The 118,939-nt window shown below is 40.5% G+C and overlaps 3 protein-coding genes across 5 annotated transcripts; 2 read left to right on the top strand and 1 right to left on the bottom strand.

The window, feature by feature from the left end:
- The first annotated feature begins 5,179 nt into the window (after positions 1 to 5,179).
- On the top strand, positions 5,180 to 28,598 carry Ccnc (cyclin C). Of its 2 annotated transcripts, XM_075971323.1 has the most exons (13): positions 5,208 to 5,486; positions 8,050 to 8,156; positions 9,446 to 9,530; positions 9,878 to 9,947; positions 12,992 to 13,043; positions 18,807 to 18,862; positions 19,766 to 19,801; positions 20,437 to 20,528; positions 21,128 to 21,195; positions 23,887 to 23,966; positions 24,205 to 24,323; positions 25,268 to 25,361; positions 25,929 to 28,598. In XM_075971323.1, the coding sequence occupies exons 1-12, from the start codon at positions 5,455 to 5,457 to the stop codon at positions 25,317 to 25,319; spliced, it is 849 nt and encodes a 282-aa protein (XP_075827438.1). In that variant the 5' UTR covers positions 5,208 to 5,454; the 3' UTR covers positions 25,320 to 25,361; positions 25,929 to 28,598. The 2 variants fall into 2 exon arrangements, with proteins under 2 accessions (XP_075827437.1, XP_075827438.1); XM_075971322.1 differs by lacking the exon at positions 25,268 to 25,361 and having other exon boundaries at positions 5,180 to 5,486.
- A 3,102-nt stretch (positions 28,599 to 31,700) lies between these two features.
- On the bottom strand, positions 31,701 to 39,093 carry LOC142849350 (thiosulfate sulfurtransferase/rhodanese-like domain-containing protein 3). The gene is made up of 4 exons (XM_075971321.1): positions 38,947 to 39,093; positions 33,530 to 33,703; positions 33,282 to 33,441; positions 31,701 to 32,550 (listed from the first exon to the last, which is right to left on the bottom strand). The coding sequence occupies exons 1-4, from the start codon at positions 39,014 to 39,016 to the stop codon at positions 32,478 to 32,480; spliced, it is 477 nt and encodes a 158-aa protein (XP_075827436.1). The 5' UTR covers positions 39,017 to 39,093; the 3' UTR covers positions 31,701 to 32,477.
- A 4,754-nt stretch (positions 39,094 to 43,847) lies between these two features.
- On the top strand, positions 43,848 to 110,736 carry Usp45 (ubiquitin specific peptidase 45). 2 transcript variants are annotated; one of them, XM_075971319.1, is made up of 18 exons: positions 43,848 to 43,919; positions 47,178 to 47,287; positions 52,065 to 52,237; positions 53,839 to 53,942; positions 55,076 to 55,176; positions 67,287 to 67,429; positions 68,988 to 69,083; positions 72,710 to 72,840; positions 80,212 to 80,299; positions 86,922 to 87,003; positions 90,086 to 90,177; positions 92,153 to 92,209; positions 93,412 to 93,555; positions 95,554 to 96,217; positions 97,011 to 97,108; positions 103,384 to 103,470; positions 105,364 to 105,517; positions 107,203 to 110,736. In XM_075971319.1, the coding sequence occupies exons 2-18, from the start codon at positions 47,188 to 47,190 to the stop codon at positions 107,331 to 107,333; spliced, it is 2,445 nt and encodes an 814-aa protein (XP_075827434.1). In that variant the 5' UTR covers positions 43,848 to 43,919; positions 47,178 to 47,187; the 3' UTR covers positions 107,334 to 110,736. The 2 variants fall into 2 exon arrangements, with proteins under 2 accessions (XP_075827434.1, XP_075827435.1); XM_075971320.1 differs by having other exon boundaries at positions 43,880 to 43,919; positions 72,778 to 72,840.
- The last annotated feature ends 8,203 nt before the right edge of the window (positions 110,737 to 118,939 follow it).

The following is a 118,939-nucleotide window of genomic DNA, read 5'->3' as shown; positions in this document are numbered from 1 at the left end:
TCCTAATGGTATACTATAATTATATTTCAGCAAGAGAAGAGATGGGGTAATTAGCAAGTGATTATTTGCTGGGAACCTACTAGTAGCTCAGGATGTGGAAGGGCCTGTAGCCCTGGGTATTATTGATCCTTGACAGAGTCCACATTGCTACATATTCCACACTATCTTCTTTGGGCATCGACACTATGATATAAAAGTTACACACACTCCAATGCTGTGGAATAATCCTTCTGTACACTGTGAATATATTGGCCAAGCGTTTGTAATTAATATAAGCTTTCATGTGTTTATTATGTTCAAGCTGGGCATGGATTATGTAATTGAAACCTGTAGTCCCAGTACTGGACAGCGAAATACAGAGGAGGTCAGCTGACTAGATGGCATCTTCCTTGGCTTAAACTGAAGATGAAAAGAAGCGCTGTGAGATATTTGAGCTGTGTGAAGATATGCCTCTGTGATTGGTGTAATAAGGAGCCTAGTGGCCAATAGCTAGGCAAGACCTATCTCAGCTACTTGAGTTTCTTTTGAGAATTCTCTGTTTAGATTTGTAGCCATCTGTTCATTTATATTTGGTTTTTCGAGACAGGGTTTCTCTGTGTAGGCATGGTGTGGTGGCATATGCCTTTTAATCCCAGAATTCTGGAGACAGAGGCAGGAGTATCTGTGTTTGAGGACAGTGAATTCTAGGCCAGCTAGGATCACATACTGAGACCATGGCAAAAAATGAAAAACAAGAAAAAAAATAAAGAACTAAAATGTCATGCTTACTATGTACCTGTATTATTATTATTTTATTCTTTTTCTAAATTTATTTATTTAATATGTATACATTATTCTGCCTCCATGTAGAGAGCACCAGATCCCATTACAGATGGTTGTGAGCCATCATGTGGTTGCTGGGAATTGAATTCAGGACCTTTGGAAGAGCAGCCAGTGCTCTTAACCTTTGAGCCATCTCTTCAGTCCCATACCTGATATTATTTTAATATCATTGAAAATTTACAACCACTGGACTTGCAGTGATGGTACATGCCTTTAATCCCAGCACTCGGGAAGCAGAGGAGGAGGATTTCTGAGTTTGAAGCCAGCCTGGTCTACAGAGTGAGATCCAGGTTAAGTCCAAAACTACACCCTGTCTTGAAAAAGTTTACAACTATCAAATGACTCAGATACCTTGATTGTCCCTGTCTCACAGATAAACTGAAGTTCGGGGAAGCTAAGTGTTTTAACTAAGGTTACATGGGTGGCAAGTGGCAAAGCCTAACAAAAGGCACACATAGTCATGCCTGGTTAAAATTGAGTTCTTAACTACTACACTTTACAATAATTTTAAAATCTAGCTATCACCAACAAAAATATCTATCCAGGATTTAAAATAATGCAGAAATGGTGAATAATCAGGTATAGGGAAGGAGATAGATAGATAGATAGATAGATAGATAGATAGATAGATAGATAGATAGATATACAAATACTCTTAGTTTCAAGGCAGAATAGTGAAGATAAAAATCTAATTAAAATTATAATATGATCCCTAATAATAGTATTTGAGAGGCCAAAGATGTACAACTTTAAAATAAGGGGAAAACAGAGGCAGTAGAATCTTTGAGGCCGGCTTGGTCTACAGAGTGAGTTTCAGGACAGCCAGGGATACACAAAGAAAGCATATCTTGAAAAACAAGGGAAAAAATCAGTATGTCACCAAAATAAAATAAAATAATTCTCTGAAAGTAGAGGGGAAACTGAGTGGGGAAATGAACTGACACACACCTTTAATCCCAGCATTTGGGGAGGCAGAGGCAGGAGATCTGTAAGTTTGAGGCCAGTCTGAAATTGTCAAAAACAAGAAAAAAAGGAAGATTAGTTTCTGATTCAGGTCAACTTAATTCAACCTACATTTCTAGAGTACACTCAAAGGTTATTTACTGCACAGCTCAAGAGTTCTCAGCTTTAGGCCCTTGACAGACATGACCCCTCTGTGAGCTCTGGAAAGCACCGCACATTTGGTGTTGTGGATTGGAAGCAGAAACCAGGACATAAACAAAAAAAAATCTGAGCTCTTTTTGGTAAGCTGTGTAAAGGTGTTCACAGAAGAAAGGTGCCTGGATCTTCATGACTCTAATAATGTGTTATCGTTTCTTTTTGCATTCACAATTCAACAACTCCACATTATTATATCAAAGCATTCCCCTTAAATATGTAACAGTTGAAGATGTAGCTCCGTGGTTAAGAGCACTTGCTGCTCCTCCAGAAGGCCTGAGTTGGATTCTCAACGCTCATGTTGGGAAGCTCCCACCTACCTGTAACTCTAGCTCCAGAGGATCCAATGACCTCTTTTACACACACCCCTTAAAAAATATTCAAAACCCCACAAATATCAGTATGTGCTGTGCCTATTATTAAGTGGTATGTCCTTAACTAATGAAGATACAAAGATGAAGACACCGGGGTATGGACAAGTACAGGAACAAACATAAAGTACACGCCAGTGCCAGGGTAAAGACAGAAATAAAATGTAATAGGAGTGCATGGGAAGGTCGGGCACTGTAGTGCACACCTGCAGTCTGAGCATAGAGTGGGTGCAGGCAGCAGGATCAGAACTGTATCATCGCTAATGGCGTCATAGTTAGTGGTTGATGTGATACAAACCTCCATGCACTTGCTAAGAGGAATCTCAAGTGAGGCATCACCTCCATCAGCCTGGCCTCTAGGCACATCTGTGAGGCATTTTCTTGATTGCTAACTGATATAGAAGGGCCCAGCCCACGGTGGGCCATACTACCCCTGGGCAGGTGGACCTGGGATATATAAGAAGGAAAGCTGAGTAATCAGTTTTTCTTCATGGTCTCTGCTCTCTGGGGGTCTCAAATTATGCCCCCATGTTCCTGGCCTGGCTTCCCTCAATGATGGGTTCGCAAGGTGAAAGGAACCCTTTCCTTCCCCAGTTGCGTTTGGTCAGTGCTTTATCACAGCAGCAGAGAAGCAAATGAGAACACCTGACTTCGCAGGGAGTTCCTGACCAGCCTGGGACACATGTTATAGGAGCCAGGTGTGGTGGCTCTTACTTTTAATATCAGCACAAAAAAAAAGGGAGAAAGGCAGGTGAGCTCCAGGTCAGCCCAGAGCTGTGTAGTAGTAAAACAGGGAGGGGAGGGAGGAGGGAGATGAGGGGGAAAAAAATAGAACCTTCACTGGGCCGTGGAGACCTTCGCCTTTAATCTTAGCACCGGGAGGCAGAGGTGGGTGAATCTCTGTGCGCTCAAGGCCAGTCTGGTCCACCGAGCAAGTCCAAGACAACAAGGGCTGTGACACAGAGAAATTCTATCTCAAAGAAACAAATGTGTGTGTGTCGTAGGAGCACACGAAACATTGGTAATAGGAGTTTGTTACAGAATCTTTATGCATGGCTGACAAAACTCAAGGCAAATACCGAGATCTGAAGACATTTTAAATGTCTATGATGTAGGACATGGCTTGGGTGGTGACAGTGTCTCAGAAACAGATTCCCAAATATATTAAACACTCCTCAACACTTTTCTGGCACCTTGACAAATATGTTGGAGTCATGTAGGTGGAGTCCTGGTCAGTAGATCATGAGAACTGATTGTGCTTTTTCTATTTTAAGACTCTTAATACTATTTAATTAAGAGCTAGTATGAGTTCTCTGTAAAAGGAGACTGCTTGTTCGTTTTCTGGCTGCCCAGACCCAAATAATCATACAGAAACTATATTAATTACAACACTGTTTGGCCAGTAGCTTAGGCATATTCCTAGCTAGTTCTTCATCTTAAATTAGCCCATTTCTATTAATCTGTGTATCAGCACAAGGCTGTAGTCTAATGATAAGGTTCTGGTATATTTCTCCTTCAGCAGCTACATGGTGTCTGCCTGACTCCACCTTCTTTCTCCCAGCATTCAGTTTAGTTTTTTTTGCCTAGCTCTATTCTGCCCTGCCATGGGCCAAAGCAGCTTCTTTATAAACCAATGGTGATAAAACATATTCACAGCAGAAAGAGGGGAATCCCACATCAGCTCTCTATTGTCTATACAGAAAGACTTTGATCTTGGAAGCCAGGAACCTTGAGATGAATAGTTGGGAGATAAAAACATACTAGTTCTCTGAAGAGCTAGAAGACAACTGTGAAGAAGTTTCCAACTTTAGGGAACTTCATGGGAATGACATGTATTTTTATGCTAAGTTGGAGTGAGACGAGGGAGATGTTAGAGCAATTTAGCTTAATGTAGCTCATCCAAATTCTTGAATGTATTTCACAGGATGGTTGGGTGTGTACACAAGTGGATCGAATTTAAAAACATCTTTTCTATAGCTGGCAGACTAGTTTCACTTATGAAGTTCTCACTCCGTTGGTCTCCACCCACAAGGAAAAAATATTTGTGCTATCTGCCTCAGAGTTCTTGAGTAACTCTGAGGTGTGTCCATTCATTTAGAGACGGTAATCCCAGGCTGACCTAAATCAGCATTGCTGAGGATGATATTAACATGATGGTGTTATGCAGTGCTGGGATTTGCACCCAGGGCTTCTGGGGCACCAGCAAGCACTTCACTAATAGAGCTACATCCTCTGACCCCCTTGTTTCTTTTCTGAGACAGGTTTCAGCATGAAACAAAGACTGACCTGAAACTCCTAACGTTCCTGTCTCAGTCACCAAAGTGCAGTATTACGTGCAATGTTACAGAAACATGTTTGTTTTGTTTTCATTTTGTAAAATTAAATTATTGCATTTTTGCAGTATTTCAATTTGAGGCATGCATGAGCATCCATGTGACTAGATATGTGTTCATACGCTCATCTATGTTTTTAGGTGTACCAATAGACGGCTCTGACTTTGAAAGATTGCTATTCTAAAAAGTCTACACTTACCACACTAAAACACATTAACTCATTAGGCTTGATGTCCGCAAGAACTTCACCAAGAGCGCTTAGATCCTAAGGCCAAAATTATTTTCATTTATTTCTCCTTTAGATCTTAGGGAAACGAGCATCATAAGTCATGCTTTCTTCCAATGCCAGGGTGCTATTTCTGAAAGCCTACCAAGTGGACTAACAAGATCCCTAAATGGATCCAAAAGAAGAACAAACAGCACCGGACCAGAAAGCCAGGTAGCGGCTGCTCTAGGGCCGACCTCGCCGGAAATCTCGCGGGAGAGCGTCTCGTTACTCCAGTTCCGGTCTCTGCCCACCGGCGGTCTATCGCTTCCACCGCTGCTAGGGCGCGCCGGAACTTTTGTCAGCAGGAACCGGTGTACGCTGCTCAGTGTTGTCGGCCGGCGTCTAGGCGACGAGGGTGCTGGTCTGTTCCTCTGGCTGCGGCCGCCGTGGAGCTCAACCCGGCCAGTCTGGTTGAGGTGCACGGCCGCCTGGACTGGGTCTATGGTCGCTCCGTGGGCCGCTCTGCCTGCTGGTGCTTTTGTAGCAGGGCAAGCAGAGGTCCATGGCAGGGAACTTCTGGCAGAGCTCCCACTAGTGAGTGAGCTTCCATTTTCTCACGCGGGACCGGTTCTGGGGCACTGGGAGGACTGGGCCTGCGGCTCCCTCGGGGCTTCCGTCCTGGCGGCTCTTGGAGAGTGGGTGAGCCCTCCCCGAGAAGTTGGGGATCCGAAGCCTACTGCGCTTGCTTGCCGGCTTTCCTTCTTGGGGCGGATTTCGGAACCGTTGGGGGGGGGGCGGCGGATATGAGACTAGTAAGAGGACCGATCTCTGAAGGAAGATTTTGAATTTTGGAGTTAGCTGAATGGGATGAAGTGGGCACAGGCACATTGTAGCGTTGTGAGAGTATAGCTTCCTTTTGCTAGCCTTTGTTGAGAGAAACGATATTATAATCTCTTGTCATTCGCCTTACTTGAAGATTTAATATTTATTTACTCAGAGGAGAGGAAAGAGTCGTCCTTGATTTTACCTGCTGCTTCCTGGCTCTCCTTTATGCCTAGGTTGTCGATCCGTTTGTTCGCTGCCGCCGCCGCTCCCCCCACCCCCCATCCCAGGGTTTCTGTGTAGCTCTAGCTAGCAGTCCTGGAACTCCCTCTGTAGAGCAGACTGGCCTCGAGCTCAGAATCCCAAGGCCTGGGATTAAAGCAGTGTGCTACCACTTACCGGCTTCTAGATTGGTGTTTGTGCCCCTAGAATGTAGCAGGTGCTATATAAAATGTAGCGTAGGTTCTCTCCAAAATGTATCCATTTTCATTCATTAGCCAGTGTCTTCAATTTTGCCTTAATAGTGTGTATTCTCCAGATTTTTATCTCTTTAACCATTTAAATGAACGGTGGTGTCTGTCAGTGAGCATAGAAGGACTAAAGTAGTATTTGAAACATTTATCACTAAATGCATTTGTTAAACACGCAGGAAGTTGTGTGATTGGGTCAAGCTTTGAGCAGGTTTTCCACTGAATACTTAAAAACTGAATGGGACTTGATAGAAGACAAATTAGTTTAAGCAAACTTTATGGTAAAGAGAATAACAAAATTTTAGTTCTGTGAATTGGACTGGCTCTTTTTCCTCTTTGCCTAAGAACAGGAGAGAAGACAGTGAGTTTGGAAACCTAATTCTGGAAAGCATGTTTTCCGTTGCTACAAAGTGATTCTAGGGAGATAAAATGCTCATGAAACATCCCTATGGGACATGTTATTTTCATTGTTTTCACTCACTGAGATATCTTAGTTGAAATACAGAAGGAGGAGACTCAGAAAAGTGAGGTTGAGTTTGAGCCTGTAATCCTGGTACTCGGACACTGCCTTGATTGTCTGAGTGATGTAATTCTGAAACACATTAAGTCTTTGGATGTAGTAAGAGTCTGTCTTTGAGAAAGGGCCTTACTATAAAGGGTCTGAGAACCTGTGTGCTGCTGCTTTGTACAAATGGCAGGATGGAGGAAATCCAGAAAGAGGTAGAGAGTCTTTGAAAAACATCAAGAGCATTTTCAAGAAAGGGTTTCTCTGTGTAACAGCTCTGACTGTTCTGGAACTCACTTTGTAAACCAGGCTGGCCTTGAACTCACAGAGATCCACCAGCCTCTTCCAGGATTAAAGCTGGTTCTTTACCCTCAAGTTCTCCTGTTTTTCCTCACATGACCTTGCTGAGACTGAGGTGGGCTGCTGAAAAGCTAGAGAAATCAGATGAATAACTTCCCCGAGAGTTTAAAATGGCATCCATAGCATCCTTATTTATTATTGACCAAACCTAACAGGAGTCAACCACAACAGATTGGCACAGAGTTGTTTGAAAATAGTCAGCAAAGCAGTCATAAGTAACGTCAAAAACCTAAGGGTTTGTTTGTTTATTTATTTATTTATTTATTTATTTTGGTTTTTTTCGAGACAGTGTTTCTCTGTAGCTTTGGAGCCTGTCCTGGAACTAGCTCTGTAGACCAGGATGGTCTCGAACTCCTGCCTCTGCCTCCCGAGTGCTGGGATTAAAGGCGTGCGCCACCATCGCCCGGCTAAACCTAAGGGTTTAAATTGGTTTACTAACAAGACTGTGAAACTTTTAGGGGCGATAATGAAAATGCTAGCTGAAAAATATTTCCTTAGAAAAATGTTTAATCTCCTCTGAGGCAGAATGTACTTGAAACAGGTGAGCATGTTTTGAAGAACTCAAGCCTTTCATTGTTGAATCTAGTTTACTCAATATTTTAGAGACCTATTTAGAAGAACGAACGCTGAGGCTATAATGTATGTATGTTTCAGAAGTAGGCTAGTGTTCTGTCTACCTCTGAGCTACATTCCTAGCCAAACCTGTCTTTTTCTTAAGGATGTACCTTCAAAAAGAAAAGAGAAGAAGCTGGGTGTGGTGCCGCATGCCTTTTTTCCTAGCAGTGGTGGCTGAGGTGGGTTAGGGGTGTCATTGGCAGGAAGATCTCTTGAGTTTGAAGCCAAGCTGGTCTACAGGGTGAGTTTCAGGACAGCTATGGCTACACAGATAAACCCTGTCTCAGAGGAATAAGAATATGATCAACTTATTAAATCTTAGTATTACAGGTATTTTTGCTTGTTGGCTTTCTATACCATGGTTTAACATCTTTACTTTTTCTAGTTTGCAGTGGATTTTGGATAAACAAGATCTGTTGAAAGAGCGCCAGAAGGACTTAAAGTTTCTCTCAGAAGAAGAGTATTGGAAGTTACAGATATTTTTTACAAATGGTAAACTTTAAATTGGTTGAAATGGTATAGTATAACTGGTCACCTTTGAAACTCTTGTGTGGTAATTTTCAATGGATTATTACAGAATAGTTAATGATTTTATTTGTACATTTATTATTTTACTGTTCTGGGTAACACTTTACACCTTATGTGTCAGAAGCACAGTTTTAGCTAATCTCAGGCATTTCTAGTGCAGTCCCTTTTTTTAAAAATATTTATTTATTTATACAATATTCTGTCTGTGTGTATGTCTGCAGGCCAGGAGAGGGCACCAGACCCCATTACAGATGGTTGTGAGCCATCATGTGGTTGCTGGGAATTGAACTCAGGACCTTTGGAAGAGCAGGCAATGCTCTTAACCGCTGAGCCATCTCTCCAGCCCCTAGTGCAGTCCCTTTTAAGGTTGACTAAAACAAAGTAAAAATAAATGATTCTTTAAACTGACATCCTATAGTTGTCATTTTTACCTTATAACTTCACATTAGCAAGAAGGGGATTTAGTCAAGATGCCTTTACTGTACTAGGATAGCTTTGTTGCTTGGTATTTTAAAAACAAATTGTATTTGGTTTATGTGTATGGGTATTTTGCTTGCATGTGTATATGTACACTGTGTGTTGTGCCTGGTGCTGAGGAGGTTTGGATCCCTAGGGGCTGGAGTTACAAATGGTTGTGAACCTCCATGTGGGTGCTGGGAACAGAACTCGGGTCTTCTGCAACAGTAGGTAGTGATCTCAATCCCTGAGCCATCTCTCAGTCCTCTCACCATGATCTTTAACTGTCACTTTCTGCAAATCTACCTTTCTCTTGTATAGAAGAGTTACTATGGATTTCTTGGTAAATAACAATATCTAGTTTAATTTTTAAAACTTTTTATATAGATAATGTGAAAAACATTAAAATGCATAGAATGTTTTCTATTCAACCTCCTTATTGCAAGATAGCTTGTAGGCAGTTTCTTTGTCTTGTTTATGCATATTGCTGAATTTGTAAGTTTTAGGCAGCTGTAGTTCAGAAGGCGTCAGAAGACCAGGTGGTGGCGCGCTCCACTAATCCTGCACTGGGAGGCAGAAGCTGGAGGAACTCTGAGTTCAAGGCCATTCTAGTCTTTCAAAAAGAAAGATAGAAAGAAAAAGAGGAAGGAAGGAAGAAAGAAAGAAAGAAAACAGGGTGTCAGAGAGTACATAGGTTGGGTTGAGTGGACAGAATCCTAAGATATAGAAATTTTGTTAGATGTTAATGTTATTATAATGCCAGATGATACATTTAAATTTTGTTATTTCCCTTTTAGTTATCCAAGCATTAGGTGAACATCTTAAATTAAGACAACAGGTCATTGCTACTGCTACAGTCTATTTCAAGAGATTCTATGCCAGGTATGGCTTTTATTTATTTATTTCTTTGTTTGTTTTTGTTAGCCTGTTTGAAATTATCTTCTAAGCTGGGCGGTGGTTCCACACGCCTTTAAGCAGGTGGATCTCTGTGAGTTTGAGACCAGCCTGGTCTACAGAGCTAGTTCCAGGACAGGCTCCAAAGCCACAGAGAAACCCTGTCTTGAAAAAAAAAAAAAAAGAAAGAAAGAAAAAAATTATCTTCTAATTCCCATCTGCCATATATAAGTAAGTCACTTGTTTACTATAGAGTTATGATTTCCTGCTCCCCTATCTCCCAGTGGGTATTTTTTAAATGGACATTATTTAATTCTTGTCTAATTATGTTTTAGGTATTCCCTGAAAAGTATAGATCCTGTATTAATGGCTCCTACGTGTGTGTTTCTGGCATCCAAAGTAGAGGTATAAAACAATTTTTGTTCTTCATCAGAGTATAATCCTTACATATGTCTTTTTTAATATTGGCTTTGTATAGATAATCATAGGGAGTAATTTATACAAGAAAATATACACATCTTGAAAATATACACATATTTATTAAATATGGCACTTATATCATCAGGTGCTTTAATGAGACCCTTTATACGTTTTTATTTAATCCTATAACATTGGCGTATACAGCAGTAGTATCTCTGTAGGGTAAAAGGGCCTTGACCTTGACTTGAAATGAGACTGAAGCCAGGGAAAAAATACTCTGCCCCTGACTTGATCCCAAGCCTGAGACGAGGACCATGAAAAAGAATCTTGGAAATCTCTGCTCCCCAAGAAACCCTATATGAAGCCTGTCTTCTACTCAGTTTCCTGCTGCTTCTCATCCAAGCAGAGGCAGCCACTCTCCTGGGTTCTTCTCTCCCAGTAAATTTCTTATGTAAGGTTTGTTGTGCGATGTGACTTTGTGGTATGCCTGGACTCCCAACTGCCAGGATGCCTTCCCGGGAGAGATACAACACTTTCATAAGGGAAGCCTTCCTTCTCAGAGCCTTAACACTTGCTTTGGGGAAATCTTCCCCTCGGCTGCCAATGCCTCCATCAAGTAAGCGTTTCCCCTCAGAGCCCCCTCTAATGGGCAAGCTTTTCCATTCAGAACTGTAATATTTTGATAGGGAAGCCTTTCCCCTCAGAGCTATAACACTTATAATTTCCGTTTTATAAATAAGACATAGACAGAGCAGCAGTCATACACTAGTCAGTGGCACAGCCAGTACTCTGGTACTAATAATCTGGTTCTTTATCTTAGGACTTAATTGCTTTGCTACCTTTGAAATATATTGTTTGGCTGACTGTGGTGTGTACACCTTTAATCCCAGCACCTGGGGGCAGAGGCAGGTTTGTTCTCTGAATTTAAGGCCAGTCTGACCTAATACTGAGTTCCGAGTTCAAAGACAGCCAGAGCTACATAGTGAGACCCTGTCTCAAAGCAACAACAAAAAGACATTGTTTGGTGCTAAGTACCACAACTTACCTGCTATAGCCTAAGAATGTCTCTGCTCCTCTCCCATATGCTTTTTCTTTATTCCTGTCTTTTCTGGCAACAAGCAATAGAGGGAAAGTGGAAGGGTAGGCAAGGATTAGGAAATATATATAGATAGCTCTGTAAACTCTAACAAGGAAGAGTGTGGGTAGTAGGAGCAGAAAAGGTAATTAAGAGAGAGACAAATAAGGACTTGGCCCACAACTGGAATTCTGCCCTACTTACTTTTTCAGTGTTGTTGAGAAAGTTCATCTTTCAGCTGTAACCCAAATAGTAGCAGATTCTGAGAACTACTTTTCTTAACTGATCCACACAATCTTTAATCTGTTGTTTCTATTCTTGGTAAAGTTTTTAGAATAATAATTGTATTCATGTGAATTGAATGTGATCTTAACCTAGTAAGTTTACATTTCTTTTGTGTTCATTTTGATTTAGAAGCATCCATGGCATCTTTTTGAATTATCTCCCAAGAAGTACTAAAATCCTTTATAGGACCTTTTGTTCACTCTGCCCATGGGTTTTGAGATAAAGTTTGAATAAATCTAACTATGGAAGGCAGTTGTAGACTGCCTGCCTAGCGTCCATGAGGCCTGGTTTCAGTCCTTATGGCTGGATTTGTGAAGGGTTTTTTTGAATAAAGAGGTGTTGTAGGTGAGGTATATTTTCAAAATTGATTTTTTTTCCTTAAAAACCTTTTTCATACACTATATCTTGATCATGTCTTTCCCTCCCCCAACTTCTCCCAGATCCTCTTCCCTTCCCACCCAATTTAGTGTTTTTTTTTTCTCTCAAACCAAATAACATAAAAATCAAAACAAACCAAAATGCAGAAAGAAATGGAAAGCCTGCAAAAAAATAAATAAATAAAACAGTAACAAAAACTATGAAGTTCATTTTGTTGGCCAGCTACCCCTGGGCATAGCGCCTGCTCTAGTGTGGTCAATGTGCCCAGTGTCACTCCATTGGAGAAAACTGACTTTCCCGCTCCCAGCAGGTATCAATTGAGATGGCTTCTTCATTCCCCCCTCAGTGTATTGCATTACATTTTATCTCTAACTATGACCAAATTTCTGTTTTGTCTAATTGAATAGAAATTGTGTACAAATCATATTTAACATACTGTCTCTAGTTTTTAGTTCTACATATTAGGGTTTGAAGTTTAAATTTAAATATATATATATATATATATATATATATATATTTATATACATATAGATTAGGTTGTAGAGTACAGATTATTCCCCCACCTTACCCCTGGTTTTTTGAGACAGGGTTTCTCTAGGTAATAGTCCTGGCTGTCCTGGAACTAGCTTTGTAGACTGGCCTCAAACTCATAGAGATCTGCCTGCCTCTGCCTCCCAAGTGCTGGGATTAAAGGCGTGTGCCACCACTGCCTGACTAGAATACAGATTTTTAATCGAACGTGTTTGAATAGTTTTTAATTTGTTAAATAAAGAACCAATTCTTTTCTGACTTTAAAAGGAAGCAAATGATTTATATCTTGAGTGATTTATATGAAATTAAATACGAGTATATTTAAATTACATTACATGATAAAATTTAGTTATTTTATAGTGGTAGTATATTAAGTTGAAAAGCCTAAGAAGCTTATATTCCATTATAAGCTTCATTCTTTCAGAAAGGTTGGTGTTATATGGTCTTCTGAGTAATATCGCATTTGTCTGTTCATTGACTGGTTGGTTGATTAATTGTGCTAAGAATTGAACACAGGCAGGCCTTACACATTCTTGGCAGGCAAGCAATATACTTCTGAGCTATAGCTCCAACCCAAATTATTGAAATTTTAAGGAAAGGTAATACATTTAGAAATTTAAATACTTCATAGATTAAGTAGGAAGAAACTGAGCAGACTGTGAACATGAGAAGAGCTTGGAAAAACTGTTTTGGGTAGATCTCAGGTATCTTTAATGTTTATTGGGTTAGTAAGTACTTGATCTCATTCACTTTTCTCTAGGAATTTGGTGTAGTCTCAAATACAAGATTGATCGCTGCTACTACTTCTGTATGTAAGTGCAAAAAGTGTATTCTGCTTTAAGGCTGAAATCTAAAGAAAGCTCTGTAACATACAGATTTTGTTTTTTTATGAGCCACATGTAAGTGGGTTTATTACACAACTCCAAAGAATATCTTTAGCATATTAGACAGGAAAAAAAATGCTTGAAAAGATGTTTTTACTGATGTAGTGGTGCAGACCTGTAATCTCAGTGATTGGGAGGTGGAAGTAAAGGATTAGGTGTTCAAGGCTAGCCTCACCGACATAGTGATTATTGGACCACATGAGACTATCTCTTAAAAAACCAGGGTTCTTTTTTGTTTGTTTAAGTTTATTTTTATTTTATGTTCATTGACGTTTTGCCTGCATGTATGTCTATGTGAGGATGTCAGAAGCCTTGCATCTGGAGCTAAAGACAGGTGTGAGCTGCCATGTCGGTCCTAGGGATTTAATCCAGGTCCTCTGGAAGAGTAAGCAGTGCTCTTAACTGCTGAGCATCTCTCCAACCCTGAAATTTCTTTTCAATTTATTTCTATTATTTTATGTGTATGAGTGTCTTGCCTACATGTATATCTGTGCACCTCATTTGTGCTTGGTGCCCAAGGAGGTGGTGAGCCTCCTTGTGGATGCTGGGATTTGAACCCAGGTCCTAGGCAACAACAAGAAATACTCTTCACCACTGACAACTTTCCAGCCTCAAAAACAAAATTTTTGTGTGTTTTTTGCTTTTTCAAGACAGGGTTTCTCTGTGGTTTGGAACCTGTTCTGGAACTAGCTCTTGTAGACCAGGCTGGTCTTGAACTCACAGAGATCCGCCTGCCTCTGCCTTCCAAGTGCTGGGATTAAAGGTGTGCGCCACCACCACCCGGCTCTCAAAAACAAGTTTTTACGTCCATTATGATAATACTTTTTTTTTTTTGATCAAATCTCATCAGAAACTTGGGCTCCTCCAGCTTCTATTTACCAAGAAGTATTATTAATCTCTTGTTGAGATTACAGATATGGGCCACCATGCCTAGTTTAAGACAATACTTTTCAGTGGTGAAAAATGAGCTGTATTGATGGGAATTATGTATTATCAAACCTTCAAGTTGTGTGGTACAGAAAAGAATGCTGACTGTGGGCTGGAGAGATGGCTCAGCGGTTAAGAGCACTGACTGCTCTTCCAAAGGTCCTGAGTTCAATTCCCAGCAACCACATGGTGGCTCACAACTATCTATAATGAGGTCTGGTGCCCTCTTCTGGCCTGCAGGCATACACACAGATAGAATATTGTGTACATAATAAATAAATAAATTTAAAAAAAAGAATGCTGACTGTATAGTCAGTCAGCTGAGTTAATTTTTGTTTTTTGGCATTTTGAGATAGGATGTCACTTTATAGCCCTGGTTGTCCTGGAACTCACAGAGATCTGTGATCCGCCCAGCAGGTCCTAAGTTACTCCAGGGTCCTGAAGAGGCACTATCTGAAAGATGGAGGGGGGGGGGACACACACGCCAAGCAGTATTCCTTGTCAAGGCATCCCATTTATTGAAGCAAGTTTCATGTCTTAAATACTCCTCAGAAAGGAGCTAGGGCAAGGGGGAACTGAGGAAAGGGGGAAAGGAAGGAGGGGCTTGGTAGCTAGGCAACTAAGTGGAGCAGTTTGGCAGCTAAGCAGGGCAGTTGCAAGGTCAGTGGCTTCTGCTGTTAGTGATGAGCAGCAAGCCTTGCAGACACTCTGTGGTGCTTTCCAGAGCTTGAGTCTCCACGATCAGCACATAATGTTTTGGCTAACTTTAAGTTTTCTTGTCTCAAGATTTTTACTTCAAGGCCCTATGAGATGTGAGAAAGGGGAAGCCTGAAATGGCTCCTGACAGATCTGCCTCCTGAATGCTGGGATTAAATTGAATTAAAATTAAATTAAACTTTTATCATTATGTCCAGCAACTCTTGTGTTTTTAAAGCATTCTTTTAAATTATGTGTAGGTGTGTGTTTGCATGTGGGCACATGCATGTGAGTGTAGGTGCCCAAAGAAGCCCAAGGCATCAGTCCCCTGCAGCTAAATTTTCGTGTGTGTGTATGTGTGTGTGTAGTTTGTATGTGGTGGGCATATGTACTTGTATATGTGCATACATGTCAAGACCTGAGGTTGATGTATAGAATCATCCTACATTTCTCTTGTACCTTATTTGTTGAGGCAGGGTCTCTCAAACCCAGAGCTTGCCAGTATGACTAGTCTTGTCAGTAGCCAGCTTCCTATGAGGGAACTCCTGTCCCTGCTTTCTGCGGCTGAATCAGAGACGGACTGCCACACATGTAATTTATGTGTCTGGGGATCCAGACTGGTTTCCTCATGCTTGTAGCACTTCAACTGCTGAAACATCTTCCTAGACCACTTCTTAGGCTGAAGGGTAGAAGTTGGTTGTAAAAGTTGGTAATAAAGCCATACATATGTCAACTTAATGGTGCTTTGAATTGTTTTATGGAAACATTTAATCTTATTTTCTCATCTGCAAGATTAGAGTTATTATGAAGATAAAATCAGTTAATATGTACAGTATGTTGAACAATGCCTTGCTATTTCTTTTCTAGAATTATTATAAAAAATACCCGATTGGATATTTAAACAGAAAGGTATTTTCTCTAAGCTCTAGAGTCTGAAGATCCAAAAATCAGGGCACCAGCAAGTTTGGTTTCTCTGTGGCCTCCTTTAGCTGTTATGGCTGTTCTTTCATTACCCTTTGTGTACCTACATTTTTTCTTTCTCTTTGTTTTTTAAACTTTGTTTATTTTATACATATAAGTATCTTGCCTTCATGTACACCATGCTGGTGCTGTGGAGATCACCCCTGAAACTGGAGTGATAGATGTAAATAGTGGTGGCCATGTGGATGCTAGGAACCAAACCTGAGTCCCCTGCAAGAGCAGAGTGTTCTTAACCACGGAGCCATCTTTCTAGCCATCTCCCGTGTGTCTTCAGCATCGTGTTAAAACAGCAGTAGTCGTGTATGGTGACACATGCCTTTAGTCCCAGCACTTGGGAGACAGAAGTGGGCAGATCTTTGCGAGTTTGAGGCATCCTGGTCTACATAGTGAGTTCCAGGATAGCCGGAACCACATAGTGAGACCCTGTCTTGGGTGGAGCAGCAGTTAGACATTCTGTTGCTGTGAAGAGTATTGAGTGAAGCAGCTCTTTTGTTGTTGGTGCCGGCTTTTTTGTTTTGTTTGTGAAGCAGCTTTAAAGGAAGGATTCGCTTTGACTCATAGCTTCAGTTTTCTGTCTGTGGTTTGTTGCTTCCATCACTTTTGGCCTCTGGCGGTGCAGAAACATCACAATTGAAGGGTGTGGTAGAGGGGACTAAGGACAAGAAGGATCTCTTTAGACACTCTCCCAGGGATCCACTTCCTCTGCTTCCACCACCCACGGCTCTACCATCTCCCATTTGGATGTCAGTATGACTCAGTCAGTGTTCAGCAACTTCATCTTTCAGTGAAAATCACCTTTCAGGGATTATATCGTCCAGCTGATGACTTGGCCTTCAACATATGAGTCAGGGTGATACTTCAGTCCAAACCATATCAAGCACTCCTGTAGAATTATGTTCCACTCTCATATTCTAATTAATTTAACCTTTACCTCTTTTTAAGAGTGATTTATTTGTGTGTATGTGTTTGGTGTTTGCCTGTGCATGTGCATATGGGCACCTGAAGAAACAAAAAAAAAAAGTGTTCCATTCCCAGGAGCTATAGTTACAGACAGATGTGATCCATCTCACGTGGGTGAGAACTGAACTCTGGTCTTCTGCAAAAGCAGTGAGTGTTCCTAACCACTGAGCCTCCTTATTGCTGTAAAGGTCCTCACTAGGTATAATCCCCTTCTGAGGTAGTACGGATCAGGATTTAAGCATGTACTTTATTGTTTTTGTTTGTTTGAGTTTTTTGAGACAGTGAGTTTTACTACATAGCCTTGGAGAGATGGCTCAACCAATGGCCTGAGTTGGATCCCTAGATGTCCTCTGAATTCTACCCATATCGTGGTGTACATGTGTGTGCGTGCACAAACACAGGATAAATGATAAATGTTTAAACATGTGGATCCAGTAGTAGTAGCATCTTTAATCCCAGCACTTGGTGAGTTTTAGGTCAGCCAGGGCTACACAGAGAAACCCTGTTTCCAAAAGCAAAACAAAACAAAAAATGGATCATATCATTTCAGCATAGGTGGAATAGAAGCTGATGGCATAAGGTGAATCTAATCTCAGTGCAGGTGTTGGGTGTCCGAGTCCAGGGATTAGTGACATGTATCAATTACAGAATTTTTGGAAGCAGGATTTCACTCTCTAGACCAGATTGGCCTCACACTCAGAGAGACCCACCTGCCTCCCAATTGCTGGGATTAAAAGCATAAACCACTGCGCCAGTCCTTTACAGACGTTATTTTGCTTTGTTGATTCTCTGCCACTAATAGGAACCTGCTTTATTTGTATACTTTACATACTGCTTACATATGAAGGAATTCTAAAACCCAGAAACCTTACTAGGGATATTTTCAAAATGAAAGAAAGAATGTGAATTTCCTCATGTTTAAATAGTTCTAGGTTTCAGATCTTGTGAATTTCCTCATGTTTAAATAGTTCTAGGTTTCAGATCTTGGCAGATGTTACCTAAATTAGTTGTAGAGAACTTCATTTATAAAATAACTTTTTTGAAAATTTAGTACATAAAATGCACAGAATTCCTTATGTTGAGTGAAGGAAATCATTTGTACCAATGGAGGGAATTATAAACCAGAGTTGCTGGGGCTTCCAGTTGCTACTCTAATTGATTTAAGTATGCATTCTGATGTCTTAAATACTATTTTCTCAATAGTGCTTAAGTATGTATAAGACTTCTTGAGGAGATAGTTAACAAGTTTTCCTTTTGTGCTTTATTAGTGAGTACAAATGGTAACTGTGTTGTATAAGAAAATGACCTTGCATGTATCATGGATGCAGCCGAGCTCTATTAAGTTGAGGCCTACATAGCAGGATCCAGACTAGCCAAGACTACATAATGATACCTTGTCTCAAAAAATAAAAAAACTAACAATAAATAAAAACATGTATGTGTTTCTTTATAAATAAATACATTTACATGTTTTTGTATTTTGGTAAAGAAACAGTTATAAGTTCAGAAAGTATCAATTAGTTTAAAAAAATTCCTTTAGTCTCAGATAATCACAGCTAATTTTGGTATATTGCCCTAACTTCTTTCTCACCTTGATTTTTTTAGAACTTGCTTTATAAGTGTATTCATTCTAAGATAAATTACAGGCAAACAGAAAAATACTACTCTAGAGTTAAAAAGATTTTAGAGATGATAGGATCTAGTGATTTTTTTTCAGTCTTTTAATCTTTTAGAAAGCAGTAAAAGCTTTTTCCTTTTCTTTCTCCTTTTCCCTTTTTCCCTATCCTTCTCACCCACTTCCCCTCTTTCCTTTTCCTTTAGCTTTTCAGTCTTCTTGCCTCTATACTCCAGAGTACTGAAAGAGTGCAGGCACATGATAACCATTCCAGCATAAATGTTTATATATATAATTGTAGCTCTCCAATTGTATAGGCAAGTGTGCTTCCAACCACTCAATCATTGTCCTCCCTAGAAACAAAGCTCTATCTTTTAAGTAGTTCTGAGATCTCCTACTAAAGGTAATAAATACAACATACTGTCTAAGAGTTTATGCTGCATTAAAGGAATTTTAGATAAATTCATGTTGGCATTTTCTTGGTTTTAATTGTTTTGTTTTGTTTCTTATAGTAAAAACTAGATTTTCATATGCCTTTCCAAAGGAATTTCCTTACAGGATGAATCATGTAAGTATATTATATAAAATTATATATTCTATATTAACTAGCTTTATTCTATATTAGAATAAACTTCATAGACTCTTAGAAATTGTAGCTTCAAGTACTATAAAATACAAACATTATTTTACATTAAACCTCAGTAACTTCTCTCTCTCTCTCTCTCTATATATATATATATATATATATATTTCTTTTTTTGTAATACTTAACAGTAGTGATTATTACTCTCGAATGCCAGTTAAATCACCTTAGGAAGTTTTTGTTGTTTTTTGTTGCTGAGGTTGGTTTTTTGAGGCAGGGTTTCTCTGAGTAGCCTTAGCTGTCCTTGAACTCTCAAACTCACTCTGTAGACCAGGTTGGCCTCTCCCTCCTAAGTGCTGGGATTTAAGGCATGTGCCACCATGCCCAGCTTAAATTTGTAGTTTCTAACAATTTTAACAGGATTTTCTTTTTTTTTTAAATAGTAAGAATTCTGGGATTATATCTCAGTAGTAGAGTTAATTGCTTAGCATATTTGAGACTTTGGGTTCAATTCCAAGTTACTCCTATTCCTCAAAAAAGAAAAATATATGATACTGCCTTTTTTGTTTTGTAAGGATTAAAAACATATAACAGTAAAATGCAATTTTTTGCCAAGTTCCCAGTACTGGGAAGGCAGAGGAGGCAAATCTCTGTGATTTTGAGACCAGCCTGATCTACATAGTCAGGCCTGCCTGGTCTCAAAAAACAAACGAAACTTGTAATTTTTATTGTGAATGTTATTGATTATATGTTACTGCATTTATTTTCTTGATTTAGAAATTTCATATAAGACTGGTAAATTAATTTATCTGTATCTATAAGTTATTAATTTAAGCAAAGAATATTTACATAATCATGTTTGTTCTCACTGGATGATTTTTTTAACAGATACTAGAATGTGAATTTTACCTTTTAGAATTAATGGTATGTATATATTTTTTATAATACAGTAAAACGGTATAATGAATTGTTCTGAAGGGAGGTAAATTTTAAATTTATCAAAATGATATGTGATGACAAATCACAGAAATGTATAAGCATAATCACTTATGAGGCCTGTAAAATGATTTCTATATCTGACTTGAGCTTAAAGAAGTAGTTTTATTATAACTATATTAAGGATTGCAAGCAAATAAGTCAGAAAATTAAACCACTGTAAACTTTGTGCACAATTTGTGTGTGTGTGTGTATGCGCGGGCGGGCGGGCGGGCAGAGTTAAAGATAGATTACTCTTGGGCAGAATTCTGCTCTTCCATTGAAGATTATGACTTTACAGACTTATAAGAGGTTTCAGTGTGTTGCAGATGTCACTTTGAATCTCTAAGGGAAAGATGGATGCTAACTGTCTGCCACCTGATTTACCAAATTATATTCCAGACAGATCACTGCCTTCACTGTCATAGTAGCTCAGGGTCATATTTGAGCAAGAAATTAAAACGGAAGCAAGTATAAGAGAGAAATTAATTTGAACTACATAGAACAATAAGTTGGAAAATGATATTGTTTTATGTTGTAATGAATTTGCTTTTGTACATATATATTTTTTTTAAACTCTCTAGGATTGTTGCTTGATAGTGTATCATCCTTATAGACCTTTGCTCCAGTATGTGCAGGACATGGGCCAAGAAGACGTGTTGCTTCCCCTTGCATGGTAACTAGAACAGAAGTTGCTCGTATATGACTTGTTGCTGACAACTAATAACATGGTTTAGTATTTTAAAATACCTCAAGATGTTTTGTATTCAGCAAACTATCTGCTTGATAAATATTAATAGCTATAGTGGCATAAATTATAAGGTCATACCTATCTTGAATTACCTATTTGATAAGTATATCATCTGTTAATGTTTTGTATCAAAACAAGACTTCACATAAAAATTGAGAATAAATTAATTTTTGAAAATACTTTTTGGTTGGATTCAATACAAATCCATTTCAGATTATATCTTTAATTTTACTTTTCATTTTTCAAAAATGTGAAAATTTTTATTTAACATAATTTGTTGTGAGGTCCCAAAATTGAAAATATACTCACTAATACATGAATGTTATGTTCAGTAATGTGTACCTCTTTATTGTCACATTCATGGGTCCGTTGTTTTGCCTCTGTTTTCATCTTTGTAACTGCTCTTAGTAATAGAACAGAGATGTAAGTGTACAAAGATGGGAAATCTGGCTCTCTCTGGGAGGAGTTACATAGTCAGTGCAGTGGTTGTGCTGTTAGTGATATTAAGATTTACATTTCTACAGGAGGATAGTGAATGATACCTACAGGACGGATCTTTGTCTGCTGTATCCTCCTTTCATGATAGCTTTAGGTATGTAAATTTGGAGTACCTTTATTGATTAAACTGTTTTTGCCTATTTAGGTCATCTTAAAATACAATTCGCTTGATTGTAATTTATGTTTTTATGAAGTAGTAGATTAATGTGAGCTCTTGATAATATATGCTATACCCCCTTTCTTGGTAATTTTCACCCCTTAATTCATTTAAAATATTTTAATCAGACCTAAACAATTTTTTTGTTTGCTGAAAGTGGAAAATTCAGGTTTAAATCTGCTGATATTAGTTGTCTTAAGTAACTGGTTCTGTTTTCCATTTCTGGATCCCAATAAGTGCTCAAGAGCTTAAGGCAGAGGCATCTGTGCTCTTGTTGCTAGAGTTAGCTGGCGCCCACGGTGTGGAGAAGGCACGCAGGATTGGCTAAAGGTGTCTCTGCAGAAGACTAGATTTAGACATTGCTTTCTTTACAGTTATTGAAACACTTATCTAATTTTTCTGAGTTTGTGAAGTTGTGGGAGGGATAATAACTTTATAAAAAATTGTGTCAATAGTTAAGTGAAATGCCCTATAGAGCCCCGAATGTCTGTTATATCGTAGGCATTTAATAGTTTATGCTCTTTTCTCTCTCCATCTGTTGATTTTCATGGCTCCTTTTTTATAACCTCCCTCTTTTTAAAAATTAATCCAGTTTTTTTCTTAATTTTTTCTCCATACTTAATTTCACTGGATGGATTTTCGCTCTCCTCAGTTCTGTTTTTTTTTTAATTTTATATAGGGTGCTCTACACATGCACCTGCAGGCCAGAAGAGGGCACCAGATCCTATTATAGGCGATTGTCAGCCACCATGTGGGTGCTGGGAATTGAACTCAGGACCTCCAGAAGGGAAAGGGGGGGTAGCTCCCAAGTTTAGGTAATAGTACATTATTGTGGGGAAATAAAGACAGTGGGAACCTGAATCAATGTTAGTCACAGGACATCTACAGTCAAAAGCAGAGAGAAATGAATGCATGCATGCTACTTATGCTCAGAGCTCTCACTACACTTACACAGGACCCAACTCCAAAGAATGGTGCTGGCTGTTTTTAGTTAGTCGGGGTTCTCTAGAGGAACAGGACTTACAGCATAAATCTATCCATATACATGGAGGTGGGTATTAGAATGGCTTACAGGCTGTAGTCCAGCCATGTAGGGATAGCCCAGCCCATTGCGGGGGGCGTATTCACCTCGGGCTAATGTTTATATATAAATCTGGTGGGCATGAGTCCCGCTGCTCTCTTTTTTCTATCTCCTGCTCATCGCTGGATCCCTGGTGTTGTAAGCTATCCCTTCATTAAAATTTGCTGTTTCATATTAAGCTAGCCTGGTTATTATGCCGCTTACACAGCCAGTCCAACAATGACTACCTACAGATAGTCCGAGAATCCAGGAGTTCATTTCACAAGGCTGGATATCTCAGTGGGTCTTCAGTATACTCCAGAATCCTGAAGATGTAGGCTCTACTGCCAGTGAAGGAATGGACTGGCAAAGAATGAGCTCTTAGCATTCTTTACCACACAACAGTCTTTTATTTTTCAAGATTTATTTTTATTTTATGGCTGAGTGTTCTATCTGCATATATAACTTTATACCAGAAGAGGGCATCAGATTCCACTGTAGATGGTTGTGAGCCTCCACCATGTGGTTGCTGGATATTGAATTTAGGTCCTCTGGAAGAGTAGTCAGTGCCCTTAACTTCTGAGCCATGTCTTCAGCCCTTAAGACAGTCTTAAAAGCTTGTCCAACCAAACATGACTATAGTGTAAAGGTCAATAAATGCCCAAGTGAAATATAGCTTTTTAAAATTTAGGTTTTTTTTTTTTTTGATTTTTCGAGACAGGGTTTCTCTGTAGCTTTTGGTTCCTGTCCTGGAACTAGCTCTTGTAGACCAGGCTGGCCTCCAACTCACAGAGATCCGCCTGCCTCTGCCTCCCGAGTGCTGGGATTAAAGGCGTGCGCCACCACCGCCCGGCCAAATTTAGGTTTTATCCCCTGAGGTTGGGTTCCATTGGTTGAGAGCTAAAGATCAAGTTCTAGGGAGGGAAAGTCTGGGATAAGCATCCTGGGGTATTGGATGTGGTCTGCCTCTATAGATAGCAAAAAGGTCACCAGATCATTAATAATATCAACTCCTAGCTTTCTGGCTAAAAAGCAGGTATTTATTTCCTCCTTTGAGGAGACACCCCTGCATGATTAACATTCCTGGTTTCTTCCGCAGTCTGTAGATACAAGGACTTTTGTACCCCCAACAAATTTTTTTAAGGCATAGCAGTACGTTGGTGAGGTGGGGCTTTATTTTCTGTCACTAACTTCTGGGTGTGATTTGACTACTTTGCACTAGTGTTCATGGGTGATTTTTTCCAGTTTAATTTCTTGGACTTGTTTCTCTTATAAAAAAAAAAATCTACCCTTAAGGTACCCACACTGTGACCAGTATACAGCGAAGACAGGGTGTCAAGAACTGTCCTGCAACTAGAGATTTTCTTCTGTATCATTAAGTTGATAAAGTGGTTTGTTAAATGTTGGTACACAATGTAGTGTGTGTGTATGTGTGTGTGTGATCTCAACTAGTATCTAGACTTTTAAAAAAATTGTATTGGAAAATAAGATAAAATCTTTATGAAAATCTTTAGTTCTAAGAGTGTTTGCTGTTAAATTTGAACAATTGGTTCTCATTTTCTTTCTAGCTTGCCTACATGTAGCCTGTGTTGTACAGCAGAAAGATGCTAGGCAGTGGTTTGCAGAACTCTCTGTGGATATGGAGAAGGTACTTTTTTGTTTTGTTTTTTGAAGATACGGTCTCACTGTACAGCCCTGCTCTGCCTGGAACTCTGGAACTTGCTATGTAGGTCAGACTGGCTCCGATGCATGGGAAGTCACCTGCCTCTCTCTCCCAAGTGCTGGGATTAAGCATGTGCTACGAGGCTCTACGTGATGTATGTTCTTTATATACTAATGCATTGTTAGTTTTTGCTACTGAGAGCTTTTCAAATATTTTCTTCTAGATTTTGGAAATAATCAGGGTTATTTTAAAACTATATGAGCAGTGGAAGAATTTTGATGAGAGAAAAGAGATGGCGACTATTCTTAGTAAGATGCCAAAACCAAAACCACCTCCAAACAGGTATATTTTAGACTTAATTACTAATTTGATTTCATTGTATAGTAAACTCTGTTATATTTTTCTTAGATTGTGTTATATCTTTTTCTAAAAATTTACACTATAAAATTTCTTGATTTATGTTTATGTAATTTGTCTTGATAAATTAAGGATGTCTCAGTTTTAAGATAAATTTTCTGTCTAGTAACTTCCTAATGCAATGGAGGTCTATTACAGGTATCCCTCAACATATAGCCACATTCTGTACATAAATGGAACTGAATTAGGCAAATTTATTTCAAATTCAGATATAAAATGCTTGAAAATAAGTCTTTCCATTTGGTTCTCTGCCATTCCTCTCCCCTCAGTAATGATTATTTTATACATTTCAGTAACCATTTTCAAAAAATTTGATGATCTGATATACTAAAGATAATAAATTTTGGCTTCTGAGTGATCCTATGATCCTTATAGCACACAGTTACATATAATTTTGCCATAAATGAACCTCCTCTGCTAAGAAGTTTTTGTTGTTTTAAATTAATCTGTTTAGTTGAGTGATCTGTGTGTCAGATCATTCGAGGAAGAGAAACAGGTGAGAAGGAAAGTCAATTCTGTAAGCTTAGTTGTTACTTAAAACGTTTACATGAGCCGGGCGGTGGTGGCGCACGCCTTTAATCCCAGCACTTGGGAGGCAGGGGCAGGCGGATCTCTGTGAGTTCGAGACCAGCCTGGTCTACAAGAGCTAGTTCCAGGACAGGCTCCAAAACCACAGAGAAACCCTGTCTCGAAAAACCAAAAAAAAAAAAAAAAAACAAAACAAAAAACGTTTACGTGACACTGAGACGCATTATAGACGCTGCTGGTTACAGTGATGTTACAGTTGAGAAAAAAGTGATGCTTAAGTGTTATGAGGAGCTGCTTAAGGCAGTCACTCAAACAGCTACCTTTGGATGCATTTTTTACAGAAGTTCCCTGAGTGATTCTCCACTAATGGCAGGGCCTGAAGCTGCAAGATGATGGTGGACAAGATAAGGCAATCTCCTATTGTCACAGTTCCTGGTATTTTCAGCTTTAGTTCTTTTTATTTTTATTTTAATAGTCAACATTTTTCTAGGAAATTACCATATTTTTGATGTATAAAAGTTTGTTGTCTTTTCCATATGATTTTATTATATCATTGGACAGCAGGTTGTTGTTGGCTTTTTTGTTTTTGTTTTTGTTTTTTGAAAAACACTTTGGATTTTCCTAAAGAGTAAAAGTAGAGTTTTACATGTCAGATTTAATTTTGTAGGAAATTTGTCCAGAAGTTGTAATCTCTATGTTGAGTGATACCTGTAATAATAGTGAAATCTCAAACGCTAACTTAAGTCTTTGAGTGTATATGGACACTAACTTCCAGACTGCTTGTTGTGTATGAGGGCCCAAAGTTACAGAAGAATAAAAACATGAGACCAAATGCTAGTTTGCTGGGTTTTAATTTTTCTACAACTGTGTCTTATAATACAGGAATGTCTTCGTTCTGTAGAATAGTGCCACAGAATAATAAACTTCAGAAACTAGTAGTATCAGGTGTTGAAAATGAATCTTTTAATTGGCATAAACTTTCTTTCCTCCCCGTTTGAACAGTGAAGGAGAGCAGGGTCCAAATGGAAGTCAGAACTCTAGCTACAGCCAATCTTAGAACACCCGGAGGAATCCTGGAGTGGACCACTTGGAAGTAAAGCATGCAACAGTTTGAGTAAGGTCTTCACTGGAAATCAGATGCAAGCTATTGGGAATTCACTTAATTTTCACAAAATAAGTTTTTCTTACTTAATTTGATTCTAGTGTATAATTTATTAAATCTTAATTACAAAATTTTGTAAAGCTCTAAGGGGACCTATTTATACATACACAGACATTTCAAAGTTAACTTGTCTCACACAAATATAATAGCTTTTTCTTTTAATTAAGGCAGGAAACCTAACATGAAATGTCATTTGTTTAAAATTTTCTTTAGCCATCGAGGGACCAAAAAAAAAAAGGACATGAAAACTCAATAAGAACTCCCTACCCTCCCCAGTTAAATTTTAAAATGTTTTTTGTTTGGTTGGGTTTTTTTTGAGACAGGGTTTCTCTGTAGCTTTGGAGCCTGTTCTGGAACTAAGTAGACCAGGCTGACCTTGAACTCAGGGAGATCCACCAGTCCCTGTCTCTGTCTCTGCCTCCCTAGTGCTGGGATTAAAGGCAGACACCACTACTGCCCAGCAAATTTTAAAGGTTTTTTAAGAAATTAAATCTTAGGAAAACCTGGAATGTTTTGAGAATTATATTTATAATTTGGGGGAGATTAATCGAGAATTTAACTGATTTTTAAAATGTATTTTATTCAGTACTTTTTATATCATCACAGAAGATACTAGCCCAGCCTGTTAGAAAAGTGCAATATGTATGGTCTACTTTGACATTTTGAAGGTTATATTGACTTATTAGCTGTTTTGAAATGCTTGGAAACCTGAAAGAAAATTATTTGCAATTAATTCACAGTTAATAAACATTTTAAAAGTTTAATTTGGTTAATCAATGAAGGTGAAATTTTATTTATTTTCTTTTGAAGGTGAAATTTTAATGTTAATCTTTAATCTGTCCTGAGAATTTTTTATGAGATGCATACACCCCAGTCTAGTTTTGTGTTTTAGTGTGAGCAGACAGATGTGCAGCAAGTATTCTGAGTCGAGAACCTAGTCAGGTTTTAGGCCAGTGTGATACTGGCTATTCTTAATTTTCATGAGTATAGATTTGAAAATAAATGTTACATCTGTGAGATTGGTATCTCTGGAACTTCATAAATTACTCTTTTTCTTCAGACTTGAAGGAAATGACAAATAAAATTTGGAATAATGGGGTATGAATGTGTAGTCTTGCACGTTTAAACAATAAATCATGAAATAAGTTACTAAGCATTGACTTCCTAGATAAATTGGAAGAATAAAAGTTAAGTTCTTCAGCTGTATTTACTAGTGTCTTAAGTTCATCTTGTTAAGTTTGACTTAGGTTTCTGAGAATCTTTCTGCATGCTAAATTAAAGCCCCCCCCCCAACTTTGTAAAGGGATGATTCCATATGGTTTATAATTAGATTGTAAGGAAAGTCTTGATTCCTTATGGAAAGTATCAAATGAGCTAGAAAGTTGACAATACATTACTACCAATATAGGCCCTCCTAAGATTGTGTAAAGATAAGAAACAAGAAAACACGCTCTTGCCAGATCTTAAGAAGTTCATCAGAGCTTAGCTTGATGCTTGGTGATTGCTCATCAGTCATTAACTATGTTTTGTCTTCAAGCTTTTTTTTCCAGTTTATTATTTCAGTCAGATCTTTCTGCTTCGTAGTTCTCTTTGCAATCTCTTATTGTAGAAAATTGAAAATTTACAAGAGCAGCCAAAGCAGTACAATAAACCTCCGTGTGTGTATGATCTAGCTTCAACAGTCACTGGTTCATAGCCAATTTCATCTCGCTTCAGATTCCACACCAGTCTCCAGTTTGCATACAATTTTGAAGAAAATTCCAGATATATTATTTCATCTGTAAATATTTCAGTATGTACTTTGAGAGGTAATGGATCCTTAAAACACTATAAAAGTAAAAGTGCTTTTATAGTTTTCTATAGTTTTTTTGTACTTTATCTAAAAGTTAATAAAAATAATTATTAAATGTTATATTAAAAGTTTCAGTTCCCTTGAAGTTGCAGAACATTCTATATATTCATTTATAAATCCTATTAGTTTTAGATTCATGAATTCTTTCTCCATGTTATTAAAAAAAAAATCCCTGTTTTCACTTGTACATCTATGAAGTTTCCCATAGCCTAAATTTTGCTGTGGGCATCTTCAGCATGCCAATTAGTGTGGGTTTTCCCCTTTGTATTTCTGTAAATTGGTAATTGAACGTGAAGTCTGATCACAATGAGATCATTTCATTTTTGCTAGACTGCTATATAAGGTGGCAGTCACTTCCGTTAATAACAGATAGTAGCGTTCTGTATTGTCACCCACTTAGGACAAATACTGTTTTTCAGAATCAATTACTGTCTTAGGCACACTGTCCAGTATCATAGCCAGCAGCCCCTTAGGGTGGAGTGGTTACCATGTGGCTTGTCTGAATGGAGATATGCTGTAATGTGTAAACGTGTTGGTTTTCAGGTACTTACTGCAAAAGCAAAAGAATGTTAAAATCTCAATTTGTTTTTAACCATTATGTGTTTTAAATGGTAATATTTTGGAGATATAGAATTAAATAAAACATTATCAAAATTAATTTTTCTTGTTTCTTTTTAATTTTTTTAAATCTAGGAACATTAAAATCGCAGAATGGCTTGCATTGGACAATGCTGCTGCCAAATAATAATAAAACGTTAGACTCTGTCTCATTCCATATGCCTCTCATTCCCATTTTCTGCTCTTTCTTTTAACTTTTATCATTTTTCTGCTATTTACTTCAGAATTTCCAATTATTCTCTTAAGAGTATCGTTAATTTGAGCACTCACTATATGTCAGGTGTGCTAAGTTTGAGCTAGTTCTCAGAGTAGGTTAACTCCACAGATGAGAACTCATTCAGTTATAGTTGAAGTAAGCGACAGCTTACATACAGATTCTAATCCATAAAACCTGGTGACTATACTCCAGATACTTAACCTCTTCTGCTTACCCTTCCCCATTTATTTATTTATTTATTTTTATTTTCAGTTGTAAATACTGCCCTACCGTGGAAGGTGAAAGGTCTTGCTGTCCGGCACATTTCCTCTTCACTCCTACAGTGAACTTCTGTCATTTAGCTGTACAGCTTGAGCTGGCCCACACCTTTAGTACTAGCAGCTTAGGGTATGGAGGTAGGAGATCAAAAGTTCAAATCTGCTAGGTTGAATTCTTAGCACTCACGTGGCCAGTCTGTAATTTCAGTTCCAGGGGATCTGATACCCTCTTCTAACCTCTGCAGGGGCCAGTTATGCAAGTGATACATGACATGCGTGGAGGCAAAATACTGTGCACATAAATGTTATAATTTAAAAATAATGCAGTACTTATTGTTAGAGAGGTGGCTCAGAGGTCTGAGAACATTTGCTGCTCTTGCAGAGAGCCTGAATTCAATTGCCAGCGTCCTCATGGCATCTTAAAACCATCAGAAACAACAGTTCCAGGAGATTTGATTCCCTTTTCTGGCATCTGTGGGCACTGCACACATTTGGTGAACTACCAAATGCAGAAAGAAGTCATAAAACTATTCACATAAAACATATAAATCAATTTTTAGATCTAAAACTTCAATAGATTAGATGCCGAACCTTTTTCCATTAAGTGTTATGACACATACATGGTAAATAGCAAAAGAATACATTCTCACAGAGTCAAAGAGGCCCCATGGAAATCATGAAGTAGCTGATGAAGATAAGAATGAAGGGAAGCTGAAGCATTTGGTTAATAAAGAATTTGGTCTATTGATGCCACGTTTTCTATGGTTACCTCTGTTCCCTTGTGATCTACTTAAGAAGCGATCTCCCATGATTGAGGTAAAACAACTACTTTTAAAAATTAAAGCATCAAATCATGTTGTATATTTACATTTCGAGGCCTCTGACACCATAATAGTTCCATGGAACAGATGAAGATTGCAAACTAAGAAGCTTCCCAATTGAGGCATCTCTGATTGTCTTTTCCAGAACGTGGTTCCCAGAATAGTACTGGGACTGTCCTGTGTCTCATACCTAGGCCTGCTTGTTTATGTTCCAAAAGAACTTGTTGGGATTTGCTGCGGTCCTAGGCTTATGCAGTGAGAACTGAGCTGACAAAATCACAAAGCTAACCCATCAGGATCACATTCCGATGGAGGAGGCTGACACACAGGCAGTGGGAGTATTTGCTTTATGAATAGCTGCTGTCTTGCTCTAAGTTCCCCTTGAAGCCATAGTGCTCCCCTCTCTATGGTGGGATTCATCCCAAAAACCCCAGCAGGTATTCATCAATTACTGGGCACAATTCCTCCTATGCATTGGTATATTGGATGACTCTTCCCAGCAGTGCGTGATTCTGGCAAGAAAATCAGTCAACTACTCTTATTCTCTCAACCAGGTTTTTTGGGTTTTTTTTTGGTTGGGTTTGGGTTTGGTTTTTAAAATAAACTTAGAAGTCTGCCCTCCTGCAATTATCTTCCTTGGCAGACAGTTGATCAGTGCAAAGAGACTTCATTTGAGACATTCAGAGATGCCCACGGACAAGAATTACGGCTTATCAGATAGAGAACAACAGTGTCCTGGATTCCCTCTGCCAGCAGATAGGAAAGCAAACTAGCCTCGCATTGGCATTAAAGCAAGCCTATTCTGTGCTAGCCAAAGACCCAAGTCTCAAAGCTTATCTCACTGTACTCCAGCCCTAAGGTCACAGTTTCACTTCTGTAACCTTGGACCCTTGTGTTGCCATGGTAATGGCCCTGCCCTTAGCACAGTGAAAAGCAAACTCTTAACTCTTTTGCTTCAAAGCCTCTGGGGAAAGAGATTTTGAGAGGCAAGACTAAAGAGGCAGTAGCTGGCAGAAATTAGACATGTAAAAGGATAAGAGTGTAGGAAAAGAAGAAAAAAACTAGGAGGGATTAGAAGTAGGACAGGATTATTAGGGTAAACACAGAACAATAAGGAGCATGGTCCTCAGATTGTGTGTGAAGTTACAGAGATCTTTTACCCCCTCCGCTCCTGAGAAGCGTTTTATCTTTGGAACCCTAGGTAGGGGCTGGAGCAGGAAAACATTTAATTATGGTGGCTCGCTAACTCAGTCCCTTATCATTGTGGTGGGGAGCATGGCAGCCTGCGGGTAGACATGGTGCTGGATATATCTTGATCAGAAGGCAAAAGGAAATGGACTTTGTGTCAAACTGAGGAAAGCTTGAGCAAAAGAAATCAAAGCCCATCTCCCACAGTGACACACTTCCTCCAACAAGACCACACCCACTTCAACAAGGTCACACCTCCCAGTAGTGCCACTCCCTGTGAGCTTAGGAGGCCAATTATATTAAAGCCACCACACTGACAGAATGGAAGTTTCCCCTCCCTAATGATATATTTGGTGAAGGGAACTTTAGATTTTTTATTGTATTGATCTAGACGACCATAAACTGATTGGTGGCAGGCCACCATTTAGCTGATCCAGGCTGTAGCTGTTTTCCTGGGCTTCCTCTATGTAGGATGGAGTGTGATGTATCAGTAGAAGTAGGAAGTAGTCCCTTAAGAGGGAAAACCTTTCATCTGTATAACAAATAAATCTCAAAAAACGAGAAAACACAAGTTTACTTTGTTACTATTACGCCAGCACACTAACAAGCATATAATTTAACATTCTAAAAACATACATGCACCCTAGAAGGAGTCAAGATGGTATAAATATTTGTTTTTATTAGTTTTCAAATTGAGGTATATTTCTTGTAATACCATGTCTTTGTGTTTGCTTTGATGGGGTTTGACACGCATACTCCTGACAATTCAGTCATACCATAGACAATCTACTAGCCTACAAAATTTCCTGACCTCTTCCAGGTTCGTTTGCCTTCCACAGTCATAACCCATGCAACTTTTATCCTCACATTAACCTGAAGTTTTAAAATTAGTTACATTGTTTCTATTCTGGCCACATGTCCTGAGTCTTCAGACGCTGTGAATGTGTTTTCCTGTTCAGAGTTTATGTCTCTGGACCCCAGCTCCTTTTCTTTCCTTTCCTTTTCTTTTGTAACAGAATATCAAATTTATAGCCTGGCCTCAAATTTACAGCAATCTGCCTATCTCAATCTACTGAGTATTGGAACTACAAGTATGGGCCTTAAACCAATGCTTAGTTATTGTTTAAGATCGGGACTGCTTGTTAACATGCCTGCTTATAGTATGACTGCACATGATTAGGTCACACAAGCTACCTGATCCTTTGGAATACCAAACACTTAAAAATTAACTGTAGAATCTGTATATGTCAATGGCAATTCATATTATCGCAGTTCTCAGTAGACTCTGAAAGTGTTCAGGGGAACAGTCTCTTCGGTTCACAGAGGAGGAAAACAGTTGCCGAGCATATCCTTTGGTGCCAAGACTGGAGATTTCTTTTGCTTCATCCACTGTCCTTGGATGTATGAACACAGGCAGAGTTCTCTTATTCCAGAACTCAATTTTCTTGTTTCTTCTCGGAAATTTCATAGGTTACCCATTCTTTCCATCCCCCAGCATAATGTTGAACACTGAAAACATACAAAATAGGGTTATATTTCATAGCAGAAGATCGGGAGGAACTTTGCAATAGCTACTCACCTTACTATCTAGTTCTATACTGCTTTTCAAAATCGTTGGTTTTTAGTAGGTGGGAAAGACACATGCCCTTGGTCTCTATACTGCCTTTATTAACAGTATGGGGTTTTTTGTTTTGTTTTGTTTTACCCCTGCAGTAGTAGGGATTAAATCCAGGGACTTGGGCATGTGAGGAACATGGTTTACCACTGAATTCTATTACCAGTTCCAAGATACTCTTTTTTTTTTCTAACACAAATATCATGTAGCTCTGATTGACTTTAAATTTTTGTTACATATGTGTGTAGGTGTTTTGTCTGCCTATGTGTCTGTACACCACATGCATGGCTAGTGCCCAAAGAGGACAGACGAGGGCATCAGATCTCCTGGAACTGAAATTACAGACAGCTGTGAGGTGCCATGTGCGTGCTAGGAGTCAAACCTGGATCATCTGGAATTGCAGACAGTGCTCTTAACCACTGAGAAATCTCTCCAGCCCTGCCCTCTCCCCACGAGATTCTTAAGTAGACTAACAGATGTTTATTTTTGTTATGCCAGGGGTTGCATCTGGGGCTTTTCACATCCTAGGCAATTATACCACCGCTGGGCGATAGCCCCATCATCCCAAATGTCCAATTAATATTGCAATCTAGTGCTCAGTCTAGTTTTTCCTTCATTCACCCACCTGTTAAAGCCCAGTGATATTGCTGTATCCATAGCCTTCTTACTTCTCACTCCAGCAAAACAAGAAAACACTAGACTGTCGGATTTGGATGGCTTCACTTCATGGTACTTCTCTTTGAAATCCCTTGAGTTCATCTGTAGAGCTTCCCCCACCTCATCCACTGGAAGAAAGTGGTGACACAATTAAGTTTTGGATACAATCACTTATTAAGCATATGGATGGACCTGTTTAAAACACACAGCACTTACATGGTATGTTGATTGATCCAGGTATTTTCCCATGCTCAAGAACTTCCCACGTATCTCTAACATCAATTAACATAATGTTTTTGGAGCTCAACAGGTTTTTTAGTTCCCTATATGTGACACCCTTAGAAAGAGCAGAGCAAAAATGTTGGCTGCTTCCCCATATTGACTTCAAACCTATAAAAAAAAATTCAGACTTAAGTGACATTGGTATTAACAGCTATAAGTAGGTTATAGTTAGATGACATAACTGAGTTCACCTTTTTGCTTTAATAAACTCTGGATACATACTCTGTTCCCGGTTCCTGACCTGGAAGTACATAGAACTTCTGGGAGTGGGAGGAAAAGATACTTTTGTTTGAATGATGTTGGCTCTGGTGCCCTAGACAGCTTCGGGGTGGCACTGATCACCCAAAAGACTAAGCCGTGAGAACAACTTGGATCTTTCATGCCCGGTCTTCTGTGCAGTGGAGCAAGGCTAGAAGACTGACTTAGCAGTCAACAGTGCTTCCGTTATGACGCTTCCATTAAAATCTTTCATCTATGGGGTTTGGAGATGTACTGAGCTAACACATCTACGCACTGGGAACATGCCACACCTCAGTTCCATGAAGAGGGAAACACTCTTCTAGATTCTTCTAGATCTCATACCATGGCTTCTTCAGTAGGTTCCCCATCTGTATTCTTTAATAAATCATTGAAAATAAACTGATAGAAGTGCTTAACTGAGTTCCGTTAGTGAATTATTGACAATGGAGAAGGGGTCATGGGAAGTTCTGATTTATATTCCGTTGGTCAGAAATGTGGGAAGTGTGAACTTGGGAATGGTGTCTAAAGTTGGCACAGTTTTGTCTGGTGTCTTCAGTAACTCTGGGTAGTTGGTTCAGAATTAAATTTTAAGACTCAAATAGAGAATTAGCTTGGTGTAGAAAAATTATACATTTGGTATCAGAAGCTATTTGTGAGGGGAGGCAGATCAGTAGTAAAGTGCTTGCTTCTAATATGAGGCCCCTGGCTCAGCCCTAACATACCTGAGAAGCAGGTATGTTGTGAGCAGAGCACAGAAAAACGTTTGCCAGTGTGCACACGTTCTGACTGAGCAACACGACGCGGTCTGCCAACTTGCTCTGTGTGCTTCATAGCTGGCCTTCAGCCTCTTCGTATGCCCTCAAAACCCCTTTAGCTAGCAAGAGCTTTGAAACATATAAGACATTTAATAATTGTTATGGGTATAATTTGCTAATCCCATTTGTAACTCAAGTGACAATATGAGGAAAAATTTAACTTCATTTCCCTTTGCAAATAAGAATAGGAACTTGCATATCATATGGTTTCTGCTGTTGTGATAAAACACCTTGGCCAAAAGTAACTTGGGGAAGAAAGGGTTTGTTTCACCTTAAAGCTCCTAAGTTCATCACTGAGGGAAGCCAGGGGCATGAACTGAGGGCAGGAATCTGGAGGCAGTTACCGAACAGAAGCCATGGAGGATTGCGGCATATTGTCTTGTTCTCCATGGCTTGCTCAACCTGCTTGCTTATCACCCCATTTACCTGCTCAGGGTGGCACACCTACAGTGGATTGGCTCCTCCCACATAAACCTTTAATAAAGATCTGTCCCTGCCAGACGTGGTGGTGTACAACTTTAATCCCAGCACTTGGAAGGTAGACGCAGGTGGATCTCTGTGAGTTCAAGGTCAGCCTGGTCTATAGAGCAAGTTCCAGGATAGCCAGGGCTACATAGAGAAACCCTGTCTCAAAAAACAAAAACCAAAAAGGTGGGTGGGGGGGTATAAGTGTTAAAACTTTGCATCAAACCAGTGAAGCTTTGATTATACCAAATACTGGCAAAGGTCTGAGGAAATGGATTTTCTCACACATTACCATTAAGAACTCTTAAAGGAGGGCTAGAGTGGTTAACCCTGTCTTGAAAAACCAAAACTCTAAAACAAAACAAAACAAAAAAAGAGCACTTACTGCTCTTCCAGAGGACCTGAGTTTGATTCCAAGATTTGATGGCTGCTCAAAACAGTCTGTAACTTTAATTCTGAGGGATCCAGGACCACCTTTCACCCCTCTTCAGGCACCAAGCACGTAGGTGAGACATACATGTGGACAAATTACTCTTACACATAAATACACACACACACACACACACACAGTTTTGTTTCGTTTTGTTTAAGACAAGAACTCTCGACATAGCCCTGCATATCCTGGAAATCACTATGTAGACCAGGCTGGCCTCGAACTCACAGATATCTGCCTGCCTCAACCTCCCAAGTGCTGAGCCTAAAGTTTTAAATAGATCTTTTGAAGGAAATTAGCGTAATAACATTTTAAGTTTGCATCTTCTTTTTCCCCTCATGGCTCTACTTTTAGAAATCTGTCCTACAGGATCACGTGTGGGGATGACATTACAGCTTTGACGAGGAGTCTGTTCTTCCATCTCTTCTTGGGTTCCAGGATCAAAGTTAGGTCACCAGTCTTGCGTAGCAAGCAGCTTTACCCACTAAGCTGTCTTGTAGCCCCAAGATGATATTTAAAACAATTTTATTTAACTTTTAAGGTGCTTTCCCCCTGTGTATGTGTCTAGCATATGTGTGCAGAGGTCACATGTATCTATTCCCAGAAGCTGGAGTTGGAAGCACTGTGAGCCTCCTGACATTGGCGGTGGGAACTGAACTCAGTGCTCTTAACCGCTGAGCCATCTCTCCAGTCTAAGGTTTATTTTTCTATGGATCTGTGTGTACATGTGAAGAGGCCTCTACAGGTACTCTTGGAAGTCAGAAGAAGGTGTCATGTCCCTTGGAGCTGGAATTACCTGGGGTTGGGAGGTGCCCCAAGTGGATGCTGGTAAGGAAACTCAGGACTTCTTCGGGAGCAGAATGAACTCTTAGCCACTGAACCATCTCTCCAGCCCTCAGAATTATATTTTTGAACATCTTTTAAAATTTATTTATTTAGTATATATACGCCTGCGAAAAGACAGCACCAGATCTCATTACAGATGCCTGTGAGCTACCATGTGGTTGCTGGGAATTGAACTCCAGACCTCTGGAAGAGCAGTCAGTGCTCTTAACCTCTGAGCCATCTCTCCAGCTCCCAGAATTATATTTTTAAAAGTTTGGAATCAACCTATTCAAATTAGAGACAGCAGGCTAACTCCATACATTTTCTATGTGTTATGGTAAGAAACTAGAAAACTATGTAATTCGTAAATTATATTAAGCTTGGTTCCAGCCCTGCTTACCAACATGGAAAATGTACCCAAAGCAAGCAACTCTTGAAACTGGATCAAAGTTAATTTTTTCCTTGTAATCATCAGACTGACTTAACTTCCTATAAATCAGCTATGCTCTCTTGTGAGGTAGTAGGAAATAAAGACAGGCTTTATTGCTCTTCCATTCAGTCATCAAAGGCTGACGCAGCAGTGTAAGTCTCTTATGGCATGAGCCTGCACTACATACTATCTATTTGCATCAAGCGGTAGGTGTTTTGTGTACCATATCCTCTACTTGTAAATTGACCACTTGGTCTGGTGTTCAACCAAAGAAGTATTCAACAGTTCTGACACTGAAGAAAAAGATGTCTGAGTCTTAAGTTTTGGTGAATACATATATATTATATTATATATACATAATATATATAATATATATCCCTTCTCAAGCCATGAGCCAAAATAAACCCTTTCTGAATTTGCTTTTGTCTGGTATTATGTTACAGCACTGAGAAAACTAATGAATATATGCTGTTGGATTTAAATAATATTAATGTATACACAGTGCGATTAATAATTATTCCTGTTTTCATAATTATACCATACTGCTCCTTCTGAAAGAAATACCTCTCCCTTCATTTTTACAGGGAACATTTACTCTCCTTTCATATCTATTTAATATTTCTTGACATTTCCCTTTAACAATTCTGCTTCTAATCCATTCTACTAAAACACCTGTTTGTGTGCACCACGTAGATTACACAATGATTATCAAATAATTTTATAATAAAATTTGGGACTTAAATTTTTTTACAAGTGACTGGTTAGTAAACTGTAGTACATTCCCACTATGGAAAATATGCAGCTTTTAAAAGCTAAATACTTATGTGAGTCAAAATATAGAAGTATATACACAATACACACATATAATACAAACTTTTATCTATGGGTAACCATAGAAAAACTTAAAAGAGCCATTATCATCCATATCTGAGGAGTGGGATTCGAGTATTTAAAGGAGATCTGTGGCTCTGCTATTCTTTTGTTTGCTTTGTTTTAGTGAGAATATAACTATGCGCGATTTGTGTACCTTTTAAAATACGGAAAGTGCGAGGCAGTGATGGCACCTACCTTTAATTCCAGCACTTTGGAGGCAGAAGCAGGTGGGTCTCTGTGAGTTTGAGGCCAGTCTGGTCTACAAAGAGAGTTCCAGGACAAACTCCAAAGCTACAGAGAAAAACTCAGTCTCGAAAAGAAACAAAAACAAATACACAAAGGCCCCTTCCTCTAGCAGGGTGTTCAAGTCAAGATTTACTCTGGATTGGGTTGCATACTTGTATCTGTCTCCATCTCGCCCATCCACATACAAAAGGTGAACTCCTTGGGGAGCTAATTCTTTGCAGGAGGCCTGGCAGATTTGATCACCTACTTTTGCTACAGAAACATGAATGGTAACAATTTGCACAGAAAAGTCCATCTTCAGAAACAAAAGAACAAAGGAGGCTATCTTTCTGGGCCCATAAACCTGCTTCTTTGGGAGAAAATATTACATTAAATAAGAGACTCTTTAAAATAAGAAATAAAATATAATAAAATAAAAGGGTGTGGAGGAGTGTTGGGAAGGACTGAAGCCCTGGATTGAGCTTTAGACCCAGCTGGGTCAATAGCGACATTCACTTCTGCCTTCTTCCAAATTTACAGAATTAATGGGAGAGGGAGTACTTTCCTAGTTCTAACCCCCACCCCCGGCTCTTAGTGTGTGTGGTGTGTGTGTGTGTGTGTGTGTGTGTGTGTGTGTGTGTGTGTGTTTCATGAAAAGATGAGCTCTAGCCGCTGCTGGGTCGGGTCACAATGGTAAGTTAAAAGGGTGGGTTTATAATTAAGCCTTTCCGGAGCCTTCTTGCTGGCTCCTTTCAGTGGCGAAGTGACCTTCATCACTCAAACTTGCATAATTAATTTCCATTATAAATAACCTTGGTGCCACGTTTGCTCTGCCGCTGCGTTCATCCCCGCATCTCCAGACACGGAATCCGGAGGATCAAAAGGAGCAAAAACTGCAATGGGCACCAGATACCTACGTGCCAAGAGTAACTAAGTGGGCTTCACTTATTTTAACTGGAAGTCTAAAGACGAGCGCACGCTCAATGTCATCCCCTCCCTGGCACTCGATCTCAGGTGGTTTTTGTTTCTCGGGGATCAAGCTCACCGCCAAGCGCAGCCTCCACCGATCCTAGCGCCGCCCTGCGTGAGGTCCCAAGCACCCGCCTGGCCAACATCACCGTGGGCAATCTGGGACCCCGGGTGCTGCTGACCACTTCCTCCTCCTCCTTCCTGGCTTCTCACCACCGGCGCTGTCCAGGCTCTTGAGCGCCCCGCAGTCAGCACCGACAGAACCGGGTACTGCCACACAGGGAATATTTGACTTTATCCGAAGATGGTCTTTGGCAGTTTTATAGTGTTAGCTTCTTACTGCTACATTGACAACTCGCCATATGTTTACTGACTTAAATCAGCAGAAATTGATTATTTACAATTTTGAAGTTACCACACAAATCAATGTGTTCAAAAATATGTGTTTTTTTTAAAAAAAAAAAAACACCAGGGAAGCTTTTTATTTTAATTTACTTTTACCTGTTTTCGTGTCTTCTCATGCTGACTTATCCCTTGGCTCCCGGTCTTTACTCATCTTTAGAGCAGGTATCTGAGCACCTTCACACCTCTCTGGCTGACTCTAGCATCTGCTCCAAGTCCTTTCATTTGCCCTCCTCTCTTCTTCCTCTAAAGACCACTGAAATAATCCACGCCAGTGTCCCCACTTCCAGACAGTTAACACAGGATAATATCTGCAAAGTCTCTTTTACCAGGTGTGGCAGTTTGAATAAGAATGGCCCCCATAGGATCATGTATTTAAATGCTTAGGCAGTGGCCTTAGGCAATGTTGCCTTGTTGCAAGAAAAGTGTCATGGGGGTGGGCTTTGAGGTTTCATAAGCTTACACGAGGCCAGGTGTGTCTCTCTCTTCCTGCTGCCTGCAGATCTGATGGAGAACCCTCATCGCCTTCTCCAGAACCATGTCTGCCTGCACACCACCATGCTCCCTGCCATGGTGATAATGGACTAAACTTGAATTGAAAGCCAGCCCTGATTAAATGTTTTCCTTTACTAGAATTGCCATGGTCATGGTGTCTCTCCACAGCAATAGCACTGACTAAAATACCAGGGAAGGTAACGCATTACAGGTTCCAGGGATTAGAACTCGGGGCATAGTTGGGTTGGGTGGGCTAGGACATTTTTTCCCCCTTATAAAGCTTCTCGCTTTACCTTAACTTTCTCCTCGATTTAGTTCTCCAAACATCATGAAAGCTGCATTGAACTGGAATTTATTCAGTTAGAAATTAACATATTAACTCAAACTGATATTAAATTGTATGCCCAAGAAATAATTTCATTAAATATACATTTTGAAATCAGTACATTTTCTTCTTTTCTTTTTTGTCTTTGTCTTTGTATTTGTTTTGTTTTTTAAAAAAGGGTGTCTTTGTGTCCATGGTTGTCCTGCACCTCGCTCTGTAGACCAGGCTGGCTTCAAACTCACAGAGATCTGCCTGCCTCTGTCTCCCGAGAACTGGGATTAAAACATGCTCCTCCATCGCCTGTCTAAAATCAGCCCATTTTCAATAATTTAGTACTCTTTATTGTGTGTTAGGTGTGTGTGTAGTTGTCTGTATATGTATGTGGTGTGTGCACTAGTTAGGGTGGGTGTGTGTATAGAGGGCAGAGGTTGATGCTAGGTGTCTTTCCTCAGTCACTACACCTTTCTTTTTTGAGACAATGTATCTCATTGAACCCGAAGATGACTAACTGGGGTGTGTGTGTGTGTGCTAGAGAATAGTTCAGCGGTTAAGAACATTTGTTAGCAGAGAACCTCGGTTTAATTCCCAACATCCATATGGTGGTTTATAACAATCTATAACTCCTCTGAGTGTACCTAGAAAGTACATAGTGCACAGACATACATGCAAGAAAACACTCATACATATAAATTAAATAAATAAAAAATTATTTTTTTAAAAAAGATGAACGGTTAGGCTAGGCTGACTGGCCACTGAGCTTCAGATCAGACTGTCTCTGAAATCCCACCCGAGCACTGGAGTTATAGGCACATTGTGCTTTCTAGATGGTTCTGAGATTCTGAACGCAAGTCCTCATGCTGTGCAGCAAGCACTCTGCCAACTGAGTCATCTCCCTAGATCCAGTAATTCAATAATTCATAAACCACATCAGATTCTACACCAGTGACATCATCTGCTATGAGGTGTTTCCTAATCACTTAGAGTTTAAGCTCTTAAATTTTGGGTTTGAGGGGAGTTTTGTGTGTGTGTGCGTGTGTGGAAAAGAGTATATATGTACCACAGCATGTATGTTGGAGGTCAAAGGACAACTTTGTGGAGTCAGTTCTACCTTGAAACATTTATATGGGTTCTGGGGATTGAATCCAGGTTTGTCATGCGTAGTGACAGGCACCCTTACCTGCTAGGCTATCTTGCCAGTCCTCTGTAATATACATTTTTTGTAGATTCACCACATGAGAGAAAACATGTGTGATGGTTAGCTTTAATTGTCAACTTAATGCAACTTAGAATCATCTGGGAAGTCTCAGTGTTGGATTGCTTACATTGTGTTGGTTAGTTGGTATGTCTTGGGGAACTTAATTACAGTAATTTATACAAGAAGATCCAGACCACTGTGAGTGGCACCAATCCCTAGACAGGGGGCTCTGAACTGTTTGAAGAGTAGAGAAATAGAAGGGCTTAAAGAGATGAGTGAGCCGGGAACAAGGATTAGAGTTCAGTTCCTAGCATCTATGTTGGCACTCAATGGCCTTTTCTGACTTTACAGACACACCTAGACACTTGGCACTCACTCTCAAACATACATACACATACATAAAATATATACTCCATTATTTAAAAGTGGAAAAAATCAAGCTGTACACATTTCTCTCTGCTTGTGACTTAGTGTTTTATTAAAAATAAGTTCAGGGTCCCAAAGAAAGAGACCGCCTTTCCAACCTTACTCTTGAAAACGAGGGCATTCTTGGAAAATTGAACAAAGACAGGAAGTGCCCTTGGGTTTTTGTAGTAATAAGAGCGGCGGGGGTGCGTCCCCAGCACTCCCGCCGCCTGGCTAGCTTATACCCTGAAATAATTACACGGAAACTGTATTCTTTTAAACACTGCTTGGCCCATTTCTATCTAGCCTCTTCTAGGCTAATTCTCACATATTAATTTAGCCCATTTCTAATCATGTTCATAGCACCGCTAGGTGTGCTTACCAGGAAGATTCTAGCCTATGTCCATCCTGGGTTGGAGCTTCATTGCCTGTGTCTGCCCAGGCGCGGGGAGCATGGCGTCTCTCTCTGAGGCGTCTTACCTCACTTCCTCTTCCTCCCAGCATTCTGTTCTGTTTACTCCACCCACCTATGTTCTAAGCTATGAGCCCAAGCAGTTTGTTTATTACTTAACCAATGAAATCAACAGATTGATATATGACACTCCCACATCAGTTTTTATCCAACTTTTAATGGGGATTGCAGTCTCTGGAGATTAGACTAAGAGCATATCCATTAGATAGCAAGGTTGCTGAATGAAACGGGGGTAGTAAAGAAACCAAACTAGCTACTCCAGGGTGAAAAGGGAAAAGGTATTTTCCAAACTGCAAGGCTGTCTCCTAGGAAAGCAAGGAAAAGTGACAGGGGAAAGATTTCCAGCGTTAAACAGGAATAGGATGCTCATGAGCTGGGGTGGGGCTTGTGAGCAGGGACTGAGGGAGCCAAGAGGCTAGCATTGACCTTGACAAGTTAATAGGTACTTTTGCCATCTGTTAATTGAAGAGCCACTTGTTCCTCTTGCCAGAGATGAGAATGACTCCCTCTTTTAGCAAACAAGCACTTTCTTCAAGCCACTGGGGGAATGGTGGCTTTTGTCTAAAGGCCAGATGTGGAAAAAGCAATTTCTTGGAGGACAAGACAGTAGCCATGGGACTTCATTAATTGTAAGAGAAATTTTAATATTCAGTGATTAATTGCAAATTCTTAAATTTATTTTTATTAAGAAGAGAATCTAAATTTTCATGTTTAAATCCAGCCCTTCTCCATCTAATTGTAAAGTGAGTCTTAAAATATGATATTTTAAAAAGGTCCTATTCTGATGCAATTTAGTTGAAAATCCTTTAGATTTGCTCTTACCTGTTCATCTTCCATTTCAAATTCAACATCAACATATGAAACTTTGTATTTATACAGACAATTTTGACTTTGAAATTATAGCACAATGCAAACTGATTTTCCCCATGTGATATTTACTTTTTTCATCCTGGAGGAGAGTCTCTTAAAAGGTAATTATGCCTCCCCACATCTAGCACCTTGACCTGCATATTTGTATTCCATTGTGTTTGTCCAATTCACGGTTTCTATAAACACAATGTAAATGAATAGCTAGCCCCTTTGGCAAGTTTTCCCATAGAAATGGATTAGAATTTTTAAGTTAACCAGCAGTCAGCTTTTGGCTCTTAGTTACAATCTTTTAACTTCTAAGACATCAACCTTGTCCATTGGCCACAACTTGTCCTTTGTGAAAAAATGAGACTTCTAGGACCCATCAACCAGTGCCTGCAACAAAATAATTTCAAACCAACTATTTTTACTCAAAAGCAAAGTGTACATCGCTGTTACAGATGATTGGACTCTAAAGAATTAAGGGTGTGATGCACTGTCTAGTTCAGGAGAGAGAACCACATGAAAAAAAATTCATATACAGTGAATGTCAGATTTAATTCTTTAGAGTTCCCAGAACGGTGATGAGACACTGGAGGCCGTTCCAAACGGTGCTCAGCGAGACAGGCCTGAAGGACCAGAGCAGCTCACCCAAGCCAGCACCTGAACTTAGGCCTGTGGCTGGCATTGTACCAGCCGGCTGCAGGGAGTCACCCCCTCATTACATCTACACCTACTCCGGTTCGCTCAGACCTCTTCGCTGCGGGAAGGACGACCGGGAACAGAGCCTAGACTCAAAGTCCCGCCCCTGGCTCCACCCAGGACGCCAGGCCCCGCCTTCACCGGGTTGCCTGTCGCGCAGGCGCAGAAGCTCCTGTGTGTGGAAGCTGCGGCCCGGCGGGCGGGGTGAGTTGGGGCCCAGGCTTTGGGGTCACTGCAATCCTTGTGTCTTCGCTGTGTTTTCGCTTGAGCGGCGAGGCTTCCTTCTAGGTGGACCAGCCTAGGAAAAGAGGTTTCCCGCGTGCCCTCGCGTCCACATTCGCAGGGGCGCCGGGCGGCTACCGGGCCGAGTCCTGGTGGCTGCGGGAAGAGCCGGGTTCGGGGAGGGAGCCAGGCCAAGTTCAGTCTTCTCGCTGACGCGGGATCTCTTGTCCCCTCGCATTCCACTCTGCTAACTTGGAGTGCATCAGTGGCCTGAGGAAGAGAGCCTAACTATGGCTTTCTGGCAACACCGAATATTAGGTTAGGGTCGATCCTACTTGAGTCCACTTCTAGCTCCCGGACTTCTGCAAGTCACTTTACCTCCATCCAATTTCACGTGTCAAATGAGGATGATGATAGTGATGATAAGAGTAGTTGGGAGAAGGAGCTTGAGTGTTTTGAGCCCGGGTATCTAAAAGGAAGATGTTTATGTTTCCTCTTCTCATGCTGGAGAATAGCAGCCCAAAACTTAAAAGAACAGTATTTGGACACGGGTTGCTTGTAGCTAGTTGAAAAGCAAAATATCAAATATGCTAACTGTACATCCTGTGTTAGACAAAATGCAGGTGCCAAGTACTGTTTAAGTTAAAACCTGAAGCTGATGGTTTCGGCCAGTAAAGGCTTTGACTGCCAAGCCTGGTGGTTGAGTCTCCAGGACCCACGTGGTGAAAGAGAGATCTTCAGGGATGCAAAGCGAAACACATGAACACATGTACACGCGCACATCCTCACACACAAAATACATAAATAAATAGATTTTTCGAAGAAGCTGTAGCATTTGATGTTTAGAAAACGACACGAAATAACAAAATAGCCAGCACATATTTATGATGAAGAGTTAGCAATCAGGCCTGAGGCTTCTTCTGTCCTAGGTCCGGTCTCCCTGCAACCATGGCAACCTTGTTTGGCACCTGGAAACCTGGAGTTTGGGAGTGTCCTAATGTAGCAAATTTTCTATGCCTAACGTTATATTTTCTTCCAAAATTACCAATTACCGTACAGATCCCAGGTTTCTGTTATCTAATGGGTTCGTTCCCCTGAGCTCAGATTTATAGCTGCTTATTCCTCGTGAGGAGGAGAGGGAGAGAGCTTGTGGAAGTTATGATAAAGCCTCCCTGTCCATTCTAATTACGTGTATGTTCATGCAAATGCTCTCTGAAATGTCCATGAGTACAACCTACAACCATGTGCTGACACCTCAGTTCCAGACACAGTTTTGATCATGGTAAATTCATGGGTGCAGGTTTGTAAATTGAAAGGTAGAAAGAGCAGATTTGCCGTCTCATTGTGGGGAGGTGGGAGAGTGGGCTATTCGGGAGATTGAAAAGGGTTTGAAATGGGTAACTTTCCAGCAGTTGTACAGAGAGGTGTGCTGGATAAGGGTAGGCCAGTGTGCTGCATGAGAAAATGACGACTTCGTGTTCATCTCGAATTGACTTCTGCTAAAATGGGTGATGGTAGTGTTGCTTGCCTGAAATTCATTGTGACCATGTGATTTTTTTTCTTTAAATGCAGAAAAATATCTGCTTAGGGCATTTATTGAAGATTCTTATTTTAAAATTGTTTTTATTGAGCTATACATTTTTGTTTGCACCATGTGATTTTCTTTAGTCTGCCAGTATGAGCTCCAGGCAAAGCTTTAAGAACTGTAACATATGAAGTACGAATAATGATTGAGTCTTCATCCACAAATCCCCTGTTGAATGTACTTGAATCAGAAAGGGAAATCAGAATATGTTAGGATAAAAGACATTAGGAAAACTTTTCCTACATATGATAGTGGTGTCATGTAGGAGACTTCTTTATTTTAAAACACTGTGCTTAAGTATTTAAGGACAAATTTTCATTATTTCTACAACTTATTTTCAGATACTTATCAAAAATAATCACATATATATTGTGTTGGAGATATGGCACAGTGCTTAAGAGTATTACTTGTGAGGAAGACCAGAGCTTGGTTTCCAGCACCCACACTGGGCAACTCAAAATTGCCTGTAACTCCATGCAGGGGATCCGATGCCTTCTGCCCTTTGCAGACCTCTGCATCAACATGCACATACCCATAGGCATACTCATTCTTTAACACTTTTTAAATTGTATGTTTCTACCTTGGTGACTACCTAGGTGTGGTGGTGCACACCCTTAATCCCAGTACCTTGGAGGCTGAGGCAGGAGGATCTCTGAGTTTAGTGCCAGCCGGGTCTACAGAGTTGAATTCTAGGACAGCCAAAGCTACACAGAGAAATCTTCTCCTGAAAAACAAAACAGCAACAACAAAAGCTGTATGTTTCTATTACTGATATTTAGATAAAACAAATAGAGCAAAATGGTAATATATGGGTAATCTAGACACTGCTTGAGAACTCATGATATGGTTCTTTTAACTTTTGTAGATTAAAAAATTTTTCATAATGAGAACTTGGAGAGAAAATATGGCAGCTTTTAGTAGGAATTAATCTTTCTGTCAATAGTCCACTAGGTAGTGCAGCCACTAGGGCTCCTGACTACTAGGTTTTACAGTTTCCCTCCCTGGCCCACTCTTCCAGCTGCCACTGTCAGCACTGATGACAGGGTGAGGAAAGAGCCCATTATAAGAAGCTCTACGTATTTCCTTGATGAAAAATTCCCTCTGACACGTCATGTATACAGGAATGTGGTGGGGGCATGTCTTAGTTCAGGGGGGAAAAATACTGTCCACTGAGTGTCTTAACAACAAACATTAGTTAGTGCTGAAGGCTGGCAAGCCCAAGGTGCTGGCAGATTGGGTCTATCCTTGGCACAGCAAGGGTAGTGTAGACTTCAATTTTAAAGAGATCTATTTATCTTGCCTTTCTTCTTGCTACCGCATGTAAATGCAAGGTTCACTCTCTCATCTACTCTTGTTCAGGCTCATCTCCGAGTACTGTCACATTGTGGATGAGATTTCAGCAGTCTATAACAGAGTACTTGGAATGTGTGATTTATGTATTGGCCTTTTTGTGGGTCTTGCAGTCCAGGGACTGGGGCCCAGTGTCTCATGCCTGCTCTACTACTGAGCTGTATCTCAGGCCTCTGTATTAGTTTAAAGACTTATTTAACCTGATTCGCTTAGCTTGATTTATAGACCAGTCGAGTTTGAATATGCATTAAATACATGAAAATTTAATTTTAAAAATTATTGTTATGTTTCTTTAAACTTTTCAGTAGATAACAGATGCGGGTAAAAGATCCATCAAAAGACTTACCTGAGAAAGGCAAAAGGAATAAACGACCATTGCTACCTCATGACGAAGATTCTTCAGATGACATTGCTGGTAAATTGTGATCTCTGGTGTCTCAGAGAGAGGGTGGGATTCTTTAGTGGATGCTTCGGTGCTTTATTTTCACAATTTTCTGCATAAACCTGATAGCCAGCTTGTCTAGTTCCCCCCGCCCCAACCATTGCTGGTATTCATACTGGGATTTTAAGTTATAAGTATATTAAAATTGTTGTATTCTTCTTTGTCTTTTCTCAGGACTGATTAAAATTAAGTCTCTAAACTACCAGAGATGGACATGGTGAAACTCTGTTTAACTGTAGGGCTCACTTGGTCTATCCTCCCCTCACTCCCTTCTTCTCCCCTTCTTCTCCTTCCTTTCCTTTCCTTTCTATGGTGATGTGGTTGGAATGAGCCACATTCCTAGTACCCCAGGACCTGCATGTGTTAGCTTAGTACTCTAGCACTAAGCCACATGTTTTTTTTCCCCCACATACTACCCCCATATTCACTCTTAGAGGGTAAGGCTTCCATAGGGAGTCAACAGAGTCTGGCACATCAGTTTAAGGCAGGACCAAGCCCCTCCCCACTATATCTAGGCTGAGCAAGGTATCTCTTCCAAAAAGCCAGTACAAGCAGTACAGATAAATCCTGATTTCACTGTTCGTGCCCTACAGTCTGGCTCACCCATACAACTGTCACCCGCATTCAGAGGGCCTAGTTTGGTCCTGTGCTGGTTCCCTTGCTGTCAGGTTGGAGTTGGTGGGCTTCTGTTTGCTCAGGTAGGCTGTTTCAGTGGGTATCCCCATCATGGTCTTGACCTCTTTGCTCATATTCTCACTCCTCCCACCCTTGACTGGACTTTGGGAGCTCAGTTCAGTGCTCAGCTGCCATCCACTTATTTCTAAGGTTACCAGTGATTTCAGTTTTACAATGAATGGCAGCATCAGAAAAATTGTGTTATTCTGGTCAGAACCCATCCCATGGATTGTGGAGAAGATTTGTAGAATAGAATGACTTTTCACTTCATAATTTTAAACTAAAGATCATATAAAGTAATGATTTTTGTAAGCTGTTGCTCTGGCTGGCTTGTCACTCAGGAACTTTTCCCCCAAATGTTCCTTCTTTTAATGACACGGGTCCTTGCTATTTGAATCTATATCAGAATTCCTCTTTTGTCTTGTTTTGTTTTTTTCTTGTTGAGCCATGATCTCTAGCCCTGGCTAGCTCAAACTCACTGTGTGGCTGAGACTAATTCGGAACATCTTATGCTTCTACTTCCGGTGTGCTTAAATTATAGGCCTATGCGACTGTAACTCATTGTAGGGTAGTAAGGTTCCAACTTGGGGCCTTGTGCATGCTAGGCAAGCATTCAACTGAGCTGCATTCCTACCCTTCCAGAATTATTCTTTCATGTCTGTTTTTGTGGTTTCATATTTTATTGTAAATACCTAGTGAGGAATGACATTCATGCCTGAATAGAGTTATTGCATAGCTAGCTGCACAACTAACCTTTCTAGTTAATTTCTAGATGGTTGTGGATTTGTAAATGTGAAATGTAGTTTTGATATGGATATCTGAGGTAGAGAAATTAAAGTGTCCAGGTATTTGGGGGCAATGTAAGTATTAACTGGACCCTTGGGAAGAGAATATAATTATTTGAAGACTTTGTACTTGTGCTTTGTTTTAGCCAATTATCTCCAATACAGTGGAAGCTTTTATAAATGTATTTAGAGACAGACAAAAAAAATTTATCATGTGTGAATATTCATAAGAAGAATTCTGGGGACTGGAGAGATGACCCTGATGACATCTTGACCAGATGACTGGTCAAGAGCACTGGCTGCTCTTCCAAGGGTCCTGAGTTCAAGTCTCAGCAACCACATAGTGGCTCACAGCCATATATAATAGGATCTAATGCCCTACTTTGGCATGCAGGCATATATGCAGACAGAGCACTCATACCTAAAAAAATTCATAAATAAATAATTAAAGAATTCTGAAGCTGGGTGATGATGGTTCACGCCTTTAATTCCAGCATTTAGGAGACAGAGGCAGACAGATCTCTGACTTTGAAGCCACCCTGGTCTACAGTTCCAGGAGAGACCTATTCAGAGAAACCCTGTCTTGAAAAACAAACAAACAAAAAAAACCCCACACCACCACCAAAACAAAACAAAACAAAACAAAAAAACAAAAAAAAACTGGTTTCTGTAAATTATGTCATCATTTGCTTTTCTTTTTTTTTTAAATTTATTAAAACTTTCCACCTCCTCCCCTCCTCCCATTTTCTTCCCACTTCCCCCACTCCCCCTCCCTCTCCAGTCCTAAGAGCAGTCAGGGTTTCCTGCCCTGTGGGAAGTCAAAGGTCCTCCTACCTCCATCCAGGTCTAGGAAGGTGAGCATCCAAACAGGCAAGGCTCCCACAAGGCCAGTCCATGCAGTAGGATCAAAACTCAGTGTCATTGTCCTTGGCTTCACAGTCAGCCCTCCTTGTCCGCCACATTCAGAGAGTCTGGTTTGATCACATGCTCTCTATCCTAACAATGATGAAAATAGCAATATAGCAAAACTAATGCACATGAAAAGATTTTATGTATCTTTCTATTTTACATACTTATTGGTACTAGCATATGAACCCAGAGCTAAGCACCAACTCGACCTCTGAGCTTCACTTCTAGTCTAAATACGTGTCTTCCTGCTCTCTCTTGCAGTAGTGGGAATGACCACATGGATACACTTTAAGATTTTTTTTTTTTTCGAGACAGGGCTTCTCTGTGGTTTTGGAGCCTGTCCTGGAACTAGCTCTTGTAGACCAGGGTGGTCTCGAACTCACAGAGATCCGCCTGCCTCTGCCTCCCGAGTGCTGGGATTAAAGGCATGCGCCACCACCGCCCGGCTAAGATAATTTTTATTATTTTTATTTATATGTGTGTATTTGTCTGTGTCAGTGAATGTCATATGTGTATGGGTGCCTTTGGAGGCCATAAAAAAGTGTTGTGTCTCTTAGAACTGGAATTACAAGATGCTGGGCGCTTCCTGATGTGGGTGCTGAACTCCAGTCCTGTGGAAGAGCAGGAACTGCTTAATGAACAGAAAAGACATTCAAAGTGCTTGATACATTATAGCTGTTCAGGAAATGGTCTTTTAAAAATACTCTTTGTTTCCCAAGGGAGTCTCACAATGTATCCCTGGCTGTCCTAGAACTCATTATGTAGACCAGGCTGACCTCCAGTTAACAGAGATCTGCCTCCCTCTGCTTCCAGAGTGCTGAAATTAAAGGTGTGAGACACTACACCTGGCTTAGTAAATACTAATCTTAATTATATTTCTAGTTTTGAACTAATTTTAGATTGACATGAAGGTCTAAAGAAATGTATAAAGGTCTCGTTTAACCTTCCCTTGTCCTTTCCTAATGTTAGCATATGGCATTGCTATAATACAGTATCAGAATTGATGAAACTGTCCCTAACTTATTGAGCTATCACCAGAGTTACATACACTTTGTATTTGTGTTGGTGTGCTGCTTGCATTTTTATTGATTGTAGTTTTTTTTTTTTTTTTTTTTTTTTGGTTTTTTTTCGAGACAGGGTTTCTCTGCGGCTTTGGAGCCTGTCCTGGAACTAGCTCTGTAGACCAGGCTGGTCTCGAACTCACAGAGATCCGCCTGCCTCTGCCTCCCGAGTGCTGGGATTAAAGGCGTGCGCCACCAACGCCCGGCTTGATTGTAGTTTTGTATACGTCAGTAAGCTGTGCTTATCACCATCTTGTATGTTACCTGTTTATATTCATACCCCTGTCTTCAGCCATAGCTTGTAGCAACCACTAATCTCTTCTGTAATTACTCTATTTCAAGAATGTTATGTATATGCCTTTGTGGAACTATATATCTTTATGAGTTACTTTGTTTTTGAATTTGTGCTTTTTTTTAAGTATCACTTTATTTATTTTTTTAAATATTTTATTATTTATTATGTATACAATATTCTCTTTGTGTGTATGCCTGCAAGCCAGAAGACTCCATTACAGATGGTTGTGAGCTACCATGTGGTTGCTGGGAATTGAACTCAGGACCTTTGGAAGAGCAGGCAATGCTCTTAACCTCTGAGCCATCTCTCCAGCCCTTAAGTATCACTTTAATGATACAGACCTTCCTGTATCATTGCCCTGGTTTGCTTTCTGTGCCGTGATAAACACTAGGACCAGAAGCAACTTGAGGAGGCAAGGGTTCATTTCAGTTTATAGTTTGTAGTTTGTAATCTGTCATGAGGGAGGTCAGAGCAGGAACATGGAAGCAGGAACTAAAGCAGAGGCCATGGAGGAACACTGCATACTGCCTTGTTCCCTGTGGCTTGCTCAACTTGCATTCTTATACATCTTAGGACCACCGGCCCAGAGCTGGCACTGCCCGTGTGGACTGGGCATTCTCACATCAATCATTAATCAAGAAAATGCCTACAGACTTGCCTACAGGCCAATCTCATGGAGGCAGCATCTCAGTTGAGGTTCTGTCTTTCCAGATGATTCCAGCTTGTATCAAGATAATAAACTAGGGGCTGGAGAGATGGCTCAGTGTTTAAGAGCATTGCCTACTCTTCCAAAGGTTCTGAGTTCAATTCCTGGCAACCACATGGTGGCTCACAACCATCTGTAATGAGGTCTGGTGCCCTCTTCTGGCCTGCAGACATATACACAGACAGGATATTGTATGCATAATAAATAAATATTAAAAAAAGAATTATTAAAAAAAGATAATAAACTAACCAGCACTCTTGCTACTGGCAGTACTTTGGCCTAGCAGAGAAAACGTTTTCATGTTGCCCGTACCATCCAGTAGGTTTAACGTGCCAGCACATCAGCTATGCTGTCAGTGTGAACCATGTGAAGAAGGCAGTGGCTGAGAACCTGTGGGCAGTTTGTGCAGAGTGTCTGAAAGAGAGAAGATTCAGTGATGGACAGCCAGTGCTTCCTTCTGATGTCTGGCTGTGCCTCAAGTGTGGTTTTCAGGTAAGAAAGGTGTTATTTATATGTGTGCCTTCTATTATTTGTAAAATTCTTACTGTGAGTTGAATGTCTGATGATATAGGCCTTGAAATAGAGTCATTTCATGTTTATATTGTCATGCCAAGATGGACTTAGAAATGTTTAAGATTAAGTAAATATATGCTATGTTTAGAAGGTAATCATGTGTAGTTCATAAATAGTTTGAAAAGGAATCTGACACACTTGTTCTTTTTTCTGGACCTTTTTTTTTTTTTTGCAAATTCTATTTATTATACTACCATAGAAAATGTCAAAATCAGCTTCAAATTGTACATTTTAGCATGTTGGACTTTTTCCCCCCTTAAATTTAGGAAATGGATTCAACCTTTTGAATTTTTTATCCATTCCTTTTTAACTTCTTTTTTATTAACTTACTGTGTGTGTGTGTGCATGTGTGCGCGCTCATGTGTGTATGTGTGTGTGTGTGCGCGTGCATGCCACAACACATCTGTAGGTCTCAGAGGACAGTTCTCCAGTTACCCCCGTGTGTGACCCAGGGACCAAATTCAGATGGGCAGGATTGGCAGCAGGTGCCTTTATTCATGGTCCACCTCACCAGCCCTAATGGTAAATTTTTCACTGAAATAAAAAGTTGTGGAGTGCGCCTTTAATCCCTGTCATCCGGAGACAGAGGCAGGGAGATCTCTGAGTTTGAGGTCCATAGGACAGCCAGGGCTACACAGAGATACCCTGTCTCAAATAAGATAAAATAAAATAAAATAGCCAGGTGGTGGTGGTACATGCCTCCTTTAATCCCAGCATTTGGGAGTCAGAGGCAGACCAGGCAGATCTCAGTGAGTTTGAGACCAGCCTGGTCTACAATGTGAGTTCCAGGACAGCCAGGGCTGTTACACAGAGAAACCTTGTCTCAAAAAACTGATAAGTAAGTAAGTAAATAAATAAACAAATAAATAAATACAGAAATTTAGTTACTATAGAGCTAGTGATTAATTCAAGAGAAAGAAACTCTCAAAGTTAAGCCTTCTTTTTTTTCTGTATTGTCTCCAGCTTCCTAGCTTCAGAGACTGGAGATACTTCGGGCATTATATGTCACACGGCAGTGTGCTAAGCTCATAAGGAAGGAACAGTATATTCCTTTCTTTCTGCAGATATACAATGCCTTCCTAGACTCTAATACTCATTAGAGTATTACCCATTCTGTGTAATTCTCATTCCTTTTCTTATCTAGTGAGGGATTTTACCACACTGGTCCTGTTTCCATGTTCAGTGCCCTTGGGGTGGAGGAGTGGGAAATATGTATTTGGGGTAGGCACCCCGGGCTAGCAGGATGCTCAGTGTCCCACAGTATATAATAGACAGGACAGCAAATGCATGCATTCCTAAATGACAGAGAAATAAATCACCTGTGGTTATTGTACGTAAATACATAATAAACAGTAAGTTATCTACTTTACAAATAATGAAATTTGGTAAAAATTTTATCGCTCTTTGAAACTGTTCCCTCTTGTTTGAAACCAAACCTGTGCTTAAGTACAATATAAGATTTGCTCAGTTTGAAAGAAAGGTGTGTGTGAATCATACATGTAACATTTGTTCATCTTCAGGGGTGTGGTAGAAATTCCCAAAGCCAGCACTCACTGAGGCACTTCAAGAGCTCTGGGACCGAGTCCCATTGTGTTGTCATTAACCTGAGTACATGGATCATATGGTAAGTTAACTTTTGCTAACACTTTATCTGGAAAAAATGCTGAGCTTTACAAGGCAAAATAAAACTAAAATAAATGTATCAATGTATACATTTTTCTCTTGTGTATAATCCGTGGTAATTTAAGAAAAATAATTTTACTTACAAACATAAAGCTTAAATTAAAAAAAAATCTTATCTTTCACATTTTCTTTGTACCATAAAAAAAGTCTGTCTGGTTGAATTTTTTGTGAAGAACTAATGCCGAATTCCAGCATCCTAAGAGAGGAAGGTACTTTAAGCACTCATGTGGGTCAGGGATTCTCTCACTTTCACAGTGATGTTTTTAAAATATTATTGGAACCAAGTATGTTGCTGTACAACTGTAATCACAGCGCTGGGCAAAAACAGACAGGTGATTCTGAGTTCCAGGCCAGCATCCACAGTGGTCTTAACTCCAGTCCCAGGGAATCTGATGCCCTCTGTGGGTACTGCCTGCATATGGTGAACAGACATGGAGTCAGGCAAATACTCACACACACGAAATAAAAATAAGGAAGACTTAAAACAGAAACCGAAACCAGGCATGCTGATGCACACATTTCATCCCAGCATTTGGAAGGCGGGGGCAGCTGGATCTCTCTGAGTTACAGGCTGGCCTAGTCTATGTTGCAAGGTCTAGGACAGCAAACACTAGATAGAGAGATCCTCCCTTTGTTGTTGTTTTGTCTTGTTTTTTGAGACAAGGTGTATCTACATAGTGCTGACTGTTCTGGAACTCAACCAGATTGGCTTCAGCTCACACAGATCTGTCTGTGTACTGGATACTGCCTCAAAGAAACAAACAAAAAACTGCACCAATACACCTCCCATACACACACACACACACACACACACACACACACACACACACACACACACGAATTGGTCTGTATAACTGCTCCGCCTGAAACCTTGTAACATTCTGTTACATTTAAGACATACTACAAAACTTGACTTGAACAGTGAGGATCTGTGTTAACCAGGCTTACTTGCCCACCTTCCCCGTTGAGTTCCCTGTTTCTATTCAGTTTAAAGTCAGAATTGTTAAGTATATACCTTATATGTAATGATTGAAGGTGCTATCATAACATTGACTTGCATTTTATATTTTTCAGGTGTTACGAATGTAACGAAAAATTATCAACACAGTGTAACAAGAAGGTTTTGGCTCAGATAGTTGACTTTCTCCAGAAACATGTTTCTAAAACACAAACAGGTAACTTAAGCAATTTGCTAAAGCAATGTGGATTAAAATATGGCTCACACTTTGCATAAAGAGTTCCTGAAGAACACCTTTGACCCCTGCACTCAGGAGGCAGAGGCAGGCGGGTCTCTGTGTATGCGAGGACATCCCAGTCTACGTAGGGTGTTCCACGCCAACCAGGGCTCTGTATGGAGAACTTACCTCAAATACAAAACAAATCACATCTTTGATTTCACTAGACTTTTCTCAGTTGTAGTTTGAGTAAAAATACTGTCATATGTTCTTAGCCAGCAGTCCCATCTTGCTGTCATGTAAGGTGTGTGTGTTTCTAATATGAGAAACAGATGCGTATAGCTAGCCCGAGCTGTACAATATAACAGCCCTAGTTTGAATTTAGTCTCCTGCATTATCAGCTATGGGCTTCCCCTCCTTTGTTTTCATATGGTAAAATTAGGATAAGAATTCTATTTTGAGGAGTGTTGTGAAGCTTGACAGTAATGCTTTGTGAAGATTTAGAAATAATGTTTGTGAAAGTACCGGCCTGGCTCCTGACACACATTTTTGAAACTGCAGTGTACGATTGTGTGTAGCGTGATTGCAGTGCCGTTCTGCCCCCAGCCACTCTGATGTAGGCCAGACTTCACCACTCAGGGACCAAGTTGCCAGGCGGCTTGCTGGCCCCAATTTTTAAATTTTTAAAGGTTTACTTTTATTTGGGCCTGTAAGATGGCTCAGTGGGTAAAGATGCTTTCTGCCGAGACTGATACTTTTGAGTTTAGTCTCTGGGACCCTCATGGAGGGAGGAGAGTCAGTGCATTTATGGGTACACATTTCAGGGCACCTGTGTGGAGGCCAGAGGGAAACCTGTGAAAATTGGCTCTTCCTTATGTGGATCCTGGGGACTAGACTATGTCATCAGGCCTGGCAGCATGTTCTGTTACCCCCTGAATTACCTAGTTGGTTCTTTTTTTTTTTTTTAAATATTTATTCATTTGTCATGTATACAATATTCTGCAAGCCAGAAGAGGGCACCAGACCTCATTACAGATGGTTGTGAGCCACCATGTGGTTGCCGGGAATTGAACTCAGGACCTTTGGAAGAGCAGGCAATGTTCTTAACCCCTGAGCTATCTCTCCAGGCCACCTCGTTGGTTCTTGAGATGCCTTTGAATAAATGAACTACTTGGAATGTAGCACCAGCAACTGAAAGGGTTTATGAAAACATAGTTATGATAAAAATGCTGGGGTTTAATCCCAGGGCCTTGTACAGGATAGGAAACAGTCTACCACTAAGCGATACCCTCAGCCCTTTAGTTGTTGTACAAGACAAAAACAAACAACAACAACAACAACCACAAAACCCCCGTAGTTTCCTATTGTGTTCCAGTATGTAGTTGTCCTTGTCAGCTTCCTGTCACTCTGCAGAGGTGGTTGTGGTAAAACCAGAGGAGGAGGAAGAGGAGATAGAAGCCCAGGCTTCTGGACAGCCAAAGAAATCATTTTATTGCTTCTCTGTTTAACGTATTCCACAAGCATTTGTGGGATTCCTACTTTCTCTTAGATATGCCAGTCATGGCTCAATGTCTGCTGACACAAGAGACCAGGGTGATGTGGCGAAAGACCTCGAGTGCTTCAGCACCTGAAGTTGGCCCAAGTGCTGTCTCTTAGAACTGCACAGTGCATTTGCTCTGTTGCCGTGAGGGCACATGCAGTCATTTGATGCCAGCAGGGAAGAGGAAACTATTGTTTTCTGCATTTCTTACTTAACTTCCCTAAGGTTAAGAATAAAGCCATCCAGTTGTTCAGATATCTTGAATACTCAATTGCAGGAAGAATATTAGGAAGAGACTATGTTAGTTTTTCACTGCTGTGACAAAAGCCGGAGAGAGCTGGGCAGTGGCGCACACCTTTAATCCCAGAACTCGGGAGGAAGAGGCAGGCAGATCTCTGTGCGGTCGAGGTCAGCTTGGTCTACAGAGAGAGTTGCAGGACAGGCAGATCTACATAGTGAGACCCTGTCTTGAAAAACCAAACCAAACCAACAACAACAAAACCCTGAGAGAAACAATTTATGGGAAGGATTTATTTTGTTCCCCTATTGTCTTAAGATGTCAGAGGTTTTGTCTATGATCAGCTTGTTCCATTGCTATGGACCTATGTTGAGTCAGAACATCATTGTAAGTTTTTTTTTGTTTTCAAGACAGGATTTCTCTGTGTAGCTTTGGCTGTCCTGGAACCGCTTCTGTAGACCAGGCTGGCCTCGAACTCACAGAGATCTGTCTGCCTCTGCCTCCCTAGTGCTTGGGATTAAAGGTGGATGCCACCAAAGCTCCAACACCTGGCCTTTTTTTTTTTTTGAGTCAGAACATCATTGTAGTATGAGTGTGTGCCACAACAAAGTTGTCTGCCTCATGGTGACTGGCAAGCAGAAAGAAAGAGGGAGTGAGTCAGGAGGAAACAGGGCAAGATACAGCCCACAAGGACATGTTCACAGTGGCCTACTTCCCTACTAAAGTTTCTGTTACTGGCCCATCACAAATAGCAACACTAGTGGGTACAAGCCAGGTGCTCGAGAGTTCGGTGAGAGTTTCATTTGGATAGTTATTTTTCTGATGTTGTGATAGAATGCCATGACCAAAAGCAGCTTAGGGAAGAAAGAGTTTATCTTGGCTTATGGTTTCAGAGGGGAAGGAGTCCATCATGGGGAAGGAAGCATTGACGCAAGTGGCAAGATCAGGAACCAGAGATCACATCTTCCACTGCAGACACAAAGTAGAGAGTGAAACGGAAGTGAGGCCATGCTGTGAGCTCTCAAAGCCTACCCCCCGCTGACAGCCGTCCTCCAGTGACTCTGCCTCACTTCCACAGTGCCACTCACTGGGAACAAGTGTTCAGATATCTGAGCCTGCGTGGGCCATTCCCCTTCACACCACTGTGGTCCTCAGACCACAGCAGAACATGAGCTCTGAGTCAGGGGCCTGGCATTCAGGCCTGTCAGTCACTATCTGTGTGACCTCATTTTTACCCTTAGCACGTGGTTGCTTTTTCCTGGGCTACTTTAGAGTCCGATGGGTAGCAAATCTGATCCTTAGGATGGAAAAGGACTGGAGGGATGCCCGGCAGTTAAGAGCACTGACTGCTTCTGCAGAGGAACTGGGTTTGGTTCTAGCACCTATATGACAGATCACAACTATCTTGTTACTCTAGTTCCAGGAAAGCTGATGCCTTCTTTTGGCCTCTGCAGGCACTGCACTCATGTGGTGCACATATATGAAGCAAAGCACTCATACATATTAAAAAATTAGTGGCAAATAATTTTTTAAAAGGCAATAACAAGACTTTAGTGGGAGTTGTAGTTGGTGTTCAGAGCCCTCCAGGTGCTCATAAGCAGGTATGTTCATTCAAAAGAAAAGCAGTAATGGATGGTCACAGTTTTCCGCTGATCTCTCAAAGGATGGATTGTGGCCAGAGGTGATGGGAGACTAATCCTTAGTTATGTTTCAGGAACCTTGAGTAGCACCTAGGAAATGGGACTTGGAGATAGTTTGAAAGTAAGCAGTCATTCACAATGAGACGGTTTTGAATTCATGGTTTCCAAAAGTTCCAGCTACAGTGTTTCTCAGTAGATTTGGTTTTGAATGAGATCCCATGGCTTGTTGGAAGAAATCTGTCATACACCTGTATGAAGTTTCAATGTATTTTAAGAAAATACTTTGGAAAAAAATGTGAGAATGGCTGTTAAGGAAGAATTTAGAAGGATGGTACCTCTGATCATGCAGTTATTAAATAATAATTGTGAAGTCTCTATACAGTAAAACGCCACATCTCATAATTCAAAAGGTTATGTGCAGCTGGGCGGTGGTGGCACACGCCTTTAATCCCAGCACTTGGGAGGCAGAGGCAGGCGGATCTCTGTGAGTTCGAGACCAGCCTGGTCTACAGAGCTAGTTCCAGGACAGGCTCCAAAGCCACAGAGAAACCCTGTCTCGAAAAACAAAACAAACAAACAAACAAAAAAGGTTATGTGCTTGGGTAGGAGAAAAAGAGTGGTATTTTTTCTTTTTTGTCTGTTTTTAACATTGTATATTAGTTACAACATTTCTCCCTCCAAAACCTCCCTACACCCCTTCAAATTCATGGCTACTTTCTTTCATGAGTTGTTATTGAATGCATATATGTATTTGTATATACCATATATATTCCCAAGTATAACCTTTTGAGGCCATATAAGGATACTTGTATGTGTTTTCAGGGCTGACCATTTGGCACTGGACAGCCAGTTGGTGTGTTCTTCCCTGGGGAGGACTTCTTCCTGCTCCCAGAGTTCCAGAGTTCCTCAGTTCTTGTCATCCTTTGTGTATGATATTAAAAAATTTTTATAGTTTTGCACTAAGAAAATAATCACCGAGAAGAAAGCTGGTACCGGCTCCGCAAGCGCACTTCAGTTATGCAAGGCCTCCTTTGTAACACTTTTATTGTTACTTAGAGGAAATCTAGGCCAGTTCCCTATGCACCTCTAAAGACAAGGAGCTCTTTGAGTCTCAAGATTTTTATGTCACTGCCTGTTTGCACTTTTAAAAAATGTTTGAGGGAGCCGGGCAATGGTGGCGCACCCCTTTAATCCCAGCACTCAGGAGGCAGAGGCAGGTGGATCGCTGGGAGTTCGAGGCCAGCCTGGTCTACAAGAGCTAGTTCCAGGACAGGCTCCAAAACCACAGAGAAACCCTGTCTCGAAAAAAAAAAAAAAAAAGTTTGAGGCTCAAGGAGCTTTGGTTATGTAGCTGTCTGTCAGTCTTCATTAGAAGTGAAACTAAAACGTTGGAATGTTCAGTGAGAAATATCAATAATTCCATGACAGTTAACATAAATACTATCTTTTAGGAACTATAAATACTTTTCAAAATTGAATGAGTAGTATTGTTTACACTTTTAGGGGGTGGATTGGCCCTAAAAGCCTTCTGTGCTTTGTTTGTTCCTCCCACCCTGCAGGTTCTGCCAACTTTATTCATTCTTCTACTGTTTCCAGGTGTTTGAGCTCTCTTTCTCTATTAGACAGACTCAATGTCACATAGCCCAGGGTAGCCTTGAACTCACAGAGATCCCTCTGCTTTGTCTCCCAAATCCTGGGATTAAGGGTGTGTGTCACCACTGTTTGGCCTCTAGTGGGCTTAGCTCTGCACTCTGATCTTCAGGCAAGCTTTATTTGTTAAAACACAAACCAAATATCACTACAGTTTTGGATGCCTCTAATATGGCTAGGCAGTAGTACCCGCTTGATTAGCCTGAACTGAACATAAACAGTTGTTGTTGAAGGATTAACAGAAAACCTTTGTTATTTCCATCCTCTCTAAACCCTGAATGTTAGCATCAAAGTTATTTTACTTACCAATGTTTTATTATGTTTGTGTTTCTGGTTTTTGCAAGATGCTATGCATGATATCCATCTGTTCAAGGTGAAGCAGTGAATGGAAGAAACCCACTTCCCGGTTACTGTCCTAGCCAGTCTGTTGGTATTATGAGGGATGTAAAGAAGTGACTTCTCGTTTGCTTGTGTATGTGGGGCTGTGATTCAGTAAGCACAGTGGGCTAATGGTTTCTTACCTCAACTCAAAGAGCCAAGGGTGTTTATTTAGAATTGCTTTCTAAGCCAAGAGCGGAAAGTTATTTGATTATAGTATGGCAAAAAGAGAAAGGGTGTGTGTTTGAGGCAGAAGGAACAGGTTGCTGGTGAGGGTTTCTATAGAGTAGGAAGATGGGTTTGGTGGTACTGGGGGCTCCGATAGAGCAGGAAGAATGGGTTTGGTGGCGCTGAAGATGGTGAGAGGTGAGATCAAAGTAGGAGAAGATGTTTAAGGGCCTCCTACTTAAAGACTCTGTCCTTAGGACAGTGAAGAACCACTGTTAAGTTTTCAGTGGAGAAGTGAATGGTCAGAGTTGTATTTTGGACAGGTTATTTGACTCAATATAAGACAGGTAGAAGTGGATATTCCAGCTATTATCGATGACATTTATCACATGACTACATAAGTGCATGTTTCTAAGGCTGATGATTAACTAGGAATTAATTATTATTCACTTTGAAAGTAGGGGAATTGTGAAAACAGTTTTTCTTAAAACTTCTTTCAGCTGTAGAAATGGGCAAATTAGCATTAGTACTACATGACTGGTTTAGGTAATTGCATTAAGCAATTGAGATGAATCCAGTGCAGGTTCCCAGAAGAATGCTTACAGCTGTGTAGAGTTCACATCTGATGTTAGAATTTGTGTGTATAGTGGGGGCAAGCTCACCCTTGTCATATGCATAGTGAAAAGGTCCTATAAAACAAAAAACTGAAAAACAGCAAAAAAATATCCTTGCAAGATCCAACCAGAATGATGTTAAGAAGTAGACGAAAGACCTGGAGGCAATAGAAGAAGGGATAAAGTTGGCAGAGCCTGCAGGGAGGGAGGAACAAAACGCAGGGGGCTTTTAGGGCCATGGGACTATCCCACAGGAAAAGGGCGGCTATCTGTCATTATGTATTTGTCCAGTTGAGAGGAGCATCCACCACCAAGAGGAAACTTAATGTAAGCTATGAATGCTGGCTTATAATCAAGTGTCAATGTAGCTTCATCATTTCTAACAAATGAACCATCTTGGTGGCGGATGTGGATAATGGAGAGGTTTTGAGTGTGCGGGGGTGGGGTGTATGGCTGCATTTTGCTTTCAACCTAAAATCTGATTACAGTTTTTTAAAAACTGACCCATGTACTCTGAGAAGTTCATTAAACTTCAGTAGACACTAGAATATTGTACAAACACCAAATGCAGGAATTCCCAATGGAATACTGAAGAATATTGATTTGGTTTTTGTTAACTACACAGAAGATTGAAAGTTCCATGCTCTTTCTAGAGAAATTTAGCTCAAAATGTCAGTACTGGCTCAGTGCTATTTTATTAGAATTAAAGAAAATCATGTATATCATGGTGAGTTCATTACACTAATACTTCTTGGGTTACCAAAGACCTGAAGTATGTTTGTTTTAGAAAGTTTTGTTTTGTTTTGAGACAGTCCTAGCTGTCCTGAAACTAGCTCTTGTAGACCAGACTAACCTCAGACTCACAGAGATCCTCCTATCTCTGTCTCCCACATGCTGGGATTAAAGGTGTATACCACCACCGCCCACTTTAGAAAGTGTTTTTACATCATCCCCCAACCCATATATTTTTTGTTTTTAAAATGGAACAGTATTAAATGGTTTGATTAGGTTCCTAAGATGAGGATTAAAATACTGTGACCTAAGCCGGGCGGTGGTGGCGCACGCCTTTAATCCCAGCAATTGGGATGCAGAGACAGGCAGATCTCTGTGAGTTTGAGGCCAGTCTGGTCTTCAACTGTGTTCAACGCTCTTATGTTTCAAGCTCCTACAGAACAGCCCACTGAACTCTTAACACTCAATGGCTTTTCTAGTCCAAATTTCCAAAATCCTTCCACAGTCCTCCCAAAGCACCATGGTTAGGTCTGTCACAACCATACCCTGTAGTCCTGGTACCAGTTTGTCTATGTTAGGGTCACTGTTGCTGTGAGAAAACATCATGACTAAAAGCAATTTAGAGAGGGAAGGGTTTGTTTCACCCACAATTCAATAGAACAGTTCATCATCCACAGTAGTGAGGCAGGAATTCAAGCAGGGAAGGATTCTGGAGACAGGAGCTATTGCACAGGCCACGGAGGGGTGTTGCTTACTGGCTTGCTCCACTTGCTCCCCCTGGCTTGCTCAAATTACTCTTTGTGTATGTAGACTTTAGGCTTCCAAGGTAAGGTACGGAATTATTAAAAGAGCTGTAAGAAGACAGGGCTACACAGAGAAACCCAGTCTTGAAGGACAAAAGAAAAGCGAAGGTTTGTTCTATGTTCTAAGCACACGCCTTTAATCCCAGCTCTCAGGAGGCGAATATCTGTAACTTCAGGTCTCTCATTCTGAACAATAAGTTCAGATCTACTGTCAGTTCCAGGACAGCCAGGCCCACCACACAGAGAAACCCTGTCTCTGTGAAGACATGAGAGTTGCTCGAGGAGGTCTGGGCTCATATGGTTCAGTACCCAATACAGCAGCCAAAACAAGCAAATAAAAAAACTAGAATGGCTGAAGTCTGTTCTTTGCATTCTCATTCTATATAATTCTGTTAATGTGAAGGAATATATGATACTATAGCTAGAATATGCTTTTAAAATAAAATAACCTTGAAATACTAGACTTACTCTTTCTAGTAATCGGTATCCTTTGTTTTAATTGTGGGTTAAACAAGGTAAAAATGAACAATAATAAAAAATTTGTATGATCTTTTAAGTTATTAATATTTTGGAGCAGATTTGCAATTTTCATTATAAAACGTTCAAAAAAAATCTTAGAGTTCAATCTTTAGGCTATTTGGTTCTGTGTTTATAAAGGAGGTAGAAGGACCACGGCACAGCTCATTTTCTAGCGTGCTATTTGCCTATTTGCCTAGGGGTTGAAACCTGGGGCCCAGACCCCAACAGCTCATAAATAAGACATTGCAGCAAAAACACACATACCTTTAGGTATTTAATATTTGACTAATTTATACACACACACACACACACCCCATTTTAAACTAGAATCTTGGATCTCTGCAGACAGTTCATTAGTGAATAGATCCGCAAAATGTAGGTCCTGAAAGTTCTCTGCTGAGATAACACTATAAACTCGAGGCTTTCTGTACCAGCTCTATACTTTCTGGTCATAAATCGTAAGTATTCTCTATAATATAAATAGTGGTTCATATAATACCTAGCAGACTGTAGGCATTCCATAAACTGACTGTATTATAAAAAATTTCCTATTTTTTATTTATTTTTTTTAAATAAAAAAGTAGCTTTCAGAAAATATTGCTGTGTTTTCTGGTTAAATTCTCTGATGTATTTAACGCCCAAGCCTAACAGCATTGTTACATCCTGGCTATTTTCTCATAGACTTACCGCAAAAGTGAGCAGACAGACCCTTGCCACTTGTGTGAAGTGGCTATTTAACCGTGAAATCCACTGTGTTTATTGCTGCTGCCCTCTGGGCATGTTCTTTCTGGCAGCGCTGTCCATATTTGGTGGCTGTGCATGGAGAGCCAGGTGGTGCTGCAAAGCATCGCACAGTGAAGCGTGGCTGTCTCCAGATTTGACATTTGCCATTCCTTCCTGCTGAAGGGAAGAGGAATCTGGTTTTCCATATGTTTATGCTTTTTTTTCTTGCCTGCAGTTTTGTCCAGATGGTCTTATGAACATTGTTTACTTTGGGATGTCATCCCAGATGTTTTCAAAAGTGATGGATGAACGAGGTACAGAGATACATAAAGGGTATATCGAAAATTAAATTATGTTACTTATTTCTAGGACTATCTTTCCAAGTGGATTTGTGTATTATTTATCTCTGTGTAGTTACTTTCTGTAACTTATTTCTTCCAACCATTGTTTTTTTGTGTGAAAAGTTCAAAGAACAGGGCTGGTATGTAGTTCAGTTGATAGAGTGCTTGCCTAGGGTATAAGAGTCCTGGGTTCAGTCCCCAACACTTAAGAAAACCTGGCACGTTGATAATTGAAATCCTGAACGCTGGAGGGGAAGCAGGAGGATCCCACCCAGGTGAGCTACATGAGCCCCCATCTCAGATATGTTACAGAACAGAACAGCTCTTATTAAGGATGTTAAAGAAAGGAAAATCTTTTGAGGATTCATTTGTTTAGAGCTGCATACACCCAAATCTGTACGAATCTTAACCGACTGTCTTTTATAGTTGTTTTCTTTGAACATGGGTCATTGATGTGAATTTAGGTTGTAAAGACATGGATTTATAATTGGAATATTACTGCTATGTCCTTGAGCAGATCACTTAGCCTGTGTGAGACGGTGCTGGGCCTAAAGGCATGTGCCACCACACCTGACACAGAGACATTTAGTGGCACATCCACTTACAAGTAGCCATCGCTTTTGTAAATGATTCCTCAGCTGGGATCTTGTAAGAAACATTGAAAAACGGGTCACCAAACAGCACGTCTGACAACAAAACAACATGGGACATAGAAATGGGATTGACTGGGAAGCGGGGATGAGCAAGGTTATGAGGATGGGGATAACAGAAACATATTAGATACATGAAAATGTCACAACAAAACTCATTATTACATAAAATTAATATATGTGAATAAAATAAATAACTATCCATTATCACTGAATATCCACAAGATCAGACAGCAACACTAGTAGAAATCTAGTCTTTTTATTTGTATTTGAAGGACTTGAGTATTTGTGTTCTAGGAGTCCTAGAAGTGTGGTCTACTGTGGGTGTATCAAGGGATGACTAAGTGTTTTTGTTTGTTTGTTTGGTTTTACAACAGGGTTTATACTCCCGCTTTGGTCTCTAACTCTCTGTGTAGTTGAGGATGACGTTGAATTTCTGATTTTCCGGCTTCTACCTTCCAAGTGCTGGAATTACAAGCATTTGCCTCCAGCCTGGTGCTCTGTAGTATAGGGAATGAGAGGGAATGAGCCTAGGGCTTCCTCTATGCAAGGCAAACAGTCCATGAAGTAAGCTACGTTCATAGTGCTCTGTATGATGATTTTGAGTCACAGTAATCTATTACATAGATATGATCGACATGTCAGTTTGTAAATGTTAGAAACTGTTCTTCATTCTTACATTGTCATTGGACCCAAACTAATAATGCAGTTTTCAACTGGGCATGGTGTTACATACCTTTAATTCCAACCCAAGGGAGGCTGAGGCAAGTTCAAAACCACCTCATCTACATAGCAAGTTCTAGGCCAACCACAGCTACATAGATCCTATCTCTAGAGCTATACAGACCCTATTTCAAAAACAAATAAAAATCAATTGCAATTTTCAGATCTATACTAGTTATCTGAATTATCAGTTACAAGGCTTGATATTTTACTTTTTGTGGTATACTGTGATCCCATTAACTGTTTTAACTTTTAAATTTTCAAACCTATAGAAAGTTGCCAATTTTACCAAAGGACGTCGCTGTAAGATGGTAGTTTCCTACCTGGTTCTATCTTCTGTTAACTAGTTGTTGGCTTTTCATCAGAAGTTTTCCTTCTGAGCATGGTGTAATGATGCTTTTCTTTAGTCCCAGCACTCAGGAGACAGAGGCAGGCAGATCTCTGTGAATTTAAAACTAGCCTGGTCTACAGAGTGATTTCCAGGACAGCCAGGACTACATAGTGAGACCTGTCTCAAAATGAAAGAAAAGTTTTCCCTTGTGGAGCTAAGAGATGGCTTAGCCGTTAGGAGTACTTGCTGCTCTTTCAGAGGACCTGGGTTTGTCTTTCCCTGACCCACATGGTGGCTCAGAACCATCTCTAACTCCATTCCCAGGCACCTAATGCCCTCTTTGGCCTTTGCGGGCATCAGGCTTGAGTATACAGGCATACATGTAGGCAAAATACCAAAGCACATTAAAATGTTTTTAAGTTAAAAAAATTCTTCTCACCATTTCATCTTATAATAAAAGTTATTACTAATATGACTTCATTCTGTAATCATCTATTTTACTACTCTTGCTTACTTTGATGTTCAAATTGTACACCTTGGACTGATGTGCTGTGCAGCCTGAAGCCAGTGGTTTGTTTGCCCGGAGCCCAGGCTGAATTGAACTCTCTGTGTAGCTGATGACCTTGAATCTCTGATGGCCCTACCTCCACTTCCCGAGACCCAAGTGTTCATTACCATTGTGAACCCTTGTGTATCCTTTGGCACGACAACAATTTCATAGCTCATTTCTCATTTTTCCTTCCCGAGGCTTAGAATAGCTTGTCTTAGGCACTCATTTCTTTTCCTGTGGGGAACTGTGTTTACAAGGAAGGTCTTTTCTGCTTGTTTTCACCTAGTTCCCTTAAAGCTTTTAAATGCATGAGGAAATTACTCTGTAATGCCATGTAAAGGTGCAGATATCTACATGAGAACGAGGTCAATTCAATAGCAGTAAAATATAAAACCAAAGATACTGAGTTTGTGGTCTTGTTCAGGAACACTAAATTCAAAGATCCAGTCTTAATTGATCTTAAACGATATATCTATATTATTAAGTGACACATTTAATTTTGTTTCACAGGTGCATTTTCTAGAATCATAAAACTCTGTGAAGAAAAACGTGAAACAGGTGAAACAAAGAAGGGAAGAAAAGGCAGCTGTGTGCCGTCTGTTAAAGGAATTACAAATCTAGGAAACACTTGCTTTTTTAATGCAGTCATTCAGGTAAGAGTCATCAGTGTGATCTGTACACTGTAAACAATTATTTGAACTAGTTAATATGAGCATAGACACACTGCAGTGGAGACTGTCCAATAACTGTTAAATGTTATTCTAGAAAGTTCTTTCTGTTTTTCTTTGTTTGGTGTAGTTGTTAGTCATTATCGTATGTATACACCACAGTGCTACTTGGATGTCTGTTGTCTTGTAGTATCATACTGACAGAAAATATAAATTGTTGTCAGTTAAATCTTTAAGATTTTAAGTGGACGTGTTTTGTTGTGCTGAATAAGATTGGAATCTTTGAGAGTATTCACAACATCACATCAGAACCACACACTGAGAACATTTCATGTCATTACCATCAGAACCACACACTAACTGAACACTGGCCATCACGTCATCACATCAGGACCACACTAACTGAACACTGACCATTCATATCATCACATCAGGACCACACACTAACGTCATCACATCAGGACCACATTAACTGAACACTGACCATTCATATCATCACATCAGGACCACACACTAACGTCATCACATCAGGACCACACTAACTGAACACTGACCATTCATATCATCACATCAGGACCACACACTAACGTCATCACATCAGGACCACACTAACTGAACACTGACCATTCATATCATCACATCAGGACCACACACTAACGTCATCACATCAGGACTCCACACTAACTGAACACTGACCATCACGTCATCACATCAGAACCACACACTAACTGAACACTGGCCATCACGTCATCACATCAGGACCACACTAACTGAACACTGACCATTCATATCATCACATCAGGACCACACACTAACATCATCACATCAGGACCACATTAACTGAACACTGACCATTCATATCATCACATCAGGACCACACTAACTGAACACTGACCATTCATATCATCACATCAGGACCACACACTAACGTCATCACATCAGGACCACACTAACTGAACACTGACCATCACGTCATCACATCAGGACCACACTAACTGAACACTGACCATCACGTCATCACATCAGGACTCCACACTAACTGAACACTGGCCATCACGTCATCACATCAGAACCACACACTAACTGAACACTGACCATCACGTCATCACATCAGGACCACACTAACTGAACACTGGCCATCACGTCATCACATCAGAACCACACACTAACTGAACACTGACCATCACGTCATCACATCAGGACCACACTAACTGAACACTGGCCATCACGTCATCACATCAGGACCACACTAACTGAACACTGGCCATCACGTCATCACATCAGAACCACACTAACTGAACACTGACCATTCATATCATCACATCAGGACCACACTAACTGAACACTGACCATCACGTCATCACATCAGGACCACACACTAACTGAACACTGACCATCACGTCATCACATCAGAACCACACACTAACTGAACACTGGCCATCACGTCATCACATCAGAACCACACACTAACTGAACACTGGCCATCACGTCATCACATCAGGACCACACTAACTAAACGGAGGCTTGATTCTCTATTGTTTAGAACTTGGCTCAGACTCACATTCTCTTTGAACTGATGAATGAGATAAAGGAGGACGGCACCAAACTCAAGATCTCTCTTTCTTCAGCTCCACAGCTGGTGAGTAACAAGTACAACAGCTACAGAGACATAATAGCCTGTTGTCAAAATATTTCTTTTCTGTTTCTCTAAGCTACCAAATGGGACTGTAGTCTGAGGGCTTTAAAACATAATTCAAAAGTATTATAAAGATAATCAGATAAAGTTTTCAGAAATTGTAACTTTAAGGTATGCTATGGTTCAGAAATATTGTGAATCAAAAAATAGATATTGAGGCAATTTTTATTTGCAGATACTAGAGAAAACAAGTCAGAACTTTTATTGAACAAAACGCCTAGGAGTCTGGTAGCTAACAGTAACATTTATTTAAATTTAGGATTTGTTGTTGTCGCTGTTATTTAAACTTAGAGTTAAATATTTAATATCTGAAGGTTTAATTTCTTTCTTTTTGTTTGTTTGTTTACTTGAGTCAGGGTATCACTGTGTATTCCTGGCTGTTATTTTTTTTTATATTTAAAAAAAATTAATTTATTTTTTTCCTGTACACTGGTTCTTTGCCTGCATGTGTGTTGGGCATCAGATCCCCTTGAACTGGAACTATACACAGTTGTGAACTGCTATATGGGTTCTGGGAATTGAACCCAGGTCCTAAGGAAGAGCAGCCAGAACTCTTTTTTTTCTTTTTATTTATTTATTTATTAAAGATTTCTGCCTCCTCCCCACCACCACCTCCCATTTCCCTCCCCCTCCCCCATCAAGTCCCCCTCCCTCATCAGCCCAAAGAGCAATCAGGGTTCCCTGACCTGTGGGAAGTCCAAGGACCACCCACCTCCATCCAGGTCTTGTAAGGTGAGCATCCAAACTGCCTAGGCTCCCACAAAGTCCTGGCTGTTATTGAACTCACCCTGTAGGCTTTGAACTCACAGAGATCTGCCTGCCTCTGCCTCCCGAGTGCTGAGATTAAAGGTGTGCGCCACCACCGCCTGGCCAGGTTTAAAGTATTTGTATTAACAGTTTAGTTATTTGGTGTGTATGTATGTGTGCCGTGACACAGGTGCTGGTCAGAGGGTAACTTGTGGGGTTCGCTCCTTTCCAGTGTGGCTCCTGAGGATGGAGTTCAGGCCATTGGGCCTGATGGCGGTGCCTTCACCTGCCACGCAGCCTTGTCACGGGCTCTTCTTGGAAAGGGAGTTGAAGGCTAGTCTGATGCGGGATTTTAAGCTAATGAGAAAGGAAGAGAATAACAAAAAGAGCAATCACTGGCATTCAGAAGCTGGCCTAAAATACCCAAAGTCAGACCATGTTATTCACACAGTCAGGCAACCTCATGCTAGGTCTCCGAGACTGGGACAAAGAAGAACAAAGTAAGTCCATTTTGTAATTTATCTATCAAGTTTACTCTGCCATCTAGAAAACCCAATACCCAGCTGGGTAGTAGTGGTGCACACCTTTAATCCTAGCACTTGGGAGGCAGAGGCAGGCAAATCTCTGTGAGTTCAAGGCCAGCCTGGTCTAAAAGAGCTAGTTCCAGGACAGGCTCAATAGCGGCAGCAAAACCCTGTCTCGAAAAAACAAACCAAAAAAAAAAAAAAAAGAAAGAAAGAAAGAAAGAAAGAAAAAGAAAAGAAAACCCAATATGTAATACTCACGTTGGGTAACATGAGAGTAAATGGCAGCCACTGTAGCAGGCCTACCTCAGTCCTCTCTAGCTCTCTGTGGATTGGACTGAGATAGTCAGTGGTAGAATTCCTGTCTGCTGTTGGCATCTGTGCCAGAGTTAACCAAAGTCCAAAGTTGTATAGATATACATCTATACCACCCCTACTAACACACTCGTCATAGTGAGAACTTCTACTCAGGACAATAAGTAGTTGGCTTACTTTATTTAATTGTATGTATATTTTGGATGGCTTTGTGCCAGAAAGGGTTGACACTAGTAGCCAGAAGTAGTTATGGAGAGCTAGTGTAGTATTTGTGTTTGTAGTACCAGGCAATTAGGCTGAAGCAAGTTCCAGCAGTTCAAGGCAGCCTAGGCAGCATGCTGAGACCCTGTGTTTATCTTAAAAATTAATAACAAAAGGCACAGGGTGTGATTGCTCCTGTATGGGATTCTAGGTACTTCGGAGGCTAAGATACAGGTGAAGAGCCAGACTTCAGAACTGATTTTTTTTTTTTTTAAGACAGGGCTGGGTATATAGCTCAAAGGTGAGTGAGTGCTTGCTTAGCATATGTCCAGTCTCTAACACCACACAAATAAAATAGAAAAGTAATTGCTTTTATGTATGTGCACGTGATGCAAGTAGTTACAGGAAGACAGGGTGTGGTTCACAGCTAGCTTGTGAGAGCAGTTTAGGAAGTGTGGCCCAGTGTTCTGGATCACACCTCCCAGGAGGCCGAGAGGGATTAACAAGAGAGCAAAGCTTGGTGGGGGAAAAAGACCTAAAATGGGTTAGTCCTTAACACAGTTGCTATTTACTGAGCTTTGTATCTCCTTTAAAAGAAGAAATAACATACCATTCTGTCATGTAATTCCCCATCCCTTCCTTTATTAGTAAAAGGGGGAAAGTATTAGAATTTTAAAAAAATGAAATAAAAGGAGGAGGACATGACTTCTCCTAAAGTATGGAGAAGAATTTTGTAAGGGAGAATGCAGACAGAGTCCAGGCTGATCATGACCAGCAGACTAAACCAGACCTTGAGGTGGGGAGGGAGAGCAGGAGAGGAGCTGCTGACTAAGGTGGCTTAACCAAGAGGTGAAGAGCTACAGGAAGTGGAAACCCAGCCCCTGGGAGGGAGAGGTTTAGGGTAAGGGGTGGAGTGAGAAGTGCCAGGAGGAGGCACAGGTGCTGAGTGGTGCTGGGAAAGCTGGCCAGCATCCTGTCTGATGTGTCGTTGATAGGTACCTCAGTTAGCCATTTGTCCTAACAAATGAGACCCAACAGGAAAGTGAAGTTCTAGTAAATATAATTTGTGCTTATTTGTGAATTTGTACAAATACCAAGCAGATTTATAATTTTGCTTGTAGAAAAATTTGCAGGTCGAAACAACTGAGGATTGATGATTCCACCCGGCTTCTGATTAAGTAAAAGGCAGAAGATATTGAAAATACTGTTTTTTTTTTTAAGCAAGGCATTGTTATCAACCTGGGGATCACAACTTGTGTTCATATCAGGTCCAACCAGTTGTCCCTCTCAGTACAGCAACTGAAAGAGAGGAGTTATTCCGTATGACCACATTTGGGAGGAAGGACCAAAAAGATCCAGCAAACCCTTAACTCCATCTTTGGGGTTCTGAAGTGAGGAAAGTGTAAATAGAAGACCTAGGATACGCAACGGCTTCAGTCCCATCCTGTTAAGTGGTCTGGCAAGGAATTAGAACTGTGTAAAATCAATTTTTCCATCTGGCTGACACAGGTCCTGTTTCCCAGCATGAGATTACGGGGAAATTCCTAGTTCTTTGGGGTCCATTGTTCCAACTGCAATATGGTCAGATTGAGTGACTCAGTCTCTTACAGCATTTAATCCTATTTTCTCTTTTTAAATATTTTATATATGAAGGACTAAAAGTTAATACACTTGAGACAATTTAGTTACTATCAGTTAAATAAAGTATAGCTTTAAGATTCTTGATAATATTTTGTTTTAAAATTATGTATTTCTGACAAAGCATTGATCATGTTTTCAAAGGACCCGTTAGTGGTGGAACTTTCAAGCCCTGGACCATTGACTTCAGCCTTGTTCCTGTTTCTTCACAGCATGAAGGAGGCGGAAAAAGGACCCCTTTCTCCTAAAGTTCTTTTCAATCAACTTTGCCAGAAGTGAGTGTGTCTGTATTCTTAATATGAACAATGAGGTCATAAAGTTCTGATGCGTTCCCACTTTACAAGGGTTTTATTCCCGCTCTGTTGTTTTGGTTGCTGCCCAGACTGACAAGACAAAGAAGCAACATCTGTTAGCTACATCTGTGTGCTTTATGCACATGTTCACCATCCTCTTTAGAAGTGAGTGTTTATCCCCATTTTATGTGTTTTAGGAAACAGAGACTCAGAACTTAGGTAGCACCCCTAGTATGGGGGTAACAAAATGGAGAATCAAATGAAGTCTGTTCTGACTCAAGTCTATGATAAAATGTTATGTATGTCTGTATCTCCTAGGAAGTTACAGCCTTTTTTGTGGTTTGGCAAGGAGAGTTGCTTGTGCTACCTGGACATACTGTTTCTGAGGTGGAACTAAGTGGTCAGGCTGGGGAACTAAGTGGGTCAAGCAATTCTTCATAGCTTGGGGCTATAGCTGAAAGTTTTCTGTGTCCCGACGGTCTCACTGGACTGATTCTCTCCTGCCTACTGCTCCCTGCAGCTAGCTATAAAATAATCATTTAGAGGCTTAATATTAATTATAATTGCTTGGCTAACTCTACATATAAATCAGGCCATTTCTAATGATCTGTGTATTCTGTGTGACTTTGTGGTGTTACCTGTTCTCTAGTACATCTTGTTCCAGCAGCTTGCCAGCTTCTTCCTGCTTTACCTACATCTCTGCTTGGATTTTCTGCCTTGCCATAGACCAAAGCAGTTTTATTTATCAACCAATAAAAGCAACACATATTCACAGCACACAGAATACGCATCATGGGGTTATCGCTCAACTGTAAAATCTAGAAAGGAACATAACAAATATAAGTTTCTTCTGTTGGTGCCTCCCATGTGCCAGGCAAGTCCACCACCGAGCTACATTCTCAGACCCTTAGCTTCTTTATTTTAAAGATGGGCTTGGAGGCAAATAGATCTTATATGATTTCTCCAGGTACTAGCATTTGCTTAAAAGTAAAATCTTCATATGCCTCAAAGTGAAAAGTTGCCATAAAGAGCTTACGTGAGTTGATGTTTGTAAGAAAAATAAAGCAGAGAAGCAGACGGCTGCTTTATTGAGACAGCGATGGGCCTGACTCCAATCTTTCCACGGGATGAAAGTTTAGCTCTTTTAGAGAGGCTGAGGAACATACTGTTAATCCCATCAATCAAGAATAAGACCACTACCACAATTTTTGAGCCAAATTTGAAGCAAGTTTTAATTAAATACTGGCCAGGATGATAGACTCTGGCTCCCAGAAAATGGCTACGAGTCACATTTTGCAGAGGCTTATAAAGGCAAACCTATAAGATACCATATTTCCCATAATCAGGAGCAAGCATAAATCCTAACATACTTCTTCCCTGCCACCTACAACCACGCAGGGGCAAGCATACATTCTGACGTACTTCCTGCCTGTACACTTCCTGCCTACATACGATCAAGCACATCCAGTGCAGTTTGGTCAAACAAACTTGTTTAGGGGAGTGAAAACATGTGTCTTGTTATCTTCCATAAACAGTAGCCTCCAGCATTTCAGGAAGTATATGTCCTTAAGGGGCTTACAGGTTAGAAGTATTTTTGTTTTATAGACCTCTTAGGCACAGTAATTAAAACTTAAAACATCTGTGCATACATGTATGTATGTATCTACCAGGAACTTACAGCATTTTTGAGGTTTTGTTATGGGAACCCATCAGAAATGAACACTCAGATACAGTTTATAGCCAGTTAAGTCTTTATTCTTGCTGGCTGGGACTACACTCATGTATTCAAGACCTCAGTATGGCACCACACATTTAGACCAAGGGGATTTTAAAGGCACAAACCATGTTCTGGCTCGCTTGGCAGTTGCAGGGAGGGCTTTTTCAGAGAAGCAGCAGTTTAACAGAAGCTAAGTGGTTAGCTAGAGGAGGTTCTGCACAAGAAGCTAAGCTAAATTAGCCAGGGCATCTTGACCATGGGTTCCTAGAATAGAGTTGGGATTCTCCATCAAGGAGATCAAATTCTAGTTAAACCTGACATGGCCTCAGCGAGAATACAAGATGGAGGAGCCTTTGTGGTGTCTCGTCCTGTCACAGTTTGGCAAGGTGAGTTGCTTCCTACCTGGACATACTGTTTCTGGAGGTGGATCTGAACTGAATGGTCAGTCTGAGGCTAAGCAATTTTTTTTTGGCTTGGAACCCAATACAGCCTGATGTAGTTCCTCATGACCCAACATATCCCAATTCTGGAAGGGTAAAAAGAAAAAGGGGAAGAGTCATGGCTTTGGGGCAGCTGCTTCCTACTAGAAGAGGACTGTGATCTCAGTGGTAGAAGGGTACATTAAGGTTGCTTCCAGGTTGGATAAGGGCTAGTCAGTTACCTCTGGGCAGTAAAAGCTAGTATAGTAGTCTTTGTTGGAGGGACTTGGTGAGACAGCTTGGGAGCCAAGTGGGTACAATTTGTTTCTGGTCCTGTACAGTCTGCCTCTCTGATGGCGACAGCTGGGAAACTTCAGCCTGGCTAACTTGAGCTTGTGAGACCTAGAGATGTGGAGTAAAATTGTAGGGGAGTCTTTTTGAGTATGGAAAGGTGAAGCCGGGAAACATTTATGGCCTATTCATTCTCTCTACTTCCCCAAGGACTGGGGCCAGTAAGACAGGTGGAATTTCCAGGGGATTTGGAGACAGGTTGGGTAGTCAAGAGAGAAAGTCAAGGCCATTGTCTGTCTGTGTGGAGGAGAGCAAGCAAAGGATTGATCTCAGAGAGTAGTGTGTGAACTGTGTGCCCTCTTACTTGTGGTTGCGAAGGCCTCAGCCCATCCTGGAAAGGTATCTGCAAATGCTAGTAAATATCTGTGTGCCCCAACCAGGAGCCCATGGTGAAACCTAACTACTAGTCTAGGGAAGGTAACTGAACTCTCACTTGGTGAGATGGAGACTGCGGAGGACAGAGCTTGGGATTAGCATTTGTCTTTTGGTCAGACTCACAGGACTTGGTTTGTCTTTTTAGGAATAATCCGTCAGAGGATGAGCAGTAATGAACTGCGGAGGAAGGAAAGAAGGGTGACTCAGGGAGTGCAGACAGTTAGGCTCCAGTTATGGGGAAAAGAGCGTCTGTGTGGACAAGATGGCTCCGGGAATGAGGTCTTGTTGTCGTAGAATCAGGGTGTGACAGGGCGGACTTTGTCGGCCTTGTTACTGAGAAGAGAGAGAAATCATTTGTCCTCTTTATGTCCACTGTAGTGGAGAATGGCTGCTTGGGTGGGAAGGAGAGCTGCTTCAAGGAGTTTCTGTATTAAAAGGGAGTTAATAATTGGGATGAAGGTTGGGTGCGTTCAGAGAGGCTTGGGGACATGTGTGTGCGCACGTACGTGCACGTGTGTGTGTGGTTTGGCAGGGTGAGTTGCTTATGCTACCAGTGCATATTGTCTCTGCAGGTGGAACTAAACAGGCTAGGACTAAGCATTGTTTGTTTATTTCTGACAGGGTCTTACTATGTAGCCCTGACTGTCCTGGAACTCCTTCTGTAGACCAGACTGACCTCTAACTCACAGAGAATCCACTGGCCTCTGTGTTCCAGGTACTGGGATTAAAGGTGTGGGCCATCAATCCTGGCTTGCTAAACAATTCTTTATAGCTCAGGGCTATTGCCAAAGACAACCTGACACAATTCCTCATGACCTGAGGCTATTACCCAACACTGCTAAAATAGTCACTCATTTCTTTTTCTGAAATGATGGGATGATTATATGTCAGGTTAGTGTATGTAACATTAAAACTGGTCCTCTTCTCCTGGACCTAATAAACTAGTTCGGTCCAGTTACTGAAGTGTGAAGGAAGCAAATTCCTTAAGTAGAGACTTGCATTTTATAGTATTTACAGACTTCACGATTTTGTTTAAACTTAAACGAGCCCCAAATGTAGAGGGTTTGCTATGCTTCAGTAATTCGGCACATACCGTTTCTTTGCTCCGTGAAGGCCAGAAAAGACTGTGAGAAGCTTAGAGATCTGACTGCTGCTTAAAGTTAGAGTTTTAGGGCATCTCAGGCTTTACAAATTTGTTATAATTCTGTCCAAAATAGCTTCATTTGTTTTCATATTTCCTTCTTTTACTAAGAAGTCAAAAATATGTTGAAATAGTTGAGTACTCCTAGACAAAACCTCAGGTTCTTGTCTGCCCTTTTCTTCAGGATTCACTACAGGGTTACACCTTTCACCTGAGATGCTTAGGGGCAGAAATGTTTTACACTTGGGTTTGTTCAGGTTTTGGAACATTTTCATATATTATGAGCCCTCTTGAAGAAAGGGTTCAAGTACAAACACAAAGTTGACTTACGTTTTATATACCTTGCAAGCATAGCCTGCCAATAGGTTTATTAATTTTTTAAAATGCTTTTTATTATGTATATGAGTATTTGCCTGCATATATGCATGTGTGCCCCATGTGTGCCTGATGCCCGTGGAGGCCAGGAGAGAGAGAGAGAGCATTGGATCCCTCAGACCTCCAGTTGAGATGCTTGTGGGTCTTGGGATGTGGGGGCTGAGAAACAAACTCGGAGTTTACAAGCAGCAAGTGGTCTTAATGCTGAGCATCTATTGGACATTCTCGGAATATTTAGGGCAACATTTTAGGCAATTCTATAAAATGCATTTGAAGTGAAACTAATTCATACCCTTGCTATCTTTTCTCTAGACTTCTTCCTATGCTTGAATTTCTCAGTTCATAGGCTTACTTGGTATAGTTTTTTTCCTTATTAATGTTCCCTCATTTTGTTCCCACTTCTTTCTTACCTCCTTGCTTCATCTGTTACTCCTATACTTTCTTCCTCTTACATCTCCACTCCCTGCTTATTAATTTTAAATCTTAAGTTCCTCTCACATAACCCTCTGACTGTCCTTGGAGGTAAGTTTCCTAGTGCAACATTTACTTTATGACCATGACTTGGGTGTGTGGTGTAAAGGCTCAGCTTTAGGTACTCAGGCTATCTTAGTCCTTTTGTGGCCTTGGAAACATTGTCCAGGGACTTTCTTTAAAGTTTAAGGAACTGTCCCTCATTCTTAGGCACCTTTGCAATGAATGTTCCTCTTATTTAATAGGCTGAATGTCTTCATATGTGTGGTATCTGCTAACCTTTTTAAAAGTAAGTTTAAAGGTACTTGATATTGGTACCTCAGATAGGATTCTTCAAAAATTTTATAAATTAATGTATTACATTTTCCAGTTCTCAGTAGAAGAATGAAAAGAAACCCCTAGGTTTGTTTTTTTCAGTGATTATTTAGAAGGCAACAAACAGTTTATACATTATGGAGATGGAGATAGGCAGCTTCTTTGTTCAGAAATGATCTCCACCCTATGTGTCTGTCCGTTCCCAGGGCTAAGGGAGACTCTGGAAGGATGCCTGGTTCTGTCCTAGTTGATTTCACTAACGTTGCTCGATGTGGACAGCACCGGTCTGTTATGGAATCTCTCCCTCTTGTGATGCCAGCTGTAGAGGCTCAAGCAACTCTGGGATCTGTTTCTAGCCTGAGTTTCTCTGACCTACTCCCACAAGCCTTCTCTAACATAACGATGCTATTTGCAGCTACTGAGCAAAAGACTAGCTGAACCGGTGTTTCCTCTTCTGTGGTAACTTCACTGCCAGCTCCCTTAGCTTTGTGGCAGGCACATCAGTGCACTGTAGGGTGGATGCTAATTATGAGACTCTGAGGAATACTATTTAAAGTACTAGGTTCTGGGTCATAAAAACCGGATTGGTATTTAGTGACATTTAACTTGTTCCTCTTCAGTCTTCTCAAGTAGAAAAATGTAGTTCATTTTTACAAAGTCTTTAGCAGTGTTGTTTATATTAAATGATATTACACACACATCATAGTGAATTATTATAAATTTGTTTTTATATAAATTTCATACCATTTCAGGTGTTACATTAAAGTCTTTTATGCATTTTGTGTTGGTTTTTAGAGGGTGAAGGATGACATCTGGTTTTATTCTTTGCCATGTAGATACAAAGTTTTCTCAGCACCGTTCACTGTTGAAGTGGCTGTCTTCTCTCCAGCACAGGCCTTTGACACCCTTGTTGAAGTGTGTGTTTGTATCTGTGTTGTCTGTTCTTTTCTGTTGCTGCACGGACTGTTTTTGTGCCACTGCCTGCCATATGGCTTTGTTACTATGGCTCTGTAGAACTGATTGGAATCAGGTATTGTGATCCCAGAACTGATCTTTTGCAGACTTTAAGTTACCAAAATGAGCCAGGTGGTGGGGTTGCATGCCCTTAATCCCAGCACTCAGGAGGCAGAGGCAGGTGGATCTCTGAGTTCGAGGCCAGCCTGGTCTACAAGAGCTAGTTCCAGGACAGGCTCCAAAGCTACAGAGAAACCCTGTCTCAAAAAACCAAAAAAAAAAAAGTTACCAAAATGAACTAAATATTTGCTATTGGTATCTCTGTGCATAGCACTTAACTACCTCATTTAGTCACACAGGAGATCTAATTATTAACTCCTTAGAAGGAACATATTCACATAGTTATCAGTGTGAAATGTATAAGATACGTTCTGTAACTGTGTGACTGTATTTCTCCTAATATAAAAAGCAAATAATATTTATATTTAGGTACAGAATGTATCTTAATCCTTTTATTCTTTGAGATAAAATAATAAATCACAGAGGCTTGGGTTGCTGTTTTTCTTGCTGACTGTATGACATTACATATTATTTTAATATCTCTTCTGATCCCTTTAGTTGTACCTTTTTGTTGGGATTAACAGGTCCTCAATAATGACATGGAGACTTATTATTAATTATAAAAGCTCAGCTGATTACTGAGACTTGTTATTAACTAGCTCTTAAAATAACCCTCTTTTTAAAAGTCAATCTACTTTTTGTCTGTGGCTTTATTACTCTTACTCTGTACCACCCAGGCTGCGTCCTCTCCACCTGTCTGGTGATGCCCTCCTTTTTCTTCCCAGCTTCCTATGTGCCTGAAATTCCTGCCTAGCTATTGGCCATTCAGCTTTTTATTAAACGAATCAGAATGACACATCCTTACAGTGTACAAAAAGATTATCCCACAACAGGTCTCTCACTTACAACTTGAGAACGCAGCACATCTCAGTGAGATTGTTGTTAGCGTGTGTAAAACGGCTGTGTAAAGTACGTGTGTGACATGCCTGGTAAAGGTAAGTGCCTACCCAGTGGACTAATCTGCACTGGAACACGAACAGCATCTTGTCTGTTGAATTGAAAAGCAGTAAACTGACCATTGATTTATTTCAAGGTGGTCTTAAGTAAGCTTGACGTGTCCGGTGATCTGTAAAATGACTGTCCCTTTTTTTTGCTTCTCTGTTTTAAAATCCTAGGGCTCCTCGGTTTAAAGGGTTCCAGCAACAGGACAGTCAGGAGCTGTTGCACCATTTGTTGGATGCAGTGAGGACAGAGGAGACAAAGGTCAGATTTCTTAATATGTGTCACATGTTCTCTTTAATGCAAGGATATTAATCTGGACAAATGTCTGTAATTTTAAAGAATAGTGACCAGTCATTTTTATCTATATTTTTGCCTTTCTTCAGTAACATTGTTTCTCTTGTAGCCCTCTTTTTGCTTTTTCTTAATGTCCCTCAGCTCTTAAATCAACTCAAAATAGCTCAGAGACAAAACTCATTATGGTACATATCTACTGTCTCAGCTACTCAAGAGGCTGAGGCAGGAGGATTACTCGGACCTGAGAGTTTATAGTGAGAGACCTCTTAGGAAAAGAGCCAGGCATGCTTTTAATCCCAGCACAAGGGTAGCGAAGGTCTCCTAGTCTGAGGCCAGCCTGGGCTACATAGGGAGACTCTGTCTCGGGAAGGGACAGGGGGAGGAAGACATAAGAAGAAGGGTAGAAAGGTTGTTTTAATTATTGAGGCAAGGCATATAAATACAGAAAACAAACAACAGTCTAGAAAGCAGCCCCTTGTCCCCTCATCCTCCTTTTCTCTAGTTTCTTCAGCTCTTGGTCTCTTCACTTCTGTAGAAGACTGAGCGGTGTTTGCTTCTCATGCCGAAGTCAGCACGGTGCTCATCATAGTTTGCATGCTTCAGTTTCACATATGCAAACCATAAACTGACCGCATGTGCATTTGGAGTTCTCAGAGTAAACCTCATTGCCCTGTACTGGGTTAGGCTCCACTCATGGGCTGGGGAGTAGAACCTCAGCTGCGTGAGTTCGGAAAGGTCTCCGAAAAGAACAGCTGCTAATGGAGGCTCCTCAGGCAGTGCTATTCCAGTCCTGTACTTTGGCGCATTGCTTGTTTATTGGCTTTAATATGGCATCAGTGAAACTGAACTTCCTGGGGGCCTCTTATGTAGATAGAATATAGATAGTATATCAAGAGGGTACAGAATATTAAAGATGTCAGATACACAACACAGCTTCTACATTGCTGCACCTGTGATGTATTTAAAAGTACACATGATAGAACGTAATCACTAAAGTCCGTGTTGATGGTATTTGGAAATGGGATCTTCGGGGGTAATTGGAGTTAAATAAGGTGTGAGAATGAGGAGGGACCCAAGCGAGCACACTTGCTCTTGTCGCACCCTAAGGTGCCTCCCATGTCAAACACAAGAAACCTCGTAGGATGCTGTTGTTCTCTTTTCTCCCTTGACTTTGAAAAGATGGGTCTTCTCTATAGCCCAGGCTAGTCTTAAACTTGAGGCTAGTTTCATGTATTTTGTTACAGAAACAGAAAATGGACTAACACTCTTTTCTCCCTTTCTCACTATACCAGTCATTGCTAAGTGTTTAGAGCAGTTGGAACCCTCCTTTAGCTTCAGAATTATTGTCTAGATATATAGTATGTGCCACTCAGTTATAGATAATAAGGTAAAAACTTCTCCTCAAAGTGAGTACACTTCTCAGTCTATGTAGTAATATGAAATATAGTGGTCAAGTATAAACAAAGCATTTCCGTGCTTGCAGCAGGTGTTACTGGGCAAGGTAGGATCCCTTCCTCCTTCCTTCACTCACCCACAGCCTACAGAAACTGAACAAGCGCTCTTAAAAGCCCAGTTTCTTTGAACTGTGTTAATGGCCAGATTTTAGTGGGGCGAGGTAGGGTTCTAATATTTTATTAAAAATTATTTCAGCACAACAAAGAACGAGTTGATGTTTGTGTTCTACAGAACAGTGTGTGCTGTAATCGTGCCCTTCCTTTGCTGACCGCCTCACTGACTGGGCTCAGCCTTCAGACCTTCAGAATCCCTTCTTCTTCAGAACCCTTATGTGTGTTTTCACTTTTGAACCTGGTTGCCATCTGTTAAGATTTTTGTCATGATTTGGCGTGGATAGTCTAGTAATTCTAGCACTCTGGAGCCAAGAGGATGGAGGGTGGTAAGTTCTGGCAAGCCTAGGCTATGTAGTAAGACCCTGTCTCAAAAACCAACAATACAAAAGAAAGATTGTATCCTCTCTAACACCTTTCCTAAGTTGGAGAAAGGTACTGTTGTTTTGTTTCCCTCTTTATACCTGGATGGAGTTCTCTCAGTCCTGTTGAACAGGTTTATTACAGCTCCCAGTGAGAATCTGAGTGGGAAAGCCACGTCACCCATTATGTAGGTTATTCCTGGTTTCCTGGGGATCTGCAGCTGTTTTGAATATGTTATCATTTGAATAAGTCAGTGGTTAACTACCACATCATATTATACCTATTTTATAAAAAGATAAATTAAGAAATTTATAGTTAAAATTTGGAGACATTAACATTCCCATGAGCTAAAATTTGATCATACTTTCTTACAGCTTTATAGCTTTTTTTCTGCAGAAGTATGTTTATTATCTGATGATAGTCACACATCATTGCAAATTAAATTTTTCCATACATTGTTTTTCTCCGTCATACAGTATCATAAAAACTCAGGAAGTATATGCTGCTCTTATTCTGCCATTTGAGGGCCATAGCTAGTTTGACAAGATTGACATGTCATGTCTGTGGATGTACTTAGCCTCACAAGCAGATCAGCCGTGCTGGTTGGTTACGGTGAGGCTGCAGACAGGAGCGGCATTGTTTTGCCTGGGAAGGAGCAGATGCTAAGTGTGCTATGGTGTACACGTGCCGCTGCGCTGCCTGGGCTTTCTTGATGGAAGAAAGGCTGCAGCGTTATGTCTGCCACCAGATCGTGGAGAAATGACTTACAACTACTGACCTCTCATACTGTCTCTGTAAAGGGTTTGCTTGTGACTCTAAGGTTGAGGAATATACTATTGCTAAAGTGAATACAGTGCTAAAGGGAACATGTGGTCAAATCATACATATTTGTGTACGTACAGAATTTATAATTATATTTACTATAAGTAGTTCCTTTATGGGCAGCCTTTTTACCTTCAGATCATGTTTTCTTTGCTTTTGTTCCCTTCTAATTTGAGCTTTCACTAAGATTTATGATGGAGGAAGGTCATTCTTTATTTTTAATAAAGAAACTGCCTTGGTCCATTTTATTGGTTAGAACATAGATGGGTGGAGTAAACAGAACAGAATGCTGGGAGGAAGAGGAAGTGAGCTCAGAGACGCATTCTGTAGTAATAGGAGTGGCGGGGCTGCGTCCCCAGCACCCCGGCCACCTGGCTAGCTTATACCCCGAAATAACAACACACAAATTGTATTCACTTAAACACTGCTTGGCCCATTAGCTCTAGCCCTTACAGGCTAATTTTCATATCCCGATCAACCCATCTCTAATAATCTGTGTAGCATCAGTCTTACAGGGAAAGATTCTAGCCTACGTCCATCCTGGGTCTGAGCTTCATGCGTCTGCCTCAGAGAGCAGAGCTATAGCGTCTGCCCTGGAGAGGGGAACATGGCGTCTCTGAGCTCACTTCCTCTTCCTCCCAGCATTCTGTTGCCTAAGTTTATTAAGTTTCTCTCGAAGGCTTTTAACCTCTTGATCCATAGAAGCAGATGAAAAAGAAACCTTATCTCTTGTCTTCTTTTAATAATCAGTACTACCAGACGTTTTACAAACTTTCTTATAAGGTGGATACTTTAAAAGTCCCAGGCGGCTAGGTTGAGTAAGCTCTTCCAAAATAAGCCTTTCAGATCTTGAAGGATTGCAGACATAATCAGAATTTTCACTCGGACTAACATTGGACAACTCTTCTCCTAAATTCTGCAAACTTTTTATTTTAAAGATACCTTGTTTTAATCCAGTGTTGAGTAAGAGTATGTTAAAGGCAGAAGTCTCAGCTGCACTCTATCACATGTGTGTGTAAGCAGCTCCATCCCTGGCCTTCCCTTTTCTACTAACGTGAACATTTAGGTGAATGTGTGTGTGTGCGTGTGCGTGCGCGCCCGTGTGTGTGTGTGTGTGTGTGTGTGTGTGTATGCACACGTGCATCTTATGAGTTTATTATAGATGTGTAGGTGGGAGCGTAAGAGGGGAGAGCCGTGCTGACAGAATGAGGCCTGGAATCAGCAGTGCTAGCCAGGTGGCCTTTTCATGCCCCCAGTACTGTAGCTTGAACGTAGGGCCTTGTGTTTGTCAGGCAAGCACTATACCAAGTGAGTTACTTCCTCAGCTCTCTCGAGTCAGGTTTTAGACCTTTACTATACTGCATAAAATTGGAATCTTTTAAAAATGAATTCTATGCCTTTAAAACAGGTTTGGTGATAATCTGTGAAATATCTAGGCTTTTATTCTTTCTTTTCCTTCCCTCCTTTCCTCCTTCTGGCACGGTAATGATTTTCTGCCTCTCCTATAATTAATTTTTAAAATTGTATTTTCCTAGAAAGTTACCTACTATATTTTTTTCAAATGTAATTATATTAGAAAGTATTCTCTTGGGGTTATTTAAATTTTATTTAACTTTCTTAGCGACTTATTTAAGTATGATATTAAACTTCCCTTTATTGTATTAAGATTAGCTAGTACTTTTACTTATCCTATACTGAAGGAATTAGCTTTGGTTTCATGTATTATTTCTCTCCAGTTTCTGTTTTCATTTCCTTTGAAGCTTTTCCTTCTACTTTTATTTGGTTTTAGCATCCCTTCTCTAAATTCATGGTTAGTTTGACTACTTAGTCCATTTGCTTTTATTGTTTTCACTTTATTTAAATATTTAAGGTATGAAATTTCTTCTGAACATTGAGAAATATCTTAGATCCTGATATGCAGTATTTTTATTTTCTGTTAAAGTGTACCACATAGTGTCTCTATGGCATTTTTTTTAAATAGAGAATTTTGTGTCATTTTTCACAGTGTAAAAGCCATTTTAGGGTTTGGAGAGATGGCTCAGCATTTAAGAGCACTGGCTATTCTGGTAGAGCCAAAGATGGGTTCCCAGCTCTCATACTGGGGTGTTCACAAAGACCTGTAACTCCAGCCTCAAGAGATCCAGTGCTCTCCTCCAGATTTTTGGGTTCCTGCAAATCACACATACCTTATATGTAGTTGCAAATAAATGAATAATAAATCTTCTTTAAAGTCTGTTTCAGGCAATAGAGTTGGGTTTCAGTGCGCGCGCGCACGTGTGTGTATGTGTGTGTGTGTGTGTGAGTGTGCATGTTCTCATATGTGAGTGCATGTACATTTTGCATGGAGCCCTAAAGTTGGCTTTGGTATTTTCTCTAAAATAGTTCCTCACCCTGTATTTTGAAGCAGTGTCCCTTACTGAACCCAGAAATCGTCCTCTCAGCTAGTCTAGCTAGGCAGCTTGCTAGAGGAGTCCCTGTCTACATCTTTCCTACTCTGGGATCCCAGGCAGGCCCCCACACCCACCTTGGCTTTGTGGGAGGCAGGGTTTCTGGAGGTTCATATTTCTGGTCCTTGTACTTACATGGCAAGTGCTGTAGCACCGAGCTGTCTCCCAACCCTCTGCCTCTCAGACAGTAGTTAGAGAGTAAAACCTGTGAGCAATATGTAGAAAACTGTCTGTGGAAAGATGACAAGCTTCCCTTTACCCTATGTAACATCACAAATTACATTTGATAAAATTCACCTTAATTAGAGGCCCAACTAACTGAAGGCCAATAATTTGTTGACTTAAATGAATATTTATTATTGTAATATATTCTTTCATTCTGTTTCGAAATGTCTTTTTTGGAAGATTTAGACTTGCCTAACATAGAAGATGGAGAAATAAGGGCTATGAGTGTGTGACTCTGTGGTAGAACTCTTACGTAGCATGTGTGGGCCCCAGCTTCAGAGCTCAGCATCACGTATGAACACATCACACACAGGTGTGGAAATAGAAACCTCGTAACTTGCTGTAAGCAGCTGAAGACATGGTCATTGTTGACGACTACGTGTAATGATGACCATAATTGTGATTTGGGAAATTCTTGGTAGATGTTAGTTGACAGTCTGGACTTTAGGGTCCGTGTGTGTGCACTTTCTCTGGAGAGACTGCAGCGACTAGTCTCATAGCTTATTATATATTAAGGTTTCTTCATAGACAAGAAATTCCATGTGATCTGATCTTTTTTGCCTTTTTCATATTTATATCTTGATAAAGAATGCCAGTTTAGATAGAAGGAGAAGGGGCAGAGGGATCTTATTCTGAACTGAGGAGAAGCTGAACTAACTGGGGTACTTGCTTTTGTAGCTGGTAAGAATGCTTTAAATCTGAGAGGAAACCTAAACACAAAGCTGCCGCTCATTTAGGAAAATTTGCCATTAGGGAACTTGTAGAGCTTTGCCTTTGCCTTTGTTTTTGAAGTTGTTTTAGAAGCAGGGTTTCCCTCTAGTCCAGACTGGTTCTTCCTCACAGTCCTGCCCCTTCCTCCCATTGCCGAGATTACGGGCATGCACTATCATCTCCAGCTAGAGGGATTGTTTTTTTGTGAAGTTTTATAACTGAAAGATAGAATACACTTCATGTTTCTAAATGTGTATAACGTAGGGAAATCTCAATCTCACAGAAATCTTTCAAAACAAATAAAACTTCGTATCCCAACAGTAAGTACCTATTTAAGATTCAAATATCTTATTTTCATGGCAGGAACCCTAGTGTCTCTTGCTATTTGAAAGTCCTTTTTATTGAGAATGAGATCTTCATTGACCACCACTAGGTTCTCTTATCTTTGTTTTACAGAGGATACAAGCAAGCATTCTAAAAGCATTTAACAACCCAACTACTAAGACTGCTGATGATGAAACTAGAAAAAAAGTCAAAGGTATGTCGACTCTGTTAAAGGTACCTTACAGATAACCAGGCAGCGCTGGTGCACGCCTTTAGTACCAGCACTCAGGAGGCAGAGGCAGGCCGATCTCTGTGAGTTCAAGGCTAGTCTGGTCTACAGAGCGAGTTCTAGGACAGGTTCCAAAAGTTACAGAGAAACCCTGTCCCAAAAAAACAAAAAGAAAAGTACGTTATAAAGCAATATAATAAAGGTTTCATCATCCCAGAAGACTCAAGGAACATTGCAGAGGGCAGCATCTAAGAGCTGAAGGGGGCAGGGAAGGGGAGAGTGTTGGAGAACACTTTCCTCTGAACGTGGCCTACCTTGCACCCCGGAACTCTCAGCAGCTGTGATTTCCCAGTCCCTGAACAAACGTGTTGTGAAGAGTGGAAGGATCAGAAAGCTCACGCTTCCCTGAGAGGAGAAATGCTGCTCGTGGTTGCTAGAGGGAGACTCTTTCAGAGTCTAGCCACTGGTAAGATGCCATGCATCTGTAAATGCCAGTCTGTACTCATGCTCCTGCAGGGATGAGTAAAAGGGGATCAGTGGGAATGGGGGTCACAAAAGACAGTGGTTCCCCCTTTTCCAGAATCTAATGCTAGCCAGTAGTTCAAAGGTAAGGCCCCATGAATGCCTTGATTTGTTGATAATGCTGGTCCTGTGTGGTCCTGCTGTAATAACTACAGTTGGTGTGAATTGATGATTACGGTAGTTGCATCCTATCTAGGAAATAGCATTCTATAGCGCTTTACCCTTCTTCTGGCTCTTACGTACTTCCTGCCCCTCTTCCGCAGTGTTCCGGGCCTTAGAGAGAATGACTGCTGTAGGTGACTTGTTTGGGGATGGGCCCACACTAGATCTGTTCTCTGCATCCTGGGGCAATCATGAGTGTGCACTCACCACTATTCATTTAGGGAGGGCTTCTCTGATTTAGGCTGGGAGACACTTGTCTGAAGAACGCAGTTTGCTGCTCTGTCTAGTTCACTACCAGAAACATTTCCCCATTTGAGTCTACATCCCTGTACCTACATTGTTTACCTACATCGATGCTTTCAGTATCAGCCATTGGTTTGCCACCTCTGTAGAGAGGGTATTGAGTTCAATTCAGAGGGCAGTTCCATTACCTTGTTTTAAGTAGACAAAATGACTCTGTGCTTTAAAGACATTGAAGATTCATTGTTTATTTAAGAGACTAAAAGTAGCAGCACATCCTGCCTTCCAGCGTTTGCTATATGCCTGTCAATGCCAGCCAAGCCGGTGATTTCTAGACATACAGTTTGAGTGTGTATCCGTGACACCCAATTCCTACTGTAGTATGTTCTGCTTTGGAATACTATATTAGTATGACGTTGTCGTTATAAAGGACACTTACCTCTGAGTTTTATTTTGTAGTATTAAACTGTTTATAATACATGACTATAATTGATAAGTAAGTGCTCTAATGTTCTATTGTAGTTTCAGGTTTAAGACTTACTTTCTCAGCCAGGTGTAGTGGCGCACGCCTTTAATCCCAGCACTTGGGAGGCAGAGGCAGGTGAATCTCTCTGAGTTCAAGGCTAGCCTGGTCTACATAGTAAGTTCCAGAACAGCCAGAGCTACATAGTGATTCCCTGTCTCAGAAGTGGGGGCAGCTGGAGGACATGTCTCCAGTGTGTGCTGTGATGCTGCCCTATAGTGCATGTTGGCGGCGGCAGCCCTGGTTTCTTTCCATCTGTCAGTTCTCTTTTTAATCCCTTGTTCGATTTTTCTTAATGACACATTGTATTTCTTAATAGTTTCTATAAAAAATGTCTTTTGGTGTTAAAGTATATCTTCTCTGTTATTAAGTGCTTTGAATGATGCTTTTAATAATTTTCAACACTTTCTCTGAAGGTAGAAGCTTGCACAGGATAGGAGTTTGAAAGCAAGATGAACAGAACAGTTTTGTTAATATACTTTCTGTCTCCGAAAACTTTAAACATCTGTCCAAGCAGAAAGATTAGCACAATGCCTCTTCTTGTGTGTGTGTCACCTAACTTAGCTACATCCATAGCATATTGTTTGCTCAGTTTCCTCCAATACCTGGCTATTTTAAAGTAACCCATTAGCACAGTTTCTTTTGATCTGTAAGGACTTCATAAACACAATAATTTCAGCTTTTAAAAGCAATCACCAGGCACATGTATGTACATGTTCACGTGAGTTATTAATTGCCATGGTCACTTCTCACACTGTGCTTCACATACCTGTTTCTTACATCCCCTTTTCATAGCCATGGCTCTGGAATCTTTAGCCTCAAAAACTGTTATTTTCCCTAGTCTCTCTACCTCTACACTAGGAACAGAGGCATCAAAAAAGCTTAGTGGGAGCAGATGGGATGTGATATAAGTTAGTAGTTATTGCTTGCTGCAAGGAGCCGCTTGTTCGTCATGGCCACTCAGAACCGAAATAATCACACGGAAACTGTATTATTTAAATCACTGCTTGCCCCATTAGCTCTAGCTTCTTATTGGCTAATTCTTACATCTTAGTTTAACCCATGTCTATTAATCTGTGTATCGCCATGAGATTGTGGCCTACCAGCAAAGTTTCAGCATGTCTGTCTCCAGCTGCAGCTCCATGGCATCTCTCTGACTCCGCCTTCTTTCTCCCAGCATTCATCTTAGTTTTCCCCACCTAGCTCTGTTCCCCTATAGCTCTGCTATAGGCCCAAATCAGTTCCGTTATCATTAATGGTAATCCCAGCATACAGAGGGGAATCCCACATCAATTGCTCCACTTATTTTACCTCTTAAAAATAGTTTGGGCTGACAAGATGACTTAGCAAATAAAGACGTGTGCTGCCAACCCTGATAACATGAGTTCAGTCCCTGGAACCTGCATGAGGTTTATTCTTACAGATCATGGTACTTAATAGATATTTCCTTTACAAAATTATAAAGGAGAAAGATGCAGCATAATATAATAAATATATTATTAGATATAATATGGAAGCTATACTTTATCCAGATAATTTTTGAATAAACACATAATGGCATGTAACTGTTGGATCAGTGTTTTGTGAATTTTTTAATTAAAAAGTGGGTGCTCTTTACAGCCTATGGAAAAGAAGGCGTGAAGATGAACTTCATAGATCGGATCTTTATTGGTGAATTAACGAGCACAGTCATGTGTGAAGAATGTGCAAATGTATGTACCTAGAGTTCACTTCATGGGCTACACCTCAATCACAATGTTTCTGTTGTGTTTTATTTCTCCAGTATCACAGGGATTATTGATAGCTGTTTGATAAACTGATAGACTTACTTTCAGTAACAATTATTTTTCAATAACAATTCAGATTCCCAACCTCACTTCACAGACAACTAAAGCTACTTCATGGACATTAGTGGTGTCCTAGAAGTGACAGTGTTATGTAAGTGAACTGCTTTTCTTTATTAAGACTCAAGTGCTTGCTCAAGCTCAAATGCTAAAGCTTCTAGCACACAAGACCTGTTATTGAGGAAAGCAGAAATGCCTGTTATGGCGGCAGCCAGCACAGTTAACTTCCCTGTAGCGATCAGATAGGTAAAGACCACAGCAACTCAGGTAATCCTGAGGAGAGTGCATTTCTCGTGTGGCCAGCTTGCTGTTCACTTTCTCTGACTTACAACAGCAAGTGGTAATGGCAGCAAAGAGGTGTTCTTCTACATGCAGTGTTGAAAGTCATTAAAAAGACCTGTGACAGGTGGCTACTAGTAATTCTTGTAAAATACTAAAAAGTAACTTCTAAAAAGTAAGCCCCTTTTTAAGTTTTTCTACATAAACGTGTTTGTTTTTATGACTTACCCGAGTCTATTCTTACTTCACTTCCTTTGACTCCCGGTTTTCCTGTGTATATGTAGCCCAGGCTAGCTTTGAACTGGAGTTCTCCCCTATCGGCCTCGCAGGCGGTAAGAATGCAAATATATGCCACCATGCCTGATAAGCCAGCCAGCCACCTCAGTATAATCGGATAAATGACCTTCTAGTTTAGGTTGAGGAGAGAAAGACATTTCTGTGCAAACGAGTAACAGTCACAGTGCGGTGCCCTAAATTGTGGTGGTTAAGAAGACTGTCACACTTGATTTAGTTTGTGTGTGTACTCTTGACTCAATCTTTGAATTTAGTATTCTTATTTTAATACTGTCTATAAGAACATAAAACATGGGGCTGGAGAGATGGCTCAGTGGTCAAGAGCATTGCCTGCTATTCCAAAGGTCCTGAGTTCAATTCCCGGCAACCACATGGTGGCTCACAACCATCTGTAAAGAGGTCTGGTGCCCTCTTCTGGCCTGCAGGCATACACACAGACAGAATATTGTATACATAATAAATAAATAAAATAAATATTAAAAAAAAAGAACATAAAACATGCCGGGTGGTGGCGGCGCATGCCTTTAATCCCAGCACTCGGGAGGCAGAGGCACCAGCCTAGTCTACAAGAGCTAGTTCCAGGACAGGCTCCAAAACCACAGAGAAACCCTGTCTTGAAAAACCAAAAAAAAAAAAAAAAGAACATAAAACATGCATGCATTTTTGTAGATTTTTCAACTGCTTGATAAGAAATATTTCTAAATATGTGACTGGTTGATAGGTTAAACAATCAGATTTTAATAAAGAGTCTGAATGTTCAGGTTTTTCTGCCCTCCCTAGTTTTATAAAACTAGGATTATTGTATCTCCTCTTGCCTACGACATGAAAACATAGAATATGACTATGTTCTTTTACTAAGATTTATAGAACTTTGGGCACAGACATTGATTTCTCTCTTACATAGATATCTTTGAAAGCAGAATTGTCCTAAAAAATTGGTCAAACATTGTCATCTCTGCTCGCTCTCTCCCTCTCTCTCTCTCTCTCTCTCTCTCTCTCTCTCTCTCTCTCTTTCTCTCTCTCTCTCAGGGTTTCTCTGTGTATCAGTCCTGGCTGTCTTTAAACTCACAGAGACCACCTGCCTCTACTTCCCAAGTGCTGGGGTTAAAGGCGTGCTCAGCTTTCTGCTTTTTCCTAATACTTCATATTTTGTCTTAACTTGAGACTTGAAGTCACCTGGGAAGTTAGATTTCTTTTGCTCATTGACAACAGTGTGTATCTATGCTAGAATCATAACTGACGTTCTCAATCTGCTTTTTCTTTTTTCAAGGTCTCCACCATGAAGGACCCCTTCATTGATATTTCCCTTCCTATCATAGAGGAAAGGGTAAGGAGAAGAAGCTAGGAATCTCCTGTGAAGGGCGTGTATTCATTCTTCAAGCATCTGTTGAGCTTATTGTCTGTATCTGAGAGTCATGTTTACACAGAACTGGGTTTGTGTGGTGTGTTTGATTGTCAGGTTGTGTACATGTGCATGAAGTGTATGTGTCTCCTTACTGGAATTCGATCTCTAATGGACCACCAGCTCCCGAAGAATGACACAGAGAGTTTTTATTAATTATGAAAGCTTGGTCTTAGTTTAAGATTGTTTCCAAATAGCTCTTAAAACTTAAATTCACCCATTTATATTAATCTACATTCTGCCACGTGGCTCATTTCCTCTCTTCAGTACAATCTTTGCCTAGAAGTCCTACCTGTCCTCTTCCTGCCTAGCTATTAGCCATTCAGCTCCTTACTAAACCAATCAGGGTGGCTTAGACAGGTGAGGTAAAACAGAGACACATCTTTATACAGTATGCAAAAAGATTATTCCAACATTTGTATTTTGAAATTGTTAAGAAAATTACCTTTTTAAGTGGGTTGGAGAGAAGGCTCAGCAGTTAAATTACTGGCTGCTTTTCCAGAGGACCTGGGTTCAATTCTAAGTACCCACATGACTTGTGAGCTTACGATTGTCTTGTCTTAGTTAGGGTTTTTATTGCTATGAAGAGACACCATGACTATGGCAACTCTTATAAAGAAAACATTTAACTGAAGTGATTCACTTGCAGTTTCAGAATTTCAGTCCATTATCATGATGGCAGAGAACATGGCAGCATGCAGGCACACATGGTACTGGAGGAATGTCTGAGAGTCCTACATCTTGCAGGCAACAGGAAGTTGACTGAGACCCTGAGCATAGAAAACCTCAAGGCCCACCCCCACAGTGACACACTTCCTCCAGCAAGACCATACCTCCTCCAGCAAAGCCACACTTCCTAATAATGCCACTCTTTATGAGATTATGGGGGCCATTCAAACTACCACGTTCTTCAACTCCAGTTCCATGTCTAGGACATCCATCGCCCTCTTCAGGCCTCTATGGGTAATGCATGCAAGTGGTCCACAGACATACATGCCAACAGAACACTCATTCTAATAAAGTAATTTAACAATTATTTCAAAAAAAGAAAATTACCCTTTGACATTTCTAGTAAGTTAGGAATTTTGAAAATAATTTATTTGCTTAAAATTTTTTATGTTACATAGGTTTCAAAACCTGTACTTTTGGGAAAAATGAATAAATGCAGAAGTTTACAGGAGACAGACCGAGATCATAACAATGGCACTGTTACTGAAGAAAATACCCATCACTCCAGAACTGCCAAGAAGCATTCCTCACCTAAAGAGAAGGCAAGTGAGACTATGGGGGGTATGTTTTTAGTACTTTTATTTTGAAAAGTCTCGAGCATGTTAACAGATAGAAACAGCAGTATCTAAAAGATACTCCCCCTCCTTTTTCTCAGCTTTACAACAACCAGTTCATGACTGATCGTGTTTTTACCATATATATCCATCACTTCCTCTTTCCCCAGCCCAGGTTATTCTGAAGGAAATCTCAAAAATATTATGTACTTCAAAGTATACCACTAAAAGTTATTTTTTGGGAGCCCAGGATGGAGTCCTGCAAGTGCTCAAACATTCAGCAACACCCAGAACAACAAAGCAAAAAATGAAGATGCTATCTATAAACATTACCAAAGTACCAGCATATATTTTGAAATCATCAGTTGACTCATTAGTAATATCAAACATGCTTTAAAGTTTGGATTTATGATCTAAAAGTAGGGTCAACAGATTATAGTTGATTAGCACACTTTTAATCTCTTTATAATCTACAGATTCATTCCTTGAATCTATCCACTGAAGCAGTATAATCCTTTTAATAGTTCCCCACATTCAACAGCAATTCATTTTGCTACTGAGTTTCGATGGCTCTGGAAGGTTCTCTCTCCATTACCTTTTCTCTACTGCAGTTAGATTTAGAGGCCAAATTTTAGTTTATTTAATTTTCAGCAAGACAGCTTCCATCCAGGCATGGTTGTACATGCTTATATTTCTAGCACTCAAGAGACTGAAGCAGGAGGATCCCAAGTTGAGCTTCATAGTGATTCCGGCCTGGGCTGAACTACAGTAGCAAGATTTGTCTCTGAAACTGTAAACAAAACAAATTGGGGTAAATGGGCAGAAGGAGGACATGGGTTTGTCGATATTCCCACCAAGTAGGGATAGATAGGTTTTGGTGTCTCTTTCCATATTGCTAGCTCTTCAAGCATCTTGCCAATACCTTATTTTTCTAGAGACATGTCTGGTTGTTAACTATTCTATTAAAATAGAACTCACTCTGAATTTGTATTTTATTTAAGGAGACTGCTTTTTATATGAAATAATTTGTACTGACTTGGCAAACCTTTAGAAGTCTTATCAGAGACAAAACTATAAAAGACAGAATGTGTGGTTTTCTCTTGTTATTTTTATCTTACTTGTCATCTGTCCATCTGTTTGTCTGGAGTGTTTTTTCTTCTTCTGAGACAGAGTCTTGTATTATAATTCTGGCTAGCCTGAACTTCACTATTTAACTCAGGCTGGCCTGAAACTTGCTTCAACCTCCCACGTTCTGGGATTGCAGGTATAATCTTTAAATAAAGTCTGTCATTTCTACCTCATAAGATTCTTAGCGTGACTAATCTACTTGAACATGCTCCTTTTCTAACAGTGGAGAACAGGAGTGCTTTGACAGGAACCTTGTGGGCTAGAAGTGACGAAGGTACTTCAGGTTCTGATGCGCTTTTCTAAAGCGCTGGCTAGTAAAATAGGAGTGTGTAATGACTTAGCTTTTGGTGCTTTGTTTTGGTTTTGTTTGTTTATTTTGTTGTTGTGAGACAAGGTCTCCCTATATAGTCCTGGCTGTCCTGGAACTTGCTCTGTAGACCAGGCTGGCCTCAAACTCACAGAGATCCTTCTTTCTCTTTGCCTCTCAAATCCTAGGATTAAAGGTGTGCACCACCACTGCCTGGCTATTATTCATCTTTTACTATGGGCTCTTTACTAGACCAAATACGTAATGGTGGATATGATGTCTTATGTCTACATGAAAGGTTTAAGTCTCCCTTGTATCCCTTCTACAGAAGTGCCCTTTCCTTCCTCACACATGGCAGCCACTGTTGTTAGTCTCCTGGGTAACAGTTTAGCTTTAAATTAGAGCAAGTTAGTCTGTCATCTGCTGATTCTCGTTAAGGTAGATTTTGAAATGGATCTCAGAGAATTGTTTCTTTAATAATCATGGAAAATTAAATAGGACTTAGTGGCATTTGTTTTCCATAAGGTAACAAGATTTCTGTCAACCTACAGAATCCACTGAGTCATGACAGAAAACCTTTAAGAGAATTGCCACCTGGAGAAGAGAGAACTGTTGTAAAGCATCAGAAGGATGAAAACTTTGAAGGGAGCCGGTTTGCCAGCATCGTGAGTACAGAGTCGTCACTGAACGAGAGCCCCACAGACGGCAGTGAGAAGGAAGCCGGCCTTTCCGAAAGCAGTGTCGATGCCGACAGCGAAGCCTCTGAATCCGAGAGCACGTCCCAGCAAACCGTGCTGTTCCGACCCGGTGGCGATCCCTGTGGGCATCCAGATCAGCACCCGCACCTCTCATTGGCAAGTGAATTGCCACACACCACGGAGACTCACAGTGTTGCCGAGGAAATGGCTGAAGCGGTTGCTGAACTTCATTTGGGCAGCCCTGTGATTGGAAATAGAGATTTTGACAGGGAAAAACATCCACTAAATGTCCCCAATAATTTGTGTTTTTCAGAGGGAAAACATATGAGGTTTCATAGCGCCCAAAATGCTTTTCAGACTCTTTCTCAGAGCTATGTAACGACTTCTAAAGAGTGCTCCGTGCAGTCCTGTCTCTACCAGTTCACGTCCATGGAGCTGCTAATGGGCAACAATAAGCTGCTGTGTGAGGGCTGCACCGAGAAGAGGCAGCAGTGCCAGAAGGAAGCCAGCTCTGCAGGTGAGCCTCTCCTTGCTTTGCTCCTGCTCCCCGGTGGAGGGTAGCCGGCAAGTGGCCCATAGTTCCCTAACCGGGCCACTCCAAGAACCTGTGTGCATTGAGCCACTGTCACAGGCCTTGTCCCACTTACCCGTGTCTCTGCACTCAGGACACTGGCCAGGCAAAGTAGATTCCCAGTAGACGTGGCAGTCACTAAGGAGAAAGAAGTATCTGTGTCTTGAAAATACAAACCGATGTATTCTCATCTGAGGGATTTGAAACTTTTCCAAAATGCCCTTAAAATTTACAGTTGATTCTCTAGTGGGATTTGAGATTACTGGCCTTTTCAAAGGCCCTCAATCGCCTATAAACATGTTTATGCCATGAATCTAGTGTTTGCTTGGTTAAAGAGGGTGTTCTCACGTGGTGAATTTTCACTACATGACGAACATAAATGACTGGAAAGACTACTGTCAGTGACGGCTGCGCTGTTGCGCAGGATGAGAGAGGACTTAGAAGGTAAAGTGTTTGCTGAAACAAGCATGTCGACCCAACTTCTGGTCCTTGCCCCCGTGTGAAAGCCAAGGGACGCATCCTAAAGCCCGAGCACGTGGGAGGCAGAGGCAGGCGGATCTCTGTGTGTTCAAGGCCAGCCTGGTCTACAAGAGCTAGCTCCAGGACAGACCCCAAAGCTACAAAGAAACCCTGTCTCGAAAAACCAAAAAAAAGGGTGCACACTAGCACAGATGTCTATCACATTCTAAGTAATATGTTCAATGGAATTTTACAAGTAACTTGTTTATATTTTATGCAGAAAAGAAAGCAGGAGGAGTTTATACTAATGCCAGGAAGCAATTACTTATATCAGCTGTACCAGCTATCCTAATTCTTCATCTTAAAAGATTCCACCAGGTAAGAGTCCATTTACTAACACTATAGTCAGTTTCCGCATATGTTTGCAGAGCCCTGAGTCCTATGGGAAATGGTTCAGCATTTCCTTGAATCAAAAGAATTGTCATGTGAGATGACCTGCAGTGGTGGTGGTGGGGTTTGATTAACAGTTTTGAAAAGTATTGCAAGATTTAAGTGGTAGGAACTTCAGTGACGTCTCTAAGTGGCGTGTGGTCACAGGTGTGTTTAATGGAGACTAAATGTTATCAAGAAGAATTAAAGGAGCAAAAAGGCAAAGCCCACACGGCTTTCTGAGCTGTCATGACCAGGCTGAGATTGTGTTTGGGCTGGGCAGTGTTGACTAGGGACCCAGGAAGGCTTCAAGGGAGGCTCTACAAGATTGCTGGATGGGGTGGGGGTGGGGAGAGGGACACAGGACAGGACACCTAAATGTTTTTAGTGTCTAAGAAAAGATGGCTTACTCTCATTGTTTATCGTTTTAACTTTGTATCTTGTTCAGTGGGGTTTTGTTTTTCTTTCTGGTGTTTGGTTTGAACACAGGGCATTCTGTTTGCGAGGCAGATATGCTCTGCCACTGATCTACATAGCTGGCTATGTTTTTCTTTTCTATTTTAAGTTAAAAGCATGGTTTTGGGAAGTTGCCCAAGCCAGTCTGAAATTTTCTGGGTAGCCTGGGAAGGCCTTGAAATTGCAATCTTTTTGCTCTGGCTCGTAGGCAGCTGGATTATAGGCTGTGCCGTCAACCCTGACTTTTTTTTTTTAATGACTTTCAATTTCTCTGGAAGAAGAAATAAATATAGACTACTAAGTATCTTCTTTTGTTTTTGTTGTTTTGAGACAGGGTTTCTCTGAGTAGCCCAGGCTGTCCTGGAACTCGCTTTGTAGACCACCCTGGCCTCAAACTCAGAGATCTGCCTGACTCTGCCCCCCCCAGTTGAAGGCCGAATCCACCACTAACTTCTTTTTTTAAATTAGAGGGGGTTTTTTTGTTTGTTTGTTTATTTTATGTTTTAAAATAAAATTAATGCTTTCAGCGGTAGTGACACATGCCTTTAATCCCAGCACTTGGGAGGCAGGAGGAGCTCTGAGAGTTTGAGGCCATCCTTGTAGTAATATGAGCGGCGGCGGGGCTGCGTCCCCAACACCCCAAGCCGCCTGCCCGGCTAGCTTTACCCGAAATAATTACACACAAACTGTATTCATTTAAACACTGCTTTGGCCCATTTCTTTCTAGCCTCTTCTAGGCTAACTCTCGCACCTGGACTAGCCCATTTCTTATCATCTGTATAGCACCGGTCTTACCGGGAAGATTCTAGCCTAAGTCCATCCTGGGTCGGAGCTTCATAGCGTGTGTCTTCCCTGGAGCAGGTAGCATGGCGTCTCTCCTACGTCTGCTCCGGAGAGCAGAGCTGTGGAGTCTGACCTCACTTCCTCTTCCTCCCGGCATTCTGTTCTGTTTACTCCTCCCACCTATCTCCTAACCAATGAGAGCCAAGCAGCTTCTTTTATTTTAACCAATGACCTTCCTCCATCACATCCTGGTCTACAAGAGCTGGTTCCAGGACAGGCTCCAAAGCTACAGTGAAACCCTGTCTCGAAAAACCAATCAATCAATAAATTAATTAATTAAAATAAAATAAAGTTAGTAATCGAGGACTAAGGAAATCATTCAGTTGGTAATGTGGTTAGTAAAGGAAGGAGAAGGGGAGGGAGGGAAAAGGAAAGAGTTAGATATTTGTTAGTGATTAAAGCTCATGCCTTGAATCTCATCACTGGGGTGGGGAAAGTGGGGGGAAATCTTCGTCAATTCAAGGACAGCCAAAGCTGTCTCCAAAGGTATTGGAGAGATACCTTGTCTCAAACAAAAACAAAAGAACCAAAACACAACCAAAAAAAAGCTCCTGATTCTCCAGAGCCAGAGTTACAGGAATAGGCATTTCATTCCAGTGCTTGTATAGTTCACCTCCACAGACTGCAGAGAAGGGCTTGCCAAGTGCAGAGACTACCTTGTTTTGTGTTTGGTACATTTATCCTCTATAGGAACAACTTAAAAAACGTGTGTGCTTCAGGGGGGCTATTTATGAATACATCAATCCTTTTTTGTTCTGAAGCTAAATGTAACCTCAACAAAGCCACAGCCTTGTTCCCAAGGGTTGGGAATGGTGGGGACAAGTTCCTAATAATATCTAACATTTTGTTTCATAATATCCCTAAAATCTTGTTTCTCTGTATTAAATTAGAGCTATATTTCAGAACCAGTCACAGCACTTAAAAGCAAACCTCTATTCAAGATCTTTGTCATAGACATAGCAAATAGATTATATAACTACGCGACAGCTTTTAAAGAGAGATGTTGACCCCAATAGATAGGTATTGAGCTCTAGAAGAGAGAATACAAACTTCAGTAAAGTACGAAATAGCTTCTCAACAGCCTCAGACAGACTAGGGAAAACACACAGTTATTCACTAGTGTGAATAATCTCAATGCTGGTATTGGTTGCTTATATAGGTCACTTGATGAAAAAAGAGGCAAAGAAATTGAATATAGGTTGAATTCCTGGATACGATTTCATGATTTCATATTGGCTATCATGGGAATCCCTTTATCATGATCATCTGGGGACTGTGGAAATGGCTTAGTCCATAAAGGCCTAACATGTAAAGGAAGCACCTGAGTTTGATCCTTAGAATCCATGTTTAAAAAAGAACTCGACATGATGGCATATGTTTGAAATGTCATCTGAGGGGAGGCAGAGACAAGCTGATCATCCAGGGAGTCTAATTGGTGAGTCCTAGGCCAGTAAGAGACTATCTCAAAAAGCAAAGTGATGGCCAGGTGGTGGTAGTGCAGACCTTTAGTCCTAAACACTCCCGAGATAAAGGCAGCAAGCAGATCTTTGAGTTCAAGGCCAGCCTGGTCTACAGAGTGAGTTCCAGGACAGTTAGGGTTAAACAGAGAAACCCTGTCTCAAAAAAACAAACAAACAGAAAAGCAAAGTGGTTACAGTTGAGGAAATGACATCCAAGAAATGACATCAGAAGTAGTACTCCTATCTCCTTGTGTATTCCCAGTACATGTACACATGCCTGTTCACGTCTACATGGAGGAGCACACCTACATGAAGGAGCACACTTACAGGAAGGAGCACACCTACATGAAGGAGCACACCTACATGAAGGAGCACACCTACATGAAGGAGCACACCTACATGAAGGAGCACACCTACAGGAAGGAGCACACCTACAGGAAGGAGCACACTTACATGAAGGAGCACACCTACAGGAAGGAGCACACCTACATGAAGGAGCACACCTACAGGAAGGAGCACACCTACAGGAAGGAGCACACCTACAGGAAGGAGCACACCTACATGAAGGAGCACACTTACAGGAAGGAGCACACCTACAGGAAGGAGCACACCTACATGAAGGAGCACACCTACATGAAGGAGCACACTTACAGGAAGGAGCACACCTACATGAAGGAGCATACTTACAGGAAGGAGCACACCTACATGAAGGAGCACACCTACATGAAGGAGCACACTTACAGGAAGGAGCACACCTACAGGAAGGAGCACACCTACAGGAAGGAGCACACCTACATGAAGGAGCACACTTACAGGAAGGAGCACACCTACAGGAAGGAGCACACCTACAGGAAGGAGCACACTTACAGGAAGGAGCACACCTACATGAAGGAGCACACCTACATGAAGGAGCATACTTACAGGAAGGAGCACACCTACATGAAGGAGCACACTTACAGGAAGGAGCACACCTACAGGAAGGAGCACACCTACAGGAAGGAGCACACTTACAGGAAGGAGCACACCTACATGAAGGAGCACACCTACATGAAGGAGCATACTTACAGGAAGGAGCACACCTACATGAAGGAGCACACCTACATGAAGGAGCACACTTACAGGAAGGAGCACACCTACATGAAGGAGCACACTTACAGGAAGGAGCACACTTACAGGAAGGAGCACACCTACATGAAGGAGCACACCTACATGAAGGAGCACACTTACAGGAAGGAGCACACCTACATGAAGGAGCACACCTACATGAAGGAGCACACCTACATGAAGGAGCACACTTACAGGAAGGAGCACACCTACAGGAAGGAGCACACCTACATGAAGGAGCACACTTACAGGAAGGAGCACACTTACAGGAAGGAGCACACCTACATGAAGGAGCACACCTACATGAAGGAGCATACTTACAGGAAGGAGCACACTTACAGGAAGGAGCACACTTACAGGAAGGAACACACCTACATGAAGGAGCACACCTACATGAAGGAGCACACTTACAGGAAGGAGCACACCTACATGAAGGAGCACACTTACAGGAAGGAGCACACCTACATGAAGGAGCACACTTACAGGAAGGAGCACACTTACAGGAAGGAACACACCTACATGAAGGAGCACACCTACATGAAGGAGCACACTTACAGGAAGGAGCACACCTACATGAAGGAGCACACTTACAGGAAGGAGCACACCTACATGAAGGAGCACACTTACAGGAAGGAGCACACCTACAGGAAGGAGCACACCTACATGAAGGAGCACAGTTACAGGAAGGAGCACACCTACATGAAGAAGCACACACATTTACACACACACCTACAGATCACCTGGGCAACATTAGTTTATATATATATATATATTTTGTTTGTTTGTTTTTTTGAAATAGGGTTTCTATGTGGTTTTGGAGCCTGTCCTGGAACTAGCTCTTGTAGACCAGGCTGGTCTCGAACTCCCAAGTACTGGGATTAAAGGCGTGCGCCACCACCGCCTGGCTTAGTTGGTATATTTTTAACTAATTTTTTTTTAAAAAGAAAACTCAGAATACAGTGTGACAGATACAGTGTGAATTGTTTGTGTGGTATGCAGTGAGGAGACCGGTGATGTCGGGGACCCTGCACAAAAGGTGGCATCTGCTAACATCTGTGCACACTGCAGACTTAGTATTTTCCTTTTGGAAATTATAGTTTTACCTGTGTTATTTGTGTGTGAGCACACATGCATAACTCTAAAGAACCGCTTTAGAGTTGATTCTCTCCTTACACCGTGGGTTCCAGGGATTAAACTAAGGTCATCACACAGTAATTGCCTTCTCCTGCTGAACCATCTCACCAGCCCTCCACTAGTTTTTATTACCACATAATAGAGAACACACATTTTTCAAGGTTAGCTTTGGGAAGTAAGAATAGAAAAAGAGGTAGAACTGATGAACATGAAAGTTCATTGTAACATTTACTTTTATTGAAAAATATTGCAAGTGTTCTGTAGCATGAATAATAAAACCCAGAGACAGATATAGGGGTTAAAGCTGAAGGTCAGAGAAACAGAGCAGTCAGCCACTGCAGAGACCTTTACCTCTACCAGTGCTCGGGCCAAAGGGGTGATCCTCAGTCTGCCTAGACTGCACTGTGTCTCCACCACACTCCAGCAAGTGTCTCTTCCTCTTTATAGTCCTCTCTCAGCCAGCCATATCACTCTTGTCTCCACCTCCCTAGTGCTGGGAAAGGTGTGTGACTCCCAAACACTGGGATTAAATTTGTGAGCCACTATTATCTAGATCTGTCTCTGTGCGGATCTGTAGTGCAGAGAATAGCCTTGAACTCACAGAGATCCCTCTGCCTCTTTCTCCCCAGTCCTGGGATTAAATGTGTATGCCACCTCTCCCTGGCCTCTAGTGGCTTATCTTTGCACTCTGATCTTCAGGCAAGCTTTATTTATTAAAATACAAATAAAATATCACTGCGGTGTTTGAGTTCTTTCATAGTGAGTGAATTTCATTGAATTTTAGAAATGAAAAGAACCTAATAAGATCCATTTGTACCCATTTTCTGACTTGACCTAGATGATTGCCTACAGTCAAGTTCATTTTTAACTAGTCACTGAGTTAGGTTCCTTGACCCTTTGCTGACCACATTTTTATGATAGTATGTGTCAGGATTAGCTTTTAGCATATTAAACTTATTTTTCCATTAATTGTTGTAAAAACTACAAAGTAATTATTTACCTTATTCATGGCAAAAAAGATCCCCTGTGAACAAATAACCTTTCTAATAACAATATATGACATTTAATTTTTAATATGTGAAACTTGATATGACTATTATTAATCATATTGATCATACTTTATATCTATGAGAATAATAACTTCTAGAATTCTACTTTTGGTTTTAATTTACATAGTACTTTAAACTTAAGATTGTTTTACTAAAAATATTATTTTGTCTTTTTCAGGCTGGCTTGAGTCTTCGTAAAGTGAACAGACATGTAGATTTTCCACTCACCCTTGACTTAGCACCGTTCTGTGCTGCAGCCTGTAAGGTATGACATATTAAGACATGTTGAGGTTTTGCTATTGGCTTTTTACCTTCACCCACCACCCAGCTCTCAAATAAGTCATACATGGATGCTTATTCTTATTTATGAATGTCTGGCTTTAGCTTGGCTTGTTTCTTGCCAGCCTTTCTTTTTTTTAAACAAACTCTTTTTAAGATGTATTTATTTATTTGTCTGTTTGCTTATTTATTATATATACAGTGTTTTGCCCTCATGTATGCCTGTTGGCCACAAGAGGGCACTACATCTCATTGTAAATGGTTGTGAGCTATCAATGTGGTTGCTGAGAATTGAACTCAGGACGTCTGGAAGAGCAGCCAGTGCTCTTAATCTCTGAACAATCTCTCCAGCTCTCTTGCCAGTTTTTCTTAACTTAAATTATCCATGACTACCTTTTACCTCTGGGCTTTTTCCTTTTCTTACTTCTGTATATGTTATTTTCACTCCTAATCCCTGGCTCGCTAGGTGGCTGACCCTTGACATCCTCCTCCCTTTGTTCTCTCATTGTTCCTCCTCTTCCTCGTTTTCTCCTCCAATTTATGCTCTCTGCACGTCAGCCCCACTTATCCTTGCTCCTGTCTTCCAGCAAGAGTGAGGCAGGGACAAGCAGATCTCTGTGAGTTCAAGGCCAGCCTGGTTTACAGAGCACATTCCAGGACCGGCTCCAAAAGCTACAAAGAAATCCTAACTCAAAAAACTGAAAAAAAGAATTGAGACTTTTTAAGCTCAGTGTTTAGTTTTTGAGAACATTGTGTTTTTGAAGTAGCCATTCTAAAGAATGCCTGACGTATTTAAAGTAGACAGAACAGTACAGTGAACCTCCAGCATCCATTCCTAAAAGGCTCAGGCTGTGGCCAGTCCTCATTCATATGCTTTTCTACCTTGTCTTCTGGTACTGCTTTCCTCTTTTACATGTCAGCTGTCATTTCATTGTGCACGTCTAAAATATAATAATTACTCTGTGTTCTTTTTCTGTTTTTGTTTTGTTGTGCTTATCTTTTGAGATATGATCTTGCCCAGACTGGTCCTGAACTCATGAGCCCCCTACCCTAGCCTTACAAGTGCTGCTGGGGTTACAGGCTTGTACCACCCTCACTACCATATATTTTCCTATGTAGATTGCTTTCTTTTTGTGGGTGGGGGTGGCAAGTGAACCCAAGCCATCTCACATGCACTGGGCTTTATGTTCCTCGCCCTCTCCCATTTTAACACAACCACAGTGTCATTTAATATATTCTTCATATATTAGTGTTTATGTTTCCTGCTGTCTCATAAATGTGATTTTTTTCTCATAAATGAATTGTATACTAACTCATTTTAAAAATCAGTACAGTAATTAAAATGAATTAGTTTACAAATAAATCAAAGATTCCTATAATACTATTTTAATGCATAATTTCTTCTTTCTCCTTTTGGAATCTTTCTTGTATTTTGCCATGATTTAGGTTTTGATGATTATCTCTCTATCATTATTGTTTTCTACATACAAACAGTTGTAATTAAAATAGATTGGATAAATTTGGGGTTGATAATCTCCCCTCTGTTTTGTTTTCTAATGCTGTTCCATAGTGGGCTTTCTGTTTATTGAGAAGCATAAGTATCTCAGTATGTCAGTATGTTTTGTTTTGTTTTGTTTTTTGTCGTTTGTGTTTATTTCTTCGAGACAGGGTTTCTCTGTGTAACAGTCCTGACTGTCCTGGAAGGCAGTCTGTAGACCAGGCTGGCCTCAAACTCACTGGGATCCAACTGCCCCTGCCTCCTAAGTGCATGCACCACCACCGCCCAGCTTCTCAGTATGGTTTTAAGAATGTTTCTCTTATGCATTTACTTTCCCATGCAGTGTTTAACTGAATTTTACTAAATCTATTTTTTTGAAAGAATATAAGTGTGGGAGAGAAAGTTCTCTATGGTCTCTATGGTATAGTGGAACACAGCGGCTCAATGAGAGGAGGCCATTACACTGCTTATGTGAAAGTGAGAGTGCCCTCTAGGAGACTATCTGAATATATTACTGGGAGGAAAACTGTACCAGGTAAGTATCCTAAGTAGTTTGTTCTTTTTTTTTTTTTTTTTTTGGTTTGTCAAGATAGAGTTTCCCTTGTACATATATTTTAGTCTTCCAGATGGAAGAATTCTCTTTTTTTTTTTTAAAGAAGTAAGTTATAGATTCATTTTATTAATCTTAAGTCAGCTTAGATAATCTTTAAGACTCTTAATAATCACAAAGTTTTAGGTAGTATGAACTGACAGGTGATTTTTTTTTAAAGTAGTTCAGAGATGGGCTGGAGAGATGGCTCAATGGTTAAGAGCATTGCCTGCTCTTCCAAAGGTCATGAGTTCAATTCCCGGCAACCACATGGTGGCTCACAACCATCTGTAATGAGGTCTGCTGCCCTCTTCTGGTCTGCAGACATACACACAGACAGAATATTGTATACTGTATACATAATAAATAAATAAATGAATAAATAAATAAGGAAATAAAGTAGTTCAGAGAGGTCGTAGTTTTATGGTTTGTTTGTTTTGAAACAGTGTGTGTGTGTGTGTGTGTGTGTGTGTGTGTGTGTGTGTGTGTCAGGCCTGGGGACTTCTGGGTGACCTTCGTTTCTGCCTCCCATCTCCCCATAGGGCTGTTGGGGTGACTCATATACAACACTGTTCTCTGGCTTTTTTTGTTCTGGCTTTGGGATCAAATTCAGATCAGCAGCTTGTGTGGATGGTGCTTCTGACCACTGGGCCACTCCATCAGCAGCACTACCCAGTCTTCTGAAGCTGTACGAGGTCCTCAAAAGAGTGGGGTGTGGAAATTTGCTAGCTGTGCTCAAAGGGCATTAGATTTGCTTCCCCATTCCCTGTATTTTTAAGGTGTGTTTTTATGGGTATTTGTGTGTGAGTATGCAGGTGTGTGTGCATGTGCAGCTGTGAATGCAGTTGCTTATGCAGTTCAGAAGAGGCATGCCCTGGGGAAGAGTTATAGAGGTGGTTGTGATTTGCCCAGCATGGGTGCTGAGAACCAAACTCCGATCCCCTGCAAGAGCAGTACATGACCAGTGCATGCTGAGCCATCTCTCTCACTTCCCTGTTATTAGTTTTTGCTGTTGGTCGGTTGGTTGTTGTTTTTGTTTTGACATAGGGTCTCACCACACAGTCTGACCTGTCTGTCTCCCTCATGCTGGGATTAAAGGCATGCACACCACACCCTTTATTAGTTTTTTAAATGTATTTATTATTTATGTGTCTGTGTGTTTACTATATGTACATGTGCATATGTTTGGAGGCCAAAGAATAGTTTTGTATAACTCAGTTTTTCCTTCCACCTTTGTGTGGGTTCCAAGGATCAAATTGGTGGCCAGGGTGGTAAAGCAAGCACCTTTCCTTACTCTGTCGTCTCTCAAGCTCCTCCTTCTTCCTTGTTGGTGAAAGTGAATATTTTCTCTGGGAAATTAAGTATTAGAAGTATTTTACTAAATATTTAAATTAAAATTTTGTTAACTGGAAGTAATTATTAGTATAATTTATTAGACACATTGGTGCCTTGGAACCATTAGTTCATTTTGGGTAATACTTAATCTAAGAAAAAAACTCTTAAAACAAGATGTTAGAAATAAATATATTTTATGATGTATGTGTTGCTGCTTACAATTTAGAGGATGTAAACACACTAACTGTAAAACTGTTCTCACACTAACTGTAAAACTGTTCTTTTTGTTCTGCTAGGTTTGAAAGAACCTGATAGTGAATTGGGAGGCCATTGGGTCCATGTCAGCGACACTTATGTGCAGGTGGTTCCAGAGTCAAGAGCACTCAGTGCACAAGCTTATCTTCTTTTTTATGAAAGAATATTATAATCATCTGTCAACTGTTATTTATCTCATTTTTATTTTAGTGCTGCAATGGCAACCATATATGTAATGTGCCTTTGTGGTCTTAGGAATCGTGCATCCTTCCAGTGTTATTGAACTTTTCTATCACGTGATGAATCCTTTGAAAACAAATTAATGTAGCAGGCGGTGGTGGCACACGCCTTTGATCCCAGCAGAGGCAGGCTGATCTCCATGAGTATGAGGCCAGCCTGGTCTACAGAGTGACGTCCAGAATAGGCAGTACCACACAGAGAAACCCTGTCTCAAAAAATTAGACAAAAGAAATAAGTTAATGCTTTCAAATCTATATTCTTAAATGTTAAAATATATTTCATGTTAATTTTCATGTCCTTGGAGATCCCTTTCTCAAAAAACAAATCTTTTTTTGATAGTAGTAGAAAGGTCCCCTTTATGCTGTGACTCGCCATTAGACATTCAGAGAGGGTGGTAAACGGACTCATCCTTTGATGTGCTGTTTCCTAAATGTAACACAGCCTTCCTGCATGCATGTACTGCATCTGGTGTTACAGTTCACTTTCTGTTTTAGCCTTTTAAAATCTTGCCTGTTTTGAATCACACTTCACATTTTTATGTGCTTGTTGTTTTCTAGTAAAATATTGAAGTCAGTCTATAACTCTGACAGGAAAACTGTTCATCCTTGTACCCACTCCACTGGAATCATCTCAGGGCTTTGCAGCGGTGTCTGTGTGTTACTGTACAGGAAATGTTGCTACAACAGTCGGAATTAGTGCCTAATGCAACATGATCACTTTTTCATAGTTCATCAGATTCACTCATAAAAAAAGGAGCCACTGGAATTTTGGTAGTGTGAGTTTACAAGTAATGTATCGATTAGCTTATTGCTTAGAAAATTTGAAAATATTAAAGCATTTCATAATCATGTGTGGTCTGTTAAAGATAATTTGTAAGTGACTGGCTAAGGCCAAAATGAAATTATAGGTAACTGTAGCACATAGAACTGGTAAATAGAAGTTGATAATCCATGTAGGACATAGGATACTTTAAGGAATTATCTTTGATTATATATCAACAAATTCTATTTATAAATGGTAGAAAATCATATTCTTATCATTAGGAAGGGAAAACAATACATTTTCTACTTCTATACTTCAGTAAATATTAAACAGGGTGTTGTCTTCATCAGCATCATTTAAAGTGCAGGTGGATAGTTGGGATGTAGTTCTGTGACTGAGCATTCACCTGGCCTGTGCAAGGCGCTGGTTCAATCTCTGGGAACACAAAGATTCAGGTGGGCTTGGCTTTTACTTTAATGGGGCACAGAGTTGCTACTTCTGTTTTCTTTAAATGATTAAGGAATAACACGGGTTAGTTCCCCTTCTAGAACTCAAATGATTAAACTGTGAAAACTTAGCATGAGAAATATTACTACCCAAAATTTAATAATCACTGAGGGGTTTACTGACACATGGTATTGAACCAAAGTGTAAGGGAACGGTTCGATATCCTAAGCGTCGGTGCCAGTGGGTAATGCCATGGACAAATGTCAGGAGAGACCTTTCACCAGGATCGAGCCTTTCTGACGGGTGCAGCATTATAAAGTCCCCAGTCTTGATGTGTGGGTGGGTGGAACTGATTTGTCTAATGCAGAAATTTTAAAAATATATAAATAAATTCTATTTTTAAGTTGTGGAGGAAATTCTAATGGTAATTCTATTGACTTTTCATATTAGAGATGGACAAATATATTTTATCTGCAGAGCTCAGTTGTGTCCTCTAAAGAGAGCTTTTCAGTATTTTTTGTTTCATAAGAATCCATTGACATGGAGTAGACCGACACCAGATCAAGGAGTTAGAAAAACATTTTATTTGTTCAAGTTGGCATCTTGGTCATAGCAATTGTTTTCCCCCATCCCATGTAAATAGTTACTTTTTTTTTTTCCTAGAAAAAACCCTACTAAGAAATATACTGCAGGGAGGGGAGAGATATACTGTGGTGGCGATATAATAGATGAGAGAAAAATTTTAAAAAATAGCAGTGGTGAAGCGCCTTTAATTCTGGCCTTTAATGGGAGGCAGAGACAGGTCAGTCTCTGAGTTCAAGGTCAACATGATCTACAGAGTGAGTTTCAGGATAAGAGAAACCTTGTCTTGAAGAGAAGGGGGGGAGAGAGGGAGGGAGGGAGGGAGGGAGGCCAGAGAGAGGGAGGGGGAGAGAGATCTAGACAGATACTCATACCTAGCATATAACAGTATTTTATCACCCTTTAAAATGGGAGAACCTAAATCTGTATGATTTTATACATTATTCTAGCAGTGACAGGCAAATAAAATAGTTTTATTGTTAACCCAGTGCTAATTGAGGAGATGCTAAAGTGTATTTTTTTAAGATCTAAATTAGATTGTTTTTCTTGCCATCTAAAAATGGAAGTGAGTGGTTTGATTTTGATACCTAGAAATTTCTTATCAAGCTTTTGTAATAGAGAAAGGTTACTCAAGGTCACTTGAATTTGTGTTTTTATTTTGATGTTTCCATAGCACATTTGTAGGAATTTTAAATTGTGAGGCTACTGTAATAACAACAGTTTCCAGATTACCTCAGGAAACAGTGCAAATAAACAGGAATGTTTACAGGGCAACTCAGCTACTTAGTGTTTTGGCACAGTGAATTTGAGAAATAAAGGAAAGATGTTTTTAATATAAAAACTGGTTTACAGGGTACCTTAGCCCCAATTCTCCCCTCTTTTTTTCCATACTTAAAATGGTAAAATTTTAATGATGTGCCAATTATGTGAATGTAACATAAATAAATATACATCTATATTTAAGATACGTTGTTTAATGTTTCAAAAAATTATATGATGATCACCTATTTAAGTGGTCAAGGAAGTGATTGTTATTATCAGCTCAGAGTAATATATCAACAGCTAAATTACTGTATTTAAAAACATTTAGCTTGCATGTCTGACTAATTAGTGATTTTATGTAATAGTTGAATAAAATTTCCTGATGATTTAGATGTGAAATGTCACCACACATTGAATTTTTGTAGCACAAAATAACACCCTGCCTACGTTCATGAAGTTATACTCAGCTTATTTTTCTGCATGACATCTGATCAAATAAACCTAAACCCAATAGGTGCAATAAAATCAAGCTATTAGATAGCATTTATTGCATTATTGGAAAAGTGGTTTCTGTATTAAAACGTTTTTGTTCATGTAGAAATCATCAATTCAAATGTGTTCAAAAGATAGATGATTATTTTCAAGTATCAATAATAAACTCATGCTATCATTCCTACTCTCATGTATTTTTACAGTATTCAAAAAATCTACATAACTTACTTAGCATCATTTTGGCATTACTGTATGTATAAACATCATAATAAATATTAAATTCTTATGTTAATAATTTGGTCTTGGAGGTTTTGCATTATATGTTATTGAGTGTTATATAAACATTGTGTTTATAACTTAGTCTCCTTGGCTTGCTATAACAAAACATAATTTGAGGAATTTGTGAACAACAAAAATTTATTTCCTACACTTTTAGAGGTCAGGAAAGCTCAAGCTCAGGACACAGAGTCACTGTCCAAATGACGTCCACTTCAAATTTTCTGATAATGCTACCTCAGTGTTTGTTTACTTGATCAAAAGGAGAAAAAAGCTTTATAACTTCTCTTACGAAGGTCCTCAGTACATTTTTTGTTTGTTTATTTTTGTTTGTTGAGATGGGGTTTCTCTGTGAGCTTTGAAGCCCGTCCTGAAATTCACCCTGTAGACCAGGCTGGCCTTGAACTCACAGAGACAAAGCTCTTAACCACTGAGCCATCTCTCCAGCCCCAGTCATGGAACTTTCTGAGGTTATGATGAAAGTTATATACTTTCATTTTGTTCAATCACTTAACAAAAGTTTGTTGATTCCTGTTCTCTGGCATTAGGGATATAGCAGTTAATGCAAGAAATCTCTCGAGAAGTGAGGAGTAATGAGAAAATATGTAATGCTGCAATGTCTTAGTTACAGTTTCTGTTGCTGTGAAGAAAGGTCATGACCAAAAGCTACTTGGGGAAGAAAGGGTTTACTTAGTTAGCACTTCCATATCACGGAGGAATAGGATGGTAACTTGGAAGCAGGAGCTGATGCAGAGACCATGGAGGAGTGCTGCTCACTAGCTTGCTCTCCATGGCTTGCTAAATTGGCTTTCTTAAAGCACCCAAGACCAGCCCAGGGGTGGCACTACTCACAATGGGCTGGGCCCTCCCACATCAGTCACTAATTTGAACATGCCCACTAGGCTTGCCTACAGTCCTATATTAGAGAGGCATTTTCCACTTGAGGCTTATTCCTCTCCCCTGACTCTAGCATGTGTTGAGTTGACATAAAACCAGCCATCACATAAAGAAAAAAATCTCAAACAATATTGCTTACAAGCTGTAGGGAATAACCAAAAAGAAAGTCAAAGAGAGAAGAGTTAGTCTTAATTTTAGGGTCCCCTCTTGTAACAGAAAGTGAGAAAAGAAATCTTGATATTTGTATCAAACATTTGCTGAATATTTGTAGTTTTAGAAGTTTGTGGGTTTCCTAAAAGCATTTTCATACATTTCAAGGATTACTCCCAAGTAGAAATACCTAAAACGTTTGCAAATAATTGTGATATTTCATTTGTATTTTGAAATATTTGAATTTGAAGTTCAAAGTAAAACAGCCACATTGATCAGCCTTATAAACCAGGCAGTGGTGACACACCTTTAATCCCAGTAGCCACACCAGGGGGGCTGGAGATATGGCTCAGCGGTTAAGAGCACTAATTGCTCTTCCAGAGGGTCTGGGTTCAATTCCCAGCACCCACATGGCAGCTCACACCAGTAGCCACACTAGTTTGTCATAGAAACCGGGCAGTAGTGGTGTACACCTTTAATCCCAGCACTAGAGAGGAATATAAGACGAGAGGAGACAGCTCTCACACACAGTCTCATTCTGAGTTTTCTGGAGGTAGGATTGCCATTTTGGACTGAGGTAGAGATAAGAGTCTTCAGGTTGACCTCCAATTTCTATCTCTGTTTTTTTATTAATTGTGCTACAAATAATCCTGTATTATTTTTTTAAATTTAAAATTTTCTTAAATTTTTAATTTTATGTGCATTGATGTTTTTTGCCTGTGTGTGTGTGTGTGTGGGAGGGATCCCCTGGAACAGTTACAGATAGTTCTGAGCCACCATGTGGCAGCTGGGAATTAAATCAGGGTCCTCTCCAAAAGCAGCCAGTAAGTGCTCTTAACTGCTAAGCTGTAACAGGGTCCCAAAACTCAGACCCTGAGACCTTAGCATAGCTGAGTCCATGATGGAAGTGCCATTCAGGCTGTAAAATTCAGCACATAGACAGCACCACCCATTGACTGAGTTTTCTGTCCTGCCTGTTTCCCCGCAGTTGTTAAGTCCCAAAGAAATCACACAGAGGTCTACATTAGTTATAAACTGGCACATTAGCTCAGGCTTTTTATTAATTCTTATAACTTATATTAGCCCATTATTCTTTTTTTTTTTTTTGGATTTTTTCGAGACAGGGTTTCTACGTAGCTTTTGGTTCCTGTCCTGGAACTAGCTCTTGTAGACCAGGCTGGCCTTGAACTCACAGAGATCCGCCTGCCTCTGCCTCCCGAGTGCTGGGATAAAAGGCGTGCGCCACCACCGCCTGGCTAGCCCTTTATTCTTATGTGTTAGCCACATGGCTCAGTACCTTTTTTTGGCGAGGCAGTCATATCTTGCTTCTTCTGTGGCTGGGCAAGGACTACCAAAGAATGGGCTTCCTTTTTCCCAGAATTCTCCTGTTCTCGTTGATCTGTCTCTACTTCCTGTCTGCTTGTCCCACCTATACTTCCTGCCTAGCTACTGACCAATCAGTGTTTATTTAAAATATAATTGACAGAATACAGACAATTGTCCCACACCACTTCCCCCTCTTTTTTTTAATAAAAAGAACTCTGAATCTAATATACTTTGTTTAGCTTTTCTCCTGACCATTATCCATAATAACTTGTAACCAACATTCTAAACAAAGAAAAATACCCATAGTCCATTTTTTGTGACCGTGGCGTAGTTTTCCAGGCTACTTCCCGCTGGTTGGGGGCACTGATAATCTTATGGGGACCTAAAGAAAATTTAGAATTATGATCAAGTCCTGACTGGAGTATCCTGTGAGTCTTGATCATCTCAGGCAGCATCTATTCTCTTCCTTTTTTATTTTAAGGACTTTAACCTTTTTATTTTCTCTCCCAAGCCTGCATATATTTTTAACACACTGTAAAACATTTAGAGGTTTTCTTCATCTTTGAATCTCTCTTTACTGTATCTCTCTCTCTTTTTCTGACCACATGAGTCTATAATTTGCTAAGCAATATGGGTAGGATTAAAGCAGTGGCTTTGATGGCTGGATCCAGCCCATCCTTAGCTTCCTGAGGCTCCAGCCTCATGGCAGAGGTACTGGCTGTTGTCATGCCACTCGGTTTATAACTAATGTAGATCTCTGATTTCTTTGGGACCTAACGACTACAGGAACCAGGCAGGACAGAAACCCAGACAACAAATGGTGCCCAACGTGGGGACGACTGTATCCACATAAAGCCTGACAGAGCTTGGGAAGTAATTCTAAACAGAAAAGAATAGACTTAAGTACAGCTTATTGATAGCAGCATTTTCTCAGGTGGGCTCTGTTTGCTAGAGGCAAATGCGTCTCATTTAAGAGAGGTTTCCTGGAGCCGGGTGGTGGTGGTGCACGCCTTTAATCCCAGCACTCGGGAGGCAGAGGCAGGCAGATCTCTGAGAGTTCGAGGCCAGCCTGGTCTACAAGAGCTAGTTCCAGGACAGGCACCAAAGCTACAGAGAAACCCTGTCTTGAAAAACCAAAAAGAGAGAGAGAGAGAGAGAGAGAGAGGCTTCCTGACTCAGCTTTAGCTGCAAAACCTTGTAGCTCTTTTAAGAGGTCCTGCCATGAAACACTTAAATGGTGTTGATGAAAAGCTGACTACATGCTTTTTGGTGGTGGCAGGGACTTTGAAACACCATAGGGTTGTGTGAATAACCACCTGCCAAAACAAAAACAAAGTCCTAATTCATCGAAGGCTGTAGTTCTGGGAAAGTCTCTAAATGTACTAACCTTGCTTTTTGGCTTCTGTAGTTCTGCTTCTGAATGGGCATCCTCAATATGAACATGGAACATGTGCACAGGGAGTGGAAATAGATAAAACATTGTACCTTATAAGCACTGTATCCAAAGTGGAAAATTCAATGTCTAATAAAACAGGTGGAAAAATGGAATGTCTAATAAAATATTTAAACTGGCAAAAAAAAGTATGTAAAAAAAATCAGGTCATAATATTTATGCTTCAAAATCACCCTGAGCCTTTAATCCCAGCACTCGGGAGGCAGAGGCAGGCGTATCTCTGAGAGTTTGAGGCCAGCCTGGTCTACAAGAGCTAGTTCCAGGACAGGAACCAAAAAGCTACAGAAAAACCCTGTCTCGAAAATCCAAACACACCCTGAGAAAGGCTCCAGGCTACTCTGGGATCCTGAATACCCAATTTAGTCATCAGCCAGCTAATAAAGACTTTCTATCCGTTTAAGCCCTTGTCTGGTAAATACCAAACAATAGAAGAATCATTCCTCCAGCCCCAATGATCCTGTAATCCTGTCTTTCTTTTTTCTTTTTCTTTTTTTTCTTTTCTTTTCTTTTTTTAACTTTTTGATTTTTTTTTGTGACAGGGTTTTTTTCATGTAGCCCTTTCTGTCCTGGGACTAGCTCTGTAAACCAGGACACCTGACTTAATCCTATATTTGTTAGGACAGACGATTTAAACTGCATTAATATTACCAAATCCAGTTGCCTAAAACAACCAAAGTTGCACCTGTGTAGTGGTGCGCATCTTTAATCCCAGCACTCGGAAGGCACAGGCTGGCGGATCTCTGTGAGTTTAAGGCCAGCCTGGTCTACAAATCAAATTCCAGTACAGCCAGGGCTATTACAGAGAAACCAGGTCTCAAAATCATTCCCCACATCCTCACCCCTCCCCTCCCAAAACACCAACCAAAGCTGTTTGTTATTCAGAACACACTGCATTCCCACAATCCACAGAGGAAACTATCACCCTGAAGGGAAGAGAAGATCTTTACCTGAAGTGTGCCATTCAGCTCACTAGCTAGTAGTCATGTGACCCTGTAGACTTTAACGGGGAGAATGGGACTTGTAAGTTTACTAGAAGTCTCTGTCTCAAGACATACTTCTGGTCACCAGGTTCTCAGCTTTTCTTACACACTTGGCAACACAATGACTCCCTTTTCAAAAGTCATAATCTAGGCGGTTTTAATCCCTTAAAACCAGTTTTCTGAAAGTGTGTTTGATTAGGTTTAGGTGTTGTCTCTGGTGCTCTGAAGACCCAGGAGCCAAAATGTTATAATCCCCACAACTTCAGGAACAGTGTTGGAACAGAAACCAGTAAGCATTCTCACTTAGGAAGAGGGGGGTTGGAGAGAGTGCCAGTGTCATTTACTATGGGCATGGAATAAATTCATTGACTTTTCTGACTATAAATTCCAAGGAAAGTTTGCTTGCAGTTAATATCTTTGGCCACATCTGAGTGCTTTTGCAAAATATGACTTACAAGTTGCACCGCTTTTTGAAAAGATTATTTCTTTGTTGATCAGGAGATGTTTTCTCTTTTTGGTATACAATTGTGATGTCTATTCTTGGTTGTCAACTTGACTACATCTAGAATAAACTATAATCCAGAAATGGAGGGCATGCCTATGAGATTTTTTTTGGCTTGGTTTTAAGTGGGTGAATCCAGTTCTAGTCCAGACTTCTGAGGTAGGAAGACACACACCTTTGATATGCATCTTGAGGTGTGATGACACACCTTTAATGTGGGCCACACCTGCTGAAAGCCTATAAAGACTTGGAAGAAAGAAGCTTTTGATCTCTGCCTGCTTGCTCTCACCTTGCTAGCAAGTCCATTCCTTCACTGGCATTAGAGCCTACTTCTTCAAGATCGCAGCATCTACAGAAGACCAGCTGAGACAACCATGGACTGAGAAACTTCTGGATTCTTTTCTTTTTTAAAATATTTATTTATTATGTATACAATGTTCTGTCTGTGTGTATGCTTGCAGGACAGAAGAGGGCACCAGACCACATTAAAGATGTGGTGTGAGCCACCATGTGGTTGCTGGGAATTGAACTCAGGACCTTTGGAAGAGCAGGCAATGCTCTTAACCACTGAGCCATCTTTCCAGCCCCGAAACTTCGGGATTCTTGAACTTTCCATTCATAGCCAGTCATTGTTGGACTGACTGGATTACAGTCCCTAAGTCATTCTAATATATATATAATATATATATTATATATATAATGTGTCTGAAGTAATATATATATATAATATATATATCCATTCTATAAGTTCTAATTCTCTAGAGAACCCTGACTAATACAATAATGGCACATTCTTTGAGACATGCTTTCTCGTTTCTTTTCCTTCTATTTTTTTTTTTATGTGTATGGGTGTGTTGCCTATACGTGCATCTATGTACTTGCATGCCTAATACCTAGGGAAGCCAGAAGAGGGCATCAGCTCCCCTGGACCTGGAGTTAGAGAGGTGTTATATGGGTGCTAGGAATTAAACCTAAGTCCTCTGGAAGATCAGCCAGTGCTCTTAACTGCTCAGTCATCTCTCCAGCTCTAATTTGAACATTTTAAATATAAAGGGTCATTAGAAGTCATCCTGTAACAAAGATAATAGTGTGGACTTCACAAATACTCTGGAAATATTTTCAATGATTAAAAATGTTAGAAACTTAATTTATTTTTTTAGAGTAGAAAAAAATACCTAAGGGTAAAAAATTGTGCCTTTGTTCTTGTCTTTAAACAATATAGCATAGGGGCTGGAGAGATGGCTCAGTGGTTAAGAGCATTGACTGCTCTTCCAAAAGTCCCGAGTTCAATTCCCAGCAACCACATGGTGGCTCACAACCATCTGTAATGAGGTCTGGTGCCCTCTTCTGGCCTGCAGGCATATACACAGGCAGAATATTGTACTCATAATAAATAAATAAATAAATAATTAAAAAAAAAGATCCATAAGCGACAGGCTATTAAAAAACAAACAAAAAAAAACAATATAGCATAACAACTGCTTTCTTCCTCCCAGAATTCAGTTCTGTCTTCTCCACCTACCTAAGTTCTGCCCTATCAGGCCAAGGCAGTTTTTTTTTTCATTTATTTACCAACACAAGCAACACACAGAGGGGACTTCACACCATGTATGCATGTGGATCTTGTGTGTGCCTGGTGCCCATGGAACATGGAAAAAGATGTCAGAGCTATATCTGGAGTTATAGATGGTTGTGAGCAGTCATGAGGGGTACTGAGAACTGATTCCCTGTCCTCTGCCAGAGAAACAAATGCTCTTAACTATTGAGCCATCTCTCTGGCCCCTCTTATTTTTTGTGTATGTGTGTGGTTATGTGTGGTTGTTTATGCATTTGTGCACATGTGAAGGGAAAGAACATTCTTGAGCATTCTTCAGGTGCCCCTCTACCTTTGTGTTTGAGACAGAGTCTCTTACTGGTGTAGAATTCAGTGGGATCTGCCCATCACTCCCAGTGCTGGGATTACAAATTCATACACATACTTACTTTTTTTTTTTAAGCATTGATTCTAGGGATCAAACTCAAGTTAATTATCTCACTTTACCAATGAATGATGTTATCTTCCTAGAGGCATAAAAAAACAAAAATAACTTGATCTTATTTTTATTTATTTTGTTTTGTTTCTTTTTCCCAAGACAGGGTTTCTCTGCGTAACAGCTCTGGCTGTCCTAGAATTCACTTTGTAGAGTTGGCTGTCCTCAAACTCACTGAGATCCACCTGCCTCTGCCACTCAAGTGCTAGGATTAAAGGCATGCGCCACCACTGACCATTAGCAACTTAATCTTACAGTTCCCTGTCAATCATTAACAGCAGATTGTCAGGTAATACCGACAAGATGCTGGTACTTGATAATTACAGTACACAATCACCAGATTACAGATCTTGTATGTGACAGCTGCTTAGACCTTTAACACAACAGCACATATTCTAATAAAATAGTGCTTGAAATCACACACAAGAGAAATGTCTGGCAAGGTGTGCCTGTCATCCCAGCACTCTTGGCGAGACAAGAGGATTATGAATTTCAGCGCAGCTGGGGCTATATAGTGAGACCAAGTCTTAAAAGCATTCATATTAAATCAAGTCAAAATCAACACACACACACACACACAGGAACGTGTCTGTTTTCTCCATCAGGTTGTATTATTACATGGAAATCCTAGACAAGAGTACTTAGGAAAAGGAAAGGAACTGTGAAACTCAGTTTCAATTCTGATATAGCGATGGCTCAGAGTATTAGACTGACAAGGAGCAAAATGAGGAGTCATTTAATAATCTCTTTGGCTATCCAAAATGATTAGCTGATACTAGACTAGTGTCATTAGTCAAAATATTCTATCACTTGACAATGTTTATATATATATATATATATATATATATACACACACACACACACACACATATATATATA

Source organism: Microtus pennsylvanicus, chromosome 5, assembly GCF_037038515.1.
Source record: "Microtus pennsylvanicus isolate mMicPen1 chromosome 5, mMicPen1.hap1, whole genome shotgun sequence".
NCBI classification, from domain to species: domain Eukaryota; kingdom Metazoa; phylum Chordata; class Mammalia; order Rodentia; family Cricetidae; genus Microtus; species Microtus pennsylvanicus.
This window is presented reverse-complemented; position numbering and strand designations above follow the sequence as displayed.

Excerpts from the sequence above, each read along its gene's own strand:
- Ccnc (XM_075971322.1), top strand. The coding sequence starts at position 5,455 with ATGGCAGGGAACTTCTGGCAGAGCTCCCACTA. Across the intron at positions 9,948-12,991 it reads TTCTGGCATCCAAAGTAGAG|GAATTTGGTGTAGTCTCAAA; the intron begins GTATAAAACAAT and ends ACTTTTCTCTAG. Across the intron at positions 24,324-25,928 it reads CCAAAACCACCTCCAAACAG|TGAAGGAGAGCAGGGTCCAA; the intron begins GTATATTTTAGA and ends CCGTTTGAACAG.
- LOC142849350 (XM_075971321.1), bottom strand. The coding sequence starts at position 39,016 with ATGTTGGCCAGGCGGGTGCTTGGGACCTCACGCAGGGCGGCGCTAGGA. Across the intron at positions 33,704-38,946 it reads GGTGGAGGCTGCGCTTGGCG|GTTTGAAGTCAATATGGGGA; the intron begins GTGAGCTTGATC and ends TTTTTTTTATAG. Across the intron at positions 32,551-33,281 it reads ATATCACTGGGCTTTAACAG|TGTTCAACATTATGCTGGGG; the intron begins GTGGGTGAATGA and ends GTATGTTTTCAG.
- Usp45 (XM_075971319.1), top strand. The coding sequence starts at position 47,188 with ATGCGGGTAAAAGATCCATCAAAAGACTTACCTGAGAAAGGCAAAAGG. Across the intron at positions 47,288-52,064 it reads TTCTTCAGATGACATTGCTG|TAGGTTTAACGTGCCAGCAC; the intron begins GTAAATTGTGAT and ends CGTACCATCCAG. Across the intron at positions 55,177-67,286 it reads TGTTTCTAAAACACAAACAG|GTGCATTTTCTAGAATCATA; the intron begins GTAACTTAAGCA and ends TTTGTTTCACAG.